The sequence below is a fragment of the Rhinolophus sinicus genome, chromosome 5, assembly GCF_057876585.1.
Source record: "Rhinolophus sinicus isolate RSI-liver-muscle chromosome 5, RSI-T2T, whole genome shotgun sequence".
In the NCBI taxonomy this organism is placed as follows: domain Eukaryota; kingdom Metazoa; phylum Chordata; class Mammalia; order Chiroptera; family Rhinolophidae; genus Rhinolophus; species Rhinolophus sinicus.
The window spans coordinates 77,438,471-77,582,649 of NC_142505.1; the positions used below are offsets into that span (position 1 = coordinate 77,438,471).

The window sequence follows — 144,179 nt, forward strand, 5'->3', positions numbered from 1 at the left end:
GCTCTCATGCTTTTTTTCCGTGACACAGCCCTGCCCCGCCCTCAGCAGCTCGAGCTTCAGGTCTAGGCAAGGCCCACTGGAGCCCTTTGGCCCCCTCTGCCCATGGCGCACAAAGTGGCACCTTGTAAACTCTTGTTGAGCATCTTAAGCAGGAATGGGCTGTGCCAGGTCACATATCTGGCCCAAAGACCCAGCACAGGGCCTGACCTAAAGTAGGTGTATGTTTCTCCAAATCTGTCTGGGGACCTCCAGTAGTAAAATCACCCAAGAGATGCTTGTTTTTAACATGCAGATCTTATTTACTCATACGTACTAGTATATGCATAGATTATCTCAAGAATGATACACAAATTGTTTGCCTCAGGGGAGGGGAACTAGGTGACTGGGTGACGGGGCTGGGGTGATTTGTCACTTTATACCCTTTCCTGCCTTTTGGATTTCAGTCCCTATTAATGCACTACATATGTCAAAAATGTTTCTACTTCAAAAAATAAATTGGTGTCAGGTCAAGAAAAATGCAGATTCTTTAGTCAACTCTTGATCTAATGAATCAGACTCCCCAGGGGAAGGGAACAGGTTTTTCGGCCTTTTAAACAAGTCTCCAAGGGATTCTTAAGCCCAGGGGAAGCTGAAAAACCTTTGTAGTAGGGACTCAGTGATGAATCACTAAGAAAGGGCCTGCAGTGTCTGTTACAGGTGACTTGTTTAGTTCTCTCTTTCTGAATCAACCCTGCCTCCTTCAAACCCTCCAGCCATGAAGGACAAGTCAGTTGCAGGACCGTGGGGTGTAGACTAGGAACCACGCACCCCCATCCATTAACCATCATCACCAGCCCGTGTCAGAAAGGACTGGCCCCCACACAGTCCCTTTGGTGTGAGATGTAGGGGGGAAAGAGGTTCCTCTGGTTCCAGAGCTGGGCCTGAAAAGGCTGCGGTGTCTTCCTTACTTCAATCACCCCACACACCACATAATGAAAACTCCTTGTTCTACAGAGGAAGGAAATAAAACCAAAGAGAAGGGACTTTTCCAGTGTCACAGCCCTTGCAGAGCCGGGCTGAGTTTCCAACCCCAGCTATTCTTCTGCCACCACAGCCCAGATACTGAATTTTAGCCCCATTCCTCAAATGCCAGGAATATTTTCTGATTTACAACTGTCCTCAGCCTACTACCTCCAGGAAACCTAAAGGCCTTGGGTTCAAGCAATCCAGGTGGGAAAATCCGTTTTTTATGGTGAATTCATTTCAGAGATGATCTTCCTTTGTAAACAGAGTTTCATTCGCTGTGAAAAGTTCACAGGAGGATTCCTATGAGGACCAGCCCTCCCAGTGCATCTAAAATGGGACTTTGCTCCCCAGGATTCAGTTCACACTCCCTTTTTCAGGCACCTACTACCCATGGGACTTTGGAGTCTGGACTCAACGTGTGTTCCAGCCATAGGACAGCATGTAAGCTAAGAAGTAATACTGTCACAGATCTCTTGGCTGCACTCTGCTGCTGTGTCAACTTTCTTAGTCTTGCTGTCCTGATAGGCAGAGTGGTAAGCACAATGACTCTGTCATGTGATCTTGGGCAAGTTATTTCTCTCTCAGCCTCACCTTCCTCCTTTTTGCCAAACGCTAAGCCTTTCACCTAAAACCAGACCACCTTATTACTCCAGAGGAGAGAGGGCTGAATGCAAAGAAAATGAGTCAAATTCTTGGATCCTGATTTGCAAAACGGACTCTTGAAACCCAAAGTTTTTAAGAGCAAGAAAAGTTTTTTGGAGCACTGAAAGTCCAAGAGGCTGAAAGACTCAGATTTTAAATTTTATACCAGCAACGGCGGAGTTAGGAAGAAGGTATGATGATGCCAGAGCCATATTTCCAAAAGCTTGGGGGTGGGGGAAACATGAGGCAGAGAAGAGAGCACTGCAGTTAGCTATGGGGCTGGGTCTCTGGGAAGGGTCTCTCCCAGGGATATGAAGAGATTACGACTCCTAAAAAGGTTTGGGGGCTTTTTTGGGAGAATTTATTCTTTGGTCTGTGAGTAAGGTGAAAGTCTAAAGTCTCACGATGAGAAGGTATGACAGCTTTCAAGTAGAAATGACAGCTGGGTGTGCCTGGGCAGGTGGACCTGGGAGCATCTCAGGCTCATGCCTAGTGTGTGAGATCCCAAAGAGCATCAAAATATGTCCTGAGGCCCTAACATATCATGGAAGTTGCTCAAAGGGGGTGCATGGCCAGGAAGGGGCTTCTGGGATGTAATAAAGAGAGCACTAGAGCAGATGAACCAAGGCAGTCCAACTCAGAGACCGTGGCACAAATGCAGACACTGTGCACAGTAAAAACCAAGGATGACAGCTCACAACCTGGTAGGGGGGAGACCTGCCTGCCGCCCTGAGCAGTAGAGGAAGATGGATGATGACCAAGGACCAGACAAACTCCAGCCCCCTGAACCTCCCACTCCATGCCATGACCACCTAAGCTCTGTAGAATGTAGCTATGACCCCTGGATAGCAGAAGAGGGACAGAACCCTCAACTTGACTGAACATACCCCTGAAATGACTGAGTGGTCACACACTCAACTGACTGAATTCACCGGGAAGTGACCAGATTATATTGTTGCTATCAAATGGAAATAGGTACTATAGAAAGTAGGAAAATAAGAAAGCTATCATTTTGGCAGACCCGAGTTTTCCGACGTTAACATTTCGTACGGCCATGGGGGCACAAGAGTCACGCAGACCTGTTGCTGCCACTTGCTGCTCACCTGGGTGGGTGTGTGGCTTCCCCTCTCCAGCCTCAGTCTCTTTGTCTATGGAATGGGGCACATAGCAGACCAACATCACCGGATTTGGGTGAAAATCTGTATTTTCGTCACCAGAATGGTTAAAATAAGAGAGGGACAATACCAAGTGTCGAGAAGGATGTGGAACAATTGGGACCCTCACACTTTGCTGGTGGGAATGCACATTGACACACTTCAAAAAATTACCAGTGTTGGGGTAGCCAGTTAGCTCAGTTGGTTAGAGCGTGGTGTTGGTAGCACCAAGGTTGCCAGCTCGAGCCCCACATGGGCCACTGTGAGCTGTGCCCTCCTTAAAATAAATAAATAAATAAAACAAAATGGTCAAGAATGCCTAAAAAAAAAAAAAAGAAAGTTAAAAAAAATAATTGCCAGTGTCTACCACAGCTAAATATACGTATAACAATGTCTCAGGAATTCCAATTCCAGGCAAATACCCAACAGGAATAAATCCTATGTCCACCAAAAGATATGTTTAAGAATGTTCACTGCAACTTTGTTCATAAGTGAAAAGAACCTAGAAATAATAAATCCATCAACTGTAAAATGAAAAAGTAAACCGTTGTATAGTCACACGATGGAATACTAAATAGCAATGAAAAAGAAACAATACCATGAATGAATCTCACAGACGTAATGTTAAGCAAAAGAAGTTAGACACAAGAGTACTTATTGTATGAGTCCACTGAAATGAAGACCAAAAACCGGCCCAAACTAATCCGGGTTGGAGAAGATAGAATAATAGCTACCTTTGGCAGGGAGGCAGGTATTCATGAGGGAAGCTTCTGGATGCTAGAAATTTTCTATCGTGATCCAGGTTGTAGTTTCACAGGTGTATGAGTATGCATATATACAAAATGACTGAGCTATAATCACATTTCTGTACTGAATGTATGTCATAACTCAATTTTTAAAAAGGGTGGCTGAAAATGTGCAAATGTATGTTGCCATTCTTAGCATGGTGCCAGTGTCAGTTCCTGAAGGAACTTTGATCCCGATAGCCTTTCCTTCACATGGTTGCCCAACCCCTAATAGCCGAGGCTGGAGAAGTAATGGTAGACGTTGGGAGGGATAGGGAGGGTTGTTGCAAGTCCCCTGTGCCTGGGGAGGACTTACCTGCCCAGGGCCCGGAGTCCATCTGAGGCCTTGGACAAAGCTGCGGAAAGGACCACTCAGCTTCCTTGCTTCTACCTCAACTAGACAGTACAGCGCCTTCCCTGGTGGGCTATGGGCCCACCCATGGGACGCTCTAGGCAGAAGTGGCAACCACACCTAAGTGGTAGAAGAGGAAACTTCTTGACCCATATCTGTACCCATCACTATCAGACAACTATGGGCGCAGGCTGGGCTGGAGGGTTGCCCATGAGGCTGAGCTGGGTGATGTAACCTGCCCCAGCCCATACGGCAGGGAAATGGGGAGGGGGGATTTGAACCTAGGTCTGCCTGACTCACCATAGATGAGTCCAAGATTCCCAGAAGAGCATGGCTACCCTTTGTTCCACCTCCTCTCCCAAAGGGAAAGTATATGGGGGCACTGTAGTCTCAGAGTGGCCACGCTGGGCCCAGCAAAGACGGGGTGGGGTGGGGGGCAGGAATGGGGTTGCCCTGCAGTCTGGTCCCGGTTAATTCCCAAGAACTTCCAGCACTGATTGGCTTCAGCCAGCAGATGGCGCCAGAGCGCCAGACGGCCATCCAAAGAGCCTGCCCCCTCCCTGAGATGCTTCCAGAAGCTGCCCTCTCTTCTCTCTAGGTCCTAGACGCCGGTCCAGAGCCCTAGTCAGGCCATCAGTGGCTGAAGGTCAGTGCAGCTTGATCACACACCCACAATTTGACCCTGGACGTAGCCTCCACCCCCGTGGGCCAGTCTCCCTCTGTGAAATCAAGTTCACACACAGCAAGTCCTGGCAGCAGGGGCCAAGTAGGCTCAGTCAGGAGCAGGACAGTGCAGTGCATCAAGGGCTCTTTTGCAGATGACAAAACCATGACAGGCATAACCTAGTATCTCTTGCTATGTCCTCTCACCTGTCTGCTCCTCAGGGTTCCCGAGGACCCCAGCACCAACATGGCATCTGGAACCAGCACACTGGGGCATAGACCAAGAGAGAGCGCCAATCTGCCTGAAAGATCCGCGGCCCAGCCTGCCAGCTGGCTGCCCGTGGAGCTCCAGGCCAGGCCCTGAGATGCTGAACATTCCAGGAGCCGGACTTGAGGAGACATCAGTGAGATGCAGGTAAGTGTGATTTGAGTATATCCTATAAGCCAAGTGAATGTTGAATGCCCAGTCAGGAAGGCTTATCCATCAGGGGGTTGCTGAGTAGCAGGGATCTGAGTCCAGACCCAGCCGTTGGTTCACTAACTGGCTCAGAAAGCTGCCAGTGTGGACTGTGCCAATCAATCAGTCAATAAATATTTATTTAGTATCCTCTCTGCCCATGTCGTAGGCAGTGGTAAACAAAACAGAAAAAGGACTTGTGCCCTCAGGGAGTTTGTCTTCTAGTGGGTTGGATGTGATAAACACAAATAAGAGAATGTTAGGTAGATGAGTACTGTGAATAAAATAAGAGTTGATCTAGAAAGTGAAGGCGGGAGGGCAGGGACAAACTGCATTTAAGCAGAAACCTGCTGAAGGTAGCACCGGCCATGGAAAGAGGTGGGAGAAGCATTCAAGCAGAGCGTGTGCAAAGGCTCTAAGGTAAGAATGAGCTTGGTATGTTCCAGAAACAGCAAGGTCAGCATTGTTAGAACTGAATGAGTGGGGGAAAGTGAAGAGATGAAGGCAGAGAAGCAGGTACGGACTAAATCATGACGAGCTTTGAAGGGAGGACATCATAAGAAAGCTGGATTTTATTCTATTTGCATTTTGCAACCTCAGGAGATGGACGGTAAGCCCCAAGTGGCGTGATCTGACCTACAGTTTAGAAAGATCACTTTTGTGACTGTGGAGAATGGATTGTAGTGGGGGAAGAGGGAAGTAGTAAGATCTTTTAGGAGGCTTGAACTGGAGCAGGGGCAGTGGAGAAGAGATGTATCTGGAGGTGTAGCCAATGAACTACATGTGGAGATAACTGCATGAATGGTGGTACCATTTACTGAGAAGGGGAACACGTGGAGTTGAGTGGGAGATCAGGGATTCGAGATGCATGTTAGACACTTGAGTCCTATCAAGGTGGCAGTTGGATATGTAACTTTGATGCTTGGGAGAAGTTAGGCCAAGGATACAAATTTGGGACTCTTCAGCACAGAGGGGACTAGATGAGATCACCTAGGTAGAGGAGAGAAAAAGAACTAAGCATTGGGTCACCCTAACATTTAAAGGACAGGAAGAATTAGCAAAGGAACTTGGGAAGCAGCAAAAAGATAAAAGGAAGACAAGCAAATCTAGTGTAATGGTAGACAAGGAAAGAAATTATTTCCAGGAAATTGTTTTGGTCAATTGCTTCAAGTGCTAAAAACTAGAACTTTAAAGTCAGAAAAATATCTACTGTGATTGGCAATGTGAAAATAACCTTGATAAAGCCAATTATTTCAGTGGAGTGGTTCAGTGAGAATGTAATACTAGAAGATGGACCGAGAACAATTGTTCTTTCAGAGAGTTTTACTAAGGGAAGAGCATAGAAAAGGGGCAGACACTTAAGGGGGCTGAGGTCAAAGGACTTTGTTTTTAGGATTAAAGATACTGGAGCTGTATTTGCATGCTATTGGGAATAATCCAGTTGAGGAGGTCGACGTTATAGGTACAGCTGCAGGAAGGTAGGTTGAGGTGTAGCAGGAAGAATGAGACGTCTGATTATATTCTGAAGTATTAATAGGCAAGGTCATCAGAGTTCTAGAGTCCTTGAGGGGAGTTGCTGGCAATTTGAGACCAGGTGAATCTGTCCTTTTGAAGCCTGAGAAGGAATCTCAGGAAGTGGGGTAACTGTATGGCAGTTAAGTATGGTCACTTTGACATTTGTATGTCAATAGCCAGGACAGTTGTGTCAATGTCTGTAGGCACACCCTGTTGCTCAGCGGCAGGCATCAGGTTCTGGTCCGAAAATCCCAGCCAGGACCACAGATTCCCATCCGGCAGCTGCCCTCCTGCTGTCCCGGACCTCCTGAACCCAGCAGCTGAACGAAATCTCTGGGGATGTTGTCCAGTCACGGGCAGTGCTGCTCTACAAACTGTACTTCAGTTTTCTCTTTTAAAATGTCATCTTGTTATAGTGTCTAATACAGACAGGTGAAAAGGTCTCAGCTCAATGTCACCTTTGCTTTTAAACGCAAAGGCCGGTTCCTGCTGAACTGACACCAGGCCAACAGATGACTCAGGACTTGGGTCTGTCAATTCACCCACTTACCACTTGCCCCACTCCCTCACCAGGAACCCAGACGAGAACCAAGGCAGAGCCTGGATTCTGCCAGGTTGGTGAGGGTGGGAAAGGCGTTCTGTAAAAGATGTAGGTACAGAACCCGATATTGGTAAGGGTCTTCAGAAATGTGGGGGAGATGGTCAGGTGAAGGGCTAGCATGAGATTCCATTTACTATCCTTGTTAAAGCCTGAACAGCCGACTAGTTTCTAATAGTTTTGTACAGAATACCAGTTTACTAAAGAGGCTAAAAAAAACCCAGTTATTCTTCAGCTACAAGAATATTCCAAAACCAACTGGGCTTTCAGGGAGAAAAGGAGTTATTTCACTTAGATAGAACAGAGGGAGATAGGGGTATGGTAAAATAGCACAGAGGATTTTTAGAGCAGTGAAAACACTCTGTACAATGGTGGACACATGTAATTACACGTGTTCAAACCCTAAAATGCTCACCAAGTTAACCCTAATGCAAACTATGGACTCTGGGTGATCATATCCATGTAGGTTTATCAGTGTTAACAAATGTACCATTCTGGTAGGGGATTGGCTGTGCATATGTGGGGCCAGGGGCCATATGGGAAATCTCTACCTTCTCAATCTTGCTGTGAAACCAAAACTCTTAAAATAAATTGGGATGATGGGGTGTTCCACTCCCTATGTACCTCCTTAAAAGAAATCTAATACATCTGTCAATCCAAGTCCACTGTGAAAGTTCCTTTATCCTCAGGAACAGTATGTAGTTAGGCTGTGGTGGCAGGTGCTGAGTTGAAAATCATTCTCTTTATCAGCTTCCGCCTCTTTCAAATCTGGCTCACATAAATAAATCTGGACATGCAGTGACCACGACACTTGACTTGATCCAACTCAAGAGCACCGGTGTGCAAACCTCCCTCACCATACACACTTGACTTTCTGAAGCAAGCGGCAGGCGCGCGCGCACGTGCACATCAGTTTCTCTGGCCCCAAAAGCCGTGTAGGTTCCTGCCCACCCTTTGAAGGCCACTAAATACAAATTTCACCAAACAAGAGAACTCTAATACTTTCCACAAGTCAGGGACTCAGGGGTCAGACAGCCTGAATAGCGTTAACTTCCCTCCCCTTCTAAACTGTTGGGGCAACTCAATAAAATAATCCATGTAAAATGCTTGGCACATGGGACATGCTCAATGTTAGACATTATTCACTATTAGCTATTTCGGCCATTTTCAAGGACTAACATCCAATACGTATTACTCTCCCAGTCACTCTGAATTCAGTTAAATCCTTTACTGTAATGGTTGTTTCAGCATTGCCCCTCATTCACAAATGCCGAGTGCACCAGAACCCTAAACTAGCTGTGTCAGCGGCTGCTTTCAGGATGGCAACATCGAAATTATGTATTTCAGAAGCATCGAATCACTTCCTCTGCACTCTAAGCTACCTCATCACATAGCCATCTGCCCTGCAGGTTGATGGCAGACATGTCCAAGTGATTCTAAGAGGTGGCTTAAACAAATAATCTCATGAAAATCCAAGTCATTTATCTACACTCCCGGCTCTACTTTAAAAATCTTGGCTTCTGATTTTCTAGAGTAGGGTTATTTAGCCTAGGATCTGAGGTCAAGTAGGAAAAACCCCAGGGCCTACGCAATCATTAAGATTCTGTTTTAAGGAAGTCCAGAGCCAAAGACAAAATATGCTATATTGGCACCAAGCAGAGACCATAACCAGGTCTCTCATAACTGTGACCATTTCAGAGGTCACGAGAGCTATTGCACTGCCACCTTAAAAACCTTGCTTCATATTTGAATGTCTATCTCCTCAGCCCTTTACAACCAGCTCCAGTGTGGCTATGGGGAAGTCGTCAGCTGGGGCTTTTGTTTCTTTGGGGTATACTTTTAGACACAGATCACTGAAAGGATTGAAGTAAAAATGATAGTTTTATTTGAACCAAGGTAGAAATTAATCACACTTCTTTTGCACGTGTGTTGGGGAAACAAAGAATTCTCAAAACCACATACAGTCCCCTCCCACTCCTCTGCCTGCTGCATTCCACACACATCTCAGACCCTCAATGCTATTGACAAGGGACTGACCTTGAAAGGAAAGCTGGACCCAGAAAGGTAACAGAAAGGGCATACTTCACCATACTTTACAACCTGGCTTTTTCCTGAGACATGCTTGGACATTTCTGACCTTGATGTCAGGAGGCCCACCCATGTCCAGGCTTACAAAACCAATATCCCTTGTCCCTGCCCCATAAGTACCACTGCCATGCCGAAGCTCTTCTGAATCTACTGCAAAATACTAAACCAAATTAGACCACAGAGTCACCTTACAGCTCAGAAGGCATGCTAAGCCTTGAGGTAGAGACACTCAATGGCCCTTGGCTTTCCTAAGAGTTTTAGTCAGACCTTTCACTTTGGTCTTCCTAGTGTCTGCAGAGCAACTCTGGTCTTTGACCGCCACCACTGGACCTGCTGGGGCTGCAGCCTAACACTGCACTAAGTCATCTCTTTGAAGAACACAGCCCATACCGTCCATGAAACACTAAATGGACTTTCCCAATGACAATACTCTGGATGGCTGAGGCTATCTCAAGAGACATTCCAAGAGGTCCAAGTAGCAAGATGAGCTACATGAAGTGGTTTGTTGCATTAGCAGCATTTTTTAGGCAGAGAAACCCTAACAGCCAGGTACTTATCCTAAAACTGTTGAGGATACAACCTATGTACAATTAAACTTCAGCCATGAGAATCTGTGGTTTGCCCTAAAACAAACAAACAAAAAGATAGTCTTTCTTTAGCATTCAATCACTAGCTATAATTATCTCCCCTTTTAGCTCCTGGGAGAGGAATTCTGGTCCAGGTACGACAAGAGATACAAATCTGGGGTTTGCTGCCCAGTCTACTTACTCTTAGTTATCACTGATCTTCGTATGTTCTACTTGCAAAAAACTGTACATTATAAATATTCATAATCCACCTTTTCCTTCCCTTGAATTTACACACCAGCTGATAAATGAACATTGTAACCCATGTGCAGGGTGGCACTGAGACTGCGAGCCACAGTGCCACTTCAGCAACATCTCACTTTTGTGGCAGTACCCGTGCAATTAAATATATACAGTAAAAGCAGAAATAAAATGTACTTATAGTCCTAAGACAGGAGGCTTAAAAACAATAATTGAAACAAAGACGGAGATCATCAGACATGTCCAAATAAAACATCTACAATCTACACAAGGTTATTCAATAGAATAAATGTATTACTGTGAAGGGGAAAAAACCCTAAGTTTAGAAAGCTAGAAATATGTCAAAGAATGTATGAGAAAAGATTAATTAAGGCTCTAATGAAAAAAAAATTTTAGCTCACAGAAACAGAATCCACCTCTAAACAAACAAGCCTATTACTAAACTTTAAGGCCCATTTCTAGGAACACATTATGGTTGAAATTAAGGGACTGCTTATCATACAGGACAGGTAAAAGTCACTATTGAAATAAAGTAAGAGTCACCCAGTGTATCTTAATTATTTACTGAAACCCCAACTGTCATTATCACCACAAAACCCAATCTTCTTAAATTTGTAGTTGGAAAACTGAGCAGTTCTTAAATCAAGAATTAAAATTGCTTGGGAAGTCTGGAAATACCTGTGCCTGGGCCCTCCTCCAAACAATTTAAATCAAAACCTCTGTGGGCATCAAGGCTGAGAACCACAGAAATAACCCTTCGTTTCTTACTAAGCTAAAGCTAAGTCTTTCTGAAAAATAATCTAATACTGACAAGCAACACTTCCATTTAAAACACACCTACTGCAACCAAGAAAAGGAAAAAGAGTCATTGATGTTTGCTTAGGATATTCAACTTAAGCAATGAGCACATCATTTTACCAATTCATTTTACCCGTAAGTTCCAACGCAAACTTCTGCAAATCCCCAGGATACTCAAAATGCGCATTTTTAGTGAAGTCTTTATCTTTTCCTTGAATAATCTTTTAAAAAGTTTATTATGAATATCCTGTTTTAATGTTACTAACTGAAGAATCAACAACAGCAATTATATGTTTTTAAAGGAAATTACTACACTAACACATTTTCTTTACCCATTTCATAATCAGGTAGGTTACTAACACTTTCTAATTTTGATGGCTGAAGACCAGACATTCTCTACAATTAGTTTAAACTCTGATAATCATTCTAAATCCAAGCCATGCTGGCCACACCCCGCTTCTGACACAAGATTTACCTTATAAAGAACACGTACCTGGATGACAGTACATGTCAATAACAAAATGTGCATTTTCCTTAGTCAATTCTGATACCACAGGACCTGAGAAAAACAGCTGCTTGATATCTAGATCACCTGGACACTGGGTGACAACTACAGTGCATTGATAATATATTTGTTCAGAGAGGGCATAAAGTGACAATGTAAAAGAGAGCTAGAGACATGTATTTCTTGTGAAAGCATGAAACCATAAAGTGAAATGGAGATATGTAGAAAACTAAGGGCTTTTTGCTTTAGACAACCAACTCTACAAGCCATCAAAAATACTGTCAATTAGATCAGACCAGAAGTAAAAAGTGGACCATTAAAATATATATAGTGAGTGTGTATCTCCCAAAAGGAACTTTAGAAAAGAGAAATGCAAACGCTCCCTTGTCAGTTCCTAATTCAACACAGTACAAAGCAAAGAAAGTTTTATTACTACACTCACATAAGCAGTAAGGATTAAATGTCCTAAAGTTTGTCCAGATAGCTTAAGATGATCAAATATTAGTTTCCACAGGAGAATTGTTTTAACTTCCAAATCCTATTCAAAGGATAAAAGGGGGGAAACTCATTAAGTTCTTAGCACTGCCCTTCACTTCAAATGCCATTTTTGTCCCTGGGTGAATGAATGTACATTAACACTAAGCCATGATCCGGCAATAGTTTTCTATTTTGGATTAACTAGTATCACTTAAAGAGCTTAATATATAGGATGATGCTTTAACAGCTTTTGTATCTGAGACAAGTTCAACCCTAGATCACATGACAAGTATTGTACATATATTTGTTAAGAATTCACCAATCTGTCAATCATTTTAGAGTCCATATAACATTCATAACAATATTTATAACCAGAAGTTGAACTGACTGATAAATACATTAGTTTGTTAAGCTCTACCTGAAAACATGCTGTTTTATTAAATCAAAAACCGAAAAACTGAAATTTCAAGTTACATGGTTTTACAGTCAGGTCTCATGGAAGTAGCACAGACTTCCTTTCTTGCAGACAAGTTAATATGCAGGAAGCATCCATGAAGAGCCACTAGCAATCGGATAAATTGTACTATCGAGACTACAAATAAATCATGAAATTCACCTGAAGAATGCCAAGGAGTTACCAGAGAGATTATGTAGTGACCTTGATTTTTATTTTTATTTACCTAGAGTTCTACAAATTCTAAGATTTATGAATTGATGTATCTTTTAAACAAACAGCACCAGTTGCCCACGGATACAATTAAAATCTGACTTTCTCAGTTCTTAGTTTGCAAGTTTATTATGAAAAACACTGCAGTGCTCTTGTGCAGTAACATCGTCTTACAGGAGGAGGAAAAAAACAGTTCTGTTCAAAACAACTCACCAGGTTCTGACAACAACAAAGAACAACATGAGGCTGAGATTTGAGAAGGGAAATAAACTGAGTGCAGACAAATCATACAATTAAATTAAACGGTATCCCTGAAAATAAACAGAAGGATTGATTTCCAAACTCACAAGTAGAGGGGAGGCCTTGGTACTTAGTTTTAAAAATGTTCATTAAGCTCCAATGATTGTTTGCTGCTATCCTTATCTACAGTCATGCTGAGTAAAGCTATAGCTAAATGGAAGTTAAATTGTATTCACGAGGTGTTAATGTTTACATCTTATTACCTGCAGTCTCTCAGAGAAAGCAAAAGTAACTATAAATAGCGCTATGCCAGAAACTGGTTTCTTGACCAACAATGTCGCTTCAGCATGCAATGAACTGGTTCATTCTAAAGTGGTCACGGCTGTTGATGACAAGAGGCTTTGTATTTTTATATGGCACATCTTTTGGTCCGTGTGAAAACAAGTTTTTTGAATGTTAACTATTCTCTGACACTCTGGAGTTACGGCTGCTCTTCCCATTTCCATTAGGATCAATATATGGTTCATGGCAATACTGTACAAGTTTAAAATTTCATTACAGGAAGTAGTCTGGGGTACGACGAGTAACATGTGGCTCGCCTCTGCGAGGTGCTGGGTCAAACTGCAAGCTGAAAAACAAGACAATTTTGTTGTTTATACTTTAAGACACCAATGCACTGATAATCCAAATCAAGAACATAAGTCTTTCAAACTTTACACATTTTTTTCTGATCCAATTTCTGCTCGCTTCAATGTAACAGAACCTAATTGTAGCCTAATCATGCATTCATTTAACTGTAAGGGTCTTCTAGCTGCACTGCATGCCTCCTCAAAGAGCCAAGGCAATTTCAGCCAGAGAGGATATGCATTTACATACTGGGCTTCCTTCTAAGATCATTTAAAAGATGGGCTCTACTAAATAAATAAAACATGGGTTTAAAAGTTAAATAATTCATACTAAGGTCTATGTAGTACAAGTTTCCATTGATGCATTTCAAAAATATCACAGGTCTTCTAGCAAAGACCTGTTGCAAAGGAAACTTAAAAAGCAAACGGGAATAGATTTAGCATGAGTTCTTAAAATTCTTAAACCTTCCATTAAAAATATATATTCAAGTAATGGCAACAACTACTCAGGTATAAATACTTACAAAGAGTATTTTAGAGTATCATCAAGTTCCATGATTGCAGCTTGGTTACCACAACGGTAACAATAGTTTGGAGCACTGAAAATTGTTACTACATTCCGGTCATGGCACCAGTTATATCCCTAGAAGGAAAAGGAGATAAAAAGACAATACATTTTTCTCCATTATTTACATAAGTAAATGTGACTCCACTCAAGGGAGGAAAAAAAGAACTCCCCTTCCCTCCCCCCAAAAGGCTTAAAAAGTATCAGTGCTGGTTCTGGATGATCTAATCATTTTCTGTGTTCTGCACAACTTTAAAAATATACATGTATTTATTTTTTCCCAAATTATAAAACTAGCTTATGAAAAGAAAAGCCCTAAAAAAAAAAAAAAAAACCAGCACCAATCACCAAAAAATAAACTGCTTCTTAAATATGTGGCCTTCTGTAAAGAGCAGTGTCTCATCAGCCTTTCTTATTGCACTGACCTTAAACATGACCCAAGAACGAGCGAGTGTATGGCCATTCCTAGTAGAGGCAGATAAGTATGTCTAGGAGTATTTATGAGCCCCAACAGCAACCTTATTAATTCTTTCCTCATCATAAGTGAAGGTCTCCAAGTTGGTCACTGCCCAAGTACAGAGATGCCTCTAGGATTTCCAGCATCATTTGCTCAGTCTATCTGAATGCATGCGTTACTTTTCAAGTATTGCTCACAAGTCTCTTTCCTTACCTTGAGCAAAGTCAGACTTTAGGACCCTAATTTTATAAGTATGCTAAATGAGTGTTCTAAGAATTGAGCCATTTCCCCTTTTAAGTTTGTTCTTTCAAGTCACCAGTAATCCCACCATCCAAAGGACCACTTAAAGTATTTTGGTTTATTTCTTCCCACTCTCCTCCACACACATGTTAAATATGAAATAACAAAACTGAGATCATAAAATCTTACATTCCCCTCTCTCCTGCTTCCTGAATCTTACTTTCCCACTCTTAAATCCTAAGCAGTGTCTAGTCAGTATGAATCTCTGTCAGATTTATGGTGACAGAGGGAGACTAGACTTTGGGGGTGGTGAGCACACAGTGCAATATACAGATGATGTATTTTAGAACTGTACATTTGAAACTTATATAATGTTAGCAACTGTCACCCCAATAAACATAAAAAAAGAAAGAATCTCTGAAAACATGTGAACTATAAATTTCATTGTGATCAAAAGCCTGAGATTTTCATTCTAGTGTGCACCTAGTGAAAGGCTCAGGCTATAATGGCAAATACTGGAAGGAATACTTGGAATGTTCTCATTAATTTAAAACTCCCTAATATCTTCCTTTACTAAGTTTACTTACAAAGCAAATCAGTTTTCAGAGAGAACGTACCTCCATCACCAGCTGGTGAGCTCTAGACACCAACGTGAGGCCATTGGCATGATTAAATGTCTCAGAAATATCTTGCCCAAAGGTGTAACCAGCTCCTCGAGGAGATATACCCCAACCACCACGGTCATCTGGATCTGACCACAGCAAGTCACACATTGGACCCTAAAAAGCAAGTTGAGTTTTTAACTGCCTCTTGCAAAAATGGTCAATACATGATTTGAGTAATTCATCAAAAGTAGCACCCTACTAAGTCACACTTTTTAAATGGTATTTGCTGAAAACAGTAAAAGGTTTTGCAGTTAAAGTCAAATTATCTGTGTCAAAGAAATGAACTATTTCCAGTTATCCTTGAGGAAAAGCCTCCATCAATAAGCCCCCAAAGCCACAAACCCAAACTAATTAATCGGCCTGCTGTATGCGAATGTCAGTGTTAAGCAGTTGTCCAGTAATTAAGGCTTTGAAGACAACAACATCCTATGTCCTAAGCCCAGTTCCACAACTGCTGTGATCATGGCAGCTTCCCGCATGTTAGCTTCTTCTGAAGAATGGGGTCGACAAGAGTGCTCAGAGCACAGGGGGTCATTTTGAGAATTACACAAGAATATATATAATGAACTAAGTTACAATTAAATTTTTCCTCTAAGTTTTCTGACATTTTATTACCAAGTAAAAGCAATACCTCATGGGGAACTTCCTGTAGGCGATCAAGTGCTCTGATGTGATCCAGTGTATCTATGGACGGTGAGAGGCCACCATGTAGACAGAAGATCTGAAAAGAGTGGTTTATAATGTTAACCTCACCTGAAAGAAACTTTAAACATTCTGGACTAAGCTATAGGCAGCAGCACAAATTACTAGGCCCCACTTGTGCTTCTGAGTTCTATCACCACCAGGCTCGTCTCTGCAGGGTCTATCTTTCTTCCAGCCCACTCTGAACTACTGAATACACACCCCTTCTTCCTGATAATCCATCACTATTACATGCAGACTTCACTTCAATCAGCTCCCCAAGAAAATGTTTCTGACCTCACCCTCACCATAGACTATTATCTTCCTTCTCATAGGATTCTCTTGCAATTCCTTCTATGTACTCGTCTACCTCGACCTTAATTACATCCCCAGATGTATCCAGAAGCAGTATGAGAGGATGGATGGGTTACATCTTTCATCCCTGTGGTCCAAACAGAGTTCAGAGCCTGATACTTCAGAAAGGCCCAAAAGGGATGTGAGTGTGGAAAAATAAGTTACTGGCACTTAAATGTTAAGAAAGCAGAATACTGAAAATAATCAGCAATGTAAGTTTTAAAAGGACTTATATACCTGCCCATCCACCAAAGCAGTGAGAGGAAGATAATCAAAAAGATCTGTAAAATATTTCCAAACATTTGCATTTCCATATTTCCTTAAACACTCATCATAGAAACCATATACTTGTGTGATCTGTCTGCTCTCATGATTTCCTCGAAGAATGGTGATACGTTCACGGTAACGAACCTGAAACAGCAAAATAAAAAACATGAAATGATGGCTCCTTTAAAAACCAAATGACAATTCAACAGACTCTCTATAGGGAAATCCAGAGTTCTAATTTTGTTGGAAAAAAATCCCATACTCCCAGATTACATCGAACTGAAACCACACATCTATGGACATTTGTCCATGGGGTTATCTGTCAACTCCATCTCAACTAAAATCAAACTCTTGCTACAACCAACTTTATATCAAGCATAATTATCAGCTATAAAACTCCACTCATGAATTTTTTCTCAGTTCAGTGATTTTTGGTAAATTCAGTTGTACAACAATGATCGCAATCCAGTTTTAGAACCTTCCATTACCCCAAAGACTCCTCACGCTTACCTGCAGTCACTCCAACCTCCCACTGCCTGCAACCACTGATTTACTTTCTGTTAAGATTTGCTTTTTCTAGAAGTGTCATATAAATGGGATCATACAACATGTAGTCTTTTGTGTCTGGCTTCTTTCAATCAGCAGAATATTGTCGAGGCTCATCTGTATACGAACGAGTGGTTTTGTCCTTTTTATCACTGCACAGTGTTCCTTTGTATGGCTATCCCACCTTTTGTTTCTTTACTCACTCACCAGTGGGACGAACATTTGGATTGCTTGCAGCTTGGGGCTATTATATACAATATTACTATATCATCTGCATGTAAGTTTTCTTATGAACATACGCTTTCATTTCTCTTGGGTAGATTCCTATTTGAGTAAAACTGCTGGGTAATATGGTAGGAATATGTCTAACTTTTTCAAAGTGGCTGGACCATTTTACATACCTATCAGCAAAGTATGAAGGTTCTAATCTCTCCACAAATTCACTAACATTTGGCATTATCAGCCTATTGATGACAGCCATTCTAATAGGTGCGATTGTTACTTTAATTTGCATTTCCCTGATGATTAGTGATTTTGAGTATCTTTTCATCTCATGTGCTTACTGACCATCTCTTTTTGGGCGAAATATCCAAATATTTTGTCCATTTAAAAATTATCTGTCATCTTAAGAATTATAAAATTTTTTTTAAAGAAATATATAATACAGTGCTTGGTTTGGCAGTACACACACTAACATTGGAACAATACAAAGATTAGCATGGCCCCTGCGCAAGGATGACACGCAAATTCATGAAGTGTCCTGTGTTTTTAAACTTAATTATATAAATGTCTAACCACTATGCTGTACACCTGAAACTAATATAAAATATTGAATGTCAACTGTAATTGAAAAATAAAAAATATATGCATATACTTTTTTCTTAGTAACTATTGAAGAACAAAAAAAACTTAATTCCGATGAAGTCCAATTCACTAATTTTTTAATGGCTTGTGCTTTTGGTATATCTAAGGAATCTTTGCCTAATCCAAGATTGCAAAGATATTCTCCTGTTTTATTCTAGAATTTCATAGCTTTAGCTCTCATATTTAGGCCTATGATTGATTTTAATCCATTTGTATGGTATGAGGTATCTAAGCTCATTTTTTGCAAATGGATATCCAACTCTTTCAGCACTATTTGCTGAACTCCCCCTCCATCCCCATATCACAGACTGGTGGCTTAAACAACAGAAATATATTTCCTCACATATCTAGAGGCCAGAAGTCCAAAATCAAGATGTTGGCAGGGCTGGTTTCTTCTGAAGGCCTCTCTCCTTGGCTAGTAAATGTCCATCTTCTCCACAAGTCTTCTCATCATCTTCCCTCTTTATCTGTGTCCTAATCTCTTCTTATAAGGACACCATTCATATTGGATTAGGGCTCCCCCATAAGACCTCACGTTACCTTCAATTACCTCTTTAAAGGCCCTATCTCCAAATACATTTACATTCTGAAGTACTGTGAGTTAGGACTTCAAGCTATGAAATCTGGGGGGGGGTGTCTTGGGTGGGTGAGGGGCACAATTCAGCCCATCACCCCTCCAAACATGAATTCTTAAAAGTAACAGTCATTCCTTCTCTGAGCACCGGGATCCATCCCAGGCTGTAAGGACAGGTTGGCTTACAAGGATGTTTTCGTAATATCTAGACTCACCGCAGAAGCCTTCCACCATTTAATCTAACTCCTTCATTTTACAGGTGCAGAACAGTGACCTCCAAAAATGTTTTGTAGCACTTCACGATTCAGACTAGCAGGCTTCATGAACGCATACTTTATGTTAATTGCCTCAAATTCAGCTCTTGCCAAAACCACATCTCACTGCTTTTCCAAATTAGACGTCTCTGGCAGCCATTTTATCATTCTGCATATTATTTAATAAAATTTTCTCCCCCCAAAGATAGTCAAACAATTTCTTTTAAGGGAAAGGCTGAAGCTTATCATCCTTAAAGTTATTTAGTATTTTGTGTTTCACTTTCAGATCTTTGTACATTTCCCAAAGCCGTAACTGCTGTAAAGCAACTTGCTTTCTTTAATGATCATTTCTATTGTTCTAGATTATCATGTCATGTTAATCACGTCTTGTTAATGGCTGCAAACTAGTCCAGAGATAAATTCTAATTTAGATATTCACTTACTATTGAATATTTAGGTCAATTCTTTTTCTGAAATTAAAAATAATGCTATTTATGTTTTCATATAAGTAAATCTCTTTTCCTCTTGAACGTCTTCCTCAAATTTTTAATTACAGGCTTACCACGTCAAAGGATATAAACATTCTGACATTTGGTATGTTCTGTTGCTTTAAACACTTCAAAAGTATCTAGAAATTATATTACCTCTCCACACAATTTATTGAATTAAAATTTTCTATTTGACCAGCCCTCTAACATTTTTCCAAATCTCATTTTTTCAAAAGAGAACACTCACTGACGTGTTCTCTTCCTTAGAGAATAACCTTTTGTTTTTATTTCGTACCATTCCCTAACCCAGAATGAAAACAGACCCATGATTTAGAAGTCCCAAACCCAAATGTGTATATTCCTAAATGTGCAGTTTTATTCTAAAACCTAATATTCAGATGGAAAAACATCACCAATTACTGGAAGAAAGAACATCCAAGAGGACTGTTTTACCCAGTTTAAAATGCCCAAAAATAAAATTGAAATTACCTTAAGAGCTACAAGCAGTGTAACTGTTTCAACTGAATAATATCCTCTGTCAACATAATCTCCCATAAACAAGTAGTTTGTGTCTGGTGATTTACCACCAATTCTAAACAGTTCCATGAGATCATGAAATTGCCCATGCACATCTCCACACACGGTGACTGGACATCGGACCTCTTGCACATTGGATTCTTTTGTCAGGATTTCTTTAGCCTACAGACGGAGAAAAAAATAAACCAATACATCTGCGTTAAACAACATTAACAAAGATACGTTTATTTACACTGCGTGCAGCTTGAAGGGCAGTCTCAGTATAAGATGATGCATTAAGAGGACAAGATATGGCTGGATTCTATTCCATTGCCTAATCTGATACCTAGGAAAAAAAATGTGTTATCAAGATGCGTAGCCCTGCTCCTCTCATCAGTATGAGGAGTTTTTAGGCCCATCATTTACCATCTAAGTAAATGCTTAAGAGATTATTATTAGCAGCTACGTAAGATCAACAAGAATGGAGCAAGACATCCACGTACCTAGTTCTTAGCTTTAGAGTTCTGACTATAATGCTGGCACTCCAGAATTCCAGGCTACCAGGAGGTTTCTTAGTCCTGACGGACTAAAATTAATTTTGGAGAACCTTACAATTTTATTTGTTAATATATTTTTTACAACTTTATACCTAAATACAAACTTGTTTGACAATTGTGACTATTCAATATACATGATTTTATGCTAGTTTTAGAAAATTATTTGGCAGCATATACAATCCCCCATATAATCACAAATTCCAACATTACTTTTAAGGGTAACCTTTCACTTAGTACTCTTTCATTCATTCAACACACATTTATTGATCATGTACCATATCCAGAAACTGTAAAGAGCACTGGGAGGTTAACCATTCATTTGCTGAACTACCTGAGTGATACTCTGTGCCAGGCCCAGTGCTAGCCATTGGAGGTATAGTGAACAAGAAGGTTCATTCTAGACATGGTGGGGTGGTGGGTGGGGGCCCACCAAGTACAGGCTTAACCAAGTACAGGCTGAGTAACTGGCAGAGGCCACTTTAAATAAGATATCACAACAAACATGACAGCCCATAAGCACACAGTAGAGGGGAGAGGCAGACAATAAAAACGACCATTAGAAGAGAAAGGGCCAAGTGCTGAGACACGTTGGGGTAAACAGCAGCGCTCCAGGATCACAATCCCGGGACAGCTAGGGAAACTGCCCGAGGTCCAAAGAATGGTACAGTTAGTTTCAGAAAGGGGATGGGAGTAGGAAACGGAAGGAGGTCCAGTACAGGCAGATGCAATTATGTGTATAAAGTCCCAGGAGTTAAGAGGAAAAGGTTAACATGGCTGAAGGATACATGCAAGAGCAGAGAAGAGGGTGGACTGGGGGAGGGGGAGAGTGACCAACTACCCTGGTTTTAGCACTGAAAACCCTGCTTCCCAGGAGATGCCTCAGTTGTACCCAGGCAAACCGCGACATTTGGTCATCCCACGTATGAAATGTAGGGGGAGAATCGGAGCTTGGATATAGACTGAAGAACAAGTCTAATCGAAGTGGTGTTAGAACAAGGATCCACAGGCGGAACATTTGATGAGTGAATTTAGAATTCTGGCGGTAGGGCTAGGGATGCGGACATCTGAGAGATGGCGTGGAGCTTACAGGCCACTAGTATTCAGAGACCAATCCACAGACAAGTCTTACCCAGGTGCCTTCCAACACATCCCTCACATCCCTCTGCTTCCATCTTTTTGGCCACCACCCTGGTCCCAGTCATGATCCTGTCACCTAGGTTACTGTGCTGGCCTCCACACGGAGCTCCTGTTCCATCTTCCTGCCTCTGTTTTCCATGCAACAAAGTTAAAACTTAGAAAAGGCTCACCAGATTCATTTTATTCGCCACTGCATACACAGCACCTTGCTGTGAACAATACCTGAGGTGTAGGAGGCACTTAATATATAAACAGGTAACAGCAGTAAGGAAAGATGCCTGGGTATTTAGGCAGAGGACAGAAGCCTGAAAAATGGGATTTTATCCTTGAGCAGAGGGAGGCAGCATCCTTCCATGGGGGAGGGCTATTAGAGAAGGTACGTAACTTCCTCAGGGAGAGCCTGATTTCAGTTAAGCCATGAAGGTCAAAGAAATTTGTTCTGAGAATGGGTTAAAGGTATTTACTTCATATATTCAACATTTACTGAGTACCCCTTCTATGTGCGACAGTCATTCCTTCTCTGAGCACCGGGATCCATTATGGAATAGTGTTTCAGAATGTACAGTGGGAGAGTAGATCAGAGGAAGGCAAAACTACAATATGGGGGTAAAACGAACAGAACCGTTGCTAATGAGCTTTTGCTTATTGTATTTTGAGTGACAACCAAGTATGGCAAGGTTTAAGGCAGTGGTATGCAACCTTAGCCACACATTAAAAATCACTTGGGAAGCTCTTTTTAAAAATCCAGAAGCCCAAATATATGGTGATGGAGGAGAACTGACTCTGGGTGTTGAACACACAATGGGATTTATAGATGATGTAATACAGAATTGTACACCTGAAATCTATGTAATTTTACTAACAATTGTCACCCCAACAAAAATAAAAAAATCCAGAAGCCCAGGCTAACTCCTCTCCCAATTAAGCAAGAATCTCCAGTGGCAGATTCCAAACATCAATAATTTGAAGTCTCCCCTCACCATCTCACACTGGTGCTTTCAGCAGCAGCCAATTTTAAGAACCACTATTTCCAAGTCTCCGAACATTTGAGGAACCTATTTCAGTATACTCAGCAAACACTGACATCCAAAATTAATTATTAATTTGATCTAACATTTTTAAATGTAGAAAAAAATCCACTGTCTTAAAAAGTTATTTAAGAAATACATGTAACCCATGTCTCTAGTATAATTCCAGCCTCCTCTGATTTATTACTAATAAAAAACTGATGTTCACTAGGCATATTCTATTACTAACCCTGTTTGGCACTGAATACCATATCTAGTGTTTTTAGCATCTAGAATATACAAACTAACGAAAATAGCTGTGAATGTAATAAGCCCTACTTCAAAGAAATTTGCAAAAGTTATTCAGAAGTTTTAAAAGGACAATGACATAAGAAAACAGATAATCACCTACTATGTAAATCTTGCCATGATATCACATTTAATTCTATCAGAAGTTAAACTTCAAGGTACACTGACATTTGCCTGCCACCAGGCTCTATATGCATGATGAAAAGATGCCATTCACAACTGCCTGAAGTTCCTTATTACAATCTACTCAAAATTTCTATTCAAATTATGTAAGGAAAATTAAGCTTAAATGCTACTTGCCTCTTTTATTTCAATTTAGACAAATCACAGTGATAAATACTGTATCTTTAATTTAATTAGCATTTATTTGATGTTGAATTTACTCCCGGGCCATAAGTTTTTGTTTCTTCAGTTTCTTCTGGGAGACCTTTTTCTTCTCTGAGCAGCCTCCTCTTCTGGCTTAGGGAACAATTTGTTCTTTTTCAGTGAGGATCATTCTAAGCGTGGCAGGGGGAGCTCATGTGTGGGTACCCGCTCATGAACTCTGTAAGTTCTGCGCTGCATGTTGGAAGCTTTGTTCACCTGGCTGTGCTCAATGACCAGAGAGTCTACATCTAAACCCTTAGGTTCAGCATTACTCTCTGCATTTGTAAGCATGTGCAGTAAAAATTCTGCACTCTTTTTGGGCTACCGACCTTGCGTCCAACCCCACTGGTTGGCCTGTGCACACCTCCCAACTTCCCCATTGTAAGGACGGAATGGCACAGTTTCATTGGGCAGTTTCATGAGTGTTCTTAAAATGAACCTGTAGATTTGAACCTTTCGATTTACATGATTTTGGTGGGGTTCTCTGGGTCAAGCGAATAACGAACCATTTTCAGAGGTCACCTCAGGCCACTTTAAGGAAGAGCTAAATTTTATTTTAAAAACTATACATGTCATAGCGACACATTCTTGTAAAAAAAATTTAGTAGCAGATAAAACTAAATGTATCCTTGGACCACGCTCCACAATCCCACTCCCCCACTTGGGCAAAGTAACCACCAATAGCATTCTGATGTATATACCTTCAAAACCTTGTTTACACATTTTAACACATATTATATGACTACAGAAACTAAGTTTTTCTTTGCATATTTAAACTAGAAACAATATTGTTCAGCAGCCTGCTCTTCCTCCTAACAATATATATCTTGGAGTTCATAATGCATACCTCTAGACCTGCTTAATTTCTCTGACTGGATGTAGAATATTCCCTAAAAGATTATAATACTTAGGGGTGGGGGTGGGGGGGGACTGCAATGTATAGCCTAGTATTTGCTCCTTTGTATACATATGCAGGCATGTCTTCTGAAAGAAGATACTATGAAGTGAACATGTTAGTGTATCTAGTAGTTTGCACTTTATGACGACACTACCAAATCGTCCTCCAAAAGGGAAAGGTCACTGTATTTATAAAGTAAACATTTTAAACTTCTAAAGCAGGAAAGCCAAAGCTCACTCTTCCTTTCCTACCAAATTTCAGACCATATACTTTTTGGGATTTTTTTTTGGTCTCAACTTACCAGCTCTCAAATAATCACTATACCAAAACACACTATCACTGAACCCCTGAACAATAAAGGCTGCAGATGTCCTTACTAAAAATTATTTCACAATCAGAAAAACTAATCATAGAAAGAGAGGTCTGAGAAAAGCAGTGCTATCACAAAACTCAGGCCTTGTTAAGTCCCAGAAGCACCCAAAAGAACCCTGAAATGGGTCACCTAATGGGACCTATAATGAGTCACCTTTAGAGCCTCCAGGCTTTCATCAACCATCCGTTTCAACTTCAACTCTCTGGTTTAACACTTATAGTAAATGGTAGAACCAGACTTTCAAGGCAACTTAAGATTAGAGATGTTTTTTTTTATTCTTAATAACTACCTTTTCACTCTCTGGTATTCTGACTGCTGTAATTTAAAGCCTCATGTCACCAGAATTATGCACAGAAGCAAAAGCAGAGCACACACACCCCAAACTTTTTTTGTTTCCCCTAAAACATTTTCCAAGCCTTCAAATGTCTCAGCTAATATAATTAACATTTGAAAAAAAATTAAGATCAAGTTTTTAAAAATATCAATTTATTAAACTTATTGGAACCCTACTGAAATTCACTCCAATGGCAAAGACTAAATGAATGAATTCAAGGAAAAAAACATGTGATATAAAATTTCCTAGAACAAGGTTAAAACACAAATAGGCTATTTCCTTACTAAAAGCTTATCGCAAGTAACTAACCATGGGAAGTTAAAATTTTACATCACCCTAAAAGCCAAACAATTTGAAGTTACTTGAAGGAAAGCAACATTTAGGGACACTAATTTATTATCAAGTCCTCTCAGCATTCTGTGTTCGAATTCAGTAATCTCACAACTTTATTTTCCAACCTACTATAAAACAATCAGGTACAAGGTGAACAATTTATATAGACCTACTTAACATCCTTAGATATACACCGTCCCTAACCACCATAAACGTGAAATTACAAACAGAGCAGACTTAAGTTAAACCTCATAGATCATCCAAGCCAAGATTTTTCAAGAAGAAAAACATGAACCGACGATGACAGAATCACCAAGCACTTATAATTTCCTTAAGAGTACAAAATAAGGGTATGATTTCTATTTAACCTATATCATAGAAAAAAGACATGCAACACACTTACGCATTTTTATATCCATGTTTCCCCCAAAATAAGACCTAGCCAGACAATCAGCTCTAATGTGTCTTTTGGAGCAAAAATTAATATAAGACCAAGTCTTATTTTACTATAATATAAGACCCGGTCTTATTTTACTACAAGACCGGGTCTTATATTAATTTTTGCTCCAAAAGACGCATTAGAGCTGATTGTCCGGCTAGGTCTTATTTTCAGGGAAACATGATAAATCAAGCAAATATTTAAAAATACAATTCTTTTTATAAAAAGAAAAATATTAAAATGTTAAGTTTATTTCAGTAGTGAAACTGTAAAAACATGGCTGTGTCTTAATCCTACCACACCAAAAAAAAAAACACACAAAAAAACAACTGCTCTCATTTATTCGCTTTTATCCACACAGACCTCATGCTTACAATTGGTCAACATCTCATTTTGTGCCCTAACATTTCACATTCACTAACCAAATTTCCTATAGCATTATAGTGATCATTTTAAACTACTGTATAATACCCTCCTGAACAGATCTATGATGTATTGTTCAATTAAATGATTTCCTTTCAGAAAATCTTCAATGGTAGGATTACACTAAACATTTTTTAGTTTCATATGTACTATAAAACTGGATTATACTTTTACAGTTAGTGCTGGAATGTGAAAGAGCTGATGCATCCTAAGCAGTAAACCACCGTCTGTTTGCTTTGCCCTTAGTTCCACCGCTCCAAACCCACCCACCAAGGACCCTGCATCTGTCCACCCCGGGCAAAGCTAGACCTTCGGGCTGGGTACCTCCTGCCCCATTTGGGCCACTTTGCACCTCCTAACAACCTTAGCATGAGGTCTTCTTTTAAGCAACTGCCTTATGCAGCCAATGGGCTGAGTCTGACCATTTCTGGCATGGACTTGCTGCACCCTCGGTGGGCGACCTTGGATATGGTTTAAGAATCGAAGAGCTGGGGCGGCCGGAAGGCTCAGTTGGTTAGAGGGCGAGCTCTCAACAACAGGGCTGCCGGTTCAATTCCCAAGTGGGATGGTGGGCTGTGCCCCCTGCAACTAAGATTGAAAACGGCACTGTACTTGGAGCTGATGGGCCCTGGAGAACACACTGTCCCCCAACATCCCCCCCACCCAAAGAAAGAAAAAAGAATCGAAGAGCGAAGTGCCAACAGCAGCAGGAAAAAAATGGAGGTCAAAACAAAGTGGACCTGCCAAAAAGACATCTCCAGCTCAGGAAGTGAGTTCAGAGAGAGGAACAAGCGACCACTCCCCCTGGCCCCTCAGGCCCAGCTATTCCCAGCAGCAGCATTCCTGTGTCTGTCTGGAGTCCGGCTTCCATCTATCTCCCCACTGTCATCCCTCGTCTACCTCCTCTTCCTGCATACAGAGGTCCTATGCCGTGACCTATACTCAGGCTTCAGGTTATAGGCAAGGATCTGCTGGCTCAGCTGCCTACTTTAGGGGCATGGACTGTAAATCTTATTTGACCTCTATGCATCAGCTTCCTGCACCCGGAGCCACACTCAGCCCCAAGGGTACCAATGCAGTTACCAGCCACCTCAATTAGTCCCCAGCTACTCTTTCCACCTAGGGATATGGAGCCTCAGTTTTAACTAGGCATTGGTTAAAAAAGTTAGATGGGATGATGCTGACTCATCTTCTGATCAATGTTCCAGGAAGTGTAGAAGGCAAAATGAAGGTCCTCTTTAGAGGCGCCCACCAAACTGAAATGGACAAACCCATCTATTTGCAATCCTGTTACAGTTTTAGATCATTGGTTTTCCTGATTCCCAAAGTGATCAACAGCATTCTAGCCATGTGCAACCCAAACACCACCAAAAATAAATAAAAACTAAATTGTGAGGGAAAGGAGGGAATGACAAGCAGAGGTGTTCCAATGTTTTAGCCAATCCTTGGTTGAATCTTAGGAATGGACAGTGTCTAAAGCTCACTCACATCCCAGGACCAACTGTTGGCTGGCACTGAACAACTCTTCAGGGCTGTGTGAACTGTGCGACTGATTCTCCTAGACGCACCACTTTATTTAACAAATGTTCATAAGAAGTCAGTATGTAGTGTAAGAGACAAGCAGTGTGTCTTACATAAAAATGGTACATCTGTGGTTTTTAATCTGTACTACACTTCAAAACTCTGATCTCCTGTTATCGTATGCAACTTTGAACACCTCTGCAGGGGTTCTTCTGTGATTAAGTAGGTTGTAATTATAAGCAAATTCACAGCTACTGAGTAGTTATATAAAAAGATTACCTTTGGCTGGAGGTGAGCTTCACCCAAACTATAATAAAAATGTCTGTTGGACAAAGAGAGTGAGAGAAGAGAAACAAAAGGACACTAACTCATCTGTAATTTACTGCCAGTAAACCTAGCAGTAAAGAGACATTGGTCAACTGCTCTGACCCTGATGAATTGACAAACTGGGATCATTTTTGTTTATGCTTACAGATGTTAACCGGAAAAGTTATTCATGCACAAACCTTTTCTTCCAGGATTTGGCAGATATGTATAATCATATTAAAATGGTTCTAAAACACACGAGCGTGCGCACACACACGGTCATGTGCAACTTGTTATGCAATAAATGGAGAACGTACCCATTCTCAGCTATTTGAAATATAAAATGCTAACGCCTAATTTAACTGGCACTTTTCATCTTGGAGTTTAAACTTTTTATTTACTACCACTTCTTTCTCCTCTTATATAAATTGCCCACACATGTTCTTTGAGTATTTACAGAGTTGGATAATGTTCTTATGCATTTTTCTATTAAAAATCTGCTGATTAATTCATTGGAATGCTAGTTCAAGTAAATTTAACATTTCATATTCCAATCATAGTTGAGTACATCTTCTACCAATATAGCCATACAGACATAAAAGCTGGAAAAAAATGCAATTTTTTATTTTACTTTTCAGTTTAAACAGGATTGAAGACTTAAAAACTTAAAAAGCAAAATAAGAATTCTTTTTTCAATATCCTAAGAGAATTTCATTTTGTTTCATAATGCTTTTAGAAAGATTAAAAAGTTTGATTTTCATAACTGCAAAAAAATATTAACATTCATGACAAATTTGTGTACATGGCTAGATTTTTATTTTGGTATGAGACATAAAGTAGGACATAATACTGGCCCCAGAAGTAAGTGAATCTTGAATTAATTACCTTCAAAATCAAACCTTTCTTCATATTACTTGTCTTTCATTAATTATATACACTGAATATACTCTATATATTCTAATATCTTATAAAACAACTCAGTCTTTTTTAAATTAAAATCTGTATAATTATACTTCAAATAATCATCTTCATCTCTGACCAAAATGAATATAACCATTTTCTTTAAAGTCCTATGTCTCACCTGCAACACACTGGCCTCAATCTTTACTAACCAATCATGTGCATGAATTAAACATTCTCAATCATTCCTGCATAGGGGGAAAAAGGTTAATCTACTAAACTGAGAAATGTTGCTACTTACATACCATTTCCCTGAAAATAAGACCTAGCCGGACAATCAGCTCTAATGCGTTTTTTGGAACAAAAATTAATATAAGACCCAGTCTTATATTGTATTGTATTATATAATACCTGGGCTTACAGTAAAATAAGACTGGGTCTCACATTAATTTTTGCTCCAAAAGACGCATTAGAGCTGACTGTCCGGCTAAGTCTTATTTTCAGGGAAACACTAGTTGTTTAAAAATCCTCACAACAATTAATCATGAACTACATTCACCCACTGTGGGTCTGTTTCCTCCCTCATCTGTAATAGGTGGGTTGGCTTAGGTCTTTAAGGTTCCTTCCAACGTGAAAATTCTACTCTATCCTAAAGCATTTAAGCCTTTTTATTAAAAGTCAGAGCCACCCAACAAAACAGATGGTGGGCATTACTGCTAGTGTTTACAGATGATGGGTGGCAGAGAAATAAAATGCACTTGATCACCACTAGCACGTTCTAAAACCTTTCCTAGCTAGAGTGCACAAGTTCAACCTCCTGACTAATCCGAATCCCTGCTATTAAAGCAAAAAATAAACTAGCAAATCCTGATGATAATGCTATTTATACAAAGCTAAATACTGAAAAAAACTAATAATGCATCTAACGGGGGCTTAATAAATTTTGGTTGAATGAATTCCAAATACAAATGTACGATGTCACATAGTTAATAGCATTAACGACACTCCATAACCTTTGTCAACTACACTTTTGTGTACGGCTCTGGCTAAACTTTCCCAGGGGCACTCTAGAACAAAGATTCTCAGCCTTCCTTCAGCCACCTCAACAACAGAAGGGTACAAATTCCAATCTGTAGTAGCAACTAAATGACTAAGGCAGAGGTGGGGACAACGAGTGCCACAAGTCACTGGCCAGCTGGTCACAGTTTAGATACACAAAACTGTCACTGCCTTGTTCATCCATTCTAAACCACAATACTATTATATAAGTAGGCAATAGTAACTTTGCATTGTGAAGAAATTAAGCAATTAACTTCAGATTGTTTTTTTTACAGTTCTTTCAGATACCAGTCATTTACTGGCAGCCAGAACCCTCTCTACTTCAGCCCCTTCTACCACATCTGCTCCAGAAGCTGAAGGAAAAGCTGTTTAAAACAAACAAAACAAAACAAAAAACAAAGAAAATCTTTCCCCTTCCTAGTTCTAGTCAAATTCAGACTTGCATTAAGAGAGTACAGGTGGAGAGTTTTTTTGAACAAGGATGGTAATAAGAAATGAATAAAGAAAAAAAGTGAAAATGAGAGAAACAAAGTAGGGAAAAAGAGGGGATCCCGCCACACAGAACGTTTCCTACCTCCCCTGAGCACCCGAAAAAAGAATCCTGCCCACCATTACTTCAACGCAAACCCAACATCCCCTGGTTTTCCTAGTGTACCTTCTCTAAACTAGACAAAGAATACTCCACAGGTAACTGACAAACGTGACTTACAATGAAATAGGAAATAGTTGCTGCCACAAAGAGGAACACTAGATTGGTGATGCAAACATTATCCCACACACTCCACTCCTGCAGCCCCCCACCATTCCTTCTACAGCATTTCACCTTAACCCTACTGCTACTATTTGCAGACACAGAACTCCTGACTCTGAGAAGACAAAGGAAGAGTTAGGGGATCTGTGTACCTGAATAAGACTGTTCACCTTTTTGGTGTTTCCTCATTAAGTCAACTCAAAACTAACTGTATTACTGCTTCATGCCTGGGAGATCACACAGGCACATAACTGTGGAAGCTATGAGTATAAAAAGAAAGGCACTTTACAAGCTGTCATGAACAATATAAATGTCAGTCATGCTTTATTAGAATATTTTAGAGCTCAGTCTTTGGATCATGATTGCTGCTATCTGAGAATACATACATAGAAAACAAACTGGGGTTTTCACTGCATTAATCTTATTTGAGGGGCAAGTGTAGTTGGCCACATCCAAAATTGAAGAACAATTGTTTCCTCCTCCAGACAAAGTGAAATAACAGTATGTGACAGGAATTGGGAGCTTTCAAGCAATCAAAATAAAATGCTTTATTTTACAGAGCTGTTGATTCTACAACTCAGTTTGGTCTCAGTTCACCTGTACCTTTCATTATTAACACTACCTCATAAAAGAGAAGTGGGTCTGTGAAGCAAGACTAGAACACTGGCCTTGGGCTCCATAAGCCTAGGCAATCTCAATTTGGCCCCTGCAGTCAATAACTTGACTTTTCTGAGCCTCTGGTTTCTATCTATAACTGAGGACATAACTGTCTCATAAACTTAAGAGAACTATGCATGTGAAAGTATGATGAAAACAATATTCAGTATCATGCTTCCCTGCCAACTGTTCTCAATATTAATATTACTTTTATGGAAATAAGCCAAACAATGGTTTAAATGAACACATATACAGACTCACAAAAATATATTACCCATTTCATATAGAAATTTATCCTTGGTCAAGTATTTTGCAGCTCATCCAATTAGAGGGGTTTCTTTTTTCCTTTTTTCATACTCATGTAACAAATGTTAAAACTAAGTGAAGACTTAATGACTGCATTTTATTTATAGTGCTCGTAGAGTAATGGAAAACAGCATACCTAGTTAAAGAACGCCTTTGAAAAAAATCTGGCTATCAAACAACATTCTTCACAAGTTTGGTTAAGACCTGAAAGCACAAAGCCAAAAATCATATCTAAATTAAACTACTGCTGAAGTCATATAATAAAAGACTGTTTACTGTAGTTAATAAGAAAGCAAGTTAGGGTCAGCCTGTTAGCTCAGTTGGTTAGCGTGCCATGCTCTTAACAACAACCTTGCCAGTTTGATCCCCACATGGGCCACTGTGAGCTGCGCCCTCCACAACTAGATTCTAGATTGAAACAACTACTTGACTTGGAGCTGATGGGTCCTGGAGAAACACACTTAAATAAGTAAAAGTTAAAAAGAGAAAGAAAGTTGACACTAATTTTTTTTCTTTCTATCTGTAGATGGAAACACACCGGTACAGTTACAGACTGTGGAACTGTGCCTGAGACAAAACTGCATTCACTTAACCACAATTTTTAAACAATCAACAAATTATGATGCTCAAAATGACACAGTATACTGCTCACACACACAACAACCTTGGCTTTGACATAAACCTTAATCTGGGGGGAGGGAGGACTTGACTAGTTGGTAACATAAAAACCATGTTCACTCTTGTCTGTAAGTACACAGTTGGATTCTCTGCATTTTGAGCATCTACCCGTTAATTGTTGATGAACCACCATAATAGTGGCCTCTGCATTTTTTAATCATAATGACCTCTTATGCTTCAATCATTACTGTTTAAGTATTTCATTCAGATCAGGCATTTTCAGGTATACAGAAGGAAGGCTTTAAAATCGTCATTCTTTCTCATAATCAAAGAAATTATCAGTTATTACCAAATAGCTATTTCCAACCAGTATCTTTTCTTTTAAAAAAGAAAGAACTATTGTACTAATGGAAAAAAATTTTCCATCGAGATTTTAAAAATACATGGCTTTCACCAGATGTGTTACTGGCCATACAAATATTAACACAGTGAAATTAGAACTTTTGTTTTACTAGAAAGACTTGTAGAAAAGATCATTTCAAGTCACGAATGCTAACTCATCCCACATACCTAAAAAACTGCCTTCAAATTAATTTAGTTTAGGTTAATACCAAAAGTTGAAATATTCATATGAGTTAAAAACAGTATGAAGGCTGTGTGATATCCCCCCAAAAGGATCCATTTCTTGGAAACCTAACTTCCAATCTTACTTCCATCTTTTTGGCTCTAAGAACTGAAATCCGGACACGCTAGATTAGCAATGGAGATCCAAGCATAAATTGATTAATCTCACTACATCTTAATTTTTCAAAGACGTGGAAAACCATGAACATTTTTACCAGATGCACCAAGCTTCAGCCAATCCAAATTAACATCCCATATAATCTTCTATCGTCTCCAACACAAACCCTCTATACTACTGTGGTCCATCTACTGATCTCCAACTAGATTCAGGCTCCTTGAGAAAATTATTCTTTGTTGCTTTCCATTCCCCTCATAAGAGTAAGCAATTTTGGATATTCAATACGTGTTCAATATTTAAACACAAAATACAAATTTAAAATGGAATTGCATAATTTCAGATTAGACGATCTGAAACAGATTTTAACTCTATTATTATAGACAAGTAAATGTGGACCAAGTGAGGTGGTTGCTCCAAGGTCAATTACTCTGTGGCAAAATTCTGTTTACAGGTCGAACTTGCAGTCAGTCTTCCAATTACATCATTACTTCTCTTCCAATATTTTCTACACAAATGACTAGTCACCTACCCAACGACTGACTCAAAGTCTTCATGTAAAGCACCTAAGACCTAATAATATACATTAAATAATTTTTTAAAGCCTATTTCTGAACCTTTAAAATAAATACTATCCTCATTTGACACAAGAGAATTAAGGGTCAAGAAGCACAAGACTCAACATATTGCTACCATTAAAACGAAGCTTTAATAGATAATGTGCTACCTCATCAACTAGGAGAGTTTTGTTCAGGCTTGGGATAAATAAATCTGAGTTTGACTCACATTGCAATCTACAGTATAGTTTCCAAAAAAGCCTGTTTTGGGAGCATATACACCAAACTCATGAACCTAATTTTCACATCTAACCACAAACGAGTCAGCATAGTTGCTAATAACTCTCTTTACTAATACAAAATGCTAATATATTCCACAATCCTGTACTAAAAATTAAATGCTTCCAAGTTAATTTTGAAAAGGGAAATTAAAATGGACTTATTAAATGGGCTACAAGATCCCATTTGCAACACGTGAGATAAATTGTATTTAAACACTCAGTACAAAGTCTGGGATACAGGAAAGGCTCAATCGACAGCCAGCTATTATTATTAATACTATTACTACTTAAAGCCACAAAAATACAAACGAGTAACTTTTCCAACGAAGAGCCAGGATACAAAATTTGCTGGTTTTGTTGCATTTAAAAAATAAATGGCAAAATGCCAAGTTTAGAGAAGGGTTTCACACTACCCAATTTCAGTCAGCATATAAATCAGAGACTAAACTGACACTTTATTTCCAATCCCCAAACTCCTTATGTAGTATGACTCACCAAATTCTCCATTTCTTCCATGAAAAATAAGTTATATTCTTCCCTATATTTTACCATGACTTTCATAGACATTAGGTTAGAGCTTTATTTTTAAATTCTTAAGAAACACGGTTTAAAAAAAGTCTCTGGAAAAGACTGCTCAGTGTGTTTAGCCCAAACCACCCAGGATAGTACTAATGCTGTGTGACCTTTAGACAGGTCCTGGGATCTGACCTACAAGCTTGCCTTTTGGGGGATCCTCTAGATAGTTTTGGAGCTGAAAATTCGTCCTGAATACAAGTAAAAGGCCTCTTAGCCACCTCACAGTAGAGTCCCAAGCCCCATTCCCAGGCCGTAGAACCCAAGTCCTCTTACTCGGCTCTCGAAACCGTCCCCAACCCTGACACACGGGGTCTCAGTTCCCACAGCACCCCGCCCGACACCTAGGCCAGGAGGCTCCGAAGCCCCGGAGTTGGGTGAACGGCGCCATTTTAGGCGGCAGCGGCGGCGACAACCAATCCCTGCGCGGGAGGCAGGGGGCGCAGGGTCGCCCGGGAATCGCCGCGGGGCCGCACCAAGCCGGACGCCGGTCTGGGAGGCTCAGGGGGCCCCGGCCGGCGGCCTCCGCCATGTTGCACCCTTCCCACGGCCGCCTCTTTCCTGGCGGGCTCAACCGCGGCAGCTCCCGCAGCCGAAGTGCAGCTCACCTTCTCGCAGAGGCTCTTGACCTGGGACTCGGAGAGCTGCTTGCACTCGTTCAGCTGCTCGATCCACTGGTCCAGCTCCTTGGTGAACACCTTCTCGTCCATGATGCCACCCGCCCGAACCGGCTGCCGCTCCGCGCTACTCCCGCGCCGCCGCCCGCACACGGGCCACACGCACACGCCGCCACCGGTTCCCGGGGTACTTGTGTGGCTACTGGAGGTTGCCCGGCGTCAGCGCTAGCTTGTTTGCTCGCCCCGCAGTGCTCGGCCACCGGCCGCTACCCTCCTCCGCTCGCTCTAGCACCGGAGCTCAGCTCTCTGTAATGGCGGCCGCCGGCGTGGTGACGTCACGCCCGGCGTCAAGAGGCGGCGGGGTGCGGAGGGGTAGCAGAGCGGCCCAAAGAGCTGCGCAACTGCAGAGCCAACGCTAGTCGGCCGCCAGACCGGAGTCGGGGCGGAACCAGGGGCCGGGCCAACACGCAGGCGCAATGTAGCCGGCTAGTAACAGGCACCTTCGGTTTTAGGGCGTGGTCCTCCAGAAGGGTGAGGTCCAGGGGGAAGGGAAGACCGAGTCCCAGCAAGCGCGGGGCTCGCAGCCTGGAACTGGGCTAATCCCAGAGCACTGTGTCCTACGCGGTGTGGGCGCGAACCTGGCGCAGGCGCAGTCCTGGCGCAGGCGCAGTCCAGACGGAAGCAGAACTACCAGCTGCCAGAGACTTTTTCCCAAAGGTGCTGCCCCTCGGCTCTTCACCCGGCGACTGCAGCCAGATCACGGAAACGAGAATTGCGACCCCACCATTCCTCCATGGTGCAACAGCGCTGAAATTGCATAGGATTCTCGCATCTGTGACGGCAGGAAAGGGCGCCGAGTGGTAGCCCAGTTGGATGCCACCTCCGTCTCTCGGTGGCACCTTGTAATTAGGTCACTAGTAGGCGGAGGAGGGTGTACCTCCCGGGGGGAGTGCCGCACGTGCATCTGACTCCCGCGGCACACACCTGTCTCGGACCTAGGTGTCTCGTCGGGCGCGATGGCAGGGCCGAGGCTTGGGCTTCTCTCGCGACCTTGGACCTCACCTAGCTTCCACACGCCCTTTGCAGCCTCGCCCGCTGTCGCCTTCCGCCACAGGTGTGCGCCCTCCTCCGAGTCCTGTTTCTCCTGGGAATGAGAGACACGCTCCCCGTCCCTAGACACACACACACACACACAGACCCCTGCCCGCCCTAGTCTGCTTTCTAGAGGAAGGCCATAAGGAGATAAACGCATAGGTCCTGAGTGCGAGCGGTGGTGTTAGAAACAGCTACGATCTGTGCTTTAAAGTACACTTGGATACCTTGAGATCCGACTTTGGTCTGGCTATGACTCTCCTTGAGGTTTGCCATATGTTTTCACATTCCATTGTTCCTGCACTCACAGAAATACCAGGGGTGCTAAAAAAGTGTATTCATGACTTGTATTCATCTTTTGTTATTGGTATATATTGAGTATTATAACTTTAGTACATTTTTTTTCTTTCTTAAAATGTGTATGCATTTTTTTGGCACCCTCTGTCTTTGGCGCTGTAAAGGGCTAGCTATATGCCTCCTCTAAAGAGAGGAGTCCCTGCCCTGGTGGAACTTGTATTCTCCCAACAGTACTCTTAAAATGGTCTGCAGATAGATAGACAGAAGAGAGATTATGATGTCCACAGAATCTGACAGAAGTTTTGCAAAGGGCATTTAACCTTAAAGCGTAAGGCAAGCGTTGACCCTGGTGTCCTGTCTTCCAGACTTCCTATCCCCAACAGCAGTGGACTCTGTTCCACCCAAGTGCTCAGTGATGTACTGGAGGAGAGGGCTCACTGCAGCTCTGTAGGAGAAGGCCCTGGAGGCCCAGACCAACTAATGGAGGGACTGAAAATTTTCCATCATCAAAGATGACCTGCCTGGCCAGGCTGACTGGCTTAGCCTTCCCAGGCTGCAAATTGCAATTCTGCTTTCCCTGTGTACCTCCCAGGAGTATGTATACCCAAGAAAGGACCTTAGATCTACTCTCCAAAGGCTTATAATACAGTTAATTTACTAGACTAGGAAGTGTTCTGTTAGCTGAAAATCTGGCCATGTTTTGTAGTTACTGTCCCTAAATAACTTCATATTCTCAAGTGCAAGATCTCAGCCTCGCTCACACAAGGATTGAAATATGGAATAGGGTCAATATGATTTCCTTTACCTGAGTTCTTTTATCTACAAAGGTGGAGGTGATGTGACTTTGGTATATTAAAAACTATTGAGCACCCTCTATGTGCTAAGATTATAATGAGTGGGTTTTTCCAAGGTGCTGTGAGCTCCTTGTTGCTGGCATTAATGTAGGTATTATTTATTTTCTCCTGATGCAGATTACTTGGTTTACTACCATCACAAAATGGAGAGAAGACATAATTATATATACTTAAAACATCCTGCCAAATAATTAGATGCCGTGACTTCTTAAGCAATGAATTCTAGGAAGCTCTTACTAGCATTCAAGCAGTGAAGTAAAGCATACATGATTATAAACAATATAGAACTAAATCAGAATGCCTTTTCCTTTAGAAGAAATCTAGAATGTTTTCTGATCCTGTAGAACTCAAAAGAGCTAATGGAGCTGAAAATTCAGTGTGATTAGTCTGGTCTTGACTAATTGGACCTGACTGTCTCAATTCTAGAGCTGAGGAATACTTGGAACAAAAAGTTAAACAAAACAAAAAATTTCCTTTTAATTTCTTGGCAAAAACCAGAGAGTGAATAAAGCAAATATGCTTTAAGAGTCTTTGCTCAGATGGCAAGTTCAGTATACAGCGAGTCGACTATTGCCTATGATGTTCAAACATAGCTCTAAATAAAAATCATCTGATGGGGTGGGGTGGGAAGAAGATAACCTTGAGCAAATAACTTTATAATACGCGCTCTAAGCCAACAGATTAAAATTAACATTAAACATGAAGAAGGAATGCGATGTATCTTATCAGCCATTCTCTTGGTCTTCTGTTAGGTTTATTTTGTTCCTTCCAGTTCCCTGAATTCTAAACTTACTGAGACAGAAGGGAGAGCTGTGTAGGTAAGAAGCCGCTCTGGAATCAGATCGACCTGGTTTGAATTCTGGTTCTGCAACTGCCTCAGTGTGTGAAGTTTGGCAAGTTACCTAACTTTTCTGAGTCTCAGTTTTCTCATCTATAAAGTGGGGATAATTGTAACAGCCAAATAATAGGATTCTTCTGAGAATTCAATGAAGTTATAAATGTAAAACACCATGTGGTATATAATAAATGTCCAGTAGGTATTAGGCATTATTATTATTTCTAAGTGGTCTCTGATTCTAAATACCCTCTAATGCCAGTTAGAGCCCCTTGATGCCTGCCATGAAATACGTAGCGGTTTTTGAAAACAGAAATTAACGGTGTCAGAAACATCACATAGACACAAAGCCATTGGGTGAAGTAGAAATGAGGGAGGAAATTCAAGCAAAGAGAAGTAGAGATAGATAAAAAAGAAAACCCCTCTCTTCCCTTACCATCGAGCAAACATTTAGAAGGCTTATTGCATAGAGAGAAAATCACTGAGGAATAAATGCAAGAATTAATACAGCTCATCGGTTTTATGCGCCTGTCAGCTCAGAATCTATATCTGAAAGGGTGCCATGTCTGATAACATGCTCTTCGCATCAAGGCCTTCTATGCCTCAGACGTCCCAAAATAAAGACCTGAGCAGTCAAGCCCATGAGAAACCTGCCCTAATCTGGCCAACTAGACCTGCTTAACTACCAGAAGATTTCTGCACTCGGGATACGCGATGGTGCTTGCAACCCATTGATATCTATCCCTGTTGCTCTCCATTGGGATTTTCAGAAAAATTCAACTTTATTGCCCTTTCACCTGGAATGAGAACTTTATGAATGTGGCCAAAATTTTGTGGCCAGGATCTTTGCCGTAGATATACTACAGCCCTTTCCCCTAGCGACTGCAGTTTAAAGAAAAAGAGAAATGACCATGTCCCCTGCTAATGTCCTTGACGTCCAGATACCATTTTCAGTTACAGAGGAAATATTTTTCTCTACTACAGGAAAGAAAACAACAACCTCTCTGGAATGGAAGGCAAAGTTCATCATTCCAGAAGGCTAGGTAAACCTTAAAAATACTGTCACCAACTTTGCACCTATCCAAAATCTTATCATAGAAGTATATTTAGTGACAATATTATTCACAGTATATTATTAAGTGAACAAAAGTCCCTTGTCAAACAGCATGTGTGCTATAATCCTAATTTTATCAAATATGTATTATAAATATATGTTTATGAGAGGTATTAACGTCAGTTGCTTCTGGCAAGTGGGATTGGTTTTTTATTTTCTTTTTAGTTACTTGATTCATCTGTAATGAAAACATAGTGCTTTTATAATCGTGAAAAGAAAATCATCAGAATATCTGAGTAAATGTGACCAAGTACCTCTTAGGGGAATCACAGGCCCAAAGCACATGCAGCCAACAGTTCTGTTCAGTGTTCCACTACATTCTGGAATATTACGCAAGGGCCCCACTTTCTTGTGAAAAGAAGTTTCACCTCTCCTGTGGCCTTCTCACATGGCCTCCTCACAAAGCATGTCAATAGAGCCTATTCTTCTGCCTTCCCTCTCACTGAAAGCTCTTCCCCTCAGCTCAGCTGCCCTCCCCCACTTCTCCCAGACCGATGCTACACTCATCCATTCCATTCTTACTTTCACTTCTTTGCTCAGCATGTCCCTGCTCTCCAGAGAGTCCCTTGTATCTATGTGAACCCTCCTCGTCACTCAAGATCAGTTCAAGCCTCACACATTTTGAAGTCGTCTTTGATGACTCCAGGTCTGTCTGGATAGGGAGTGCCTAGAAGACTAGCAGGAATCCCCCAGGGTCTGGAGAAACAGCACAGAGACCTGGTACCTGTCAGAGCAGAGAGGTGTGAATGGAGGACTTGTTGGTGAGCCCGTGAAGCGTTCCCAAAAGACCCCCCAGAAACACTGTGGGGGAGGGGTCTTTTACAGGGAGCCAGAGGGAACATCTGTTTACATTTTGTTCTTTGTTTTCTAAATTATCCAGTTCACCAGTGCTCTAGCTTGACTCCAGGCAAGATTTAGAAATCAGATTCCCCAAAGCAAGTGAATTTGCAAGTATGGAGGCATCTAAGCAGTGCTTTGAAATTCACTTGCAAAGATAGAAGGATAGGGCCGTACTGCTCTCCTAACGGTGGGCGGAGAACAAACTCTCCCCTCTCACGAGTGTTTGTTTCCTAAGCTGTTACAGGGGGAACACCAGACAGGGGGAACTGTTACAGGGGGAACACCAGACAGAGAAATCCCCTTGACTCCCAGGTACTTGTGTGCTCATCTTTAAATTCTGATTGTGGTGGATGGTGAGGGAGTTCGGTCCACACACAAAAAAAAAAAAAAAAAAAAAGGAACAGACAGTGTATGCAGAAAAGAGAAAACTGATGGGTAGTTTAGTGCTTACAGGTTGATAATTGGTTCTTAGAGGAAGGATGCTAATCAAATGTCTTCATCTTTGGAGAAATAAGAAAGAGGAAATAAGCCTTTGTCAGGTAGTAACTATTATAAGGTCAGCATTTGTTAAGCACTTACTGTATGTCAGATAGTCTTCTAAGTGCTTTACATGTGTTATACCATTCATTCCTCCCGACTTATGAGGCAGCTACTATCATTTTCCTCATTTTACAGATGGCGAAACTGAGGCATAAAGGGACTAAGGAACTTGTACTAGGTAAAAATAACGAGTAAGTAGAGTTGCTGGGGTTCAAACTTAGACAGTCTAGGTTCAGTGCCCAAATTCTTTAACTACTGGACAGCCTTTAGCAGCAGAACGCAAGTGATTTTCATGGAAGGACCATCCTAATCATTGGACCATCTGGCACTTTCAATGCTTAGCAGTTTCCAAGGATAGAGCAGGTTGCAGCTTAGTGAGTGGCCTTTGGTCCAACCCACCCCATCAATCCTACTCCATCCTATCCCCATCTCCACTGTCTTCTTGTACCATGCCCTTCTGTTCCCTTCTCTCCTGATATACCCTCTTTCTTTTTCTTGTCTTTCTTTCTCTCCTACTCCTTCCTCCATTTGTCCAGCCTGCTGGGATAACCAACCGGCACAATTTGGCTCCTCTTTTGGCATCAGAATAAAAAAGGCTGCTGCTGGTCCATGAGCTACACCTTCCCCAACCACCTTTCCTAGGAATGAGATCCTTCCCAATTCATAGGCTGAGCACAGGCAGCCCAGGAAGCAGTGAGAAGAAACAAAGACCAAACAATTCTGAAAACGAATTGCCCTACTCTCTCCCCACATTAGAGAATATCAGTTACCCTGATTGGTTTGTCTTGCCTGTAAGTCAAGTAAACACCACAATGTGAGTAGCACTCTCTTCACTCCCAGGAACCAGGTGTAGTGTAAGGAAAAGACAGTTGGGCTTCTCCCCACTTCTGCCACGGACAATCTGTATGACTCTGAGCACATCTTTTCCCCTCAGTCTCCCCTCCAACAATGTAAAGAATGGACACTATCTGGGAATTCTCAAATTAGGATTCATGGATAGATTCAGGGGATCCATCAAGTCCCAAAGGATAATGTATAGGAATTTTGGGTTTTTTTCAATTGACATTTTCATTGAGATAATTTCAGATTCACATGCAGTGTAAGAAATAATACAGAGAAATGTCAGATTCCCAATGGTAATATCTTGCAACACTGCAACACAATATCAAAACAGGGATATTGATCGTGATATAACCCACCTTTCTTATTCAGATTTCCCGTTTTAGATGCACTCATCTGTGTGTGTGCTGGTGTGTGTGTGTTTACTGCTATACAATATGGAATTATTTTTATGCATGTGCTTTTTTCTTTCTGGGGAAAGGCTCTTAGCTTTCATTAGATTCTCTCCAGTATCAGAGATGCAAAAAGGGGTTGAATTCCCAGCTCGGGAATTCTAGAACATCACACTCCAAACCTCTGTAGCTTTCTGTTCCAACAACCACATTTAATTAGCACTGACCACATGGCAGGCATAGGGATACATGGGGGGGGGGGGGGGGGGAGGTGATGGGAAAGCAGGGAAAACCCAAAGGTGCATAAACACGGTCCACAGAACTTATGCTCCAGCAGGGGAAGGCAGACAATCTGACAGGTAAACAAATCATTTATTAAACATGTACAGAAGAGGAAATGCCTTGTTGCTTGGGGCAGCCTGGGAAGTATTTCCACAAAATCTGATGCTTGCGCTACATCTTGAAAGATAATCCAGAATTCTTCAGCTGAGAAGAGAAGAACTAATTGTTAAAAATCATTCTCTCTTAAATTATATCTATTCTAGATGTTTTGAAGAAGACATAGGAAACCATGCCTACATTTGTTTATTCTACAATGTCAAGGTGTCAAATTCTTCAACTCCCGTGTGTTGGTGTTGAGGCCAAGGGATTTTTTCCCCCTGAGTCTATTTTCCACTGTCTTGTCCAAATTGGACACCAGATCCTGCCTGCTTAGCTTGAGAAAGGCATTTTATCTCAGGCGCCTTGCTCACATCAGAGCTTATATTTAAAGCATGAGTGATGAGAAGAGACCGCAGCTAAGTTCCTGGCTCTGTCCCAACCCTAGATGCACCCAGAGCGCCCCCCTCCTCTCCAAGCGAGTGCTGGACGCCAATGCTATAGTGGTTGGTGGGAGTCAGAACTGGCCGGAGCCAGGAGTAAAACATCTCTGCTCTCCAATCAATTCTCCTATCACTGGGGTCTCCTTTCCCACAAGGGCTCGTCAGAAACCCTCAGGGGCTGAGCTCAGACACCGCTCAGGGGCCTCTTTCTCTGTGGATTGCAGGTTCCACATCAGGTTATTTAGTTCCCAGGACTATTCTCAGGGAGATCATTCTCTCTGATGGAGCCATCCCACACCAGGGAGTCCAAGATCCTACAATCGGGGCCACCCTTTGAAGAGCCCCCTAGAAGCCCGATTCAAGGCACCACTTCTTATGGCCTCTGTGTCCTCATGCAATTTATTTAGCCCCCTAAACCCCAGTACCTTCATCTGTAAGGTGGGGATTATAATAGTATAATCTGCACGGGGCTATAAACTTTAAATAAATTAACCCATGTAAAACACTTAGTACATAACAAGTACTCCATTTACTAATTATTGACATCTATTTTTATAATAAAATTATTTCTGGTTGTAAAAGAATTAATGATCACTGTAGAATATTTGTGAGCCACTGACAAGTTTAAGGAAGAAACAATCACAACATCCAGGGATGAGACTATTTTGATGTATAGTTTTCCCAGCGTGTGTGTGTGTGTGTGTGTGCACGCGCGCGCATATACGAGACTCATGGGAACTTAAAGACTGGGTTCATATTGTGTATGTCTGTTCTGTAACCTGTTTTATTCAACTGATATGAGTATTTTCCCACATAAAAACTTTTAGAAAATAGTACTTTTAGAAGACTACCGAGTTTTCAAGCATATTGATGAAACCCAATTTATGTAACCACTCCCTTAGCTTGGAACTCAGATTGTGTCCTCTTTTTACATTTATGCGACGATAAGTGTCCTTGTTCGTAGATTTGTGTGGGCATCCCCGTTTATTCCTTAAGCTAAATGCTTAAAAGTGGAATGATGGTGTCAAAGGCGTTTTGTTTTGCTTTGTTTTGTTTTTTAAATGTCAGGTACACAGAATTGGATTAACCATAATCCTTGGTTCATGACACATAATTGGTATTTGATGACCTAATGTTATTAATTTGGGTGGTAAATTCATTAATTTTGATAATGTAATCAGTACCTGTGAATTCACAACCCAAAACAAAGGCTAGGACCTCAACAATAACCGATATTTAACCATTAGGTCTTCCACCCCATCTCCCCGTGCTCCCCACCCACGGGAACCATCCTGAATCGTATGTTCATTTCCTTGCTTTTTTTAAAATATAAGTTATTACTCTATCTGTAGATATCTCTAAAGAGTAATTTTTAAAAATTGTCCTTAGCTTTATAAAAAAAAGATATCTTGTAATATTTCAGGACCTTTTTTCACTTACTGTTACTTTGTTATAAAATTCATCCATATAATTGCATTTTACTGTAGTTCATTCTGACTGATGTAAAACACCCTAGTGCATAAATGTACTATGGTTTATCATCCACGCTCCCCCTGATGGGCAAATGCATTGTTTCTAAGCTTTAGCGTTTGTTCACACTGCTGCTATGGACATTCCTGTAAATGTCCCCTGTTGTACAAGAGTTTGTCTAGGGAATCAGTTTATAGTCCCAGCAGCCATAGAGGAGAGTTCCTCTAGACCCACATCTGGTACACCATGGATCCAGGATGTCAGGTTGTTCTCCAGACAGCTGCATCAGTCTACCCTCCTTCAGGAACACGTGAGAATGCCAATTTCCCCAAACCCTTTCCAACTCTGAGGATCATTGAAAATGTTTGACCATTTGATAGCAAAACATAATATCCCCCTGCTGTTTAACTTTGTGGGAAGATACTGACTCCTCTAAAAGCTGAGAGAGAAGGGACGTGGCTTAGAGAATTGTTCCCAGTCTGATAACTTCGGTGCAATTTCCCCAGTGGCTCAGTCGCGTTCCCATGTCCTAAAAGAGGTGACACAGTTGGAAGGAGGGAGTGAGGGGGGCCAGGATGGGAAACAAGCCCAACTCACCACAGTTGGAGCTTGTCTCCTGGTTCCAGCTCCTGCCAGTGTCAGATCACTCCTTGATGAAGCAGGCATTCTCTCTCCCCAAACCCCCACCGGAGAATAGCCGGGATAATGCTACCCTTTGTTATTTGAATTGATAAATTTAAACCTCTTTCCTGGCTCTGCAGTAAAAGAACTTTCTATTTTGGGCTTAGTGACGTAGCCAAAACCGAGCAGAGAGCAGCAGGCTGCAGCACGAGTTAACAGTTTTTCTTCAAGGGAGAGAATCCACAGGCAAACAGAAGAACCTTCCAAAAGACGTCGTCTGCCTAGCAACAAGCAGCCTATTCACCTGTCTTTCTGCTGACAGATACATTGCAAGGTTCAGAATTGAACACTACCTAATCTTCAGGGTAAGCTGATGAATTAATCTGAACAACCAGGCTTCTTAACTCAAATCAATTCTCCAGGACTTCATGGATGCCACTCAGTATACCGTAGTGCCAGACGAGGGATTGTGAGGGGAGTGTGTCTTCAAGGGGAATTCTAGCCGCCAAACATTAAACTGATTTGAGGAGTGCCTAACACACTTGCCCAAGAATATACTTTCTTCTGCTAGTCCATTTCTCTGCCAGAAATCCCCAGAATAACATAGGGACCTGGGTCTCAAGAAGACTCCAGAAGTACATATAGCAGCCATGTTTATAAGAGGAGCGATATATTTAAACTATTGGCACGTGTAAACACATAAGCATGGCCTGGAAGACTGGGACAGAGGACAAGAAGTCCCCCCACTCTCTCTTGTTTCAAACTTTTTCTGATGGGGGGTTTCAAACATGCACAAAAGTAGAGACATGATATAATAAACCTCCATGTACTGGTCGTCTGGTTTTAACAATTCTCAACATGTGGGCATCTTGTTTTATTGGTACCCCACCCCTCCCGCATCTCCATATTAAAACCAATTAAAAGGAAATCGCAGATATTTCCATATTTAAATACTTCTGTATGTGTTTGTAAGAAATAAGGACTCTTTTTTCCAATAACCACTGTATCACATATTAAAAATGAACAATAATTCCTTAATATCATCTAGTAGCCAGTCAGAAGTTAAATTGAGCTGATTTTCCTGTCTTTCTGTAATGGTTTATTCTAATCAGAAGCCAAACAATGTCATTTGTATTTTTTGATTTCTCTCTTCTGTCTCTTTTAGTTTATAATTAAAAATTTTTTTAATTTATAACAGTTTCCCCTCTTTTTTTTATTGCTCTATATTTTGATGTTAAAGATCATGAATCTTCTAGTGACTAGTGCTGTGTAACAAACCACCCCAAACTTAGTAGCATACAACAACCACAGTTTGCTGTGCTCATGTATTCTGTGTGTCAGGAATTCAGAAAGGGCACAGTGAAGAAACGACTTCTCTTTGCTCCAAGCCGTCTGGGGCCTCAGCTAGGCAGAGTCAGAGTCTGGTGATGACTTCACACCTGAGAGCCAGAAGCATCGAGGGCTTGTTGACTCACATGTCTGATGTCTGAGTCTGGGGTACTCCAAAATGAGGACTGCTGAGCAGGGCACCTACCCATGGCCTCTCCGTGTGGGACACGGCTTCCTCACAGCATGGCAGTCTCAGGGTAGTCAGGTTTCTGACATGGCAGCTGAAGGATCCAAGGGTGAGCATTCCAGCCAGCAAGGTGAATGTCATATCACTTTTTCTGATCTAACCTCAGAAATCACAGTGTCCTTTTGGACGTATTCTGTGGGTTGCAAGCAAGTCACAAGCTCACATGGACTCAAGGAGAATGGAATCAGACTCCACCTTTACAGGGGCAGGGACAAGGTTCCAGAAGAGCATGTGGGATGGGAGGTAGTGTTGCTCCACTTGGTGATTGGAGAATCAAGCTTGCCTTTCCTACACCAACCGGGAAAAAGATTGCAAATGGAAACCTAACGGAAGAGAGAAAGGGGGAAGTTTATTTGTCTGCAGGGTCATGTCCTACAGTTGTGTAGTTGTGCCCTGAACAACCCAGAGGTAAGGAGGGCTGAAACCCAGCTCTACCTGCCACACCTGTGCCTGGCTGCACTGCCAGGAAGAGGCACCTTCTCTAATACACATAAGACACCATATGGGGAAGAGGTGTTCTGACTGGATGGTAAAAGGTCATTCAATCTGCCTTACACTTATTGGGTACCTATTGATGCTACTTTGGAGAATATTAGGTCTTCTTTGGTTTAAGCTGCACACAGAATGTTGGCCAAGAAATATCTCAAACATGGTGCTGGGTTTACTCAAATATATTTTTAAATGGTGCAAGCTTTTAGCATCAGGTACTTTTTGATTGCATTGGTCTAGAATGCTCTAGACCTATCTTTGAAGAAGCCAAGACACTGTGTCCCAGTGACCGAAGGCCTAGTCTGACCCACCTACTGCCAGCCTTGGCTGGATACAGGAGTTATATGAAACCAGTCCAAACAGAATTAAGAGTTTTCTTTTCTTCTTTGCAGTCCCTATTCTTCATTATCATAACTTTTAGAATTTGAATAAATCCCTACAGAAATAAATGCTTTCATTTCTTTATGTTTACGGCTATCAGGAAAATAAAATTATATAGATAAGGCAAGGTCTTTTCCAAGGATTTTAAGGACCAGGGCAGCATCAGACATCCCTGAGTTTGATACGAGCCAGCATGTTATAAGGCAGCTCATACATGTCCAGATATAAACCTCAGTAAATGAGATTAAAAAGCTGTGCTCATGCTGATCAAGCCATGCTAGTGGTCAACAGTTGGGTTGAGGAAAGCCTCACGTGGCAAGGCCCAGGGCACTTGATTTTTAACTTAGAGTTAATCACACTTTTCAGTTCATGGCACATTATACCATAACTGGTCCATGCAAGACAGTTCTTTAGTTTTAAGTATGTGTGCATGTATTTCCTCCTAGTCTCACTCCTATTCCCCCCATCTCTGCAGAAACAACCATTCTATTTAATTACACTTTTTGGCTTGTATGTGTTCACGTGGAATGTGTGCTGTTGTCTCATTTGCATGTATTTTCATTTACATCAATAGCACTGTGTTATAGATCTCATTCTGTGTCACTCTTTCCACTCCACCCTATTTTTTTTAACTTTTTTATTGGGGAACAGTGTGTTTCTCCTGGGGCCATCAGCTCCAAGTCGTTGTCCTTCAATCTAGTTGTGGAAGGCACAGCTCAGCTCCAAGTCCAGTCGCCAGTTTTCAATCTTTAGTTGCAGGGGGTGCAGCCCACTATCCCATGTGGGAATTGAACCAGCAATCTTGTTGTTGAGAGCTCGCACTCTAAACAACTGAACCATCCGGCCGCCCCTCCGGAAGCTCAGTGGCAGGCAGCTCGTTGTCTTCAATGTAGTTGTGGAGGGTGCAGCTCGCTGGCCCACGTGGTAACAGAACCCGCAACCCTGTTGTTCAGAGCTCACTCTCTAACCAACTGAGCCATCTGGCTGCCCCCACTCCACACTTTTTAAAGACCTATCCACCTTACTATATGCACATCTGATCCCCAATCCTTGACTGCTGCAGAGGCCCCACCCTGGGAGCCACCACATTTGGCCTCGCCACTCCCAGGAATGGGCACTCAGTGCCCCCAGCTTCCCACCACCCAGAACAGTGCTGCCATGAGCAGCCTCATGTGCACCCCATTTGGGACCCATGTGGCAGTCTCTTTAGACAACTTCTCGTCCATATGGTGTCTTTATGTACCTTAGAAAAGGCACCTCCTTCCTCCTGGAGGATACAGCCCCACAGTAAAGCACAAGGCTTGACAAGGGGGATCTCAGGCTGGGTTCCAGCCCCTACTCACCCTCTCAGTTGGAGTCTTGCTCAGGGAACAATCTGCAACTGTAAGAAGTGGCCCGGCCAGCAAACCTTCCCCCATTCTCACTTCCACTGGGTTTCCACTGTCTGCAACATCACACCTGGTTGGTACACGGAAGGGTATCCACTGACCACAGAAATCTCATCATAGGATATGTGTATACTTGTGACCACGCAGTGCCCCATTGCTCGAGCACTTTATACTTGGGCTGATACAGTCTGCGTGAGCACCACTGCTTGGTTATGAGGTCCACGGGAAGTGGGGAATCAGGCATGGCTACAACACATGGGTGGTAGGCAGAGCAGACGTGCCTGCCTGAGGCCAAGGTCAAGGGCCTAGGCACTTCACTCACTCGCTTTGTCTTGGAGGAGACAGAGAAACACCTTTTCCCTTAATGCCGCTGTCACAACACACAGGTGAAATGGCTGGCCTCCTGTACACAGGGCAGCATTTCTGAGGGGCTTGGCCACAAATGATGGACATGTGTCCCTGAGCCATGCTGCCTTTGCCCCTTGGTGAGCACCCGTGACAGACACAAATAAGAAGAGACAGTTCTCATTCAAGGTCAGCTGAGCAGGCTTAGATTCAATCATCCAGGACAGCTCCTTTAAACAGGTCAGGTTTCAAGTCCATCAGAAATGCTTAGTGGCCATTCAGATACATCTAAACCCTCTAAGATAACTGTGCGCGGAGGTAAATCAAACACCTGAGGTATAAAGAAAGCTGCTATTTTCTTGCTGATGTTTTCTCAGTTGTCAAATGAGGATAATCACAACGAGAATTTCTAAAAGGAGGCAGAGGCTTAACGTATGATTTTTCAGGAAAAGAATCAATGGAATTTTCAGATTTCTGAGAGGAAGGCGGATCCTAGCAATCAAACAATTACTGTATTTCTGGATTGTGCTTGTGAATTTCGAATTACACTTTAGTACTTATTACAAGCCTGGCTGACAGTCAATCATGCGACAATGTGATCCATACTGAATAGCACTGTCACTACCGTTATTGTGTGCAATTGAAAATAAGCAAGGAGCGGGGCTTTGACATAATGCAGAGGAACAAAAGTACAAGTCAGCTGTGTGCATTAACAAACATCAGGGTCTGGAAAACTGGCCACAAAGTGGCCCTGTGACACAAAAACCGTAACTTAAGCTTGGCATTCAGAAAGAGGAGCAAAAGTTAAAACCTGGAGATGACTGCCACATGACAGGAAGGATCCAGAGGTTCACAAATGGCCTGGCTTCCTCACCCAGGACAAGGCGTCCATCGTCTAGTGGGGCCTGACTTATCCTTCTCAAATGGCTCCAGCAAGGCTTCATGCCCTTCCAGCCCTTGTGCCAGAAATACATCACCCCCTCTGAGTCCTGGAGACTGCCTGTTCCCACGTGTCTCTTGGTTAGACCCCCGTCCCTTTATCCTAGGAGTCACTAACTCACATCAGTGGCTTGTCGATGGTCCCTTCAAAGACGTCTGGGGTGGCTTCTACTCCGTGTGAAGCCAGAGTCAGCATCTCTTCCTGCTGTGTTAGCCCAGGCCCCTGGTCTTTTATCATTAAGCATAAGGGAGACCAAGAGTTGATTTTAAGTGCTCTCACCACAAAAAAGAAATGATAATTATGTGACGTGATGGAGAAGGTAATTATTTTGCAACATATAAGTGTATCAAATGAACACATCGTACCCCTTAAACTTACACAATGCTATACGTCAACTGTATCTCAATAAAGCTGGGTTGGGGGGGGGGGGGCGCGGAAAAAGAACAACATAGACCAGAATTGGCTCCTGTAGCTCACTGCAAGGCTTCAGATAGGATTTGGATTCTCAGGTTGCCCTTCCAACCCTCCCTCCTACTTGATTCCAAGTTTGTTTATTTGTGTATTTTTTAAATTGGATTTGAAAGTATCTTTCTTCTAAGAGGCTCAAGGCTCATTAAAAAATTTAGAGGAGCAGCTACTTAATAATGATCAAGAAGTTATTGTGTCACCAGATGACTCATCAAGAAGAAATAGGCCCAAATTAAGACAAGGGAGATTCGAGTTGGCTCCTAATGAAATCTTTGACAAAAGAGGAAACACAGCCTGGACAAGGCCGTGGGCAAGAGGATGGGAATTTCACCTCCTTCCAGCGACCTCTGAGGAACAGAGCAGAAGACTGAATAGTCTAGACTCAAGCCATGCCTGCTTACAAACAGGGAAAGGCCAAGGTCCCTTTCAGATCTGGTAACACTTCAGGAGAGTAGCCAGATGCCCTAGGAAGCTGAATTTTTTATTCTTAATAACTGAACAAAACCTATTCCTAGAGGAAAAAGGAGAGCTTGGAGCCTGCCTAGGATTCCAAGAGCTCAGATTACTTACTCTATATCTACCCTCCCTGGACCGTGGGCCTGGTTCACTTTCATTTTTTTTTTTTTTTACCACTTTTAGGGGGTCAAGGGAAGGGGAATCTTAAATGTTAAAGTCCATTTACTGGAAGAAACGTTCAAATAATCAAATAAATCTTGCCTGTTGTGTCAAAGCCATATTTGTCAATTATCCATGCAGAACTACTGTAAAAGGTTTCTCCTAGAGAAAATGTCCCAAAGGAATTGAACAACGCCAGACAGAGGAGAGAGAGACCACTGCAGTTCCCACGAGCTCCTTAGAGCTCTGAGCACAAGCCGCAGCTCCCCAGCTCTTCCCAGCTGAGGCCCAGCACATGCATGAGAAAGTTCCCCTCTGTTGCCTCAGCCAACAGCTAGCGAACCCTAGCTTCGCATACCAGGTTCCTTAAGCAATAATGAGTCGGCTTACTTCCTCCTTGATTTCCTAACCAAGAGTGTAGTTCCAGTTTCAGTGTGGAGGCCAGAAAGGGCTGATGACGTCACTACTTCCCCAGAGCGGTTCCCTCAGTCGTCTCAGCAGGTTGCTTAAGGGGTAAGCCACCTCCCTAAACTTTGTTTTGAAAGCCTAACTAGAAATTATTGCTCTTAGACGGGGCACTCAACCTATCCTTTAATTCTGATCAGACTAAAATTTTCAAAAGAAATTCCAGGGTACCTCTCTGTATAGGATGTGCGGAGTTGGCCAGCAGTCCTGAGACCAGGTTTCCCGTATGAGCCCTGCTGTTAGTCCCTGCACATTCAGGGCCTTTGAATAACCTTTAAAGTGATGCTATGACCTTCCCCAGAAATAGCGTTTTCTAGAACTCTATGCTAAAAGAGAAGGGGCTGCAGCTACTGCAGAATTCTGGCATCAATTTCACCTACTCAGAAGAAATGCCGTGGTGCTGCAGCCACACCAATGAGACACAGACCCACCTGGGACTGGCCCACAGTCCCCATTACTTAGGAATGAATTTTGGAACAACCACTGGGTCCCTGGAGAACATGGCTGCCATCCTCATCTCTATTTCCCTCATTTTCCCCTCCCCTCTACCCTGAGACTAGATTATTTCTGTTTTACAGGGAGACACAGTATGATGTGTTCATTCCCTCTAGCTTGAGAGAGAATTACTGTTGGTGATTGAATTGAACTCAGATGTTTCTGACACATAAAACATTTAGATAATCACCGTCCCTTTGCAAGCCTTGTGAAAAACATTGGCTTACAGTGTTTGATCTCTTATCTTTAACATTTTATTTTATCAGTCTTGAGAAATCATAGTACTCAGGCCGTGGAGTGAGGGGCTGTTACATGAAAAGTCCTGCTATGATGAGTTTATTTATCTAATGGGAGAGACAGGCCGGAAGTGAAAAAACTCTAGGAATACAGATAAAAGGCACAGGCAAATGCATAGGAAATGAATCATAGGTTATGTAGGCTAGGAGACAGGTGATGAATTGAATAGTGTGCTACGCAATAAAAAGAGGTATTACTAAAGGGGAAGGGATTAAGAAGGACAAAATGCCAGTTATAAAAATAGTCACAGTGATGTAAAGTACAGCATAGGGAATATAGTTAATAATTTGTAATAACTCTGTATGGTGCCAGATGGGGACTAGACTTATCGGGGGGATCACTTTGTAAGGTATATAAATGTCTAACCACTACGTTGTACACCTGAAACAAATATAATATTGTATGTCAACTGTCATTGACAAATTTTAAAAAAATGTTAAATAAGAGAAATAACTGGGCATGTGTCACGTGGGGTGTCATGTGGGGTCTCAGCTCCCGCTCCCCACATGAGAACGCAGGATATGGTGAGGCCAAAAAGGAACACCCACGGAGCCATAGGTAGGGGAGTCACACCACTGTAGTCTCACTGGCGGCTGGATTCACACGATGTGCGACCTGCTGTCTGCTTTTCTGCCAACCGACCGAGTCTCTAACTTCCCTCGACTCTCCTCGACTGGACTCCCCAAGGTAGCCGCGGCAGTTATATTAGTGGCCAATGGCTCACTGGTTACAGCTGATGGTCAATTAGCCACAGCTGACGGCCATCTACTACCCGAGCCAGCACCTTTCCACGTGAGGCTGAGAGCCTGGAAACTGCTCTCTGGGGCTCTGTCCCCACAGCATGCACATTTTTCTAGAAACAATTCCTCATCAGTATTTCTCCTTTTTTCACTCTAATACTCAACCTAGAATCTAAATATTGCTTAGTCTGGCCCTCTACCTAGCCTGATCATTTAAAAATTATGTATAATTTCAAACATATACAAAAGTCGGCCTTCTGTAAAGCTAATAATTATTCACTAATTTGTATAGTGAAGAGTATAATGACCCCACACACCCATTATCCAGCTTCAACAATCACCACCTCATGGCGATTATTATTTTATCTGCACCCCCACCAACTTCCCCATTCTATGCTATTTCGAAGCAAATACTGGGCATCATATAATTTCATCTATAAATATATAATATGTATCTCTAAAAGATAAAAACTCCTATTTAGCATAATCACTCCCACACTTGAAATTAATAATGTCATAATTTCCAGGTGATCATGTTTTAGGCAGCAAGTGACAAATATTGACCAGTGGGGAGATGTGAAATACTGCCATTCCCACAGGTTCTGCAGTTAAACAGACACGTCTCTAGCTTTGCTGATAAGATGCCAGAAAGTGGGTGACGAGCTCTCACAGTGAACCTAGTTTTTACTATTTGTTTAGTCTGCACTTCTGGATAGGGAGTCATGGGATGAAATCCTCCTAAGAGGAAGCTTAGAGAGCCTGCCTCCTCATGAGGGATTCCCTTTGGACAAGTAGAGACTCTGTGTAATTAGTCAGTGTCATGGCGTCCTGTCACACGTTGCCTGAGAGCTACACACACAGCTCGGGAATGTGAACGAGCAGCATGGGCGAGGGAATTACCTGTAGATCCAGAATGAGCAGAAGTGATGACCTGTGAGAGTTGTCCGGTGCCTAATTCTGTCGGTTTCTGTTTCTTTGGCAATAGTTCAGGAATTTATTGGACATGTAATAACAGTGGCATTCAAAAGGGTTAGAAGAGAAAGAAGACTCATGTAAAAAAAAGGGAGGAAGGATTGTTTAAGGGATATATACCAGCTGTCCCCCCAAAAAAGTACACATTTTAAGAGATGTTATCTATGTATTACTTTTCAAAGTTGAATTGAATTACAGTAGCAATGTGTAATATGATGTTCGCTCAAAAGATGGTGTTAATCAAATGAATGCTAGCATCACCATGTGACAGGCAGAGCAGTCAGAGAAAATGGCGGAAGCACGGTTGTCGTTCGAGGAGCGCAAGACCATTTTGGGGTGGTATTTGAAATTCAAGCACATTGTGGAAGTATATTGACAATGGTGGCGTGAGTATGTAACAGAACCTCCAACACGCCTAACGATTGCACGTATCTGTGGTAAGTTTGAGACGCATGGTGCTGTGTGTGATGTGTATAAGGGAAGATCCAGAGACCTCGCACAGCAACAAGTCCTGCTGCTTCTGCTGTGGTGTTGGAACAGTTCACACGCTCGCCACAGAAGTCTACCAAACAGTGTCGCCGTAATCAGAAGTATCTGGATCCTGACGGTAACCACTTTGAACACCTCTTGTAATTGCAGAAGTCAAATGTGACTTGTATTCATCTTTTGTTATCAGTACATATTGAATATTACAATTTTAATACAGTTTTTCCTTTCTTAAAATGTATATACTTTTATACATTTATACATGTACGCACACACACACTCTTTATATTCCTTTGTAATGATTGACAAATGTTCCTGTAAGACTGTTACATAAACATAAGTTGGTTTATGCAGTTCCCCAAAATTTAGGTGCAAATAATTCTCTAAACCTAATCCTATTTTTAACGCTTTCAAATAGAGAGCATTTTGTAAAGCTAATAATTACTCCCTAATTTACAAGCTTTGTGAGTCTCGATTTTTGAACATGTTTTTGTTTCTGTTTTTCTTAAAATGAAACAATCCCAACTAGGCTTACAGGAGGAAATCACATTTTCTTGTGTCTGTGCATGCCTTTTCACTCCTGTACCACTGCTGCAGTCACCCTCTAACTGGTTTTGATGCCTCTCATCCTGCCCCTTCCCACTGAGCTGTCTTCCGAAAGCACACATCTAGTCCTGATAGGCATTTCATGCTTCCATCACCTTCCAACCCCCCCCCCCCCCAATGCCTTAGTATAGCATCCAAAGTTCTCTGAAATCCGCTCCTGACTTATTGGAACCACCTGATTCCCCACTGCTCTCCACTCTCCACATACTCCATTCTCCAGCCATCAACTATTAAATGTTTTTAGAACATGCTCCATGTTTTCCCAAACACTAAACCACTGACATAACTTCCTAGAATAAGGGACAGTATAGCATGTCACGCGGGATCGCATCTTGGCTCTGTCAACTACCAGCAGTGTGACTTTGATAAAATCACTTAATCAGCCTGAGCCACAAGTTTTTCAGCTCTAAAATGGGGATAATGATAGTACCTTTCTCATGGAGATGCTGAGAGGATTCAGGTGGATTAAGCAGGTCAAATGTTTAGCACAGTGCCAGGCATATAATACACATCCAGTGTGTGATGGCTCTTATTTCAACCCAGTAAGGTCCTTCTATCAGTCAAGAGACAACACCCCTTGATGCCTTTCCAATTCCTCCAGCTGAAAGACATCTTTCCCTCCTCGGGGATCCCACAGATCTTCATACCTCTTTCTCAGCACTAACTACTTTCTGACGTGTATTACTATTATTTAGATACACCTTTTCTCTGTTCCACTTTACTGAATCCCTCCATGTACTAAATGCCATGGGAAATAAAAGATGAATAAAACTTGGTTCTCTGCCATACAAGTGCTCACAAGCTAGTTAGCAAACAGACACTGGCAGCTCAAAAACAAGTCAGCAATGTTCGTTAATAAAGCTGTGGCTCATTATCATTATTATGATGTTTTGCTTCCCTGAGATTCTCTTTTACAGAAGAATCTCCAAGTATGAGCTAGATTTTAATCCAGGGACCATTTCCCCTACTAAACAGAATTTACCTCTTGAGAGTGAATACAGTGAAATACAATTGAACGTGGCTGAGTTTAGGGGGCTATCAAAGGAAAAGTAGTATTGGTGATGTTTGTCAGATTCAAATGATATGATAAAACTATGACTTCCTCTGCTCCCAAAGCTTTTGCCAAAATAAATACAGTGTTGGATCTAAAACATGGCACAAGGCTACAGCGCATTAGTCTCCTTTTCCTGATGATGATGTAGTTGTGCTGTGCATTCTTGCTGTGTTTATAATTCAAGGGCAGAACGCAGGGTGAAGGCTGCATCCATGCTGCCTCCTCTAACCCTGCCTGTAGAGGTCAAGACCACGAGGTCAGTGACTGTCATTGGGTTTCAGCTGCAGAACGCTGGCAGTCCTAACTGCTGAAGTCCTAACTTTCTCTTGTACTAAAAGATGCTTTCAGTCAGTGCCAGGTTCTCAGCGCCAACAAGACTTCAAGTGAGACTGCTCAGGATCCTGCCTCACCCAAATACCAGAAGATAACACGTACAACACCTACTAGGGCAGGAACAATGCAGCTGGACAGCATATTTGGACCATGACCATGGGTACATGTCATCAAGATGGTTCCTTATGAAATAATCATGCTGGGCTGCCAAATGGAAGAGGAGTGGCTTGTTCTCCTGGGCAGAGCTGACCGCCCCCTTTCTCTTCCTGCCCTTTACGCCTGCCTGGCTGCGCACTGGGACCTGTGGCAGGACTCGGATGGTTTCCTCACTCTGCCCCCAGAGTTCTAGCCCCGTGGGTAACTGTGGGAGAGGAAGCTTTATTCAATTATGGGTGATTTTGTGTTTCTGAAACATATTTAAAAGTCACATGTGTGGTCAAACAAGGGGCTTCAATGTTTTAAGGATAGTTCATCCTCAGAAAGCTAAAAACATTAGAAAATCCATAATTACAGCTCACATGTTAATCACAGAATCAGACAATATATTTCTGGCATTGGTAGATATTCTTTTTTTTCCTTCACCGCTGAATCTGTCAGCTGGCATGTGATGAAGAGTCCAGAGGAGGCTAAAGATTCACTGCTCTTAGTACCCCTAAGGAGCTCTTTTTGTCTTAACAGTCTCACGTTCATGAGACCCATGCTTCTAATCATTAGCATCAGCAGCCTCATTTTCCCACTTCAAGTAATTCTTATTTTTACAAAAAAACAAACAAACAAACAAAAAAACCCAAGAGACTCAGATAATCAAATTGTCACATAAGCACTGTGTGCCAACAATAAGGATCCTTTTAAGACCGCACCACGGACCTGGCAGAGGATTCCAGGTTGCAGGAGCCCAAATGATGGGTGACAGCCTGAAAGGAAGACAGGTGGACTAGGGAGGAGGTGTAAGTGCAGTGAGAACAAATTTAAATGCGTGAGAGATGAGGCTGCTTGTCCTATAAAAACTACCTTCGCATAGCAATTAACAGGTTACAATCTACTTCCATGTAACACTATCTCATTTGGTCATCGCCTCACTCTTTTGTCTCATCCCACACCCTTCTTCAGTTTCAAGGACGAACATGGATAGTGAGATGACAGAAATTACTATTTGCGTAGCATGAATTATTAGTTAATAAAGAAGTATTACTTATGTCTTACTTGATGTAATAAATATTTAGTAACTGCATAATCATCCAGTGGGGTGTTAAGAAGAAAGATATGTTACAGGAGGTCTTTACACAGGTCTAGAAAAGGGACAAAACCCAACATTATTACAGGTTAAATGATTATCAGTGATGGACAAACCAGGCATTGGTGAAAATGGCTGCTGGTTTCTATAAGCCACCTGAGGAAGTCTAGATTCTCAGCCCATCAATGGAATGAGCAAGCTGTCCTTCACCCACAGTGAGATCCTCACACCTGTTCAACAGCACTTCACTCAATGCCTTGCACAGAATAGCTCATCAGCGATTAAAAAAATAAAACAGAGGCTTGATTCAAACAAAATGTCAAAATAAGAGAAATATGGAAATTTGACCACTGATTGGATATTTGATCTGATATTAAGAAACTGTTAATAGCTGTTATAAAGGGATATAGTCATGTCTTTATAAAGAGAGGCCTTAGCTTTTAGAAATACATACAGTATTGAAATATTTAAGAGAAGAATTACATGAAGCCTGGGATTTGACCCAAAATAATACAGAAGGGAGGAGCAAGTGGGGGAAACAAAATTGACCACGTATTGGTCGTTGTGAAATTTGGGTGATGAGTACATGGGGAATCATTATGATACTCTTTCTACATTTGTATATATTTGAAATTTCCTGTAATTTTTTGGAGCATTGGGAACAAATGAAAACTGGATACAAAGAATCTTGCCATATCAACACGGACAAACATAAAAAAAAAGGTTGCAGAAGGATATGTACTGAATGATACCATTTATATAAAATGCCATCCTGCCAAACAACACAATGCGAACAATACAATACAAACTTTTAATTTTTCCCTAGAATTAGGAAGACAAACATGGGAATGACAGATATAAACTTCAGAACTGTGGTTATTAAGGATGCGGGAAGGGAAATGTAATTGGGGAGGGTTCCATAAGGAGCTTCAAATATTTTTGTAAAGTTTGACATAAGGTCATGGACACATTGGTGGTGATTATATTATTCTCTGTATTTGTGTATTTCTGAATTATTTCACAAAATATATAAAAATCAAAAATGAAACAGAAAATGTGGATAATTATCTGTGGAGATGTTCTAGAAAGTCCTGCTCTTTTTGGATTGACTTCCAAGAGCAATATCCATCTTTACCTCACCCCCGGCTGGTAAGAATTGTGTTTTTTGTTAAAATACTTTTTTAGTATGAAAAATATCATATTGGAAAAGTATAAGTAGCTTAAAGAATAATAGTAAAACAAGCTTCCTTGAACCCAAGTGACTCAAGAAGCCTAACATTACTGGTACCACTGAAGGGCCAGGTACACTCTCTCTGATCACTTTCCGAGCAGGCAGAGCTGCTATCTTGAATTTTGTGTTTATTATTCCTGGCCTTTCTTTATAATATAATCATATGTTGTGTATTTTAAGATAAAAGTTTGCATGTTTTTAATGTATAAATGTGGAATCATACTGTGACTTGCTTTATTGGTGAAAGATGTGAGATTGATATTGATGCATGTAGTTGCGGTTCATTCATTTTCACTGTGTGTGTGTGTGTGTGTGTGTGTGTGTGTGTGTTTTAAATATATCTCTATTTGTCCGGTCTGTTGTTGATGAACTTTTGGATTGTTTCCAGTTTCTGTTATAACAAACAACACTGCTCGAGACATCCATATACTTATCTCCTGAAGTCCATGTGCAAGACTTTCTCTAGGATAAACATCAAGGAGAGGAACAGCTGGACACAAGCTTTGCCCATCTACAACGTGACTAGATAATACCCGACTTTCCAAAATGCTCGACCCCATCGACACTCCCACCAGCAATGTATAAGAGATCCCTTAGCGTTTACAATTGGCTTTTGCCAACTGGGTGAGAGTGGGAACTACAACCTGTGGGTTTATTTTCCATTTCCCTGCTTACTAATGAAGCTGAGACTCTTGTGTTATTGGCTATTCATCTTCCTGTTTTGGTGGAATATCTGATTCTGTCCTTTGCTCATTTTGGGGAGCTTTGTTGTCTTTTTTCTTTTTCTTTTTTAAAGGAATTTACTATATATTCTAGACATAATAATGTAAGTAATATAAGTTCCCAGTTGTGACTTGCCTTTTCACTTTTTTTAAGGTGTTCTGTAATGAAGAGTAGCCCTAAATTTTAATATACGTAAATTTGTTCATAGTTTTCTTTTGCTAATGGTGTCTTAAGAAATATGTATCTATCCTAGTGTCTCAAAGATGTCCTAGACTTTCTTCTAAAAGTTTTATTACAGTTTTTCCATTCACATTTAAGTCCTAAATGCTTCAGAAATTATGTTTTGTGTTGGTATAAGGCAAGAATCCAATTCCTTTTTTTCTATGTGGATTACCAATTGTCCTAGTCCTATTTATTTAATAGTCTATCCTTCCCCCACTGATCGTCAATGCCACTTCTATCATGTATTGTTTCTACACCTGCATGGGTTTATTTTTAGGCTTTTTATCAGTACAACTGATCTATTTTATACGCTTATACCAATTCAATGATGTCTTAATTACAAATTTATAGTGAGTCTTGGTGTCTGATTGGGCAAGTTTTTCTACTTTGTTCTTATTTTTAAATGTCTTGGCTGTTCTTAATTCTTTGTTGTTTTTTCGAATGAAATTGTCAAGATCTGTTAAAACACACACGCACACGCGCATGCAAACCCTGTTGGGATTTTACTGAAATTCCTTGTGAATAGCTGACATCTTTATGATATTTAATGCCTGTTGAAAAGAAGCAGTTGTTATAGGAATCCTTTCTGCTGATTTTTCAAGGCATTCTTTAATATATGGTATTTGCTGTAGGTTTTTTGCAGATTCAGGAAACTCCCTTTCATTCCTAGTTAAAAAGAAGGGTTTCCCCCACCTTTTATCAAAATGGATATTCAATTATATCAAGTACTTTTTTCCTGCAGAAACTGAAAAAACGTCTCTCCCCCTTTAATCTGTTAGTGGAATAGACAAATGAGGTCTAACAATTAAGTTCACGAACTCATCCTAAAAAAGTGCTACACACCTCATTGCTGAATATCACTACAGTCACCTTCGAAGTACTCCCCTTGGGAAGCTATGCACCAATGCCAGCGCCGAGTCCACCCTTCAAAGCAATTTTGGAACTCTTTCTGGAATGGCCATCAGAACTGTCGTCGTATTACCCTGGATGTCCTGAATGTTATCAAAATGTCTTCCTTTCAATATTTCCTTTATCTTTGGATAAAGAAAGAAGTCATTGGGGGCCAGATCAGGTGAGTAGGGAGGATGTTCCAATTCAGTTATTTGTTTACTGGCTGAAAACTCCCTCACAGACAGTGCCGAGTGAGCTGGTGCATTGTCGTGATGCAAGAGCCATGAATTGTTGGCAAAAAGTTCAAGTCATTTAACTTTTACACGCGGCCTTTTCAGCACTTCCAAATAGTAAACTTGGTTAACGGTCTGTCCAGTTGGTAATAATTCATAATGAATAATCTCTCTAATATCAAAAAAGTTTAGCAACATCGTTCTGACTCTTGATTTGGACTGACAGAACTTTTTTGGTTGTGAAGAATTAGCTGACTTCCATTGTGCGCTTTGATGCTTTGTTTCAGCATCGCATATGTACACCCATGTTTCATCACCAGTGATAACACAGACCAAAACATCGTCTTGCCTCTCCGAAAGCTCTTGGCAAACTTCAATTCTCCTTTGCTTTTGTTCATCAGTGAGCTCCTTCGGGACCATTTTTGCACACACTTTTCTCATGCCAAGATTTTCAGTTAAGATTTTCCTGTTTCTCTATCGATATTTACTTGGTCTGCTATGCTTCTCACAGTCAGCCAATGATTTTGACGCATAACGTGACGAATTTTTGCAATGTTTTCGTCAGTTCTGCTCTTTACTGGCCCCCCTGACTTCTCTTCATCAGTGATGCATTCTCTCCCCTCAGAAAAACATTTAATCTAGGTATACACTGCCACTTTCTTCATGGCATTATCCCTATAAACTTGGACTAACATGTCCCTGATTTCACTTCCTCTCTTGCCAAGTTTAACAAGAAATTGAATGCTTGTTTGTTGCTCTAATTCAAGCTTATTCTCGCAATAGAACACAAAAACACGCAACAACAATAATGAATGCCACTCAGCAAGACACCACCACACATCAACACGAACACAGCTGTGAGACACTGATATACCAAGGTTACGAAACCTTACCGAGCTGTTTGTACAGTGCTGCCAATGTAAGCCCACAGTTGCAGGTTTGCGAACTTAATTGTCAGACCTGGTATATACTATAAACAATAAAAAATGGGAGCCTATAGGAAAAATAAGTCACCTTGCATGGGAAGAGTCCCAAAGGCTATATTAGTTTAAGCATGAAAAACTAATGTGGGAGAATCAAAGTATGTTAGAAAGAATGAATCATGTAGACCTGATGCTGTGTTTCCCCAAAAATAAGACCTAACCGGACCATCAGCTCTAATGAGTCTTTTGGAGCAAAAATTAATATAAGACCCGATCTTATTTTAATATAATATTAGACCGGGTATAATATGATATAATATAATATAATACCGGCTCTCATATAAGACCAGGTATAATATAATATATAATATAATACCAGGTCTTATATTAATTTTTGCTTCAAAAGACGCATTAGAGCTCATGGTCCGGCTAGGTGTTATTTTCGGGGAAACACAGTGTCTGTCTGGCTATCGGGTACACGGAAACTGAAAAAAAAAAAAATCAAGCTGATGTCAAGTTTCAAGCCAAGGAAAGCTATGTATCACCACTTTTAGATACACGAAAATCTAGGAGGGAAGGGATAAACGGTTTGGGGAGAAGTTAATCTAGTTTAGATATGGTAAATTTGAAGAAACAGCAAAATGACAGAGTGGAAATATTAGCAAACATGTGGAGACTGGGGCTTCTGATAAATGTCACTGTCAAAACGATAGATCTTGGAGTAATACCCTCCAGTACCCTCAGATGTAGCAGTCAGGCTGTAATAGCAGCACACTTCTCTCAAGGAAGCAGGGAAGCGTGGAAGGCTTCAGAACTGCACTGCAGAGAACGCTGACAGGGAAACAGGTAGGAAGATATAATAAATGATCACTGGAGCAGAAAAGTGTTTGCAGGTGAGAAGAAAACAATGTGACAAAAAAGATGAGTGTATTTCAAGAAGGAAAAATGATTCATGGTGTCAAATGAGACAGAAAAGTCAGGGAAAATAAAGACTTAAAGAAAGCCTTTGACTTGGACAAGTAGGCGATAACTGATGCCCGTTTAAAGTAAGGTTGTGTTACTGTGGTGAAAACAGAAGCCAGACTCAATATTTGATGGATCAAAATTTAATTTTATTCTCCAAGGTGTTACATGTGTCAGGATGCTCCCTATCACTCTGTTCCTTGTTACAAATGGAAGGAAATGAGTGTCACACAGCAGCAACCCACTGAGCTGCCAGTTGTAACTCCTTCCTCTTGTCACAACTCCGCTTGGTCAAAGGACTGGAGCCAGGACTCCCAATCATCACATGAATGTCTACCCAATAGACTTCAGAACTTGACCTGGTCGATTGCCAATTCAGCTGCCACTGCCTCTGCCATAACCCATGTCTCTGCATGACTTTTGGTGGCCACAGAGAACCAAGTCCTGGCAATCCTGCAGGTAGAGACATACTTGCCAAAAAGCCAGTGTAGGTCCCTCCTTTGTATAGGCTCCTTCCATGGCCATGAGAATAACCCTAGCAATTTTGTAATTGCAATTTTGTATTTGCAATTTTGGATTCTTTGTCTCAAAAACGGGCTCTCAAATGTAAAAGCTCCAGGCTCCATAAAAGTTTCTGGATCTCCCTATGTTAACCCGTAACTCATCCTCTCAAAACTCTAACACAACCATGTTTGGAACATCACCTAACCTGCTCCACTAATGCACAAAGGCTCAGAAAATCCAAAGTAGCCTCAAAAGATAAAAGTTGGGAACTGCTGGTCTAGACTTGATTTTCCCAGGATGGAACAGAATTACAATACTCGCATCTCCCCTTTGATGGGACACAACTCTAAAAGACACTACTGACTCTGCTGAGAGTTTCTTCCTACAAAAGAAGATATGTTATCCATTCATTACCGAAAGGGTGGGGGATGGGAGATGGGTGAAAAAGGTGAAGGGGAATATAGTTAATAGTGAGATAAGTTTGCATGGTGAGAGACGATTACTCGAACTAGTAGGGTGATCACATTGTAAGGTGTAAAAATGTCCAATCACTATATTGTACACCTGAAACTAATATAAATATATAAGATTGTATCCCAACTATACTTAAATAAAAAATTTTTAAAAAGAGGATATGTTATACAGTTCTCTTTGAAAACTCTAAATGGCATGATTGTTCTTGTATTGAATGAAACATCTCATACATGCAGAGCAGGTATTTGGTGTATTCGTCACCCATGCCAACTTCATATCTAAACAAATGGAGACCAAGACACAGATACCCTCAGAATTTCACGGGTAATATGCAACAAGAGTAAAGGGTACCCCTAGACTTAATTTAATACCAAAGGGAATGAAGTCAGGATAGACTCAGAAAACAGCTCTAAAATTAAGGACCATAATTCTGCATCTTTGAAGGAGACTCCAAAGGCCTTGTGAACAACTAAATTTCATCACTACAAACCCACTATGCCCTGTGAGTATTAAATCTTATCTCAGTAAGTCCTCATAATGTGTCTAAGAGATAAGCTCTTCTTGTCCCTAGTTTCCAGCTGGGAAAATGCAGCAACACAGCACTACACACATATACCCCAGTGAAGATGTGATAAAGGCCAGGATCCTAATCCAGGCAATCTGATACTAGCCTCTAGTACCAATCTGTACTATGTGGATTTTTATAAAAACTGAAGGTGCATTCAATACATTTTTAAAAAAGAAAGAAGCCCCAGGAGTTTATGGTATAGTCTCAATATCCTGATACTACCAGATATTCTGTTTGGAGGATAGAAATTAAAGGAACCAACTTTCCTAACTCAAATCAAACGACAATCCAAGGAGATTATGGATGGCGGAATTATTCCATAATAAATGTTGTTGTAAAGGTTTTTCATGAGGCATCAGATGCTTTAAACATTGTAATAATACGGTTCAAGGTAATAATTAACCTCCACAAAGAAATTACTCAGAGACGCCCAAAAGATGCTGCCTGAAATGTATGTAAACAATCTAGGGCTTGGTTTGAAATGTCCTAAGATTTTAGAGTCATTCATCTGAGGAAACCCAATTTCTAGCATGCATTTTTATTGCATCTCTCATCCAGGGGAGCAAAAAGCATTGAGTTAGAGCAAAAAGCATTGCCGAATTAGTACCCCATCCTCATACCGTCATTCAGTGCAACAGGGGACTCATTGGCTTGTCCTCCCTCAGACCAGGGCAGAGAGAGGCTGCGCGTCCTGGAAATACTGGTCCTTGAGCTCCCTCTGGAGGAGGTTAGCACTATCTGACTTCAAAGGAAACCAGAATCATTTTTACTTTTTGGCAAGAGGGGCATATAGACTATGCAATAGTCACTGGATACCTGCAATCTATATACTGCTACTGCTTAAATAAAACTAACTGTGAAGAGCAAGAACCTTAACACAAAGTCTGTTTGAAAGTCAATCTAGGTAAACTTCATTTTATTTACTGCTTTGAGTTAAACATTTCACAGGATCATTTATTCTTTCAATACCATACGTATCCATTCGATTAAGCAAAGAAATCATTTCACTTATTCTAAGCCAAGGGAGCAACTGAGAGACCTGCATAACACCGAGAGAGTACTTACACAATTTCTCACTCTCTAGCAAGTCCTAAGTGTTCTCATTTAGGACTTCCCTGGTCTCCTGACACACCAGTGGCTAAAAAAACCCCAGAAATGTAGTGATTTTTGGGGGAGAATCTGAAAATCTGACCGAAACACTGTAACTCACTCTGCAGAGCATTATTTCTTTTTACCCTTTCACTTGCCTTATCTTTCCTTGGCTCCTTCCACTTTCTAATTTTTGAGAAACAATTTTTTTAACTTATCTGACATTCCACAAATTCTGTTCCTAATATGCATCCTTCTGTGTTATCTCTAAGTGTAATTAAATTTCAATTCCTTCATTAAAATACCAACAAACTCTAAGTTCATCTAATCTCCTTCATCTTTAAACTCCATGCTGAATCACTGCTATTCATTCCTTGTCCGGCCACTTGAACCATCAATATTAGCACGCTGCGGAGGGCACATTCTACCCACCCCACCGATAAAATTATCCCATATTTTATTCTTTGTTTTGTCAAGTAATTACTATGTAAGGTGCTTAATCAATTCATTCCTTCATTCACAAAGCAAACGTTATTGAGTGCCAGTATATGCTAGGCACTGTTCTAAGCATGGGGAAATACAGCAACCAACAAAACAGCAAATCCCTGCCTTTATGTAAGTTCACATTTTAGTGGAGGGAGACTATTAATAAACAAAATAAGTAAAATATATAGCTTGCCAGCAGGGAAATGCTATATGGAAAAGTAAAGCAGGAAGGGAGAATAGGAATGGGGAAAGTTGTAATTTTAAGTCAAGTGGTAGAGAAGGCTTCCTATAGGAGTGAAAACCAGGAAGGAGGTCATCTGGAGCAATGGGAAGGAGGTGAAGGAGGGAATCATGCAGTCACCTGAGGAAAGATATTTCAAAGCAGAGGAAAGAGCAAAAACCTAGGTTCTAAAGCACAGCAAGGAACAGCAAGGAGGCCAGTGGGCCTGGAACAGAATGAGCAATAGGGAGAGAAGTAGCAAAGAGGGTCAAGGGAGGGGGTGGGGGGCAGAGGCATGCTGGGCAGGGCTGTGTAGGTTACTGCAATATCTGTGGCTTTTACTCTGAGCAAAGTAAGAAGCATTGGGGGTTTTGAGCAGAGTGGTGACATCGTCTGATTTAAGTTTTATTAAGAACACCCAGGCAGTGAGTTGGTAAGAGAATGAAGGTTAAATAAGGGTGAAAGCAGGGAGATCAGTTAAGACGCTCCTCTCAACCCTATCAGTCAGGAAATCATAAGGGTTTTAGAGCTCTGCGCCAGGGAACAGGAGTTGAAGACCAGAAATGTGTGTATATATATATATATATATATATATATTTCTTATTATATTACAAAGAACAAATTAACACCAAACTAGATAGAGGAAAGAAATAGTGAAGATAAGAGGAAAAATCAGTAAAATAGGAAACAAACAATAGAGATAATCAATAAAACCAAAAGCTGGTTCTTTGAAATAATTAGTAAAATTGATTAACCTCTAGCTAGACTTACCAAGAAAAGAAAAAGACAATACAAATTACCAAAGGGGGACATCCCCATAGCTCTTACCAACTTTTTTTTTTTAAAGATTTTTTTGGGGAACACTGTGTACTTCCAGGACTTTTTTCCAAGTCAAGTTGTTGTCCTTTCAATCTTAGTTGTGGAGGGTGCCGTTCAGCTTCAAGTTGTTGTCCTTTCAGTCTTAGTTGTGGAGGGCGCAGCTCAGCTCCAGGTCCAGTTGCCGTTTCTAGTTGCAGGGGGAACAGCCCACCATCCCTTGTGGGAGTTGAGGAATCGAACTGGCAACCTTGTGGTTGAGAGGACGCGCTCCAACCAACTGAGCCATCCGGGAGCTCAGCAGCAGTTCAACTTAAGGTGCCCTGTTCAATTTTTAGTTGCAGGGGGCGGAGCCCACCATCCCTTGCAGGACTCGAGGAATTGAACTGGCAACCTTGTGGTTGAGAGCCCACTGGCCCATGCAGGAATCGAACCGGCAGCCTTCGGACTTAGGAGCACGGAGCTCTAACCGCCTGAGCCACCGGGCCAGCCCTCTTACCAACTTTTAATGATAATAAGGGAAAATGATAAACAATGTCATGCCAATAAAATCAGTAACTTTGATGGAATAAACAAATTCCTTGAAAGAGGTAAATTACCAAAAATGACACAAGGAGAAACAGCAAATCTAGATATCTATATATTTATTAAATAAATTTAAGGAAATTAAATTTGCATATTAAAATCTTTCCACAAAGAAAACTCCAGGCTCTGTTGGCCTCACTGGTAATTTCTAACAAACATTTAAGGAGAAAATAAAATTAATCTTACAGAAATTCTTTCAGAAAACGAGGGAGGATAGAACACTTTCCAATTCATCTTATGAAGCAACATAACACTGATTCCAAACCAGACAGAAACAATATAAGGAAAAAAAGGGACTAAAACTACTCATTAACATAGATGCCAAAATCCTTGATAACATATTAACTCATCAAACACAATACAATACATAAAAAGGATCAAGTGGAGTTTAATCCTAGGAATGCAGCGATGATTTAACATTTGAACATCAATTAATATAATTCACATTAACAGAATAAAGGAGGAAAATCATAAGAGCATCTCAGCAGATGCAGGAAAAGCATTTAACAAAATTTAACACCCATTCATTGTAAGGACACTCAGCAAAGTGAAATAGAAGGAACCATCCTTATGGAGTAAAGGTCACCTATATAAAACCTATAATTAGCATCATACTTAATGGGGAAAGGCTGAATGTTTTCCCTCTGGTATAGGAAACCAAGGCAGGGATATCCTCTCTTACTACTTCTGTTCAACATTATCACACGTTCTAGTCGGCACAATCAGACAAGAGAAAGTAATAAAAGGCATAAGCATTGGAAAGGGAGAGGAAAAACTATCTTTATATATAGAAGTTATGATTGTCTGTACAGGAAATCCTAAGGAATATACAGAAGGAGAAGGAAAAGGAGGAGAGGGAGAAGACGACGAAGGAGAAGAAGAAAGGAACAAATGAACATAGGAACAAAGGAAGGAAGGAAAACTACTAGAACTAATAAGTGAATTTAGGAAGGCCTCAGGACACAAGATCAATATAGAAAAACAAATCGTACCTCTGTATTGTAACAAAAAACTGGAAGATGACATTAAAAAACACTACCCTTTGTAACAGCATAAAAAAAAAAACACAGAAATAAATTTAATGAACGATGTATAAGACTCCTAAAAAATAGTACCAAAAAAATTAAAGAAGATCTAAATAAATGGAGAGTTTATACTACGCTGGTGAATTGGAAGATTCAGTATTATTAAGATATCTTCTCCTCAAAATGATATATTGATTTAACACAGTCCTAATCAAAGTCCCGGCAGGCATTTTTGTAGAAATTGAAAACAAACTGACAATCCTTTGTATTGATGTAAGGATCAACAGATATATAAATTCAAATTCCACAGGCAATGGACAGACATATAACTGCTAAACCTACCACAGGGGACCAACTCCATTTCCCTGGGGATTAGTTGCCAAAGCTAACAGTCTGTTAGCTTTATTGTGTATTGTGTACAATAATATCAGCTATGAATTCTAATCAACATTTTGATGAGATGAAAAGATGACAATACTATAATAAAGAAATTATGCTTTCTTTTGTTTTTCATGTCTACTTGTAGTAAATACAAAATCATGTGGAGTCCTAGTAAACCACCGGATAATTCCACTTTATTGCTTTTTGAAGAACAGGACAATCAAGAATTTTGATATGGGGCTGGCCCGGTGGCTCAGGCGGTTAGAGCTCCATGCTCCTAACTCCGAAGGCTGCCAGTTCGATTCCTGCATGGACCAGTGGTCTCTCAACCACAAGGTTGCCAGTTCAATTCCTCCAGTCCCGCAAGGGATGGTGGGCTCTGCCTCCTGCAACTAAGATTGAACATGGCACCTTGAGCTGAGCTGCCGCTGAGCTCCCGGATGGCTCAGTTGGTTGGAGTGCGGGCTCTCAACCACAAGGTTGCCAGTTCGACTCCAGCGAGTGATGGTGGGCTGCGCCCCCTGCAACTAGCAACGGCAACTGGACCTGGAGCTGAGCTGCGCCCTCCACAACTAAGACTGAAGGGACAACAACTTGAAGCTGAACGTCACCCTCCACAACTAAGATTGAAAGGACAACAACCTGACTTGGAAAAAAGTCCTGGAAGTACACACTGTTCCCCAATAAAGTCCTGTTCCCCTTCCCCAATAATAATAATAATAAAAAATCTTAAAAACAACAACAACAAAAAAGAATTTTGATACTACTCTTTTCTGGGTTGTATATAATTTAGTTTATGAAATAGAAAACATTTGTACCACATACAAGACACTATCAGATGCAACCGGCAAACTGGAAGAGTGCTGGTCGTTGATGAAAAGATAAAATAATTTGATTAACATTTGAATACCATATATTTACAGATATTTTATAAATATTATAAATAGTTTTATAACTAACAGAATATATTTTTAATCATGTAATAGTAATGAACAGCTTTTAAAACAACGGGTCAGATATTTCATTAAGAACTTACTTTGGGAAGCCTGAGCATTCTAGGATATAATTGACATTCAAGGTTATGTGACTAGCAGAGGGTCCGAGATCAGTATACAGTGTGCTTCACATGACAGGATGTTATCTACTTAGTAATCATGGCCAGCAAAGGAGCTAGCAGAGAGGAGATGACTTTAATTCCAAATCAAACCATCACATCGACAGAATTCTTAGAGGAAGAAAACAGTGAATGGTTTGCTAACAAAACAAAGTTGGGTGATGCCATTGGTGTCAATGGCCATCCTAACAGCTCATGTGACATTTCTATTGTATATAAAATAAAAAAGGCTTGCCAATTTGTATTTTAAGATTTAAAAGACAATATGAGAAAAAAATCTGTTCCTCTTCAAATTATTCCCCTCACAATAGCCATCTCCACACTAAAATTAGAAACCAAGCCAGTTTGAACCAGGGATAAGAACGTAAATATATGCTGCCAAAACCTTGCCTATTGATGTTAAATTATATGTAACAACATATTCTATTAAACTACTAAATGATAAACATGTTGGTCAAGCCAGAAATTTGCTTCAATGCTTTGCTCCATTTCCACCCTTTCAAACAATCTTCATGATATACTTAAATGCTGTTCCAGAATGTTCAGTGTGGAACCAAACCTATGTTTGGTGCTCCCAGGCATTGGGATCTTGCTTTATTACACATTTAGAAACATTTCCTTCTATAATTATCAAGTTCTGAACCAAAGCTAAGAATGACCACTAATCAAACATGAGTGAGATAATATATCATCAAACAAAATTATATGACTTAATGTAAGTAGCAGTTTTATTAGGATGTACCAGTCAGGCAGTTTTTATAAATTAATGTTCAAATTAAGAAAACATGAATAATTTAAAGATTAATAAATTTAAAAATAAATTTAAGTGCATATGCGCATAACTACAGAGAATTTAAGATATAGCTGTAGAATTCTCTAGTCAGCATTTTTGTGGACGTAAAATTAATAAAAAGGAATTTTTAAAAACGATGCAGTGATTCTGGGATTCCCTGAATTTTCAGCTGCTGCATTTTCTACTCTATATATGGTGGGTTCTTCTTCCTTTCAGTTTGTGCATTTCCTGTATTCTAAAAAGTAAATAGAAACAGGACCTTAATTGAGGAAATGGTGAGTGAGTCTTTGGCTAAGGAAATACAGTCACAGTAAAGTACTTGTACTTCGCACCTGGGGGCTGTTGTTTTATACGGCACAGGAAGACGACTTAGCAAGGATTCCTCCTCATCATCATGAAACAGAACTGAAGGGGGCTTGGGCTCTGACCTCTCTTGCCTAACTCACTCATTAGCAGTAATGTAGGGTTTCTCTGTAGGTCGGTCATAGAGTCTACTCAATGCGTGGATGCTATTTCAGTACACAGTTAAGATGTCTAAAAGAATTTAATGTACAACTGGAAAGTACCTGGATCTGATTAAGTAATTCAAACTCAAGTCAATAACAAAGCCAAGAATAGAACAAATAGGTTGCTATTGCCTACCTTATGTTTTTAAAAACATGTCATACATATTCTCTCGTGCTCTAGAATAACAAACTACCAACTTAAAATTTAGGAAAAGTTTCTTAATTCTGACATTAATTTATTAAAAGTCTTTGGACTAGCCTTATGAGCAATTTCAGTCACTTGTCAGAACTGTATTTGAATGGGGAGTACAAATAAACTACAAGTATCACTGATGACTTCTGGTTATTTCTAACAACTACCGCAGTTTCAAGGTCACACTTAAAAATGTAATCTTTTCAGGAGTTCTATACCAGAGAGCAAGAAGGGATTTCCCTTCCTATTTACATCTGTGTTTTAAAAATGACATACTATCTAAAGAGTTCATTTTTTCCTGCTTTGGAATGTAATAGTAGTTCTAGGGGGAGAAGGGGCTTTCACAGGCCAGTGGGATAAACACATATAGCACATTACTAGCCTGCCCAAACTCAGGAGCCCTAACTCACCCAGGCATTCAAAACATGTGCAAATCGTGTGCTGTTCAACATGCTGTGACATCAGTAAGTCACCCAAGTTTAAAGCCACCTTGTTACTTTTTATAATGAACTAAAAGATGACCATTAATGGCTTTCTTGTTCTATATAGAAAATTTTTTTTTCCCGGCAAAGTGCACTGTGGAGTTCTTTAAAAGTTCTAGGCCAAGAATAAAGCATAAATGTCACTGTGAAAATGTATCTAAGTGTCTGATAACTCTTTTATCTGAATGTTGTGAAAACTGAATAGACAGTGAAAATGCCTTCTTAAGTAGTTTCAGATCAAAGTTTCTCTATATTTCTAATTTCTTCAAATTTCCTAAATAGGTATGTGCTAATTTTTGTCATGAATAAAAATATAATCAATTTTATTTAAAAACTAAGAAACAGAGATAACGAAGTTGATGCCTTCACAGAATGGAATGCCATCTAAATGATTTAATTCAGTGGGCCATCTGAATGATTTAATTCAGCACAGTACCCTTCCCTTAAAAGAAAAAGAATACCTATAGAGAGTATTCATTTGGACGTTGAGGGCTTCAGGACTTCCAAATAAAATTCAAGACTCTCTCAGGTGGGTAGGGGCTAGGACATTTCAACAAGATTATCTGACAGCTAACTGAGAGCAAATATTTGTGAAAATAAGACAGTAGGCGAACAGCAGAGATGGGGAACAAATTGGAGAAAAACAGGAAGGAAGAGGTTAAAGACAAACACATCTATTCTTGGGGCCAGGTCTAACCATACGAGTTTGTTTATAACATTATTCATTTCCTCTGGCATGGTTTACTCATCCGGTATTAGGTTACACACATAACACACATACTCTTTTCCTTGGTTACCATCTTCTAATCGCTCCAGCATTCAAATGAGTACTGGTATTCAGTACTCCCCCAAAAAACTTTTTAAAACCTTTATTTAGTAATTGGTTATTCTAGGAAAATATAGATCTGTTTCTTGAGTTCAAAGATTACAATCTTGAGTTTTTATATAACTTTCCAACGATAATAGCTAAATTTACACACCTAGTCAAGGGTTCGAAACAGCATTCCTTAGAAAAAGCTATAAACAAAAAAAGTTTTACCTCTTGTTTTTCTTGATTTTGATCCACATTAAGTAAAGTTGGTATTTTAGATGACTCTGTTTTCTTTGATGCCCTCTTCAGCACTTTTATCTGTTTAACTTTTGCAAAAATATATACAACAATGACAACTTGTTACTCCTACCTTGACATTTTACTTTCCTTTGTAAGAAGAATTCCAAATGGAAATTCTGATATCCACTAAAGTCAGTTTCTCACTTTATTATAAAGGAACTGAACAGATCATGAGTTGTAATGGTAAAATGTGCCAATCATGAATGATTTGTTTTATAACTTTACAAATAATCTACCATTACAAGAAGACATTTATTGTTTAAATTCTGAGTGTAACTGTTGAATGGATCAGATAATTCCTCTTGAACTGTGCAAGTACTATATTCTTGCTATTATATTAACTTTTCACAAGGTGTCACTGTTCTTCAAAGAAACATAACATTTACTCTGCCAAAAAAATGAGTTTCATTTTAAGAGCTCAATACATGTTATAAATCTTAATCTACTAAATTTTGGGGATGCCTGAAGCACATATATCATTCCTGCTACTATACGGTCAAATAATCATGGAGAAACAAAAAATTGCTTTGCTCCAGGTCATACACTAAACCAAAACCACCTTCCTCAAAACCATTCTACCCTTTCAACAATATTGAGCTAATGAAATTTGTACCTTCTTAACCTTTCTTTAAAATTATCTCCTTTAAGTCTCATCCCTTATTGACTATGGGGAAAAAATTCTCAACGACTGAAAATATTTTTTGCAGTACTTTACTGTTTTCTACCTAAATCACATTATAACATCTAAGGTACATTACAAAAAACAATCTTGTTAAAGATAACATCTGGAGATTTTTTAAATTATGTGATAAATATGTACCTTCCATTCCTTTCATCTCCTTTGACTGAATTGTAAAAGGCAGTTCTGGTAAATGGAATTCTTTCCTGCCAGATCTGGAAAAATTCATCTTCCTTTTGTTTCCATTTGCCATTTGGTGACTTTGACCTGCTCTCTCATTAAATACGCCCTTCTCCATTTGGCTCTAAACAAACAAACAAAAGTTAATTTGAAGAAAGATGTGTCACTATTTATTAAATGACAAGTCTAGAATTATTAGCCATTCGGATGATATAAGACAGGCATTACAATGATTATCTTTGCAAGATTATTTTAATAATTAAGAAGTAGAATAGAATACCAATAAATAGATCAAACACCAATAAAAGTTTCATAAAGCAAACTTTTCTTAGCATCCTAAATATTCTGAGAATAACAGTCTTGATCATGAGTACCGCAATTTGAACTTTTAGTTTTTAATCCTATTCACTGTACTCTGACTTTGGACAAATGGTTCGGTTCACTTTATTAATAATTTATTTTTCTATTTACAAAATGATATGCTCTGGACACTAGGAAAACCCAAAGGAAAAAAATTACTTGTGAATGCAGTATTCTGGAAAACCTTTTATGTTAGCTGTTTTGTTTTTTCCCCCCAAATTATTTATTTATTTATTTATTTTTAAAGTCAAGTTGTTGTCCTTTCAATCTTAGTTGTGGAGGGCGCAGCTCAGCTCCAGGTCCAGTTGCCGTTGCTAGTTGCAGGGGGTACAGCCCACCATCCCTTGCGGGAGTTGAACCGGCAACCTTGTGGTTGAGAGGACAGACTCCAACCAACTGAGCCATCCGGGAGCTCAGCGGCAGCTCAGTTCAAGGTGCCGTGTTCAATTTTAGTTGCAGGGGGTGCTGCCCACCATCCCTTGCGGGACTGGAGGAATTGAACTGGCAACCTTGTGGTTGAGAGCCCACTGGCCCATGTGGGAATCGAATCGGCAGCCTTTGGAGTTAGGAGCACAGAGCTCTAACCGCCTGAGCCACTGGGCCGGCCCCTATGTTAGCTGTTTTTGCTCATTTGACAACAGACGTAAAAAGTTTCCTAGAACATTCTTCCACAATGCAATGAGTAGTATCCCACTGTGTGGATATACTGTAATGTACTTAACCAGTTACTTGCTTCTGGATGAATCTATGTTGTTTTCAGTTTTTTATTATTGTAAATAACACTGTGCTTGAATTCTACACAAGCTACTTTCCTATGTAAAAAATGAGGAAATAAACTACACTGATTATTTTTTCTAGTGAAAAGCAAAATATGTCTATTTGGCAATTGCTTTTAATCTATAAAGTAAGATATTAAAAACATTTTTTGGAAGTGAAAAACCAAAGTCTTACGGCTTTTAAAGGTGAAAATCTTAACTACCCCCTGCCCCAAGTCACACATTAAAAACACAAATCAACTTAAAAGAAATTAACTAAAATTGTGAAAGCACTAAGGAAATGATGGCCTATTTTCATCTCAAGGGAAAAAAAAGAAAGGAAAAGTGCATTTTAAAAAATGTTAGAGTAGAGCCCTGGATATGGGGGAAAAGACAGGGGAGGGGGAGGGGCATGAATAATGTTGAAAGAGTCCATATTTCAATGACCAGCTTCTTGCCTTACTTGAATGGCACCTGTATCCTCTTGCCTACAAGTAGACATAAGTTGTCCAATAGATTGTGAAGAAGTACGTCTTTTTTTCACTCTTTCAGTTATCCTATTATTTTTAAAAAATGAGAAGTTATTAGAACTCCCCAGAAATGCATCTGTTTTAGCTTCAATAATGAATAAGTTCCATCATGGAAGTCTGCTGGTTGAACACGGAGAGCCAAAATACAATGGTCAGTCCTTAAGTGGGAAATGCTCTAAGTAGAGAAGTGAAAACAGAGCGGAGGACACCTCACTCATGGCTAACATCAGTGGTGACAGCCATGTTGTGGGGATACTCCAGCTTGCATCTCTTCTGAACCTGGATCTCTTAACTATTAGGTTTCTGAATTTCCGAGCTTGTTGTCAAGGCTAGTTTCCAACCACGGTTAATGCAGCCATGGATTTGGGGTCACTTCAAGAACAACTGAGCTCCTGCTGTCTGTAACCCACCGTAGCTTTTGACTGACACAGACATGTCCACTTGTCCACCTCTGCAGGCCACTAAACTTCACAATTTATAGCCCAAACCAGTCTACTAGGATCAACGTGGGATACTGAACCTAGTCTCCTTCCTCATTTAGACACATAGTAGTTGCCCTAAATTTAGAACTCGCCCCGATGCCTTAGACAGCCATCTCACACTGCCTTTGATTAACAGACTCATGGACCAGTCTCTAAATCTGCATCAGTAACTAAATCTAAAACTAGCCCAAGATGTTGTTTTCCTCCCCAAATATTTGACCTTGACAGGCTATCTGACGATAAAAGATTGTTTTAGCTATCCTTTCTCCATTTAGAGAATTTGCTGTGATAGAAAAATAAAGCCTACTTAGTTATACAAAGGTACATCAATATGACCAGAACTTAGGTCATATCACCTTTTTATCTCTTCAAATGAAAATAAATTTTTCTGAGGGTCTTTTAAAAAAATTTTTAATGAGGTTTTTCCAAAAGGCATTAGTGAAAAATTAAACATCTATAATATATAACCAAGAAAAGTTAATTTCTTCTAGAGCATTCATGAGAAGAACTCAGTAATGCCCATTGTATGATTATAATTTCAATGTATCTTTAAATTCAGTTTATGTACAGACACTATGAACTTGATTCTTTGAACTACCATCATTATATAGGAATGTTGTACGAACTACGTCCATTTCCTTGTCTCTTTTCTGTTAAAACTCACCTTGAGTTAGAGAGGGAGAGATTTGAATTGGGATTAGAAGCCATCAAATTACTGCTAGTTAGATTGATGGGTGGCATTGTCATACTACCACCAGCATGTGGGTCATCTTTCATGCCACTGGAACTAGTGCTGGGATTAACAGGGTATGATGGCTCATTAATGATAGGTGTTGTATCTTGAGACATGGAATGAGCATTTTCAATTGCATCCTGTTGATAATGTCGACCTTCATACTCTGTCTTTTTTGGTTCCAAGATATCTCCTTTTCCTCTTTTGACTTTAGTAACTCTGACTTTGATTTCCTTGGATTTTTTCTCCTTTTCCATTTCCTGGAATAGATACATCCAAAATCTCAGTCAGGAGAACAGTAATTTTTATCATTAGAGTGCTAGCTATCATACAATTATACTGACTAAAAACAAAACCAGTTTTTACCTTTCCCAACACTGAAGTACTTAGCAGTGTATTGGTATATATGGTTTTTCTTTCCTCTTTAATAAATTCATTCTCTTTAGAATTCTCTTTTGGCTTTATGAATGAATTGACTTTTGCTTCTCGTAGTAATTTAGCTCTTAGTTCCGGTATGAATCTGATAAAACAAGCAATTATCAACCAATAATATTTTTATTTATGTAGTTAGAATATTTTATCTTTAATGGACCATTTAATAAATTAATTTACATTGCAGCCACAACATAAATAAGTCATCAGTAATGGATGCCAAGAGACGGTCCAATATTTACCTAATATAAATTGCTTCCTGGTAAAGATATGTCTTTCAATTTTGCCATGGGAATTTACTACATAAAATGGTTACAAAATAGACTTATATGAGTTAGATTCCTTTTGTGATGCAAACTTTACTCAATAAAAGTCTTGCTTTTAATTTTGAGAAATAGACTATTCAAGGAAGACTCAGCCTACTTTGTCCTTTCTGTGGTTCTTTAAAGTAACAGTACTTAAAAAATGAACAAACTAGTTTCTGAAATCTTACTCTAGCGAAAAATTTTCAGTACCAAATGTAACAGAACATCAACAATGAAGGGAGGTTGTTTTGGTTTTAGTTTGACTTTCTTTTTTAAAAAAGTTATTTTGTGCTCGCTTCGGCAGCACATATACTAAAATATTTAAAAAGTTATTTTGACATACAAAATCCATTCATATGGCTCAAAAGTCAAAAGACTGCACTGAAAAGTCTCCTTCCCACCCATGTTCCTGAGTTGCACAGTTCATCTCCTTGAATCAGCTATTGCTATCAATTTGGGGAAGTTTTAAAGTATCAGTCCATGAATGAATTCTTCCCTAGTTCAGGCAAATCTCGTTGGTGCTTTGCAGGGTACATGTCTGGCAAAGGGTAGTGTGAGGAGATGAAGAAAACAGCCAATGTGATTCCTTTGGCTGAATGAGAAAATGTCACACTTTTGTTTAAACTCCCTTGCATTGTAGAAGGTCCACGAAAGGAAGAGGCCTCTTATCAAAGGAAAAGGTCTTCCCCAAACACTTTGTGAGGGTTCGGTCATTTGGACTCAAGAACTTTCACGCGTAATAGTAAAATCCTAGTACCTAAATACCTACGAGATACCAACTTAGTCTATGTAGAACTGATACAAAACAAGTGGCACCTTTCATTAATGGCACTTTCAACATATCTTCTCATGTTTTTGTTTCAGATTAAGATTCCTGAATAGCCTAGTTACTCTCAAGGATTCCCTTTTCTTTGACTTTTTCTATTCTAGTCTCTCTTCAATGGCAGTTCCTGGACTTTTCCATGCCTGATCTTAACTCCATCTCATTTTTAATTGATGTCCATCTTTCTGACATCACATCTAAAGGCCAACTGAATGATTTTACAATTAATGAGAAACTTTTCCTGTTTCATTCAAAGCCCAAATAGAAAATGGTGGGTATTTTTTTTTTTAAGAAATATAGTCGATTTATGAATCTACATTGTTATTATATATTATGTAGATAATGTGGGACACAGAATGGCTGTAAGAGGCATGGTCCCTGTCTTGAGCGAACTTCCAATTCGGTGGGGAGAAAATGACAACAGGCACTGCCACAGAGAGTAAGTAAAGCAGAGAAAAAGTCATTTTGAAAATGAATCTTCAAAACAAACAAAAAAAGAAAATGAATCTTCATTATAATATATAAATCAGAGATGCTATCAGAAGAGGAAAAACTGGACTATTCTGAGTCAGAGGTCCAAATGGGAATAAAGCTAGAAAATATTGATTGTTTATTTAATGTTATCTCTGGCCAATGATGACCACTGAATATACATCTCACATGCATAGCACACATCCTAGGAAATAGTGATTGTGTAATGAATGTTAACTGTAATTATTTTTATTATTAGAATTTTTATCATGATACCCGTAAGTCTACCATATACCTAGTCAACACAGGAACTCAGTAAGTTTTTGTTAAATTGAATTTTTCTGTTGTGTAACATTAACCTATGTAGCAATTCTCATGTTAGTCAAGTTTCCTAATACCAAACACTAAAAAATCCACACTCACTCATAATACTTACTTTTCAATAAATCCATCTCTAGTAAAATACTCATGATGCAAGAGATCAGTAGATGACATTCTCTCAGCAGGATCAATTTGTAAACAAGCCTAGAAAATGTAAAAAAGATTCTAGGATTAAATAAGCTCTTAACAGGTCTCCATAAGGCAAAAATTAAATTTATTTGACAAGCGTATAGGCAATTAATTACCTAGAACTAAAAGCGTTCTGGAAAAGATAGAATTAGACCTCAGGAATTTCTGACAGTGAGTTCTGACCATTTACTTCCCTAAGAAATTTGTACTTGTAAAGCATTATTACTCCTATGATTCTAGGAGTCAGTCTGTTTCTGCTGGAATTAGCAGAAATTAATTAGCTCATTTCGATCCTCTTCTCAGCCCTGAAAGTGGAAAGTTCATGGATTATCATTTCCATTTTACAGCGCTAGAAGAATTATTAGTGATTTGCCAAACTAGAATTTTAACTCATATTGTCTGATTCCTAATCCAGTGTTCTTTCTATAGCATAATACAATCTCACGAATATTCAAGCCCTCAAATTTTTCAATAATCCATTATTGAACATCTTTTCTGTTTCCCTACCTGGAGAGTACTTCAACTGAGTGGAGAAACAATGAAAAACACCCACAAAACAAAACAGAAAATGGAAGGAAGAGTTCTATATACAATTAAATAACTATAATTATAAATAAAACACATTTCTTTAATCAAAATATTAAAGATAGAATTTGAATAAAAGCCATGTGCCTTATAATTTTCATTCTTCCTTTGAAAGAAGGCAAAACATAATAATGATAGGTAACTTTTATTGATGCTTGCTGCATCCGCACAACACTTTGTCCAGCCTTTTCCTGTTACTTGATCCCAACAACAACCCTAAAGGTAGCTATTATTATTATTATCCTCATTGTACAGATGAGGATTCTGAGGCCCAGAGAGGTCAAGTAACTTCTCTAAGATCTCCTAAGTAAAAGAGCTAGAATTAAAATCCAGAAAATCCAAGGTAATTGCACAGATTACACTTTAGTTTATTTCAAAATGTATAGGTTTAAATTGATTCACAGTAAAAGTTGTAGAGATATGCTACACAATAATATGAATATAATTAACAATACTGTGCTGTACATTTTAAAATTTGGCTAGAGGGTAGACTTCGCGTTACGTGTTTTACCACAATAAAAAAAAGTTGACTCTCAAAGTGAAATTGAGTCCGTGTGATGTGGAAATACCCAGATCCTTAAAACTGCAACCAGCTAAAAAATATGTGCTTATTTTAGAGCATAGTAGTGATCCATCAATAAAACTTAACAAGAAAAATGCTCAAAGGTCTGTGCAAGTCATAGCCTATTAGAGGCAGACAAATTAGTCCTTCTGTGAATAATATAACTCAGAAAATTTAAAAATACATGCCCTATTTTGGAAAATATAAAATATGATACTGTGAGAAACAGACTGGCAGTTTCTTTAAAAATTATATACATACTTTAAACCTACCATTCCACTTTTAGATATTTACCCAAGAGAAATAAAAATATACATCTACACAAAGACTTGTATGTGAACATTCATAGCACTTTTTAATTTGTAATAGCCTAAAATAGGAAACAACCCCAAAACAGGAATAGATTAAAAAAACTATTATATCCATACAATGGAATAATACTCAGCAAACAAAGGAACAAACTACTGATACATGCAAAAACATGAATGAATCTCTAAACCATAATGCTGTTAAAAAAAAAAAACAGACATAAAAGAGTACATGCTGTGTGATTCTATTTATACACTATTCTAGAAAATGTAAACTAATCTGCAGTGACAGAAAGCAAATGAGTGGTTATCTGGGGCCAGGAATGGAGGAAAAGATGGATTGCGAAAGGACACGAGGACATTTTGGGGGCTGATGGAAATGTTAGGTATCTTGATTGTGGTGGTGATTTCATAGGTGTATACATCTATCAAAACTCATCTAATTGTACATTTCAAGTATGTGTAGTTTACTGTATGTAAATTACACTACAGTAAAGTTGTTTACAAAATTTAAATATAGGAAAAAATATATGTTCTACCCCAGATATTAAGATGTATTTTAAAGTTACAATAATCAATCAAAATGGTACTTATACTAGAGAGAGAAATCAATGACACAGAAACAGACCCTAGCATGTGTAAGTATTTTGTCTATGATAAATGCAGCATTTGAAATCATTGGCTTGCTTATTCAAGTTGAAAAAAAGTATTTACAACTTATATGACAAGACTAATATGCTTATTGTTTTACAAATAAATATGAAAAAATATATTCTAATTGACAAATAGATTGATTCTTAAAATAAGAGATACAAATGACCAATTAGTATTAATAAAATGTTCAACTTTTCCTGTAATGATGCAAGTGTAATTTAAAAAAATAAACATACTATTTCTAGCCTATTAAATTAGCAAATATTTTTTAAATTATAATATCCAATGCTAGAGTGGGAATTTACATCCAATGCTACCTGAGAGAACTTGAGTATAAATAGGTGAAATCCTTCAGGAGAAAAAATAGCAAAATATATAAAAAAAATTCGAAAAAATATAAACCTGTTCGCCTACTACTCAAACTTCTAGGAATTTATCCTAAACAAATAATTAAACAAGTTCATAAAAGCATATATAAAATATGTTAATTATAGCATCTTTACCAAAAGGGAGGGGAAAAAACCTGAAAACAAATGTCCAAAATTGCAAGATCAGTTAAAACAACCATAGTATAGTCATACAATGAAATACTATGTAACCATGGAAAATTACCATGTAGTTCCATATTTATTGACATGGTAATATGTTTATAATATACTAAGTGATGATAAACAGGTTACATATCATGTGTAAAATATGATACCTTTTAAAAAGCATACATTTCTTTAACATAAACCAGTACCGTGTTTCCCCAAAAATAAGACCTAGCTGGACAATCAGCTCTAATGTGTCTTTTGGAGCAAAAATTAATATAAGACCTGGTCTTATTTTACTATAACATAAGACCGCGTCTTATATTATGTTATGTTATGTTATGTTATGTTATGTTATGTTATGTTATGTTATGTTATGTTATGTTATGTTATATTATATAAGACCAGGTCTTATATTAATTTTTGCTCCAAATGGTGCATTAGAGCTGATTGTCCAGCTAGGTCTTATTTTTGGGGAAACGGTAGCATAGTTGCTTATTATCGTTATCAAGTATGATGTACTGTACATATTGCATGTGCTATACTTTTATACAACAGCAGGTTTGTTGCACCAGCATTACCACAAACATGGGAGTAATGCTTTGTGCTACGTATAACCTTACAACAGCTACAACATCACTAGGCAATAGGAATGTTTCAGCTCTATTATAATCCTGTGGGATCACTGTATATGTGGTCTGTCATCGACCAAGATATTATGTGGTACATGATTGTATATATTTCTCATTGTACCACAGCTCCCATTTCACAGTGGAGGACAAAAAGAGATTAATAAACTCACTCACCGCCACATGGCTAGAAAGTGTTAGAACTGAGGTTTAATGCACTGGGTCTGTAACCAGAGGCAGCACTTAAAAAGTATGAATTTCTATGCATATATTTGGAGAAAAGTCTAGGAGTATATAAACCAAAATGTTAATAGTAATTTTTTCTGGATTATGGAAGTCGGGAAAATCTTAACTTCTCCTTTTTGTTTATCATGTATTTTCTACCTTCTCTATAATCATTATATATTCTCTGTATAATTTAAAAACTGAAAAAAAGACATTAAACTGAAAATGTATTAATAGTAAACAAATCTGATCCTTAATAAACTCTAGTTCTCTCCAGGTACCAATGAAATAACTTTTTTCCTTCAAGACTAGTCTTTAGAGGTCTCATATGTTTAAGTTTATCTTAATAACAGCAACAACAATAATTAATATGAACATTTGTTGACAGCTTATTCAAGGCTCTGTGCTCAGAACTTTTCCACCATTGCTTCATTTAATCCTCCAGCTCCAAAAAATATTGTTAACATCATTTTATAGTCCAGTAAACTGAGGCACAGAGATGAAGTGACTTGCCCAAGGTTACAGAGTTCATTAGTGACAGAGCTGGGTTTTAAACGTCGTCTATGTGATTCCAGAGACTATTCTTAAAAACACCACACTATACTTGCTTTGAACTTTAGGTAAACACATTTTTTTAAGGGCTGTACATTAGCAGTAAGATACCTGATTTGACCCTGGTAAAGGAAATTGGCTGGATAGAGAAAATAAATTAGAACAGAGTCACTTTTCACAGCAAACTTTCTTACCTTTTGCATTTTGTAATAAGTGTGTCGGTACATTTATTACCTAGTTTAAAATGAAATTTAAGGTGAATTTCTGCACTGGTGTGTCTTCAAACATTACAAGTGCAGCTGCCAATGCCTTGTAGACAGGTCAGGATACCACTGTACAGGGAACAGATCCCTAACTTGGGCGGACTGGCTATGAAAAGGCGGTGATGAACATGGTAAGTCCTTAGAATTGTTCCAGTTTATCCCTAATTATCATTAAAATTGGGGTAAACTAAAGACAATAAACAGGATTATCCTAGGGAACTTTCCATTCTAAGCCTATGAATTTTAATTTCTCTGAACTAAAGACAGACACAGAGGAATATAGTAACTTTCAATAGATAACATTACTTTACGAATCCTTTTGGAATTTCATTAAAGTAATATCCTAAAACTGTATCATGATGTATGCAAATTTCCCAGAAATAAGTCCTTTATCTCTTAACATACATGAACTATATCTGCCAATAATCCATTTAGCTTTGGGTATTTTTTTCTTGCATTTTCGTGGTGTTGAACCTGAGGAAGGACCACCCCAGCAAAAATGGGACTCTGGGAGAAGATATTCTGCAAGTGAGGTGTCAAATTGCCTGAAAAGAGAAAAAAAATATGTATATAAGAATCATGGCAATTAGTCTACAATCAAAATAATCAAACTGCTATGTGGTTGCATTAAATTACTGAAAAGGGAGAATAACAATTATGTTCTTTTAATTTTTCAAAGTTGAACAAGGAACTATCTGAACATAGCATAAAAAACTGAAGGTTCTCCAGTAACCTGTTGATAGCACATAGGCAGTAGAGAATGTAAAATAACCAGGTTCGTTTCTTTTCCCCAAAATATTGTAATACATAATATATCATGCTACCAGGAAAAGCGCATACAAACTTTTATATATTTCCATATGGTTATGTCAATGGTTTCACGAGCAAGTGTTCATCAACAAAGCCTTACTGAAAACAGCTTAAAATATTAAAATTATTTAGAAATAGAACTATTGCAAAGAAAAACATGGCTATAACGTAGTAGAATGGAAAGAACTATAAATAGAAGTAGAGACAGCTAAGTTCTAGCACCAGTTTTGCCATAACTAGTTCTGCAACCTTAGGCAAATCTCCTTTTCTGTGCCTCGGTTTCCTCATTTACAAAATGACAAAATCGGGGCTGCCGGATGGCTCAGTTGGTTAAGAGCGCAAGCTCTCAACAATAAGGTTGCCGCTTCAATTCCCACATGGGATGGTGGGCTGTGCCCCCTGCAAGTAAAGATTGAAAATGACGACTGGACTTGGAGCTGAGCTGTGCGCTCCACAACTAGATTGAAGGACAACGACTTGGAGCTGATGGGCCCTGGAGAAACACACTGTTCCCCAATATTCCCCAATTAAAAAAAAAAAAAAAAGACAAAATTGATCCCATCATCTCTAAGGTTCCTTCTAACATTAATCTCATTATCAGAATTTGAAAGATAACACAAAAAAGTGTGATGCTTTAAGGTTCTGAATTGTATCTTTAATCAATATTTATCTAAATTTCAGTTTTTATAGTTGTTTACAGTACCTTCCTCATGATTCTGTAATTACATGTTTATGTACAGCTTCCCCACCACAAAAAGGGCTCCTCCAGCTCCTCATTCAGAAACATTTAAAAAAACAAATCATTGAAACTCCATGAGTAAGGCTATCCATCAAAATATTTGGGTAGTTAAAGCAGATAATCAAATAATTCAGCTTTCATCAGATATATTTTTGAATACGTTATTTAGCTATTTGGTTATCAACTGTGGTAAAAAAAATAGTTTCCTCAGTAAATAATTGATTTTCTATCTCCAAGTGCTTTAAAAAAAGCATCTAAGTCAATTCTATTACTTAAAAGTCCTCTTTGAGAGATTTAAATATTTGTAGAAGCCTAATTTTAAAACAACTTTCGGACAAACTGAAGTATATTCCTATTTTTCTTATTATCAACCATCAACAACATATGGCTTAGCTGTTTGCATCCTGGCCAAAAAAAATATTATTTGTAAAAACAAGAGAATTTTCTACCTTCTTTGTCAGCCCAAGGCATCCATCTGGTGCCATTTATCAAAACAATATGCTTCCCTGTTACTATAACAAACAACTAAATTTGAAAATCAAGCAGAATTGATCTGGCAATATTTATTTTAGGCATTTAACAGTATATTTCAGTAATACTTACCTACTTTTAAAACAATTTTATGAAGTAAATCCAAATCAGAGCTGCTAGGAAGAAAGGGATTTCCAGTGGCCATTTCAATGATCATACAGCCCAAAGCCCATATATCCACAGGTCTGAAACAGACAAGAATAAATCATTTTTCATGGAGAAATATATAAAATACCTTTTCTAAAAAACTTTTAAAATACCCAAAGGAAAAAAATCGTTAAGTGGTATCATTTATACATTTTCACTGTAATATCATATGCCAACTTTAGGATATACATTAAATATTATCACATTTTACCTTATATTTAAGTTGCATGAGAAGTCATATAGTAGTCCAGGTAAAAAGTAACTGTAATTCTAAAATTATTTCAGATACTTATATAAGGACATTATGATAAATGGTTTATGAATTAGAATTGAACATAAAATCATCTTGTATTTAAAAAGTAAAAACTTCAAATCTTAAACATTTTGCCACTTGCACTTCATTTATTTATCTTAATGCACTGTGAATCATCATAATTTCTATATAATCAATTTGTTAAAAGATAGTTTATATCACTGGGCCTTTTAAATAGATGAAAAGGATGCTCAACCTCACATTCGGAAGAAATGTAAATAAACACAACAATGAGATCTAGTTTTTACTGATACAACTGATAAAAATTATAACATTTGATCACTGTTGGTGAGGTTATAGAAAACGAATACTCCCACGTACTGTTGTTCTGGGAATGTAAACTACTTGGAGGGAAAATTGGCAAAAGTTACCAAAATTCAAAATGTACATACTTTGACCAAACAACTTTATTCTTAGAAATTTATCCAAACTCTACTCAAACATGTGCACGAAGATAAATTATATAAGAACTTCATTGCAGCACTGCTTGTGATAGAAAAATATTGAAAACAACCTGAACCTCCATCAGTGCAGGAATGGCTATGTAAATTTTTGTACAACCACACAATGAAATGTTATTCAGCTGTTAAAGGGATGAGATGGGTCTATCTACACGAGCTGGAGCCTTCTGCTGTAATGTAGTTTTGAATAAGAGACTTGATGAGTCAATGCCAGCAAAAGAGAACCTACGTTCTTTCACAAAAGATTCTCGTGCTTTACCTTATAAAGATCTTCCATTTGAAATTCTGGAAGTTGATGGAAAAGTGGCATTAGAAATATTTCAACACAAGTGAAAAATAGATTTCATAGAAGAGAAGGCATCTCAGATCCCTGAGAGAATAGTCAGGCTACATAGATTTGGTGACTTCATTGATGTAGCTGAGGGCCCCTTATTTCAAGAACAAGTACTTATTTCTAGTATGAAGTGTCAGAGGTTCACAGTCCTCAAGCCACCCTGTCAAGTGTTGTACGAAGATTCCAAGGTCTCTCTTACCTGTTCACTTAAGATAAATCTTTTTTCAAGACACATTTTAGGAAATGGGAAAAGCTATTTGAAACATCTCAGAAAATTCTAAGTGTTTTTGACCGCTAATGTGTACTCTTCTACAAAGATATTTTCATTGAAATTAAACAACAACAGGAAAGAAGGAAGGAAGGAAGGAAGGAAGGAAGGAAGGAAGGAAGGAAGGAAGGAAGGAAGGAAGGAAGGAAAGAGAGGGATGGAAAAAAAGTAATTCATTGTCTCAATAGCTAAGTAGTTTTGTGGTTGTTGACCTATGAACTTTAATGATAATGCATATTGGTTTATCAATTCTAAAAAATGTACCAAACTAATGTAAGATGTTAATAAGAGGAAAACTGTACAGTGTGGGAAGGATAGAGTGGGGGATATGGGAACTCTGTACTTTCTGCTCAATTTTTCTGTAAGCCTAAAATCGCTCTTAAAAAGTAGTCTATTAATTTAAAAAATTAAAAGAGGAAAAAAAGCAAGATTCTGTACTATGCATTGTATGCTACTATTTCTGTTTAAAAGGAAGGAAGGGTGTCTGTGTGTGTGTGTGTGTGTGTGTGCACACACATAAATTGCTATTGCCAGATAATGATTTTAAGGAATAAATGACTTAATTACTGTATATGATTTTTCAAGTCCACATTACAACAAAAACTGGATGATATAATAGGAACTTATTAGCTTGTTTATTTCACAAATTTAAAAAACTTAATAGCAATTTATAAGTTTCAGTGAGAAACAGTAAAATTAAGATCAATCATTAGCTTTCTAGTGACTGTCGATGGATACAGGGTTTCTTTTGGGGGTGATGAAAATGTTCTAAAACTGATTATGGTGATGGTTGCACAACTCTGAATTGTATGGTATGTGATTCATATCTCAAAAAAGCTGTCATTAAAAAAAGGCTAGATTAAACCAAGCTGATGTACTTTTGGGTAATAAAACTATAAAGAAATGCAAGGCACTGATTATAATAAAAGTCAATATCATGATTACTTTGGGGGGAAGAGAAGGTGTTGTATTGGAATAGGGCACATGAGGGTTTTCTGGGGTGGCCAACAAAATTCTATTTTTTGAGCTGGTGGTGGAACTATATGTTTATTGTGTGGGCTTTTCTTGTATGTGTATTTTGTCTTACAATAAAAAGACTAAAGAAGAAAAGATTCACAAGCAAATTTATTTCAAACACAATAGAATCCAAACTTACCACGTACAAGGCACCAACTTTGGTTCTGTGGAATACAAGATATTATACCTCTCCTCAAGGAACTTATCTTTCAGCAACAAGTATTTATAAAAGAAAACAAGAGCTAGAGTAGAACTAGGCCATATTTAATATTAACTGGCACTAAATTTGCAGATAATGTACAAGAGGATTCAGAAGGGGATATGATTTGGGGGCAAGAGATAAGGACTAGGAATGCATTAGAAAAGGAACTTAAGCTACATCGTGAAGAGAGGGTAAAACTGGGACTTAGATAGATCTTATAGAGGCTACATTTACTGAGTATTTACTACATTTTAACCTTTTTCATTCATTAAATCATTTCATCCTCACAACAAACTTGGAAGTTGGCCCTATTATTATTTCCATTATACAGATGAAGAAACTGAGGCAGAGAGATGGTCTGCGTAGGGCATCAGGGGTAAGTACAGTTGAAAAGGTACTCTGAGTGACGTCAAGCAAATTAGTTTATCTTTCTGTGCCCTAGTGTCTTCTTATTTAAAATGAGGATGATAATAGCACCTTCATTATAGGTTTTTTTCTGGAAATCAAATGATTTAAGGTATGTAAAGCATTTAGAATAGTTTCTGGCATAAAGTAAGTGCTTATTAATGTTAGATATTATTACAAAAACCAGAATAATGGTTTCTAAGAATGGCATGTGAGAACCATCCCCCCTCCATTCCTTGTATTAAGTTGTACAACTTGGTCCCTTTACGTTCTTTTCAAGATGAATTATTTGTATATTAGGTGGCAGTTTCATATACTGTTTCTATTGTTTCACAATAAACTGAGACCATGCTACTTTGTGAGGCATCTGGGATGGTATAATTTAAAAGTCATTACTTGCCAGTCTTTGCAAAGACAGGACCGTAATCCAGAAAATAGGAAACTTGGCAGTTCCTATGGTAACACTGGCAGAGTGAGGGAAACGATTTTAAAATCTTTGCAGAACAAAGAGGTTAAAGTTAAGTGGAGGAGGCAACTCTGCCAAAGGTGAGGCACAACTTAAAGCCCCAGGGATATAGCCTGAGGGAGATCTGCATAGATCTCCTGGGCTGGGCCCACCGAGTCCAAGGGCAATGGCGGCAACATCAGTAGCCAGCAGGGCAGGACAGGTGCCTACAGGAACTCTCTGCTCTATTTCGAGCTGTGGCTTTTTCAGCTCCAATCCAGACACAGAAGGCAGAGGGGATATCAGTAGTGGGGTTAACAGATACACCAGAGGGAGAAAAATGATTAGGAAAGGACAGGCAACATCCCCAAATATACATACTTTCCATACGAGGTATCTTTTAATACTAATTCTGGAGCTCTGTACCAGCGTGTGGCCACATAGTCTGTATAAATGTCCCCAGGAGCTGCTAGCGTTCGTGCAAAGCCGAAGTCACAGAGTTTTGTAATTCCTGATTTGGATACTAAAATGTTTTCAGGTTTTATATCTCGATGAATGATCTAAAAAAAAAAAAAAAAGCAGAAGATGCAATATGATAAAATGAAGTTTCATTACTTAGAGAATCTCTCAAAATTTATACTGAGAAAATCTAGCTAATTAAGATAGGGAAGCTATTTTCTTACCACATGCAAAGGGTAACTACACAATGCAAAAGCTAAGTAGTTATATATTTTCAATTCTTGCCCCATCAATCATCTCAAAATGAAATGAAGCCAAGAAAATAGACATAATACTAAAACGGTAAATCAGATTCCTAACAGGAAAAGTTTAACTTTCCTTTAACTCCATGGCACAATCCGGATACTGCAGGTTCCCTCATTTCCTTCACAGCTAAGCCTTACCTTTACCCAGTTATCACTTTCTAACCAATCATTGTCATTTTCTAACCAATCATTCACTCCTCAAGGTAATGTAATCTGTCTTCTGCTTCCACATTTCATTAAACTGCCCTCCCCAAAGTCATCAACTTCATTGTCGCTCCATCCATTAGACACCCCTCAGTACATATCTTACTTGATATCTCAGTGTATAAGTGTTGCCAACCATTCGTCCATTCCTGATTTCTGGGACTTAAGATTCTCCCAGTCTCCTTCTATCTCTGTGGCAGCTCTTTCTCTATCTGTCCCTTGAATGCACGGTTCTGGTCTTAGGCTTTCTCTTCTCATACATCATGCTTCCTGGGCAAACTCATCTACTTTTTTTTTTTTTTTTTTTTGACTACTTTCTTCACTTGGTTATGGGGACACCATACTCCCTTGGGCTTCTTCTCACCTATTGGCTGCTCCATCTCAATTTCATCTACTCTTACAGATTTAATAACTATCTATATACTGATGATTTCCACATTTCTATGTCTAACCAAGATATCTCTCCTGGTTTCCATAAGAAGTGGAATTCTACAAGAAGTCCCACTCAGCAAATTCACAACTAACTGTATCATCTTCTCCCCCAAACCTATTTGTTCTTATCCACACAGTCCTTTAGTGACCCCACATCTCAAGCCAGAAACCAAGCCATTTTTTCTCTCTCAGCTCCCATACTCTCCTACTTCTCTTGCTAGTTCAAGTTCCCTCAGCCTTCTCACCAAAAATTAGTACACCACCAACTGGTCTCCCTGAATTCACTCTGATCCCCTCCAAACCCCTGTCCGCAATGAAGTTACAATACTATTTTAAAATCATGTGTGATCACGTCACTTCTTTACTTCTCATCTTTTAAGTATTCCCCATCCTACAGGACAAATTTGAAACTCCTTAAAATGGTCATGTAGGATTTGGTCCCTGCTCACCTTATCAATCTCCTTCTCTAATCTATAGACTATTAGCTTCCCAATTTTCCAGGGTTTGTCTCATCTCTATGTATTTGCTGTTCTAACTGCCTGGAACACTTTCCTGGCCAATTACTTCCTCAGGTCTCAGCTTAGATGCCTGTATTAGATGTTCCCACATCATTCTGCACGTGCCCATCACAGTATTTATCATACTATATTATTAATTGCCTGTTTACTTGTTTGTAACTCCCACTAGACTGTAAGCTCCATGACAGCAAAATAGATGGATGTCTGTCTTGTTCAAGCTATATCCCCAGGGCTCAGTACAGTGCCTAAAACAAAGAAGGCATTTAAAAACTTTGTCAAATGAATAAAGCATGTTCTCATCACTGAAAATGTTTCACAGCACAAATGAAAATATCTCAGTGACAGAAATCTGGGATCTTTCCTTGTTTATACAGATTACTGCTATAAATCCTTGGGATTGGCTCTTGTTTTGACTCAGTCTCCACCCATGAATGGCCAAAAAATTAACTTAGGGTAATAAGCAACCTTAAAGTTGCCATCTATACAACTATATTAACCTTTTTTTCCTTTTATGGGGTGATTACTACCTGCCAGCCACTATGCCAAAATCTGAGAATATAATGTGAACAAAAATAGACATGAAAAACCACATTAAGATACCACTTCACACATTCTGCTCACTACAGATCCATGAGCCTCCTCCTCGGTGCTCTAAACATGGGGCAGAAAGATCAATCTAGTTGATACCCTAGTATTCTCATTCTTTTCAACAGCTAACACCGTGACTACATGAGGAATTTTGTTATTCTTGAAAAGCAAGCACTCTCTGAATCCCAACTTTTCAAATTCTATGTTTTGACGACATTCTCCGTGGTCTTCCACCATCACATTAAGACCTCCATAAACATAGTATTTCTATTTGTGTAGGTCTTCTTTCACTTCTCTCATCAATGTTTAGAAATCTTCAGTGATAAGTCTTGTTCATCTTCTGTCAGATCTTCCCTAAATATTTCATTTTTTGGATGCTATTGTAATGGTATTTTAAATTTCAATACCTGATTGTTGCTAATACATGGAAATACAATTAATTTTAGTATATTGATCTTGTCTCCTACAACCTTGATAAACTTAGTTCTGTTAACTTACTTGTAGATTCCATAGAATTTTCTACAGATAATTATGTCATCTGTGAATAAAGACAGTTTTACTTCTCAAAAAAAAAAAAAAGATACCACTTCACACCCGTCAGAATGCCTATAATAAAAAAGACAATAACACATATTGGGGAGGATGTGGAATGCATTGTTGGTGGGGATGTGAAATGGGGCAGCCACTTTGGAAAACAGGTTGGCAGTTTCTTTAAAAAGTGAAAACATAAACTGACCATATGGCCCGGTAGTATTCTTAGCTTGCCCTATTTCTGTTCCCCTCTCCCCAGCTCCTGGTAGCCTTGTAAACCAACAGCCTCCAAAATCAACAGGGTTATATCTCCTCCAAAGCCCCATTCCCAGGTTACTGTCATTATCTGACCTGTCCAGCAAGTCACTGAAAAACATCCCACTAGAAGGCTTATCTTTATTTCATCTAACTCAGTTTGCCCAGTGTAAACAGCCTTTCCTCCTTGAAGTCTTTGTCAGAATTAGCAGTTCTGACAGTTCTATAACGTAGAACATTATAGCCACCTGAGGGAGCTGCACCAGGACAAAAAACAAGCTGACCAAAATACTTAAAGAGGAAGGCTGGAAGTCAGATGTCCGTAAAGGGTCTGAAAAACTCTAACATGTTTCTGAGAATCAAGAATGCCACATGTAGAGCTGGGCACATGCCCAGGAAAGATCCGAGATGGTCCTAAGCTCTCACCTCTGGTCGACATTGAGCCACTGCACAAGCAGGAAGGGTAAGTAAGGCTAAGGCGGAGTTGTAAACTGTCTGCCTGAATGTTCAAAACATGTCCCAACGCACAGAGAGAGGCCCCTCAGTAAATAAGGCTGAGAGATTTATTGGTTTCCGACATTAAGGAAATCTGTGACCAATCATTAGCTAACCACTGAGCTAACTGAACAAAGATTTCAGTGGTCACACATGAGGATGAATACAGACTTCACAGAATTAGTCCAGGAAAGTAACTAAACAAAGAGCCACAACAAACCCTGAAAGATGGAAAACGAATTTCCAAAGTTGCCGCATTACATTAAATGTCCAGTTTTCAAAAAAAAAAATTATAAATTTCAAAAAAAAAAAAAAAAAAGGTATGCATAGAAACAAGTATGGCCCATGCACAGGAAAGAAACGCAGTCAATAAGAAACTTTTCCTGAGGAAGCCCAGACATTAAACTTACAAGATAAAGACTATAATCGGCTATTTTAAATATGTTCAAAGCTTCAGGAAACCATGTCGAAAGAACTACAGAAAAATATGAACACAATATCTCACCAAATAAAGGATATCTATAAGGAGAAAGAAATTACAAAAAAGAATTAAATAGAACACTACCAAGAAAGAAAAAAAAAACCCCAGAGTGGTAGAAAATATTTGCAAATTATATCTGATTAGCATCTAGTATCCAAAATATATAAAATACAATCTAGTGTCCAAAATGTATAAAATACAAAATATATAAAATAGAAAAGATATATAACCCAATTTTAAAATGGGCAAAGGATTTGAATAGACATTTCTTCAAAGAACATATACAAATATGAATTTGCTTGTTCCAGATATTTCATTTAAATGGAATTTATACCATGTTCCTATTTAACATGTTTTCAAGGTTTATTCATGCTGTAGCATGTATGCGTACTTCATTTCTTTTTGTGGCTGAGTAAATTCCGTTGTATGGATTTACCTTATTCATCAGCTGATATACATTTGAGTTGTTTCCACTTTTTCACTATTATGAAAAATGCTGCTATGAACATTCCTGCGCAGGTTTTTATGTGAACATATGTTTTCAATTCTCTTGGGTAGATACCTAGGAGTAGAATTGCTAGGTAACATAGTTATTCTATGCTTAACTTTTTGAGGAACTGCCAAATTGTTTTCCATTGCAGCTGCACAATTTTATATTACCAACAGCAGTGTTTGAGGTTCTAATTTCTCTACTTCCTCACCAACATTTGTTATTGTCTATTTTATAAATTACAGCCAGCCTAGTGGGTGTGAAGTGGTATCTCATTGTGATTTTGATTTGCATTTCCATAATGACTGATGATACTGAGCATCATTTCATGTTCTATCATACATTTGTGTATCTTCTTTGGAGAAATGTCTATTCAAGTCTTTTGTCCATTTTTAAACTGGATTATTGTTTTTTTTGTTGTTGACTTGTATTTTATATACCTTGAATACTAGATGCTTATTGGATGATCTGCAAATATTTTCTCCCATTCTGTGATTTTTTTGTCTTCTTGATGGTGTCCTTTGATACGAAAGTTTTTAATTTTGGTGAAGTCCAATTTGTCTATTTTTTCTTTGATTGCTTTTAGTGTCATAGCTAAAGAACTATTACCTAACTCATGTTCATATGGATTTTCACCTATGTTTTCTCCTAAGTGTTTTATAGTTTTAGCTCTTACATTCAGGTCTTTGGTCCATTTTGAGTTAATTTTGTATACAGCGTCAACAGACTTTGAACTTAAACAATAGTTTGATTCTTCTTTACCTTACAGTGGAATGCTCTAGAACTGCATAAAACTCCATATTACAATCTGATTTATAATATCTCTGCTCTATATAACCCTATGTGCTTGAATTTAAACACCCATCTAAGAAGAGAGTTCAAATATCTATATCCTCTAACAGCCTCAGGGGCCCTGGGTCTTAATCACCTGAAGCTTCAATTCAATCAACTTTTCAATCAGATGTTATACAATTACATGCTAATGTATATATGAAAAAATAATACCCTAAAAACCAAATGGAAAGTGCAGTCCTTGATTGGATACTGATTTTAACAAATCAGCTGTAAAAGACATTTTAGGAACAATCGGGTAAGTTTTAATATAAATTCGGTATTAGATGGTATTAGGGAATTACTGTTAATTATGCGATGTAATAATGATTGTGAAGTTATATAGGAAAACATGTATTTTTTGAAGGGATACATAGTGGAGTATTTAGGTATAAAAATGTCAGGTTGCCTATAACTTACTTTAAAATACTTCAGAAAACAAAATAGATGAAGCATATAGCAAAATATTAACAATATATTAAAATATATTAAGTAATATTAAAATGTTAACAATATTGTTCAAATAATAATAATTCCTTATTTGGAAGACTTTGAGTTTAAAATGCAAAAGCAGAGTTAAGAAAATATTCAAGAGGGAATGTCTAAGATGGCAGAATAGAAAAAAGAAAATACGTAAAAGAGGTCTAAATTTAGGGAAGCAGGACTTTGTGGAGTGGGGGTGGGGTTGGGGCTAAGGAAGATTGACAGTCTTTAAGTATTAATCAGAATTACTTATAATTCCTAAAGTTTACTAAAAACTGGATAAAATTTAACAAGCTCCATAAGGGTAGGAACCAAGTCTTTTACTCAAGGCTGCATCTTCTGCACCTAGTACAATCAATGTTTGTTACCAGAAGATGCTCAATAAACATTTGTTGACTAAACAAATGAGAGAATGAATAACCATTTCTCTCCTGTAAGTGGCCAAATATTTGCATTTAAATTGTGACTGCTTCCAAAATGGTTTTGAAGAGGCTTATAATATTAACCAGATCAACACTTTCAATTATAAAAACGACCGGAATGAAAAAGACAAACTAAGATTCCTATAGTTTGTTACTGCAAGTGAACATTAAATTTCTATTTGAGCTGTCTAGAAACCAATATAAAAAAGAAAATATGTTTTCATTATTAAATAAAAGAAGGTAAACAAATACTCCTGGAGATGAAGAGCTTTTGCTGATACTGAACTGTATTTGACTTCATGAATTCTTAATAAGAACATGGGGTATCATGATAGACAATATCTCAGACATTTCAGTTATATAAAAACCCAGTCATTTTAAATTTGGAGACATTAGGAAAATAAAGTTTTCCTTTCTTTTTTTTTTAATTTTTATTGGGGAACAGTGTGGTTTTCCAGGACCCATGAGCCCCAAGTCAAGTCATTGTTTTCAACCTAGTTGTGGTGGGCACAGCTCACTGGCCCATGTGGGGATCCAACCGGCGAGCTTGGTGTTATCAGCACTGCGCTTTAACCAACTGAGCCAACCGGCCGCCCCAAGTTTTCCTTTCTTGATTTTTGTCAACATGAAAAGGACCTTGTTACTTCAGTCATTGCTGCCTTAATTCTCAAAGGTAACTAACTTTATAACATTCTGTGAGGTGAGGGACAGGGATCATTTTATTCTGGGTCCTAGATACAGAGAATAAAAGAACGCGGGTGCTCTCGTATAGGCCTCTTTCTCTGCTGCCCCACACACCCTCATGGATATTCTTCTGCACTTGGTGCTGAGGACTACCTTTACTTTTCTCTCTCCCTTCAAGAGTAATCCATCTTTATCTCTTCAACCATGGTCTGTAAGAGGAAGATTCCCAAATCTGCATATCCAATTCTGACAACTTCCTGAGGCCATGTTATATAATGGCTAACCACTATTTTTACTTAGAAATTCTCACTGTCCTTTAAAATATATGCATGTACCTAAAAGCAAGCAATTCCCCTTCTAAAATCAGTTACTGCTGATGTCAGCATAATTCTCCTGCTCCCAAATTAAAAATCTTGGATTCCATCCTTGATTTCTCCATTTGTTTGCATCCCTCTTATAACTAAGAGGTTCCCAAATCCTGTCATTTCTCTTTTGCTGTGTTTCCATCATCTCCCCCATCATCCTCTCTTTCCATCCCATTGCCACTATAGTAGTCTAAGCCCTTACCACTTCATCTGGGCTGTCACAATGGACTCTCCCCTGATCTCCCTGTCTTTCTCCACACTTCTCCACTTTTGTCAAAATAAGCTTGGGTTTTGTTTTTATCCTATTATAGCAACGCTCAAAAACCTTCCATGGTTTCCCAGTGTCCTCAGGAAAAAGTCCAAACTCCTCAGGATGAGTATGAGTGTTCTGGGAAACCTCTCCCCAGGGCAACTGTGCATTCTTATCTCTACCTGGTCTCTGTAGGCTGACTTATCACCACTCTCTGCAGTCGCCTGCTCGGCCCTCCCTCTATTCTCACAGCGGTACCCCACCTGAATGTATTTCTTCCTAGTGAAATCCTAGCTGCAGTTCAAAACTGTACTTACTTTAGCTTTACGTCCTCTTTGAAGTCTACTCTCAGTCTAGCTCATAGGGATATCTCCATTTAGTCCCAAAACATTTTTAAAGTCTACTATAGATAAGGAACTGTAGGGACAACGTGACTATTCCTGACTCCCCACCAGCACTATTTATTGAGAACTTAAAATGTGCCTGATACAGTGCTAAACACTTTATACCTACTATCTAATTCGATCTTTACAAAAAATCTGTGAGGTATTTCACAGATGAGGAAAACGAGGCTCAGAGAAATTCAATGATTTTCCTGGGGTCACAGAGTAATGGGGCTGCTAGCTTTCATTGTGCAAGTTGTGAAGTGCACAAGTTGTGTGGTTATCCATAGATAAGCTGGTGGGTGAAAACTCAAGATAGTCTGATTCCAAACACTGTGTGCTCTTAACTGTTACATTATACTACCTCCCCATGGATCCGGCTAGCAGGGAAATCACTGTCTGAATTCCAGTTGCTATCACAAACATACATATTTCAAAGCTGCAAAATAGGATGCACTATTAGCAAGACAGAAAATTATTAATTAAGATGTCTGAAAAAGGGGTATATAGATGTTATGCTTATATCACTAATAAAACTATTTTTGAGGTTTTTACTGTTATTTCCTGAAAACATATCTAACTTTCCAGAAAGTAGAGCTCGTTAGGAACAAAGTATCTCCATAAAAACCTGCTAAACTAAACACATATTAAGCAACGTTAAAGGCAACATTGAAAATCAGAACAGTGGACCTTCTTTCCTTTTTTGATTTTTTTATAAGTTAAACAAGGCTCCATATTTCTCAGCCACTTTATTTCTCCCTCTTCTCCTAAAGGCATCTACATTTACTTGCTAGTCTCCTGTCCTAGTTTCCAGTGCCTACCGTCAAACCTCCCTTCTTTTGAGCTAGCCTGACTGCCAATGTTTTTTAATGTGTTTTCTCTAATAAAAGATGCCCCAGTTGACTCTTGATTCCTCTATACCAAATTATTAATACCTCCGTTAGCATCCCATAGTTGGTCTGCCCTATAAATATTGTGCGCTCAATATGTTTTTTGGTTCTGCAACAAAGTTGTAAAGTAGTGATCCTATTGGCATTCAGGATGCCAATGTTGTACAGAAAAATAATTTTAACAACCTTCATAAAAGTAGAACAGTGTTTAAAGGGCACTTGTGAGTCATATACATCTGATTTGTGGCTTACTCTGAAGCACTTACATTATTATTGTGAAGATAGTCAATTGCTCGAAGGATCTGGAAGAGGTATTTTCTAAGTCGTTTACTCTCTAGTCCATGACAATAATGTTGTAACTCATCTAATATTGTGTGGTCAATAAATTCAAACACCAAATGAATTTTCTTTTTCTGTCTAAAAACTTCAATCAGATTGACCAGGTTTTCATGACGAAATTGCTATTGACAAAAGAGACAGATTTTTAATAAATTATTTCATACACCATAATTTGTATATATAATATCTATATCATTTTAAAAAGCAGAAATATTCTCAGCTTCTTTTCCTCCATGCATTTCAACAGGAATTTCTCAACTGATTTGCTTACATTCCTATTTTAAGAAAATGTTCATCTGTTTCATGATTGATATTTATAGAACAAAGGGAAAGAGATTACTTCTTGTTAGCATTTGGTTGCTTATTAAAATAATTTAGAGTTCATGTACTTTAATGCAACTTGGTAAGCTGCTAAGAGACATCTTTCTAGTCTTTAACTTGGTTTGTGGTTAAATTTAACATCTGAAATTTAAAAGGTCCTTATATTTTCAAATGAGCATGGATTTCAAAGCCACTGAGTATGTGATCTGAATTCATAGAAATTAATTATTCTCTGAGTTTGGTCCTAAACTCTTTAAAGTAAAACCTAAGTTCCAAGCGGACATTATTTATTCATCCCAGTGGAACAAGAGTATCAAACTATCTAGAAACTTTTCAAATATATAAAATACCAATTTATAGGAAATTTACATAAACATGCAATTATTTGTGGGTACATTTTTGTTCTACTCTATTAAGCATTATTCTATTCTATCCTACTAGAGTAATATTCTAGTATTCTATTAAACAAAACATCTTTTTAGGCTGCTAACAATTACTGTTAAAATAATTTCAAAAGGTCAAAAATAATCTGTTGTCAGCTTAGAAAACAAATGAGGTTTAATATTTCATGCTGCTTATTCTATTTTTTAACACACTGACTTAATTATAATCAATTCTCAAATATTTAATTTTTTCAAATTACCAAAAATATTTATTCATTTGGCTAAAAATTAAGCGGTATATTTTCAATGTTGGATTCATTACAAAAGTATAGTTTTATGAAAACTATTTGCCTATATTCTAATGGCACAATATCAATTTTTCTACTTATCTGTATTAATACATAAACCAGCCTTTAAAACATGACAAATAGAAAAACATGCCAAAATATAATGCCAGATTCCTTTCCTATTTTTGCTCCCAATTTCCCCAGTTGGCCAAATGGCAAGTGCTGCAGCAACAAAATGCTGGCAGAGTGAAAAGAACTGACTGCTTTTGGACACTACAATATTAATCTTTCAGTAAGGAAAATTACTGGTTTCCTGTCCAGTCTTTTAAAGGCAAAGCAGTGAAGGGTTAATGTGAGTGAATAAGCACTAGGGAAGATCCACCCAGGGTAAGGATCCAGGTACTTTCTCAGATAAACCATGAAGCCCCTAGAAATGCTCCATTACCCCTTTTCAAGTTGTTTACTTTTGTTTTCCTTCATTATTAGACTTTTCTACAGATGCTCTCACTAATTAATTCTGTGATTTATTTAATGAAATTCTAGCAGATAAAAATTGAGTTCAATTTCATTCACTATGGCTATCTTTTCAGACTAAGAATGTTAATTAATCCAAGAAATCTGTTTTGTGGAATTAAACTAAAAGTTCTATAAGAAATAAACCAATACGAATAGTTAACGTGTCTCAAAATAGTCTGCATAAAAATAGTAATAGTAAAGTACATTTTTAAATTCATCTCTGTGTTCTTGCCACATATTGGTTTTTACAAAATGATTAAGTAGAAAAAAATAATCATGCAGCAGACTTGAAGAAAGTTAAATGCAGGAGACTTGAAGAAAGAGTGAAAGATATTGCCTGGGAAAAGTTCTCCTAATCAGATTTTCATAACAGTTACCTTACAGTATTATTATGTTTTAGGTTATCAGGCTAAGGAGTGGTATGTTTCACAAAATTATAACATCTTTACTGACTTTAACTTTCCTTGTCATTGTCTAGAAATAGAACAGTTCCAACAATCCATATATGCCTAATATATTTCATCTATTTAGAAAGCAAATCGATCTATCATATCTAATATACTTACAAAGAATATTATTTTTGTATCAGATAAAAATGAGAGTATGTTTTCTTTATCACATAAAACATCTAGACTACATTGTCTAAGTCATAAACCTTAAAGCATCTTGATAAATTCTAATATATAAAACACATATACATTTAAACATTTTTTTAATCGTTAGTTTTATAACCAATCAATCACCTAGAAATATTAATGCTCCTTTCTTCACACTCCAGAGTTCTTTGTCTGTGTTGACCTGTCATACCTACACAAAATTCTATTAATATCTTTCGCCCTGATTGCTCCTCATAATGCCCCCCATTTCTAAAAGCCTACTGGTCATCTTTACTTAAATGTATTCCTGTCACCTCAAATTCAACATTCCTAAAACTGAACTAGTTCCCAAACCATGTCTCTGTTGGGTCTTACATGTTTCTAATGATAGCACTCACCCAACCTCAAAGATGCCTTAGACTCCTCCCCTTCTACTTCCTTCTACACTCTTTCATGTCTTCTTTCGCAATATATTAGGTTCTAACTTTACTTTCCATTCAAATTGCTGTGTTCCAGCAAGGACCCTCACTACATTTACCAGTATTCCTGAATTAAACTCTTAACAAGCGTATTTTTATTCTCTCAGTCCTCTATTTTTTAACAATAGTGCCAGATTTATATTTATTGTTTCTTTGAATTCAAAACCTTCACCTCTTACAAAACCAAAATTGAACTCCTTAGCCCCAAAGACAAGGCTTTAAAACATGTCTCCAATTTACTTCTCTAATCTCACTTCTATTTCTGTGCAGGAAATGTTACAAGCCAATGTTTCTGCTCTTCCTCCTTTGTCCTGCTTTAGCCTCTCTGAGCTGATGCTATTCCCCTAACCTGTAATACAACAGTTTCTCCCTCTAACGTAAATCCTACACATCAGTTAAGGCCAAATTCATGTCTCAACTCCTCCAAGAAACCTTTCTCACCCAACAGGACTTTGTGTTAATTACTTGGCATTTATTATGAGCCACTTGTTATTCAGTTTTTTTTTTGTATGTCCTACTGTCTGAATAATGAAAGTCCTGAAGAACAGGTACTGTCTTTTACTTCACGATAGCTTCAGCATCTGGCACAATGCCTTGCACAAAGCAGACGTTTTTATTAAGTGTCGTATCTAGGATATTTCTTAATTATTATTTCACAATATTTGGCGTAACTTTTGTTACATTGTACTAAGCACATATATCTTGTATCGTTATAAAATTACAAAATGTAGACAACGAGGTGGGGTATCACACTTGTTTTTCTGGTAAATGTCTCACTATGTGTTAAGTGAAATATTCCATACATATGTTTTATTCCATAACAACTTCTCTTTTGACTTACAGAGAGCAATTAAGGCAAAAGAAGCAAACCTTTAGAAACTTTATTTCTCTCGTTGCAATTTTGTTGACAGATTTCTCTGGTTTCTCATAAAATATTTTAATGGCCACTATCTGCCCAGTATTCTTATGTTTACACTTCATGACTGTTCCATAACTTCCCTCTCCCACTTTTCCAAGGGTTTCATACATCTCCATTCTTATGCCCGGCTTCTTCTTCATAGAAATAAAGAAAGAAAATGTTAAACTTTTTATTTATTCAAGCTGGATAATGCATTTCCACAATAAACCAATACTTTAAAATACAGAAACAGAAAAAATAGCAATCTTTTCCGGTTTGTCTTTGAAAACTGTGAGCTCGGCTGTAAAGTGTCCTTGTGGGGCTCCAGCCCTCCCCAGAACTTCGGGAGCTTCCCGCTATCTCGGTTGTCATCAACACTAAGATTTAAGATTCTGTCACTATATGTCACCTACCCATCATGGGGGGTGGGGGGTGTCCTCACACTTCCAGTCATGCCCCAGATAAATATGAGGTTCCTGTAATACCGTCTGCAGTCGCCCACAGAACAGGCCCCGGAACCCAAGAAAACCTCGGTCTGGCGCGCTCTTCAAACCAGGTGTCTTAGGGTCCCGGACCAGTTTCTCTCCCCTCGCCCTGCAGACGACCTCGTCCCGGCAGCCACCGCCGCCTCAGCCCATTCTACAGTCCCGCGGGCCTGGCTCCGGGCGGGGCAACCCGACACCGACCCCACTCAGCCGGCCGGCCCCGCTGGCTCAGGCGGCCCACTACCATGGCAACGGTGCCGCTGGCCTCGCGCTCGGGGCCTAACGCGCAAGACCGGAACGTCGGCCGCACCGGCCTGACCCGGAAGAGAAAATGAGAAGACGCGGAAACGAATTCCCGGTGGACGCGAAGTGGAAGTTCGCTTGAGGGTGGGAGTGGGGAGTACGGGTTGCGGTTGATCAAATTGGGGCCTCCACACAAAGTTGACTTTGAGCGGAGACGGGGGCGGATTAGCATTTTGACTGCAGCGTGAATGACTGCAAATCCTCTACGAAAGGGGAACCGAGGCGGATTCTGGTCCAACCTGGGTCGCATATGCTCCCAGGCAGAACACCTGCTGCTTATGCTTGGTCATAAAAGGATGGCTGGTATCATTAAGTAGAGACATCTTGTAAAGTGAGACTTCCAAACAAGTCTGGTGTAATCGTAGTTTTCTAAGTTACCTAGTTATGTTCAAGCTGGATAATGCATTTACGAAATAAACCGATACTTTAAAATACAGAAACAGAAAAAAATAGGGATCTTTTCCACAGACCCCGTTTGTCTTTGAAAACTGAGTTCGACCTCAGCTATCGATATTAATCCCTAAAATAGGGATAAGATGGTAACTAAATCAACATTTCTTGAATACCTGAAATAATGAGTTTAAATTTGTTAGAACTCGTAGTAATCCCCCTTTTTAAAAAAGTTACTACACGTCAAAACTCCTTTGGGAAAGCAAATAATTCAAAGAGTTCTGCCACACACAGATTGACATACAAGGGCACAGGGAGGGGAAAAAAAGGCGGTTATCTAATTGCTTAAGAACTAGACATAGGGTTCTGCTGCAGTGACAGCCTCCAATGAATAACAAGGATATCACTGCAGGGAGTGTCCGGGTATTTCTTAGGGCTTTCATTTCTTTTTTTCTTTTTTTTTTGTAAAAAGAGTTAAATGTTAAAAGGCCAAATCTCACTATGCTTCCCCTAAATGAGAAAGCATCATTATTATCCAATAAATTCTACTCCAGTTGGTTCCACCCCACCATGCACGGTAAAATCACAGCTATCTACTTACTGGTCCAGGACCCTAAGATGTCTGGTTTGAGGAGTGGGCAGGATGGAGGTTTTCTTGGGTCCCAGGGCCTGATCTGTGGGTGACTGCAGGCAGTATTTTACGAACCTCATATTTGAGGGGATCATGGCAGGAAGTATGAGGAAAACACCCCTCATGATGGATAGGTGAGTTTTAAAAAGGCCCCACCCCCAGAGATCGTAATTTAAATGAGATAGGGTAAAGGAATTGGTATTTTAAAAGCTTCCCAGGTGTTTCTATGCTGTTAAGGTTTATATTGAGAGAGGAGTGGGAGAGGAAGAAGAAGAGGTGATCATTGGTTTTTGTTTATCACCAAAAAAAATTCAGAAATGTCTCCGTTTAAAAAGTTGTTCAACGTTGTTACAAAATACTGTCTAAGAATAAGCACATGTAAAGTAAATCTCATAGCGGGCCTTGACTTGCTGTAAGCGTATTTATTAAATATTTGTTCTGGGCTAAGTATTTGCAAGGGACAAGGCATGAATCAGAGTCTTTGCCCTCAGTGAGCTCACAGTTTAGAGATACAGAATCACTACAGTATAAGATTATAGCTTAAAACTATTCTTTCTACTGTTAAAGAAAAAAAATCACAGGCCCAAAGTAGCATCACCAGAAAGCCCATGATACCAAACCTAGATTTAATACCTTATTTAATTGCAGTTTCAACCTCTCCCAGGAACAGTCTTGACCACAAAATTCCAGAGTACCTTAGTTACCTAGAATTTTCTGGTCAACACCAATGAAATAATCTATCACGTGGGCCCTTTCCACCTCACCCTCGAAAACAAAGAGGCAATCTGCGTGATAAAAACCCTTCCGATTCTCTTCCCACCCCAAAAGATGTCTCTGCTCAAAATTAATCCTTTTCTTTTGTTAATACTGTGTTTCCCCGAAAATAAGACCTCGCCAGACATTCAGCTCTAATGTGTCTTTTGGAGCAAAAATATAAGACCCGGTATTATATTATATCTGGTCTTATAGTAAAATAAGACCAGGTCTTATATTAATTTTTGATACAAAAGACACATTAGAGCTGATAGTCTGTCTAGGTCTTATTTTCAGGGAAACACGGTAGCTCTTTTATCTTCTTCCTATAAAAACCTTCCGTTTTGTAAAGCCTCTCAAAGTGCCCTTCTAGTTGCTAGGTGGGACACTGCCCAATTCATGAATCGCTTGATAAAGCCAATTAGATCTTCAAATTTACTCTATTGAATTTTGTTTTTAACACTACAAATAGGTTATGGTAGGCCTGGTAACCAGGACAGCCAATGATTCTTGCTTAATACACTGCTATAACACTTTAAAGAAACACCTTCACTGATTTTGTTGAAAGTGTTCTTCATTTTGGAAAACCGTAAACTAGGTTTCCAAAACAATTATAAATTGCTAGATAAATGACATAACAGGGATTTTAAAAAAATTTTCTCTAGCATTTCACTGCATGTAACCCTACCAGTGTGTCTTCATCCTTAGCTAGGGAAGGATTAGGATTGCTATGGCAAGACGGCAAAAAAGTAAAAATAAGAATATCTAACTTTTGACTTAAAGAATCACATTTGTGAATGCACAGCAGGACCTATCGAGAGTTAGTCCTGGCTGACCTGATCACGAAGGCAGTTCCTAAAAGCAACAGCTGGAATTCAGGGTTAGAAGATAGGGAGGTACCAGGAAAGTGGGGAAAGTTAGCCCTCTCCGGTTCCATTGAACTTTGGGCAACTTGGGGCAATTCTAAGGTCCTTATTCTAGCCTCTCATTCCACTTTGGGCTGAAGTATTGAGAGTCCTCTCCAAGGGTCAGTACCTTTAAGCCCCGCCCTTGCCCCTTCCCACTGGGCTTTCTGGCACATTTGCACCTTATCTGTTGATATAGAAAACCTGAAATGAGTTATCCTGGCTAGATACCGTGTTTCCCCAAAAATAAGATCTAGCCGGACCATCTGCTCTAATGCGTCTTTTGGAGCAAAATTTAATATAAGACCCGGTCTAATATTAATGACCGGGTCTTATAGACCAGTCTTACTATAAGACCGGGTCTTATATTAATTTTTGCTCCAAAAGACACATTAGAGCTCACTGTCTGGCTAGGTCTTATTTTCGGGGAAACTGTATATTTATCCCCCCAAGATCTGAGTCATATTTTTAGGTTTCTTTGACAACCAACCTTCCATTGATGTGCTCTCATTGATGATGTGCTGGAGACCTCATCCCCACATTTATTGACAAATACAATGGTACCCCATCCTAGCCAAATCCATGGACTTGGACACATCCTCATATGAGGGCAGACCCATACAGGAAAAACAAAATTCTTAATTCCATATGGAGTGTGACTAAACCTTGGACAATCTACACCGTTCTTTTATCTTTGCCCAGACTTTCCAACCCTGGAAACCCTACTGCAATGTACATACATACACGCTATTGCATGGCCCTAAGGAAGTATTTCAGGGGATTTTACTTCCTATGGGCCTCAGTATTCAATCCTGCACTTATTAGAAAAAATGAAGGCCCCCATCACTCTTTCTTCTTCATGTACCAGATTTGATAAGCCATTGAACCAACCAGAGGGGATTTTAAATCCAAATTATTTTCGGCTCAGTTTTAAAGACTTAAGCAAAAGAAGTTTTGCTTCCACCACGACCTCTTCGATTGCCCTCCCTGTTCATAGGACGAAACAGATGGAAAACTAATAAAGGCATATGCCCGCCCTCAGCTCAGTCAATTTAACTACCTGCTTCATTGACCTGGGGGAGACTCAGATCCAGGAGACACTCTCAAGGGATCCGTTCTAATCGCGTCATAGGGACACGTGGTTCTAGATACTTCGCCCCCTCCCCCTCAGGGGTGGATTGTTGACAACTCCGCCAGCAGTCACGTGGTTTTACGTCATCCCTCCTCCTTTCCCTGAAATCTCCGACTTCGCTCGAGTCCCTCTCTCCCCACCCGGTCGGGCCTAAATTAATGAAAGGGGGAGAGACAGGGTGGTGTTTCGATTTTTCGGTGTCTCTTAATTCACAATTTCCAGCCTAAACACAAAGAAGACTAATTTTTCGATTAGTTCAGGCAGCCACGATGGATAGGGTCCTGCTGAAAGGCTACCGTACGAGCTCTCCTACGGCCTCTCTACGCCTCCTCCACCCCTCATTCTGTGGTAGTGGCGGAGGGCGGAGGGATCTGGAGGTGGCGGAGGGAGACGTCATTGCAGGGTTGTTTGTGCAGCCTCGGCGGCGGCGGTGACCCGCAGTGATTCGGCCGCCGCGCCGGGGGGTGGGGGGGCTGCGCGGGACTCTTTTCTTTCAGACTGACCGCGGGGTAGCTGGGGAGCATGTCGACCCCGGCCCGGAGGAGGCTTATGCGGGATTTCAAGCGGTAAGCCCTTCACCTTCGCCAGGATGGCTCCTCCCCAGACCTACGGGCCTGCAGGGTGGGGATCGGGATACCTTCCTCTCACGGTCCTAAGAGGGCCGACTGTGGGCCCCGCGGGACCGACGGAGGCCAGTTCTACCCCCCCGTTCGCACTTCCACAGCTTTGCTTGCTCACTCCTCTGACGTAAGACATTTCGATACCCCCTCCCCCCGCAAAAGTAAAAAGATGGCTGTGGGCTGTCTTAGGATTCCCCGCTGCCTGCTCGGGCCAGCTGCCCGACGTCTCGCCCTAGCGTTCAAACCTCACCCCCCCACCCCCACCCCTGCACCCGGCGGCGCCCCCTCCTTGTCTCCCGAAAACGAGCTCTTGGGGAAGCTTCTTTCCCTGCTTGCTGCACCAGTCAGCTTTGTTCGAGGGTCCTGCGGTCTCCTCGGAGGGACAGGGTTGGGGCGAAAAGCCACCCCACCCCCCCCAGTTCGTTCTGCAGTGAGGGTGGGGTCTGCAGCGCGAGATCCGGAGGTGGTTAACCCATCCTCCGAAACCCGACTCTCCCCCGTCCGCCTGAAAGGACCTTGAGAACTGGCTTAGAAACCTGGGACTCGAGCTGGCACCACCGGCTGCCAGTGCCTTCTGGAACTCAGCTCCGTGGCCTGGTGTATAAAGCCTATCTATAGCCTCCAAAGTCTGGAAAAATGCCTTCCCTGAGACTGCCGTTAACCTGATACTCCCTGGGCCTCCTTTTGTAAAATAGGGTTTTGTTGAGAAGTGTGGGGGTTAGTGAGGAGGAAGTGATTTTTTTTCTTTTCAGTTTACGTTTGATTGAATACTTGGAGGTACGGGAAAAAAATGACTGAAAAAACTTAATATTGAGATCCTCTGCACATTTTAAGTGTTTTTCATGGGAGACCTGCCTTGATTGAGATAAAATATCTAGTATAAAATTTTAGATTAGCCGCTCAGGAAGTAACCTCTCAACTTCACAATTAAACGTCGTAGGTGAGGCATTTGGAAGTTATTGTTTTGGGCTTTGGCCAATTTATCATTGAATATATTCGTAACTTTTCTTAGCCTTTGGTGGGCATCAAGCAGCCTAATTCCTCTAAGGCTTCTTCATCGTGGCCTAATCTGCTTGAGGTTCACTAAAAATAACCATTTTTATGTAGACTAATTTCAAAGTATTATACTGCATGACAATCACTGCATGTGTAATATATATAATGTAGCATTCATTTTTCACTGAGGTAACAGTCTTTAAAAGGAGATGCCCTATTTCGTGCATCTTCTGAAGCTTGAAATCAGTAGATTTCAGACTAACTCCCATGAATGAAATTCAAATAATAAAACTTCGTTTGTGTCCATTGTTACCCTGGTTTTCTTACTGTGATTCTCTGCTTTATTCTGAGTTGAACACATGGCACTTTTGCTAGTTTTCCAAGGGTCTCCAGGTTACGAGAATTTGACTATGACAAATGTTGGATGGTAGTAGCTTTCTATTGAGTCTTCTGAGCTGAGAGGTAAATTGAATGTTAGTGCCGAACCTCTAAAATAGGGACTGATAGGAAAACCTAAATGAAGCTTTGATTACTTTAAAAGCCATTGCCAATTGAAACAAATTGTATAAAGTAACTCTCCTGCCTAAAATTAGTTTCCTAATTAAATTGGATATGTGTTTTTAATAGTTTAGTGTTTACACTAGGATTTCGCCCATTCTCAGGAGTTTTTTTCGCTGTTCGTTCCCGAATCCGGAGATATAAACTGTTTTCTGTTCTCACAATGAACTGTTTCCACGAAGTGACAGCCAATACTACCAACCACCTGGGTTCAAGAAGCCGATTTTCCCGATTTCCTGACCAACTTTTCTTGGGATTGGAACAGAAAAGCAAAAAGAAAAAAAGTTCCTGAGAACAGGCGGGAATTCCCGCCTGGAAACCCTAGTGATAAATAGGAAAGATGTCTAAGATACATTGTGAGTAGTATGTTTATTTCCCATTGTGGGTATTACTGGGTTTAAGGAGCCCGTCTCCCCGATTTCCCGACCAACTTTTCTCGGGATTCAAGAATGGGAAAGCGAAAAAAATAATCACGAGAATGGGATGGGAATTCCTGCCCGGAAACCCTAGTTTACACTGAGGTTTTTTGTATTTTGGGGGGTGGGAGGAGGTTTGGTGGCCATGTTGCACAAATAGCTGTGGTTAGGACTCATACAGCAGCAAAATTGATGTTCTGTGAAAATACTTCTTGCAGTTGAGGTTTTTATTTTTATTTTTTTTGAGGGAAGCCTGTATACATTAGTTCTTGAAGAGATATCTTAATCTTGATGGTATTTGAAGAGGGATACTCCCAAACCCTTTGGAATTTTAGATAATTTATAGATAAGTGTATACCTGGTCTTTTTTCTTTCTTTTTTTTTTTTAAGTTACATGGTTTATTCCAGCTCAACACAAGGAAAAGAAAATGGTTTTATTTTGTGTTTCAAAGTAAATGGTATATAGGTGTTCTGTTTGGTCTTTTTTTCCTGGCTTTAATGTTCAACTTGTAAAATTACTACCTGGGGTTCTAGATTGCAAGAGGACCCACCTGTGGGTGTCAGTGGCGCACCATCTGAAAACAACATCATGCAGTGGAATGCAGTTATATTTGGGTGAGTTGAAGGATATAACGATTGATAGATGTGGTGATTCTGTAAGAAAAAAGTGTGTAACAACTAGGAAGAGAGGCGAAGGTGGAATGGGGATCTTACAGAAACTGCAAAGTAAATTAGAAAAATCATTTTGATAAGAGTTTTGGCAGTTTCATAAAATTTATTTGTGCTTTGGTGTTAATACATATCATTTTATAATGACTTTGGCTTTGCTGATAAAAATACCATTTGATACTAAAGGAGAAAAGATAAATTATTTTGTACAAAATGTACCAAGCAAATGTTCATGCTTTCATTCCACTGGAACTATAAAAAGGCTGGGAACCAAAAATTTGAGAACTTACACTGTGGCAAGAATTTAAATGAAAAATGTTTCACAGCCCAGTGTGAAATACAGGCAATATTGCGGGTTTGGTTCCAGACCATCACAATAAAGCAAGTCGTAATTTTCTTTCTTTTTTTTTTTTTTTTTGCTGGTGGAGGGCCTTGATTTAATTTGTAAAAAGGCAACATCTGTGAAGCACAATAAAATGGGATATAGCTGTAGCTGAATGGAGCCTTGTGAGAAGGCAGTCTTACATTTTACATATTATATAGTATATTGCATATTTGCATCTTTAATTTAAATTTTCCTTGTGCTTTTTCTTTGGCTTTCTCAAACTTGATCTTTTTTCTTTTACTCTTGTTAAACTAGGGTTTTGTACTAAAACTTTACATGGTAATACTTTTTAAACAGAATTCTGAGTTGCCACTAAATCAGTTATGAGTCTACCTTAAAAACTAGTGAAAAAAAATAGCGTAGTTCATTCACCCTTCTAAAGTAAAATGATTATATTAAATTCAGGCTGTTAACGGGCCTATCTGAGATCCTGAATATGCCTTGCAAGTAATGACTAAATTTCATGCTGTTGCTTAGGAAAAATGAAATTGGGGTTCGGAGGCAAGGAAAAGATTGGAGCAAAAGAAACTGGCTTTCTTGGTGATTTCAGTTTTGTCTGTCCAGTTTGAACAAGAGATAATGCTCTGTTGAAAAGCAGAACACTGCTTTGGTGTCATAATTATCTTAAAGGGTATTGATTTCCATTTTACTGATGTAAATTGAAAATGGGACATTCTCCTAACACATATATTTACAAAATGATTGGTTGTTATTTATGAACTGAATTTTTTTTGTGCTAAAATAATGGCTTTATTTTTGGGTGTTTTTTTTTGTTTTGTTTTGTTTTTTTTTTATAAAACCACCCTAAAAGGAAAACTTAGAAAATGAAAGTTACCCTTTATACTTACTTCTATAAAAATCTAGGGCTAAGGTGATATTAAACTAACAACATCTTAAAGACTCCACAAATCATCCGAATGAGACCCTCTTTCTCTGTGTGAGTTTATCCTTTCCACTCTTTAAAATCAGGAAAAAGCAGAATGAAGGAATGAAAAACTGTTTTTAACCAGAAATTTTCTTGTTTTCAGACCAGAAGGGACACCCTTTGAAGACGGTAAGTCGTTCTCATTATGCTTTCTATAGTATTAGGCTTTTTTCAGTAGAAAGTTGTAACACCAATGTATCTACTTAAAATTATTTTCTGTTGTTAATAGGTAAAATTAAAACTAAATGCTACTAAGTTATAATTTACAAAGGACTTTCTTTCTATATCAGGTTGATCACCTCTGTTGCCAGTTAACTCTGTTACTTTGATTATTTAGTTACAGAACTGTAAGTGTAGATGGTAAGATCTATGTTGAGAATAGTTATAAATTTTGATGGCCTTGTAGCATGCTAGTGATGTCTCTGAGATAAACACCAGGAGAATGAGTGATCATGCATTTTATTAACTTTGTTATCTGTATTGACAGGATGTTGAGCTGAAATTGTTCTTAAATATACATAGCTAGCTACTTGTAGCATCACATACAGCTAGCATTCAACATCCATAAATAGTATTCTGCATAATCTTTTGCATCTTAAATTCAGTATGTTCACCAAGAGCCACGAAAATGGAAACCTAGTTCTAATACGTTATTTATAATTGAGCTTCTCAAATTGATTTTAACCAGGTATTTAGTTTTCCCTAATTATAGCATGTTTAAAAAAAAATTGTTAAACTGGTTTGTTTTTAATATCAAAATGGCTTCAGCATTAACCCATCAAGGGTATTTGTACAAAGATACTGATTGCAGCACTATTTTTAAGGAGATACCCTGAATGCCCAATAGGGGAAATGGATAGCAAATTATAATATAGCTGTGGAATATTGTGTACCTGTTAAGGAATAAGGTAGATCTGGACATGACAACATTGCAGAATGATGTATATTGTAGTGTCACATTTTTAGTAAGTACATACATGCAAGTGTGTGTGTGTGTGTGTGTGTGTGTGTGTTTTAAAAGCGTTACGTACCACACTATTATCGGTGGTTACCTCTAGGTCAGGATAAAAAAGAGAAGCACTTAAATACTTGGGGTTTTTAGTCTATACCAGGGCGTTCTTGAAATTGGTCCATAAACCTCTTAAGGTCCCTGAGACCTTTTCCGGAGTTCCATGTGATTAAAACTGTCTTCATACCAATACTAAGACACTATTTGCCATTTTCGCTGTACTGACATTTGCACTGATGGTACAAAAGCATTAGTGACCAAAACGACCTAAGCAGTTCAGCATCTTGGCAATAAATCAAGACTGTGGCACCAAACTGTACTAATACTCATATTCTTTGCATTTTAAAAGACGTAAAGTTTCACTTACAAATGTCTGATGAAAAAGTAGAAATTAATTATTACTAAATTTTGACCCGTGAGTATATACCTTTTTAATATTCTGTGTGATGAAATGGGAGGTATGCATACGGCACTTCTCTTATGTGCCAAAGTGTGATGATTGTCTGGAGGAAAAGCACTTCTGCAGTTGTTTGAGTTGCAACTTAAACTACTGCTTTTTTCATGGAACATTTTTTAACTTGAAAGAATAACTGACAGACAAACTATGATTGTTTAGATTTGAGTACTTGGCAGACATTCTCAAAAGTGAGCTGTTAGGTCAAGGAAAGCCACTGACAGTATTTGTTGCTGCTGATAAAAACGGCGGCTTCCCAAGACTTTTAAGACTTCAGATGTGATTTTTTTGATGGTATATAATGGAATATGGTGACATTTAGAAGGTTTGTATAACAGTGAACCAATTATTTTCCAAATGACCGATGTATAATAGAAAATTATGGATTGATAAAAGATTTATGCAATGTGCAACAGCTTTTAATGTAACTGATGCAGAAGGTTTATATGGTTTCAGATTCTGCATTGCAACTAACCTTTAAAAACCTACCATTTCTTTGGTATAATACCAAAAAATATCTGCAGTTATCTGAAAAGACTATGAAAATGCTCCTTTTTCATTTACATGTTTGTGTGATGCTTGATTTTCTTCCTGTGCCTCCACCAAAACAGCATATTGCAACAGATGGAATGCAGAAGTAGCTAAGAGACTCCAGCTGTCTTTTGTTAAGCCAGTCATTAAAGAGAATTGCACAAATGTAGAACAGTGCTTCACTTCTCGCTAACTTGGGGGAAATATAGCTATTTTTTCAATAAATGTTACTTGGATTAAAGTGTAATGAATGAGTTTATAGTTATTAATGATACATATTTTAAGATTTTCTGAGTATAGAAAATTTCTAATACAACATGTCAATTGTTACAGCCAGTGGTGTGCTAGAGGCAACTTATACCAATTTGTGAGCACAGATTGTTAAAAATTTGGGGAATTTTTACAAGCTGGTTATTAGAGACCCAATATTTTAAAATGAAAGTATTTTTTATTTTTGGTGGAGATATCATAAAATGGTATGCTGTGGCATGCATCTCTTCCCAGCTTCACGTTCAGTGATTTCATATTGGAAGCTTGGTGGTGGTTGGGGGTAGGAGTGTAAAAGGGGTCTTGGGACCCCATAATATAGGGGGAAAAACCCTAAAACTTAAAAATAGCTTTTTCGAATTTGTGTTTGCCTGTAAAAATGTGGTACATTTTTGTAATTAAAAAATATTAAAATATAAGCTTTAAAAATACATAATTAGGTATGAGGCTGTCTCCACTAATTGTATATTTCATAGTACCTCTATTAATATATCAAAATATGAAATAGATACCACCTTTGATTTTGATTATATCTTTGGCTTCCCTAATCCCAAATTTCTAAATAAAAAAAAGTAAAGAAGAGTTTTTGTATACCAAATATATGACCAGTGAAGAAGATAAAATATAAAATATTTTACCTCTAATCTTGGTAAACTGAAATCAGGAATTTATAATTTAGATTCACCAAGGGTTTTTGTTTTTAGATTATTTTTTAAAATGTATTTTCAGTTATAGTTGACATACCTTCTTTAAAACTGCATTGGTAAAATAAGGAAAGCATCCTGTACAGATCTGGAGTGGTTTAAACTTTTACTGACTTCATTAGAAATAAGTCTCAACTTACTGTATATGTCCAAGGGGTTGTAGTTAGAGGTCTCTCCATCCTTACTTGAATTAACCTCAAAATTAAAGGGCTCTAAAAAGACAAACCCAAAACCATTGTTATTTCTGCAGAGTGGAGTTGGAGTTGAGAGTTCGTAACTTTTTTGTTTGGTATGAACAGATTGACTTTGTTACAAATGCATATTTTTTAAAATGTCTGTGTCTTTATTGGCCATAAAATACTAATATAGACTGACCAAAATCTACCATGTTGGTCTATAACCAGCAATAGTAGCCAGTTACACTAATGCTTACTGATTCTTGGCCTATTTAAGTGAAGGGATAGTATGGGGACAGAATAGACCTTTCATATTAGCACCCATGCCTCTAATCCTTTGTCATGTAGTAGTCACCCTCTCTCAAAATCTTCTGGGCACCCCTTTCTAAGTTATAATAAACTATCCGTAGTTCCCCAAATATGCATTTTAAGTTTTAGTAGCTAGGGCCCAAATTGCCTTTTAAAAATATGACAGTTATCATTTTCACCCATAGTACATGAAAGTCTGAGTTCCCCAAGTGCTTGTCCATACTGCGTGCTAACGGTCTAACGTAAATAGAAGTATATTACTGTGTTTAATGTGCTAAGTTAAAGTTGACATTCATTTTTGTGTGATTGTACAAAAACCAATATTGTATCGGGAATTGATTGATGAAGAGATTAAAAAGTTATGCTTGCCTTTACTATAATTATTTTGGTTTGTTTTCTATCTAGGTACTTTTAAACTAGTAATAGAATTTTCTGAAGAATATCCAAATAAACCGCCAACTGTTAGGTTTTTATCCAAAATGTTTCATCCAAATGGTAAGTAGCAATTTATTAGACTTTGCAAATGTTAGAGGGGGAAAAAAAACGTCCTTCCTTTTAGGTCTTGCCTCATACTTCTCACTCTTAGGACCCACTTGTAGATGTTTTCATGTCACTGTTAGCCACGTTTTTGTAGTCTGGAATCTTACCAAGATTCCAAATTTGAGGTAACATTGTTTTGTTTTAATAACTTCTGATTTTAAAGTAATACCTATCTGTAAAAATACGAAAGATACCAAAAAGAATGTTGTCGCTTAAAATTTAGCTTTTAAAAAATACAAAAAATGATTGTACAAATTTGGTATCATGTTATATGTAAAGTTAATTTTTTTTATATGCTATGAACATTTTCCCTTATTAAATACTCTTTTGCATCATTCTTAATGGCTGCAAAATGTTCTGTAAATATGAGTTTACCATAATTTAATCAGTGTGTGTCCAGTTGGTGATGAAAAGCACTTAACATTCTTGAAAATAAATCTTTTCAAATACCTATGAATATTTCTTTAAAATGAGTTTTTAGAAGTGGGATTACTGGGTCAAAGGTATGTAAATTTTTTTAAGGCTTTTGAAAATAAGTTTTTCATTTTTTTCTCTTGTTTCTATTTTTCTTTTTAGAAGTTTTTTTTACTATTTTTTATAAATGATTGCAGAGTGACCCTTTTATAATTAAATTGGCTCTTCCTTGACTTTTTACTATTCTATAATATTTATATTCCTGGATTATAAATAGCTATGTAAAGGACTTATTTTCTAAAATATTTGAGCTGTCTTTCCTTTTTGAAACCTTTGCTCATTTAAGTGCGGTTTTCCCCATCAGTTAACCTACTTTCAGGAGTAACATTTTCAGAGATCCTCTTGAGTATATTTGATCTAATACTGCAGACTACATATGCTGGCGATAGGCAGACAGAGCTTTCTACTCAAAGGAGAGGTGTTTATGTGTCTAGCATCAGTGTGACTTCAATAATACATTTAATTGCTTTTTCCTTCCAGTTACCTTTTTTTTTAAGCCAAGACAGGTTTACTTTTACTTTTTGTTTCTGTTATGGGGGAAATTCCCAAGACACTTACAATTTATTCCACTGTAGCTTTATCTGGCTTAGACTTGGTATTCAATCAACCCAAATTGTAATAAGGGGGCTCTGTAAATCAAGGTGGGATTCACTGTAGAATGTGCAGGAGATATATGTGTATAGGTGTAAGATTCTCAACCTTAACTAATTTATAGGGAAACAGTGTATTAGGTTATTTTTCATCCTTTCATATTAATAACATGGTTTCCTTTTTTTCTGTTATCAGTACTTTTTTTTACTATTTACTTTTTTGTTTAAACATCTTAATTGAAATATAATTCACATACCATGCTATTCACCATTTAAATTATGCAGTTCAGTAGTTTTTTGTATATTCACTGAGTGGTGCAACCATGACCATAATCAATTTGGGGATATTTTTATCAGCCTCTCCCAAAAATCGCATGCCTGTTAATAATCACTCCCCATTTCTCCTAACCCTCTAGCACTAGGCAACCACTGATTTATTTTCTGCTTTTATAGATTTGCCTATTCTGGCCATTTCATATAAATGGAATCCTATAATATATGCAGTTCTTTGTGACTAACTTCTTTCAGCTAGCAAGCCCGCATCTGTACTTCATTTCCTTTTATTGCTGAATGGATATACTGTATTTTATGTTTGTCAGTCGATGGATGTTAACTTTTTGGTTTCTTCTCAAAAATAGTTACTAATTTAAAACTTTAAAATCATTTTATACTTTTATGAGTTTTACAGAGGTGATAGTTTTTGCTTTGGGCTTACTAAGTTTGATGTTCCTATGGGGTAGACAGTAAGTAGTTGACTATACTGCTTTTAAGCTGAGACTTAGAATCTGATCGAAAGCTAACAATTCTAAGTACTTAGCACATGGATAAATTGAGGCCACTGGAGTAAAAATAACATTGCCCAGAGGGTATGTAAAGGGTAAGAAGGAAGAGGACTGAGGATAGAGCCCTGTGAAATGACAGTATTTAGGTATAATTTGCCTCCTCTCTCTCCAAAACTGCACTTACTTCTTTTTTTATGTAGAATGATCTGGCTTGCTCCATGAAGCTTTCCACAATTTGGCAGTATCTATGACATTTAAATGCATTTACCCCTTGTCAACACAAGCAGTTCTACTTCTGGAAATTTATCGTACTGATAGTCTTGCAGGTGGATAAAAATTTATGTTCATTGTTTGTATTTTCATATAATCAGTTCAAAAAGAAATAAGCCTCCCAAATGTTAAAGACTTCTAAAATATATTAATCACTTGATTTTTATTTTTTAATTATAAAAGGAATGCATAGTCATTGCAAAAACAAATCATAAAATACATGAAAAGGTAAAGAAAATAAAGATAAGAACCTTCATACTTCTAGTACCTACAGATATCCTCTACTTACATTTTGGCATTTAGTCTTACAAGTATATTTGTAACTGCATATACTTCAAAGAAAAATATTTACGTATAAGTGTTTACAAAAAAATGGAAATATCCATGAACATTTGTAAATAAAACTTTGCATGTCTGTGATTATTCATTTTAGAATAATTTCTGGGAGTGGAATTGCTGTATGAAAAAATAAATTTTGAAGAGCTTTATTTAAGAATATGTGGAAATGTGAAATTTAAACAGATTTGTTACATGGCATGTGTTAAAAAAAAAAAAGTTTAACTCTCAGCCTCCTGATGAAAAGGTACAAAATAAGAGACCTTAATTTTAAGACTGGTTTTCCTGTGAGACAAGAGGGGATTTACTTATTTTCTAATGTTCAAAACTTCTGACTGGGCCAAGCATTCTGTTTGTGGTAAAGATTTAACTGTTAGATATGACAAAGTTAATATATGTAACCAGTTTCAGTGTTGTCTTTACAGTGTATGCTGATGGTAGCATATGTTTAGATATCCTTCAGAATCGATGGAGTCCAACATATGATGTATCTTCTATCTTAACATCAATTCAGGTAAGTGTATGTTAAGATACATCATGATTTTTCAAAATTCTGTGGGACACAATCAACTCCGTTAGCAATCTAAAGACCAAGTGAGCAAACTCTAACCTACCTTTGTAGCACCCAGGTAACTAATGGCAGAGTTCAGATAAAAACCCATGATTTTCAGATGACTGGTCTGCTTTCTCATTAGTGACCACGTTAGGTCAGATACACAGTCATTTTCCTGATCATGTATCAGTAAAGTGTTCTCCTAGGTCAAGTATTGTTCGTGCCCATGAAGCATAGCCAAAGGTTGTGGAGAGGAGTGAAAAATCTTGAGGACAAATAAAGATGATTGCTTAGAAAAATCATAGGGACCTCAAGAAACTGCCAAGTGCAGAGAAGCATTGAGGATGTTGCCCCATCCAAGAAATTCCATTTCAAAAAAAGGAAGTAATGTCACTATTTATATAGCCAAAGCACTTTGGCAGAATATTTCAGAGTTGACCTTGAGTGAGTTTTGTGGACATGTGGAGTGAGGGACGTTTTAGTTATGTGGATTTGAGAAGAGCACATGTAACATTTTGGTTTGTGACCTTTTTAAAGCTTTTTCTATCACACTTCTGCTTTTATTGAGGTCATCTTTGTGAACATTGTTTGTAACCTTTTTATTTCATTCCTGGCTGGTAGATTAAAGGAAACAAGATCACTACCCACCTTACTGTCAGACAAGTGCCAAGTAACCACAATAATAGTTTAACTTTGGAAATGTTAGTTGTTAAGCTATTTATAGGTATGGTACTTAACCAAATCAAGCTGCTTATTTCTTGGTTTAATGTATTAGTATGCTAATGAATCTGGTTCTTTTCCAGTTTCTTTTAAATTAGAAATCTTAAGGCAATTGAGCTGTTTGTTTTAGAAGATTCAGTTCACTAGCAGCAGAAAACTTATCATATTATCAAGCTATTTCTGAAAGTATTTAGACTTAAAAATATGTAAGACATACTAATTTCTGCCATTTCTTTATTGGATAATTTCTGTTGTTTTTTATAGCTTCTGTGCTCCTTTACAACCTATGTTAATATAAAGAATAACTCTGCTTACATCCTAGGTTTGGACTAATAGGAAAAAAAAAAGAATAACTCTGCAAATCTCTTTTTCTTTCTCTCTTTCCTTCCAGTCTCTGCTGGATGAACCGAATCCAAACAGTCCAGCCAATAGCCAGGCAGCACAACTTTATCAGGAAAACAAACGAGAATATGAGAAAAGAGTTTCAGCCATTGTTGAACAAAGCTGGAATGATTCATAATAGACAACTGGTCTGTTAATCTTTTTCATCATTGTTGTGTATAATTTACCTCTCAGTAGAAAGGCTAACAAATTTTAAGTGCCACCGGTTTTAAGGATTCTGCAGAAAAAAAAGTCCTTCAGTTTAGAACCTACAAAAGCTTGTGTATCTTGATTAATGTACTTTTTATTGCATGGTGTGAACTAAGTTATTGCTTACATAAATTTGTAATATATCCTGTTTGTATTTTTTTCCAAGTGTATAATGTTGGTGTGGAGTTTTCATGACAGAATATACACATTTTGTAAATCTGTACTTTTTTCAAATATTGAATGCCTTATTTTTGAATTCTTTAGATTTTTAAATTGGAGAAAAGCACTTAAAGTTTTTTATATATGAATATTACATGTAAAGCTGTTAAAATACATAACTTCAGTGCAAGAGACTTTGTCACTTATTTCCTTACTGTGCAGGAGGGGTTAATAAGTCTCTAGCTCTCCATCAATTGATAGTTTCATTTCCAATTTCAAAAGAACAAATTTGTTTTATCAAGAAATTCTTCAAATTTGATTACAAACACCAATTGTAATCTCAAACTTTATTTTGAATGCACCTCTATTAGTTTCAGTTGAGCAATTAGACATAACTGGTTTGATTCTACCCAAAGCTGTACTTAGGACACTTGTTAGTTACTGTTTCTCCATGCACTACTTACTGTTAAACTGTACCTTTTGTGATTCCACAATTTGCACCTCTACCGTGAGCAGAGAGCTGATACAGTTTATTTTGCTGCTTGATAGCACTTTAAAAGAGTTTTGATAATGAAGAAAGACCATAAACATTTACCAAAAATCTATACCCCAGTATTAACAATGAATAAGAATTAGTGGCATTGGTTTGAGCAAGACACATATTTGGAAGGACTCTTGGTTTAATTTAAATATTGGAAAACTGCCTTTTAATGCAATTGCATATCTGTTTATTCTGGGAAAGTGTTTTAATACCAGGGCCTGCTGAGTTGCTTTATCTTGTGGAGATTTATTTTTAATCTCCTAAATTGTATAAAAGTTATACTGCATCTTACTTAGTTGACTGGATAAATTTAAAACACAGTATTGTAGAAAGCTAATACAAAGTTATCCTATGCTTTCAAATAATATAGCAAATGGAAAATATACAAGTAAATTGTATAAATTGAACCACCTGTGTAGTCTTTCTAGTAGTTAAAACACCATTTCAGTAACCCTAGGAGTTTCTCGTCATAGTCATACTAGCTTAGCAAGCTAACAGCTTCTTCTCTATTGGAAGACTGTAAGGTGGTAATCTCTATTGCTTCTATTTATTAAGCAAAGTTTAAAAACACTGGAAGGATTAAGTGCTGATGGTTCCCTTGAAAAGTTATTACTTGTCAAATACGGGGGTAAGGTCTTAGGGAACTTTTAATACAAATGAGAGTTCACTCACTAGAATTATGGCTCACTCTAAATGCTTTTAAATTCAGTTCTAAAACATTTCCTATAGACATTTACTCCAGTGACTCTTCAATTAAATATGCAGTAGCAACAAGAGTCTCCCCTCTTATTTCATTACATGCTATTTGGATACTGCTTCAAAATCAATTTTTATTCTTAACCTATTTTCCTTTTCCTTTTTAAAACGGAAACATTTCAAGTATTAATAGATAATTATAAGGGAATTACATCGTAGTTTGCAGGGAATCTGAACTCTAAATCCGAAATTCAACACATGCATAAAACTCTCACCTAGTCCACATTCCCATTGGAGAAAACTCTTAGAAACGGTCTATCTCAATTACTCATAGTTTTTTCTTTCGTTAAGTACCAGATGTAAACCGTCAGTTTACAAGGTTATGTCATAAAAATGTTTACTTTTAAGTGCCACATAACTTTTATAAATGTATGGTACGGCAAGAGATGAGAACTAAGTTATTTATTTAGGTACGAAGTTGGATTATATTACAGATGAGGAAACTAGGTACAAATAGATTAAGTGACTAGCTCAAGGTCTACCAGTTAGTAAATGACAGCTGGGATTTGAAACCAGGTAGCCTGGTGTTTTTGCCAGTAACTCTGCTGTCACTTAAGAAATACTAAGGAATTAAATTTAGTTTTAGAAAGTCTATTGAACTTAAACTATTCATCCCGATTTGTGAAAATAGTTAATTTAGAGTTATGTACAGACTTGTATCTACCCAATGAAGAGGTTATCTTGACCACCACATTCCACCTTTTTTCCTAGTATAAAGTCTGGATATAGGAACACTTTCAGTCTCTGATATAGAGGTCTGTGACTTATCAATAAACCCCAAATTTTCCCCTTCCTAGCAGTGAGTCTGCTTCCCCACCCCCCAAAAAATAAATTTTATGAATAACTTCTGGAACTGATCTAAAAATTCTTGCTCATATAGGTGGAAGGTAGTAGAGAAAAAAGCTATTAAAGGTGCCTTATTTAAGTAACAATCCTTTGTGCTCAGTAAATAAGGTACCTGTCTACTTTGTTTATTCATTTAATACTCTCCTAAGAGAGAACCCTGGAGCTCACAGCACAATTTAGAGTGGTCTAAGGTATTTTGAGCTCTCAATTCTCTCAAGTTGTAAGAGACAGGGACCACATTTTTAGGTCTTGGTAGTGGTTATTACAATTCCTTTCTGTTGCATTCAGTAGTACTCTGTTAGGTGGGGGTTTATGTGAATAGAAGAATCAGTGTTTGGAAAGCTATTAACGGTAAATGAAATTGTCCATAGGATGGGTCTTGTTCCGAGATGTGCCCTGTTACTTCAGTTCCCGTCTAGTTTGCAAAAACTTGAGCTGTTGTCAGATAAAAGGTTACCTTCAGTTATCCTAGTATATGATATAGAGCAAAGATATGACAAACAAAATCTTGTTGAAAGGATTGACTTTTCTCTATCCTTTGAAAAAGAATACACACTTAAATGTGTGCCATTCTTTCAGTTATTTCTCACCATCACTACAGCTTTTGAAAACAATGTTGTCAGTAATGTCTTGAGGTTTTTAAGTTTCTGGTTCATAACCTGGGCTAGGGCTTTTTTGGGACCAAAACAATGAAGATGTTCCCTTTACAAACATTGTTGGGTACCTGACTTTCAGCTCAGTAACATTAGCTCCTTGATGGTTGAAATCAAGAACCCTGAAAGGAAGGGCTCCAAGCTTCCTCTTTGGTGCATGGAGGATTCAGACTTGGGTGAGAACCCTGCAAGGGCTGACTTTCAGGAACACTGCCATTGGCTGAGTGCTAAAGCCTGGCCACATGATATGATTTATCAGTGACTTCCGCAATGTTTGGGAAGACCCTAGTATATGTACTCTGCTAAGAGAAAGCAAATAACCTTTTACCTGGTTAGAGAAGTCTTTATTTGGTGATGTCTTAGTTATAAGTTTGATGCTTCTGTAGTCTTTGGGGGAGGTTAGCTGATCTCAAGTCTTACTTGGGAGATGGGGGTGCTTCAAGTCCCCCTGTGTTGGGAACTTGTGTAGAGGGGACCAGAGCCTAGCTCCTCAGGCTCCATGAGCCTGAACCATTTGGTTGCCATTCTTCCTGGAGTGCAGGGGTTCTTTAGTGTCTTGGAGGCTCCCAAAATGCAAACCTAAGAGCACTTAAGGCAGACCTCTTTATACTGCTTCCTTTCTGATGCCCAAAGGCTACAGTTGCCCTGCTACGTTCCCACTTTACAAACAAGGCCTTTTGCCAAGAATACCACAGCCCAGCAGCTGACTTAGGCTAGGAGCACTCCTAAGCAGGAGGGTCACCTGCAGAGAGGCTTGCAGTTCTTTGGCCTCTGTATAAAAACTCATTTTACAAAAGTGAGTTGGGAGGTTTCATGTTTTTGTGTTGGTGCCAGTACAAAGACAGTAAGAAATAGGAAGCTTCTTGGCCTGATAAACATCCTGGATAGAGAATAGGAAAGAAGCCAGAGACACCAGCTCATGTCACCAGCTTCAGCTAAAGACTTGGAATATCACCTCCAAAGAAAATCTAGATTAGTGCTTTTGCTGTGTTGTGGGCTTCGGTTATTACACTGCACCTGTGTGGACACACAAGGCTGTGGTTTCCAGTGGAGACTCTGGAACATCAGCTGGAAAGTTGCCTTTAGAGTGGTTACAAGAGGTCTTTTACATCCTAGAGGTGGTTACAAGAGGTCTTTTACATCCTAGAGGTGGTTACAAGAGGTCTTTTGCAAGTCAGATCAGTGGGGGTAGTACTGGGGCCTGGCGGTGGTGAGGGTGATGAGCCCATCTGTTCAGGGAGAAACTTCCCTTCCCTGGCCTTTGTTAGCCTTTCCACGTTGGTTCTTTGACGGGCTGGGTGTTCTTTTACACAGAGCAGTTTAAGAACAGACCACAATCACCATGGCACCCTATCAAGGCCAAGTCTGAGGTATCAGGCTGTAAGAGCAACAGCATACGTACCAAAGATTGAAACTTAAAGCCCCAAAGTGGGAACTGCTTTCCCGACCGCAGAACATGCACAGGCCTGGGTGGGAGGACAGCAGGCTAGCGAGGACCTCCAGGGTCCACGCTCCAAATCCTCAAGATACTTTTTAATTAGCAGTTTTCTGGGTTTTTTTTGTATAAAAATAGAACATAGTAAAAACTAATTTAGTAAACACAATGGTGGTAGGAAGCATGAGTCATTGTATCACCACCTGAGAAGTTGAAAAACACTGGTTTAACGGGAAGTAGGGACTGTTGGTGATGGTCCAAGCCCACCTGTCCCGTCAGCTGGGGCCCACAGTTCACCCAGAGTGGTAAGGAATGTAGTCAGTTTACAGGGTGAGACTCTGGAGCCAATGCTAGAGCAAAGGCTGTGTTCACAGAGAAAGGAGCATACCTCCTGCCTTTGCAAGCCCCAGGCCCCTAGACCCAGGCAGTACAGGGGTGCCAGGGCACTTGTGTCGGGGGAGGACTCCAGTGGACACGCATTCTGGGCAAGGCTGGCCATCTGCCGACCGCTTTCCCCCAAGCTGGAGGTTTTGCTTCTGCCCCTTCTCCATAACAGCGTGGCACTGGATCGGTGCTGCATTGTTCCGAGCCTACTGCCGTTCACTGTCAGCACACCTCCTGAGTACCTAATGGGACCGCGGTAGGCTCTTCTCCATAACTAACCAAAAAGGTCCATTTTGCAGCTCGGGATGGAGCCTGGTCTGGTGGTGGTGGTGGTGGGGATTATGGATGCTCACTTTTCTTGCATGTAAATTTGTTAGTTGAAACATTTCATGTCTTCCAGCTTGGCCTCAAAGGGAAAGCAGGGCAGAAATGAAGCAGTGAGAGTTCACTAAGTACCAGGTACTTTCATAGAAAGTGAAAGCTTTTCCACTGAATACCTCCTATGAAGATTAAAATAGCAATCATCCCCACTTTGCAGATCCCTTCCCTGAGATGAAATAATTCGGGGAATTATCTACAAGTTCACATCTATTAGGTTCAGTTAAATATTGTTAGTATAAGAAAATATCAAAGGGAAAGGAAAATGCAGCCCTAATAGGATGAGATTTTGGTACTAGCATTCACAGCAAAGCAAGGGCTTTAATCACTAGTTCAAGGTTGACCTGTTAATTGTCCCTTCACTATTAAGTACTCAGTCCTGCTTCAGGCCCCTAACAGCATCCTTCTCCCAGGCAAATAGTTTGGAGGGCCATATTCAAGGATAGTTTTGGTTTGTCAGTCTACTTTTCCTGGGCTGGGAAAGAAAGATGGGATTTGGTCTGGGTCCCATCCAAAGAGGCACCCTTGTCTGAGAGCACTGTTGCAGAAAACTGGTCTAGAATAGGTTAAGAATTAGCTCCATCTAATGGGAGCATAGGAGTCTCAATGTTTACTTTCTGTTTGATTTCCAAAGGCAACTGTTCGGGTGATGTTACCCCACCTCCTTGGCTGGTCCTCTTGTCTGTAGGCAAGGCCACAGGCCCACCTCAACCTCTGACGGGGGCACATGCCAAGGACTCTGGCCTCCTGCTGGCATTGTGAGAAAAACTTTCCAAACTGAAGTGAGAAGGGCAGCCAACCCTGCCACCTCTCACCCTGGGAGACATAACTGTGAAGGGACAGAGTCAACTTTGGGGAAGAAACAGAAACTCGCCTGGCTTGCTTTTCATTTAAATAAATTAACAGGTTTCCTCGCTTACTGTTTATTTTAATGAAAAGCCAGGTGAGATTCTGTTTCTCCCCCAGAGTTGTGTGTGTGTGTCCCCGTCCATGAGGGCAGACAATTTTAGCGTGCACTCAGCATTTGTTGAAGGAAGCAATTTCCCTATGACCAAAATGACCAAAATTCTGTTTAAGTTCTAAAACTCTTGCCTCTTAAGATTTGCGTTTACTCTTATTCCTACAGAGCTAAAAGATATCCCTAAATTAGTCAAGAATGAGAGCCATGACTAGATGACAGACCTCAGACCCCAGAAGTTGACAGTCTCTTTCCAGACATAAGGGTACCCAGCACCTGCCATACAGGGTAACAGAAATCTCATTCCAGATGCAACGATGTGTATTTTCATAGCCATTTACTACAGATAGCAAAGCATCAGAGGGTAGGCAGTGATTGGTAGTGCGATTCCTCCCCGTGCCTGTGCAACAGGTAAGCCATAGGTCCAAATGGATGCTGGAAAAGTTCAGAGGGAATCCTTTCCTCTGCAAAGGTAGAGGATTGATCAGGTGGGCCACAGATGCAAAGGGATGTTTCAAAAAGCCATTTGCTGGATAACAAAGAGCATCACTGTTAACTAAGCACTCTAAACTGCTCTGTTAGCACTTGCTTCTCACAGGTGTTGAGACATGTCTAACAAAAAAGATCCCCTCGTAGACATTACTTGAAGGTAATACTTTTACCATGTCCCTTCCTAAGATCTCACTTGGTCCTCACCGTCTTGGGCAGCACTGTGTATATGAAGATGCCAGTATCTTTTAGCTTACATCTAGTGTGAGCTCCTGTTTGAAAGCTAAGAGTAGGCCACTTTACCTACACCCCAAGGAGTGCTGCAATCTGCAATGCAGAAAAAGATTTCTAGTCCATTTTTTCCAGGAAAAAAGATAAAGGATGAAATTACAAAATTCTGGTTAATTTCATCGGTAAGATAGCCATAGAGGTTGTAATGGTAAGTTGAGAAGAAAAACAGAGGCGGCTTAAACTGAGGAAATGAGAAAATGGTATCAGAAAATTGGACTTTGGTTAACTAGAGAAGTCTTCAAAAATAAGCGGAAGGAGATGGGGAGGTGAGGATCCAGGTAACTAGTCCACAATTTAAGCTTGCTGTATGCAATGGGTACGTTCCTGACAGGAATACTATTTTATTGGGACATTTTATCTTATAGAGAAAATAGAATTCATGATGAGAAACCTATAGAAAACATATTTTGAAAGTAAACAATGACACTCTTGATTTTTCACTTTATAATTTGGTGTTTGAAGCCTCATAAATCTATACAGATGACGAGAATGGAAAAAGGCTACTTTGAGGAAAAGAAGAGGGGAAGGCTCGCTAAGCATGTGCTTGGCCCTCTGCCACCTTAATCCTTACCATGGCTTTGCGGTAGGTGTTTCTGTGATCTCCATTTTCCAGGTAAGGCAGAGGGAGAGAAGTGGCTTGTCCAAGGTTATACTCAGAGACCTGAGATCCTGTTTCTTCCCATGGGCCCCCCTAGTGCTCACTACAGATTATAGCTGGACGTTGCACAAAGATGTCCGTCCATCCAAGGTGTGCAGCCTGGCCTTAGCCTTGAGCCAGGGGCAAGAGTCATCCCCCTCCTCTGCCCCCAGATACCCTGCTCCCACCACCAGCTCTCCTCTTCTTCTCCCAGTTGTTCAATGACCCGGCTTTACCAGTAGATGAAGCTAAGGCAGGGTCCACTGTCTTATTCATCACCATCCCCAGGACCAGGCCCCTGACGAGTGAATCCTGCTGTGACTGGCTATTACATTGCTGTCCCCAAATGAAGTCTGTCTCAGTATTTATGGCTGGAAATAAATACTTAATAATGGGTACTAAATAAGAAAGAGGAACGGGAAGGGATAAAGAAGAGATACATTCCCTAAAAGGGGGCAGGCAGTTAATACCCGAGTTTCAGGGCAAAGCAGCACTGCACTCAAGTGTTACTGGGGGGGCTGTGTGCATGGCCATTCCTCAAGTGCAGAAGAGCGGCGCCACAGGCCCCCGCCAGAAAAGGGGCATGTGGGCTTCCCCGGCCGTCTGGGAGGGCCCCAGGGGTCTGTGGATCAACTGGCTGCCCGGACCAAGCTGTGGGGTCTTGTGTGGTCAGTTTTAAAATAAAGGCAAATGCTTTTTTGTAGGCGGCCTCCTCCCATGAGCTGATGAGTGAGTCCCTGATGAGGCCTAAGGTTTGATTCTCACTCATCTCTTAAAAATAGGAGTGTGTGGCAGTGGAGTATATGGATGGCATAAACTTCAGACAGAAATAAGAAAATAAGGGATCTGGTTTGCATCAGTGGGGGAAAAAACGACCACAAAACAGAATTACACTTAAAGGTACACTGTTGAGAAATAGAATTGTAAAATCTACTACCTGCCATTATTACATCAACATAAAAAAAATACACATTTTTAACAAAAAGTCTGACTGATATTCAAAAACCAAATAAAAAATGGCATGATTTATAAATACATAAATATCCATGCATACTTTTACAGTGACAGCTACTGGAAGAAGGAGGAGACCTTTTAAAATGCCACTTTCAGCTGCCTCTCTCCTCCATGTTGATAGTACCAGGAGTCTTAAGAGACCTTCTGTGGCCAGTGTCACTTTCATCCCAGCCTCCTTTCTCAGCCTGTAGCTGATGATGAAAATGTGATGACTCTTCTGCCTTAGCTTTGATGCTGGAGGAAAAAAAAAAAGTTACATAGCCATGTGTCCAGTGAATCGGATTCATAAATTAAAATACAGCAGTTATGCAATATTTATGTACTACTCAGATGGTGAGTAGACTCAGAAATTATTAATCTTCTACTACATACAGAAAATCCAGCAGAACACTGACCCATACCATCCATTTGAAAGCCAGAACCTAATTTTTTTGTCTTGTCATTTGTGATCTGTAAATGTTCGCAATTTAAAGTGGTAACAGAAATACTTCAAATACAACTTTTTTCCTGGCATGCTCTGCAATGAAGGGCTCTAAAAGCAGAATCACACAAACACTTTTTCTAAATTAAAATCAGTTGAATCCAGGTAGTAATTCGCAACATTCCACATTGAGTCAGGATATTTAGGAGATGTGAAGGTTATCTATTTCTGGATTTCACACTATTAGAAACTGTAAATGCTTGTCTTCAAATAGTGGTGAATTACAACACATATTCTTCCTGTGTACTCCCTAGCACCTTTGATAAATTTAAACTTGGCTTGAGACAACTTTTAAGCAGGGTGGGAAGAAATCATTTTGACTGTCACCTTGTATTTGAATGGATTTCCTTAACATCTAGCAGTGCAAATGAATCAATCTGAGAGTCTTTTTAGTAATCAGTGTTTTCAAGGTATGACCTATTTCTTAACTAAGCCTGTAGCTCCAGTCTTTTTGTGAAATGAAAAAGTAAAATTCCTCAGTGAAAGCAAAATACAAGAAGCCTTTCTCCTTTTAGGAGAATGCAGTATCACCTAAAGAAGCCATCATTAGTCCAAAGGGAAGGAGAGGCCCTAAACTGTCTCTCAAATTTCTGGTAAGACAGACCATGACTACAGTAGCACAACAGCTGCCACTGGCTTTGGCTGTGGCAAGTATGGACTTGGATACATGGTGTTGGGAGGTGATTCACTCACCCTGGGCACCAGGCAACACACTGGCCTGTGGGGTCAGTCGGGTTTTCTGGCTTCCAGTAGTGGATAAAGGGGAAAAGGTAGCTCCACTGTGCGTTTATCTTGGGGATACAAGACAAAACCTGATTTAACTGAATACCACAAATACCTGCCACCTTAGAATCACATCTCCTTCCACCAGGGGAGTGGCTGCTCCATTACCTTACAGCTTGCCAAGACTGGACGTAATGCACAAAAAAGAACCTTTTTTTTTTTTTTAAGGAGGGCGCAGCTCACAGTGGCCCACGCGGGGATCAACCCGGCAACCTTTGTGTTATCAGCATCGCGCCCTAACCAACTGAGCTAACCAGCCGCCCAAAAGAACCTCTTGAAATGCAGGCACACTTGTTTTTCTAACTTCTCTGTCACATTTCATATACACTTTCCATTCTGTCAGTTTCCCTCTTGGATAAAACTGTTTTCAGGGAAAATGGACAAGTAATTAAGTTGACAAATTCTTTGAGCCAATAATGACAGCTTCCTAGTAACTCACTCCCCTTTCTCCTTAAGACAATGGCTTGGAAATATTAATGCTGACAGTCACAGTAATGACACCCCGAGTGAGCTGCTGCTTATTTGTTAATTATTGCTCATTAGTGGGTAAAGCTGGTCAACCACAGGGACGTGCCCAAGGGATGGCTGTTAGATAACTGAAATTGTTCGTTCAATATATTTGTGTTTGAATCCCCGTCTTTCAAAAGAAAAATCATACGCGGCAACTATTTGACAAATACCTCCAGAGACTAAAGCTCACTTTTCTCAGGGGGAAAAAAAAGAGTCGGACAGACAGGGGAGATGTACTTGCCTCAAAACTGCAGAATAACCATAAAGTATTTTTAAAATCTTACCTTAAAGAGCTTATGTCCCTAAGTCATCTTTACTGTCCAGTCCTGAGACACCAACAATGACAGGTGATTTCGTTTCTACTTGCTAGCTAGCTTTAAAACCCAACTAAACTCTAATTTTAGAGCTAAGGACCAATTCTAGGCAGAACTACAACAGACATTTTCAGGTGCGTGGCTCAACATCAAGGTTTTTTGTTTTTATTTTTGCCTCTGGGCTGGCCATGTTGCTTAGGTGTGCTAGCCTCTGTTATATGCAAAAACCTCAGGCCAGAGACAAAAGAACTGCTGCGAAGTCCCTATAGCTCTCTCCACTGGGCTCTCAAGGTCGCCTTCGATGGAGAAGGATGGCCTTCAGCACCACTCAGGTGTGTCATGGCACACAGATCAGATGACTCGCTCTCAGGAGGGGCTTATCTAGAAGAGTCTTAACAACTGGTAAAACTCTGCACCCTCTAAGTACCTCACTTTTCAGGATCAAGTGAGTTTCATTTTCAGTGGCATCAAAAGTCTAAAATTAAATTTGGTTACTAAGAAAACAGAAGTTGTATTTGAAAACAGTTGAAACACATGTAGTCCACAAGTGCTACAGAAACCTAGGCTCCCTGCAGGCTTCTTTAAGGTAGGTAGGTGCTGACGATCAGTCTTGATGACAGTTCAGGGACGCCAGGTGCATGCCTGAGGACTCTATTCTGGAGGCTAACACTGCAATGACGGTCAAGATGAACTGTCACAATCCCAGGGCAGGGTGTCCTTACCCTTTTGAGGTTCAAGACCATTTTACAATGTAGAACAGAGACCCTTCCCAACACACACACATACGCTGCCTCACACAGGTCTATGGATAATGTTAGGGATACGCATATCAATTACAAAAGCGCCTTAGCCTCCCCTGGGGGCTGCAGCCCAAATATCATGAAGTGACTTATCTCTAACAGCCTGGCACGACTGGAAAGAGTATGACTACCTACAAGACAGAAGTATACGGTAATAGCAAATTGATGTGCAAGGTCTTAGGGAGGACAGAATACCTCTTAGGGGAAAAAAGGCAAGGAAGGAATCTGCGACGAGCAGTTAGGAAGTAAAGATTCACCCTATTCCCTGCCTGCCCCTGCCCCGCGGGGTACACTCAGGCAGCCAGCAACCGTCTAGCCAGCCCGTGCGGGGCCCCAGGAACCGCACCACTCTGGGGCCCTGAAGGACTGATCGCCCAGAGATTTTTTTTAAAGTATTACATGAGAAGATCCAAACAGTCACAAATCCCCTGTTTACATGGTTCCCTGCCAAAAAACAGTAGCCTCCTGTTAACAGAGGATTTAAAAAATAAAACAGCCCCTGAACATCAACCTGAAACTTTTGATTCCAGGTTTAGATTTTAAGATGAGTACTTTTATAGGAAAACTATCTGAAATCAAGTGGGCTGTGCGCTGTTTGGGGCTGCAGGACTTTCTGGGCAGCTGAGGATTTGATTAGTTTCTGGTCACCACACAAAAGGGAACCTCTTTATATGCCCTGCCTTCCAAATAGGGTGAGGCAAGGGCTTGCCTATGATTCGGAGAGCAGAACAAATAAAGAGGCCAGCAGCCATTTATCCTATCGCGTTGGTCAATTTTGTAAGCATTTTCTGAGCACCTTCTCTGGGGTATGCCTATACTAGATTTTGGAGTTAGAAAGACTAAAACTTTAGGCACCACCTCAAGAAGTTTATAATCTGCTTTAAAAGAGGCCTAGGTAAAGTGCTAAAGAAAGAAATGTTTGGAGACCCGAGCAAATGAGAAAAAACATCTCTTGGGGAATTCTGAAGAGCAGCTAGGTTGCCCAGCCCCATCACTGGGGCTTCTTTCTGCCACACTCTCCACGGCTCTAGCCCCGGGATCCAGATACCAGGCTCTTACAGGCGCAGCCTCATATCAAGCCTTGCAAAATAGGGAACAGCTATGATGTGTGGACATTACTCCATCTACATTCCAATCAGCAAGTAAGCTGGAGAGGTCAAATGAGACTGGTCAGGCCCTAGCCTGCTGGGTTAAGGATGAGTTAATGTTACCAGCAAGACTTTTTAATAAGTGGGAAACTAGCCAACATTTTCTTTAAAAATCAAGCAAGAAGCTCAAAACAATGTTCCTAGAGGAAATGAAGAGGTTGAGTTTATGTGTTACTCCATCAACAATGCATAATTTATCACACTGAGTTGTTACCTAGATATAAAAAGGTTTACACCAATTACAGAAAAATAAAAATGAAAGGGTTTAGATCTTTGGGTAAACAAGCATTCAGGAAACAATATACACTCTAATAAATCATCATAAACACAGGGGCTGTTAACTTTGTTCCATTTCAAAAGCACTTGGAAATCCTGTTTACCTTTTTCATTAATTCACTTCTGGTAGTAAACTGTGGCAGGTCTTCCACTTCAATCCCATCAGCCATTTCCATCACCTTATCTAAAAGGTCTTTGTTGTAACTGCATAATAAAAAGTAGTAAGGTTAAAAACCTTAGAAAAATTACCTGTCAGTATAGGGCTAACAAATTGCAGGCAATGGGACTATAAACTCAATTCTTAGAGGACTGATTTGATACCACAGGACAAACCAATGCATGTTCAGCAGCAGGTAGTGAACAGTTCTTCCTGCTTGGGGACACAGAAGTGGCGCCAGGAATGCCAATAGAGCAGGTGTTTCAAATTTACAAAACAAACAAAAAAGATTTACAAAAATAGAGGCACCATACATCTGGCAGTACATATTCGTGGATATGGTATGAGGGCCAAAAAATTACTTTTTGAACACATGGAGTGTTGGTCTAATGAAAATAACATTATTTGCTCATTGATCCAATTTTCTGACATTTGCCAAATCTTGGATCCTGTTAACCAGGATTTCCCAGGGCCACCTAGAAAGCATAAAAAAGGGATGGATACCACTGGTACTGCTTCCCCAAATCTTGTTCTGATAACCCCCAACATCTGAAAGCAACACCAAGTGGCTTAGGGCAAGAGGGGCCATGTGACCAGAGTCACACAGACATAAGGAGCACTGAAGCCAGGACTAGCCCGAGTCATCTTATCCTAACACAATTTCAGGAAACGCTAAAAGGAAAAGATGTGGGAACCTGGAGATTTTCCACCTTCTTCACGGAGGGATAAAGGAGGGTGCGAGGCATCTTGTTATTATTTTCGTAAGAGGAAAGGCAGTGAGGCAAAGGCTGGGTCTTGCTCAGGGTCCAGAAGCCTGGGGAGTGGGGAGAAAAAGGCTAGGGCTACAGATTACATCCAGATATAAATGGTAAAATTGACCAATCCTGCCAGAAGCTGCAAGGTCCTAGGAATATCACCTCCCCTTGTCTCAGTTTCTTCATATGTAAATTGGGGCATCCCAGTTTCGGTCGGTTTGTCTCTGCATTTGCCAGTGAAAGGAGCTAATGGACTCAAAATGCACTCTGCAAAGGTGGTTAGAGCTAATACTGGCAATATTAATAACAATGGGAACTTTAGCGCCCAGCATATATTGAGCTCTTGCTAGATGGCAGCCTGTACTAAGTGCTTTTCACCCTTTAATACTGCAGTCATCACAACTCATTTTCCAAGTGAGGAAACTGAGGGTTTGTTGGCGAGGGTGGGCATCGGCCGTAGGCCTGGCCACTGCAGCTGGAGGTTGGGGGCAGGGTCACGCCTGAGCGAGGGCGACGGATCGCAAGGCAGGGGACAGGGTCAGCCAGCCGGCGGTGGTCCGCACCTGCAACCCAGGAAGAGGTGGTTGGCCCAGACCATGGAGAGGGACAGCAGCTGGTCCAGGCGGCCGCCTCCGTCGGGCGGGTCTCGGTAGTCGGGCAGGTGGCGCAGGATGAATTCCATGCGGGCCTTCCATTGCTTCTCGCTCTCCGAGTACGAACGGAACTGCTCGGCGAAGTCGGTCGCCTGCCGCACCCCCGAAACCAGCTCCTCCACCGCGGCAGCCGCCTCGCCACCCACCATGGCGCCCTCCGCCGCCGCCGAGGGCCGGCCGCTCCCGCTGCCTTCCCGACACGCACTGCGTCGCCTCCCAGCGGCTAGAGGGGCCCCGGCGGCCGCGACTGCTCCAGAGACTCGGCCTGGAGCGCCCTCGCCGGGCGCGGCGGCCTGACCCGCCCGACCCCTCGGACCTCCGCGGCCAGTGGCTGCTGAGCGCAGGGGCCGTTCTCGGTCGACCCCCGCGGGGAACCGGTAGGAAACCTGAGGCCCCCAAGCGCAGAATCGGGGTGCTGCTCTCCCATTCGGCAGCTGGATGCCAACCAGAGCTGTGCTGTGTCCTTGCCCTGGGGGTTCCCTGGGTACCCAGCCTGCAGTTGAATTTCCTCTGTTTTGAGGACTTATATGTGTAGCTGCTCTGGGTCTGTCTTTGATTCCCAGAGGTCTCGACACCCCACCCAGGTTGTGACCCACCTTCGTGGAGTGAGTCATCCATCGAATTAAATACCTGCCAGGCCCTTTGCCAGGTGCTGGGGTTGCAATGAGAGCAAACTCAGAGCCCTGCTCTAATGAACTTGACCATCTACTGAGGGAGGCAAACATTAGTGAAATGCCTACTGCTCAAGTGAAAATTTTCAACGTTGACAAACTTTAATAAGGAAAGGACCAGAGTGCTAGAAGCATGAATAAACAAGGGACCTGGCCCAGACTCGGGAGTCATGGAAATGATGCTGGAGAGCTGAGGGATGAGCAGGAGTTAACTACATAAAGAGGAGTAGGCCATGGAAAGAGAGCCTGGCCTGGTAAGAGAACTGCAGCCAGGGTCCTAGAATAGGGGACAGTGGAGAAGATGGGGCTGCAAAGATCAACAAGGACAGTAGGCCATGATAGGGACTGTGGTCTGGATTCTAAGAAGAATGGGGAGCCACTGAAGGATTTTAACCAGAGCAGTGACACCTGTTTCCAAAAGATGTTGGAAGGAGCCAGAATGGATGTGTCCAGAGGAGATGAGCAGGTGAGCTGGCAGGACGCCACTGTCTGTTCTGGGGTTAGGTCACAAACTCCCTGAGAGACAAAAGTGCCATTGTAAGTGGTGAATTTCCCATCCCTGGAAGCATTCAAGTCCAGTAACAGGTGTCGTGCGGGAGACCCTGCTTGCTGCGCCATTTGTCGTGCGGGACAGCCTGCGGGGTCTCTGCTCCCGCTCCCCACACAAGCACGCAGGATATGGTGAGGCCAAAAAGGAACACCCATGGAGCCATAGGTAGGGGAGTCATACCACTATATTCTCTCTGGCGGCACTATACTCTCACTGGAGGCTGGATCCACACTGTCCGCAAACCGCCATCCACGCTTGCCAGCCCAGCCTCCATCTTCTTGCTAGCCCCCATTCTTTCTCTCTTCTCCTTCTCTCTGCTAGCGTAGCCACAGCAGTTATATTAGTGGCCAATGGCTCACTGGTTACAGCTGACGGCCAACTAGCCACAGCTGATGGCCATGCAATCACAGTTGGCCATTTACTACCTGAGCCAGCACCTGTCTGTGAGGCTGAGAGCCTGGAAACTGCTTTTTGGGGTTCTGTCCCCACACAGGAAAATCGCCTGAGCCTCTATTAACTTTGAGAGCTTATTGACCTAACAGGCTTCCCCATCATTATCTATTAGATATGGGGTGAGGTACAGAGCCGGCCCTGAGTCCAGGATCTGGGGCTCCAGTGTAGGCCCTATGTTGTGAGTGGGGCCCAGAGGTAGAGCCAACTATGTGCCCTGTGCTGCTTCCGCAGCTTCTCATAGGATGTCAGGGCCCCCAGCAGGCAGAAACCCCAGAGAGAATGGAAATACCATGCAGACTTATGAGTAGACTATGCCTGCAGACCCAGCCCTGGGCTCAGTGACGTCCCATTATGGTTAACAAAAGGGAGTCCTGCAATTTTCACCCTGGTGAGCAGGGAGAAAGTGAACAGGGCTGTGAAACCTCATACAGACTCAGCTTCTCTACAGCAATCAGGAATATGTGCCCAGAGCAGGGGCTCCCCAAATTAAGTACAAATCACATCTCCTGAGGGGCTTGTTAAAATAGCAGATTCCCAGGCCCATCACTGGTTGTTCAGAGTCAAGGCCTTAGGTAATTGATTCCACCTGTGGCTCACCAAACTTTGAAAAACACTTAATGTTGATAAGCGTTCTCTGAACCAAATTATTGGTCTCCTGATTATACCATGGAAATAGGAACCCGGGCTTTGTAATCAGCAGCTGCAGTTATACAGCTAACTTGGCCACAGGGGTGTGAAAGAGCTAAGGGGTCATCCAGCACAAGTAGCTTGTTTAGAATCATCTTTGACAATGATGGGATAAGCATATATGTAACTACATACAAACATACTGAGACATGCATGCAGATTATAAGAATCCCGAAATGTACAAATAAGTCTTTTTTTTATTATATGAAATTGTTAGCATTATACTTTCAAAATGTGAAGTAGTCTAAAAATGTCAGTATTGACATTTTACAGGACCCTGTGTCAAGTTCAATTACTGCTCAGTTTATTGTTTCTAACTTGTATTTGTGATTCAGATATTCTTAGAGTGGAGTGCTTACTTATATAGACAAAGCTCAGTTTTCCTACTTTATTTTTTTTAAAGCATCTTTATTGAGATACAATTCACATGCTATAAAATTCACCCATTTAAGGTATATAATTCAGTGATTTTAGTGTAGTCACAGATTTCTGTAACTACCAACACAAATATAGAACATTTTCATCACCCTAAAAAGAAAGTCCGTACCCATTAGCAATCACTCCTCTTTCCTTCCAGCCCCATGCAACAACTATTCTATTTGTCTCTATGAATTTCCTACTATGCACATTTAACACAAGTGGAATCATATAATATGTGGTCTTTTATGACTGACTTTCACTTATATTATGTTTTCAAGGTTTATCCATGTTGTAGAGCCTGTGTCAGTTCTTCATTACTTTTCATGGTTGAATAATATTCCATTGCCTCGATAGACCACCTTTTGTTTATTGATTCGTCAGTTGCTGGACATTTGGGTTGTTTCTACATTTTGGCTGTTATGAATAATGCTGCTGTGAACATTCACATACAAGTTATTCTGTAAACATGTTTTCAACTTTCTTGGATATACAGTGGATTGCTGGGTGTATGTTCAACTTTTTGAGGAACTTACAGATTGTTTTCCACAGTGTCCATGCCATTCTACATTCCCGCTAGCAATGCTTGAAGGTTCCAATCCAATTTCTCCACACCCTTGTCAACACATTATTTTCCCCTTTTTTGAGTATAGCCATCTTAGTGGGTACAAAGTGTGATCTCACTGTGTTTTTGTTTTGTATTTTCCTAATGATGTTGAGCATCTTTCGTATGCTTATTGGCCATTTGTGTATCTTCTTTGCAGAAATGTCTATTCAGACCCCTTGCCCTTTAAAAAAAAAAAAAGACTTATTTTTTTAGAGCAGTTGTAGGTATACAGCAAAATTGAGTGGAAAATGCAGATAGTTTCCGTATGCCTCACCACTACCCCCACCACACACACCACACACACCACACACACACAGCCTCCCTCGCTATCAGCTTCTCACACCAGAGTAGTATAGTTGTTATACTGACACATCATCCAAAATCTATAGTTTACATTAGGGTTCGCTCTTGGCAGTGTACATTCTATGGTTGTTGCTTTTTTTCATTCTATAGATTTTGACAAATGTATAATGACATCTATCCACCATTTTAGTAACATACAGAATAGTTTGACTGCCCTAACAATCCTAAGTGTCTTTTGAAGAACGAAAGTTTTTATTTTGATGAAATCCAATTTATTTTTTCTTTTACGAGTCATGCTTTTTGGTCCTAGCTAAGAAATCTTTGTCTAGCCCCATGACATAAAAATTTCTTGTTTTCTTCTGAACGTTTTATAGTGTTAGGTTTGACATTTAGGTCTATGCTTCATTTCAAGTAAATTTTTGTATATGATGCAAGGTATGGATTGTCAAGAGCGATAAAGGATATAAGATTTTACCCTACTTGCAAGCTAACAAATTACCCTGCCAGTTTCAATGGATGCTGGCAGGAAACATAAGCCTCCTAAGACAGAAACAAAGAACTTTATTTACTTATAGCACAGCAAGCAGCATGAGCTTCATGTTTCCATTGGTTCCCCTTGTCCCTAAGGTCCCACAGGGTGGATGAAGTACAAACAGGTACACACAGTGGGTTTGTGTCACAGCGGAAGAACCCCAAGCTTAGGCAACATCAATCTTTTATAAAGGACTGCAAGCAGACCTGCCCAATCTTTGCCCCAGAGCAATACATTTTTATCTGGACAGTAAACAAACTTGCCCTTTTGCTCTAGAGGTTGCCACTCTCTCCAGGCTGTTTTGTGGACACACATCCTTGAAAAGACAGTTTGGAGCAAAAGGGGAGTTAGTGTCTAACTCAGATCATAAGGTATGCAGATACGTGAGAGACCCATGGGCAATTGTCTCCCAACTTAAATTAAGATTCTTTATTTTGTGGGCAGATGATTGTCTAATTGGTCTAGTGCAATTTGTTGAAAAGACTATATCCTTTTTCCATTCAGTTACCTTGCTACCTTTGTCAAAAATCAATTGGCCATACATGTGTGTGTCTATTTCTGGACCCTATTCTGTTCTATTGATTTATGTGTCTATCCTTTTAGCAGTATCATACTGTCTTGACTACTGTAGCTCAAGAGTTTGCAAACTTTTTCTGTAAAGGGTGGGCTACATATAATCTCTGTTGCACACTTTTCTTTGTTTCTTTTTTCAACCATTTAAAAATGTACAAAGCCAGTTTTAGCTTGTGGGCCTTGCAAAAACAGGCTTCAGGCTAGATTTGGCTGATGGGCCATAGTTTACCAACCCAGCTATGCAGCTTTATAGTAAGTCTTGAGGTCAGATTGTTTTGAGTCCTCCAACTATGTTGTTGTACAAAATTGTTTTGGTTATTTTAGTCTATTGCTTTTCAATACAAAATTTAGTATTAGTTTGCCAATTTCTAGAAAAACAGGCTGCTGGGATTTTAATTGGGATTGTATTGAATCTATAGATCAATTTGGGGGAGAATTAACATTTAACAATATTGAATTATCCAATCCATAATCATGGTATATCTCTCCACTTATTTAGGTCTTGTTGTGGTATATTTTAAAATCCGACGAACCATTAGACTTATACACATATTTACCACTTTATTTGTTCTTCATTCCTTCTCTATCTTTTACCTTGCGTCTGTTTTCAGTTTCTTTCTACCTGAAAAATTTGTTAGCATTTTCTTTAGTACAGGTCTGCCAGTGGCATGCTCACTTTTTGTCAACCTGAAAATGACTTTATTTTGCCTTCTGTATTAGTTACATGGCTGCATAACAAATTATTCCAAAACTTTGTGACTTAAAACAATAAACACTTATTATCTCACAGTTTCTGTGAATTAGGAATGCAGGAGGGGCTTAGCTGGCTGGTTCTGGCTCAGGGTCTCTGATGGGGTTTCAGTACATTGTTGACTGATGCTTCATGTATGTGAAGGCTTGTTTAGGGCTAGAGGAGCCACCTCCAAGATGGCTCCCTCACACGACTGTTTGTCACCGGTCTCAGTTTCTTACTATATGGACCTCTCCACAGGGCTGTTTGAGTGTCCTCACCTGGCAGGGGGGTCTTCCTTTACAGAAAGTGAACCAAAAAAGAGCAAGGCAGAAACCACTATGTCTTTCATGACACGGACCCATAGGTAACATACCATCACTTCTAGTTTATGCATTAGAAGCCAGTCACTAAGTCCAGTACACACTCAGGGGCAAGAGATTTAGGTTCCACATTTTGAATGGAGTGTCAAATGAATATAGTTCAAAACCACCACACCTTCTTTTCTTTCTTTTCTTTTTTCCTCGTCTGCTTCCATTTCCTCCTCTTTCTGCTTTTCCTCTTTCCTCCACCTCCTAAGATTATCTTCTAGAATATTCCTCATTAATTCTTTTGGGCCTGGAAACCTTAAGAGAATTTTAGAGAATACTCTAAAAAATAATCCAGAATGTTTCTCTTCAGTTCTTTTACCACTAATAGTTTTCTCATGTCTACATTATATTGGTTACTAAGTCTAACATACACAGTAATGTCTCTAGTATTTTCCTGTTAAGCAAACTGTTGCTTTTCTGCTGAGAAAAAAACATTTTTTTCATTTTCAGGAAGTATCCATTAATTCCCATTTTATTAAATGTCTTGTTTTTGATCAAGAGTAAGTATTTAATTTTATCAAATGCATTTTCAGTATTTATGAAGATAGTCATATGATTTTCCATTTAGAACTATTAATATGATGGTTTATTTATATTAGTAGATTTTCTAATATTGGACCTTTTTTCCATTCTTAGAATAAACTCCATGTGGTCACAATATATTCAACTTTCAGTGTGCTTTTGAATTCTGTCTGCTAAAATTTTATTTAGGATTTTTGCATCGATATTTTAAAATGAGATTAGCCTATGTTTTTCTTTATTTTTGCAGTCATTATTATATTTTGGTATCTATGTACTTATATTTGCTTTATGGAAAGAATTTGTTTTTCTTCTTTTTCTAGGCTATGGAGCATTTAAAAAAATGACTGGAATGATCTGTTCTTTTAAGGTTAATAGATTTGTAGAATTCCTCTATAAAATAATGGGCCTGATGTTTCTTGGGCTTTTTTGGGGGGTGGGGAGAGGAGCATTTGACAAATTTTGTCAAATGATTTTGACAAAATTATTTATTAAAAGTATTATTATAATTTATACATTATGTCTATATATTTATACTTAATGCTATTTATTCAAATTATTTTGAAAAAACTTATGCGAATTGGTCTATTTTACTTTTCTATCTAGATTTCTGATGAAATTGTACATTTCATATAGGTTTTCAAATTTATCTGCATAAAATTGTGTAAGATATTTGCTTATGGTTTTTTTGTTTTGCTTTGTTTTGTTTTTTACTTTCTAAACTTTGTGTTACTACTTCCCACTTGTAATTTCTTATTTGGGGATCAGTACATTTCCTTTTCACTATGATTAATTTAGCTTGTAACTTACCTAATTTATCGAATTTTTTCTAGGAACAAGCTTATTTATAAGTTCTACTGTATTTTCATTAGATTAACTGATTGATTTCTGTATTTATCTTTATTAATTTTTCTTTCCTTTGGATTATTTTAAAATATTTTCTCTAGCTTTTTGAGTCAGCTGCTTTAATTAATTTATTTTTCTTTCATTTATGTTGATATAATTACTTAAGGCTATGAATTTTCCTTTGAGTACTACTTTATATGCATACATTCTTCTATATGTTCATCATTACTGTTTTCTAGAAATTCTGCAGTTTTGAATTTCTATTTTCCTTTTGATCGTGGAGTTATTTAATATAGAACACCCCCCCACACACACACACACATATCCAAATAGAAGGGCACTTTTTGTTTGTTTTCTGAATATGTTATAAATGTCAGTATTTATTGTATTACTATAGAATGCTATCTATATTATTTTTACTGTGAGAATTTAATGAGGCTTGATTTTGGCCTAACATATAAATCTTTTGTGTGTGCACAAATATTTCAGAGCACTTGAAAAGAAAGTATATTTTCTATTTTCATAGCACAATGTGTGATGCGTATCAAAGCATCTACTTTTTTTATTATTTTGTTTGGACTTCTAGATCCTCATTTAATTTTGACCACTGAACTGTTTTAGATTGAGAAAAGCGAGTCAAAGTCTTCTATTATTAGTGTGTCTTTGTCTAAATCTCCTTGCATCTCTATAGTTTCTATTATATGAAAGTTCCTTCTGTATTACTTGGTGCATATATACTTATAACTTAAATTTTCGTGGTGGATTGTAGCCTTTAGCATTGAAAAGTACTTCTCTTTACTATCTCGCTTAAAGCTTTTTGTCCTGAATTCTGTGTTGTCAGATATTAAGATATTTAATGTTTGTAATTTTCTGGTATGCCTTTCTTTGCCCATCCTTTCATTATTAATTTTTATAAATTATTTTGTCTTATACATATACGACCTATAGTTGGATTAGGCTTTGCAATCAATTCTGAAAACTATTTTTAAAAATAGGTGAGTTAAACTCATTTATATTTATTGAAATATTTATTGAAATGACAGATATATTTGGTCTCAATTCTGTTATATTATTTTATGTTGTATTTACATTATGTATTTGCCCTTTTTCTTAATGTGATTTTGATATTTAGGAAGGTTTATATTTTTGTTCTAGAAGTTACTTTTATAAAAATACTGTTAACCCATTCTCTTTGGGGACTGTATGTTTTGATTGCCTACTATGAGCAACAGCAAAATTATCTTGTAATCTCATCCTCTACCTTTACTCCTTCTCCATTATATAGTCAGTAGAATTATCAATCGTGTTACATATGCTTAAACTATCAATATGTTATATATGCTTAAACTTCTACTTGATTTGGAAACTTTAAATACTATCCTTTGAATCAGTTAATTTGAGGTGATCAGTGAGCTCATTCTTATTCCTGTCTTCTATCTCTCCAATTTTTTATTAGCAGTGAGAAATTTCCACAATGTTAAGACATGTAACATCTGCATTCTGATCTGTCACCCTAATCTCTGTATTTGTTTTACTCTTATTTCTACAGTTAAATATATTCAATGCTCAAAGAAGGGCCTTTTACCTGGATTTCTTCAGGCTTGCTCAGTGGTGCTGAGACTGCTGGTCCATGGTTCTAGTAGGTTCTTCAGAAAAGGCTCATGATAATTGTATTTCCTGATTTCTCACAGGTTTTAAAATTTTGCCTATAGGCCTTATACTTGAAGATCAGTTTGGCTAGATAGAGTGCTTGGCCAATACTTTTCTTCCTTTGAGTGTCTTATAGGTGTTGTCCCACTGTTTGTGGTAGTGATTGTTGCCCTGGAGAAGTGGTGGGGGGTGGAGAGGTGGGGCCAAGGGAGCGCTCACTCTCTCTCTCTCCCTCCCTCCCTCCCTCCCTCCCTCCCTCCCTCCCTCCCTCCCTCCCTCCCTCCCTCCCTCCCTCCCTCTCTCTCTCTCTCTCTCTCTCTCTCTCTCTCTCTCTCTCTCTCTCCACAGTGATCAACCCCAAATATGGCCTCTGTAGGAAGTCACCTCCTCTCTGGATTTCAGAGCTTGGTTGAGGAGAGCTTCTCTGTCCATTTCTCTTTTTCTCTTCCCCAGATTTCTTTATAGCCTTTGTTTCTAAGAGAATATACCCACTTTTAAAAATTGTATTTTTTTCTAGTGCCTCCCAAGACTTTCCATTGTCCCCAGCAATCTTGCATTATTCAATTTAGGCCTTATTCTCATAGTTCCCTTTCAGAGTGGGTCTTCCTCTTCCGGAAGCTTTCTGAGCTGAGAGTCCCCTCTTCACTCAAGGTTTTTCACCCGGTCTCGTGTTCTTTCTTACCTTTGGCAGCTCTTCACAGAACTTTGGAGGTTGCATCTTTCTCCTGGTTTCACTAAATACGTAGTTGGCAGATTTGCTGTTGTCCTTGCTGAGTGCAAGTCAATTCAGAGCTAAAACACTGCTATGGTCCTTCTGAAAGGGAACATTCTCCTATTTTTCAATTATAATAAAAAATGTTTAATCAATGCCATTGTGACTTATCCTTTCAACTAAACTTTTATGGACATCCAGGTTTTATTTTCCTTCTGATAAACTCCTAGAAGTGGAATTCCTGTTTCAAAGAGCATGAATACTTTTAAAGCTTTTACTGTGTTTTGCCGAAGCACCCTCTAGAAAGTTTGGGCCTAAGTTTCCATATCTACCAGCCACAGGCTTCCTCTTTAAAGCCAGCGAATAGTGCAAGACTGCAGTTACTGCTTTCACATGTTTGAATTTCCAGACTCTCTTGAGAAAAACCTTCCTTCTCTTTGTGTAGCCCCCCGCTTTGTGGCTGACGCTCTGTAG

General features: G+C 39.3%; 4 protein-coding genes, 1 long non-coding RNA gene and 1 other non-coding gene across 10 annotated transcripts; 2 read left to right on the forward strand and 4 right to left on the reverse strand.

Moving 5' to 3' along the window:
• Positions 1-12,643: 12,643 nt before the first annotated feature.
• On the reverse strand, positions 12,644-35,820 carry PPP2CA (protein phosphatase 2 catalytic subunit alpha). The gene is made up of 7 exons (XM_019740336.3): positions 34,923-35,820; positions 19,844-20,053; positions 16,599-16,772; positions 15,958-16,047; positions 15,279-15,440; positions 13,924-14,042; positions 12,644-13,401 (listed from the first exon to the last, which is right to left on the reverse strand). Exons 1-7 carry the CDS (start codon positions 35,022-35,024, stop codon positions 13,329-13,331), a joined length of 930 nt encoding a protein of 309 aa, XP_019595895.1. The 5' UTR covers positions 35,025-35,820; the 3' UTR covers positions 12,644-13,328.
• On the forward strand, positions 17,841-17,944 carry LOC141567405 (U6 spliceosomal RNA). The gene has a single exon (XR_012489989.2). It is a non-coding gene; the product is annotated as a U6 spliceosomal RNA (small nuclear RNA).
• A 6,268-nt stretch (positions 35,821-42,088) lies between the features above and the next one.
• Positions 42,089-103,509, reverse strand: CDKL3 (cyclin dependent kinase like 3). 5 transcript variants are annotated; one of them, XM_074313519.2, is made up of 13 exons: positions 102,606-103,506; positions 102,165-102,347; positions 98,640-98,834; positions 89,689-89,867; positions 85,788-85,900; positions 84,041-84,180; positions 79,251-79,339; positions 77,150-77,303; positions 76,715-77,043; positions 75,502-75,595; positions 73,885-74,047; positions 72,993-73,090; positions 42,089-42,221 (listed from the first exon to the last, which is right to left on the reverse strand). In XM_074313519.2, exons 2-13 carry the CDS (start codon positions 102,327-102,329, stop codon positions 42,189-42,191), a joined length of 1,752 nt encoding a protein of 583 aa, XP_074169620.2. In that variant the 5' UTR covers positions 102,330-102,347; positions 102,606-103,506; the 3' UTR covers positions 42,089-42,188. The 5 variants fall into 5 exon arrangements, 4 of the variants coding, with proteins under 4 accessions (XP_074169620.2, XP_074169621.2, XP_074169618.2 ...); XM_074313517.2 differs by lacking the exon at positions 42,089-42,221 and adding an exon at positions 67,574-71,007 and having other exon boundaries at positions 102,606-103,507; XM_074313518.2 differs by lacking the exon at positions 42,089-42,221 and adding an exon at positions 67,574-71,007 and having other exon boundaries at positions 102,722-103,506.
• Positions 103,510-106,908: 3,399 nt separating this feature from the next.
• Positions 106,909-120,015, forward strand: UBE2B (ubiquitin conjugating enzyme E2 B). Its single transcript, XM_019740296.3, has 6 exons — positions 106,909-107,357; positions 109,916-109,996; positions 111,464-111,489; positions 115,216-115,305; positions 118,228-118,316; positions 119,467-120,015. The coding sequence occupies exons 1-6, from the start codon at positions 107,314-107,316 to the stop codon at positions 119,593-119,595; spliced, it is 459 nt and encodes a 152-aa protein (XP_019595855.1). The 5' UTR covers positions 106,909-107,313; the 3' UTR covers positions 119,596-120,015.
• Positions 120,016-128,081: 8,066 nt separating this feature from the next.
• XTBD1 (XRN2 binding domain containing 1) lies at positions 128,082-134,300 on the reverse strand. Its single transcript, XM_019740297.3, has 3 exons — positions 133,995-134,300; positions 132,624-132,723; positions 128,082-128,441 (listed from the first exon to the last, which is right to left on the reverse strand). The coding sequence occupies exons 1-3, from the start codon at positions 134,231-134,233 to the stop codon at positions 128,430-128,432; spliced, it is 351 nt and encodes a 116-aa protein (XP_019595856.1). The 5' UTR covers positions 134,234-134,300; the 3' UTR covers positions 128,082-128,429.
• A 2,438-nt stretch (positions 134,301-136,738) lies between these two features.
• On the reverse strand, positions 136,739-143,169 carry LOC109451759 (uncharacterized). The gene is made up of 3 exons (XR_002138021.3): positions 142,929-143,169; positions 140,106-140,233; positions 136,739-137,650 (listed from the first exon to the last, which is right to left on the reverse strand). It is a non-coding gene; the product is annotated as an uncharacterized LOC109451759 (long non-coding RNA).
• Positions 143,170-144,179: the final 1,010 nt, after the last annotated feature.

Bases quoted from the DNA above. Each gene is read 5' to 3' on its own strand.
- PPP2CA (XM_019740336.3), bottom strand. From the start codon at position 35,024: ATGGACGAGAAGGTGTTCACCAAGGAGCTGGACCAGTGGATCGAGCAG. The intron at 16,773-19,843 runs GTAATTTCAATT...TTGCTGTTTCAG, and splicing joins CACTGCTTGTAGCTCTTAAG to GTTCGTTACCGTGAACGTAT. The intron at 15,441-15,957 runs GTATTGCTTTTA...CTTGCTTTTTAG, and splicing joins TACAGGAAGTTCCCCATGAG to GGTCCAATGTGTGACTTGCT.
- CDKL3 (XM_074313517.2), bottom strand. From the start codon at position 102,329: ATGGAGATGTATGAAACCCTTGGAAAAGTGGGAGAGGGAAGTTATGGA. The intron at 75,596-76,714 runs GTGAGTTTTAAC...TAAAAATAATAG, and splicing joins CTCTCCCTCTCTAACTCAAG to GATAACTGAAAGAGTGAAAA. The intron at 73,091-73,884 runs GTACATATTTAT...TTTTTGCAAAAG, and splicing joins GGAGATGAAAGGAATGGAAG to TTAAACAGATAAAAGTGCTG.
- UBE2B (XM_019740296.3), top strand. From the start codon at position 107,314: ATGTCGACCCCGGCCCGGAGGAGGCTTATGCGGGATTTCAAGCG. The intron at 109,997-111,463 runs GTGAGTTGAAGG...TCTTGTTTTCAG, and splicing joins TGGAATGCAGTTATATTTGG to ACCAGAAGGGACACCCTTTG. The intron at 111,490-115,215 runs GTAAGTCGTTCT...TTTTCTATCTAG, and splicing joins AGGGACACCCTTTGAAGACG to GTACTTTTAAACTAGTAATA.
- XTBD1 (XM_019740297.3), bottom strand. From the start codon at position 134,233: ATGGTGGGTGGCGAGGCGGCTGCCGCGGTGGAGGAGCTGGTTTCGGGG. The intron at 132,724-133,994 runs GTGCGGACCACC...TTTATTATGCAG, and splicing joins CACCTCTTCCTGGGTTGCAG to TTACAACAAAGACCTTTTAG.